The sequence below is a fragment of the Gobius niger genome (genome assembly GCF_951799975.1).
Source record: "Gobius niger genome assembly, chromosome: 16".
NCBI classification, from domain to species: domain Eukaryota; kingdom Metazoa; phylum Chordata; class Actinopteri; order Gobiiformes; family Gobiidae; genus Gobius; species Gobius niger.
Genome location: NC_136867.1, coordinates 27681610 through 27825788, shown reverse-complemented (window position 1 = coordinate 27825788; position 144179 = coordinate 27681610). Strand labels below are relative to the sequence as shown.

Genomic DNA, 144179 nt, shown 5'->3' with positions numbered 1-144179 from the left:
TTTCTGTTATTTTATGATTGCAGTATTTTCATATTAGTCCAGTGCTCTGGTCTCTGCACTGGCTTCCTGTCACTCAGAGAACAGAATCTAAAACAGCTCTGCTTGTTACAAGTCTTTTCATGGTTTAGCACAGGGGTGTCTAAACTTTTTTTAACAAGGGCCCCATATCGAAGTGTATATGGCGTGGATCTTCATTTAGGCTTGGAACCACGATGCCAGCTTTGTCTCACAATCAAATGTTATAGTTCCTGAGGTTTAACTGTGTGCAATAAAGAGTGGAGCAAAAAGTTCTATCTCTGGAGATGTGTGCCAATTCAACAAGGAAAAAATTCACCAAAAATTGGTCTGAGGGCCGAATTTGGAACCGGAGTCCATCTCTGACATGTTAGAGCCATGTGAACCATCCCAGGGAGGGGTCTCCTGGTGGTTCGCTGAGGCTAAAGCTAAAATCTGGAACAGTCTTCACGAGGATGTGAGACAGGCCGTGTTCAAATCCAGAATGAAAAAAGTTCTTTTTACTCGTGAATATGTCTCTGAAAGTATTTTATCTGCACTCTTGCTTTTTACTGTAATTAATATGGTTTTATGTTGATTTTCATGGGTTAATTTGATCTGCTTTCTTGTACTTTTACACAACTGTGAATGAACTTGGCTTAGGCATGAAAAATCCTCTCAATATTGTTAAGTGCCAGGGAAGGCCCTGGCTGCGATGTTACGAGGCAGGACCAGGGTGGGCTCATTTGAAAGCTTGAAATCTCTAGTTTCCAGCACTAAAGACAAAAGACTTGCCAAATAAAGGCCCCTATGACCAGTGTGGGCAAGTTACTTTAATATTCTATATTAGTAGTTACAGCTTTAAAAATGTAATATGTTTGCATTATTATTTTACTGTTTTATAGATGTTGAGATACTTTTGAGTTACTTTTAGCAAAATATGAACTCAAAATAGTAATAATGCCATGAGCAAAAGTGCATTCAACACTCCTTTACTTTCTCCCATTCTCTTGTGTTTTGTTTTGATGACATTAACTATCACAACTGCAAATCTTACACCAGTGCCTTGATTTGGTGCTGCGTTCTATTTGGGGGCATTTTTTTATGTAAATGCACTTGTAATTTGAGTTATTTGAATTGCTTGTAGATAGGGTTCAAAAATTAAAGCGCAATTCAACTCCCCCTCAAGCAGATGGCGCCCTAAGCAGCCGCCTGGGTTGCCTATGCCGAGGGCCAGCCCTGTTAAGCAAAAACCTGTAAAGTTTGGAGTCTGTAGGAGCGACTAAAGTAGAGATGTTAAGAGTGGAATGAAACGTTTTGCTCGCTCAAAGGAAATGACCATATTTGGATTACATCTCGGTCACAGCCTTTCCTGCTACACCTGGATACCAAACACGCACCGATTTCCTGGTAAAACTACGGCGAGTTGACGAAATCTCTGACTCTGACATTAAAACTTAGATGTTAACCTCTTAACTCCCACCTGAACGGATCCCATTTTCTCCAGTTTGGCTTTACCCTAATCTAAAAGATTCTTGGGGAAAAAGCACCAAAATAGCCACAAAAAATGGGAAGAAAACAAGGATGTAAACGCAACAAAAATGTGACAAACAATCAACAAAAATGTGACAAAAATTCAACAAAAATGTGACAAAAACTCAACAAAAATTCAACAAAAAGTGACAAAAAACTCAACCAAAGAGTGACAAAAACTCAACAAAAAATGACAAAAATTCAACAAAAATGTGACAAAAAACGAATCAAAAAATGACAAAAATGTGACAAAAATTCAACAAAAATATGACAAAAATTCAACAAAAAGTGACAAAAAACTCAACCAAAGAGTGACAAAAAACTCATCCAAAGAGTGACAAAAAACTCAACCAAAGAGTGACAAAAAACTCATCCAAAGAGTGACAAAAATGTGACAAAAATGTGACAAAAATGTGACAAAAATTCAACAAAAAATGACAAAAATTCAACAAAAATGTGACAAAAATTCAACAAAAATTCAACAAAAATATGACACAAATGTGACAAAAATGTGACAAAAAACTCAACCAAAGAGTGACAAAAAACTCAACCAAAGAGTGACAAAATGGGAAGAAAACAAGGATGTAAACGCAACAAAAATGTGACAAACAATCAACAAAAATGTGACAAAAATTCAACAAAAATGTGACAAAAACTCAACAAAAATTCAACAAAAAGTGACAAAAAACTCAACCAAAGAGTGACAAAAACTCAACAAAAAATGACAAAAATTCAACAAAAATGTGACAAAAAACGAATCAAAAAATGACAAAAATGTGACAAAAATTCAACAAAAATATGACAAAAATTCAACAAAAAGTGACAAAAAACTCAACCAAAGAGTGACAAAAAACTCATCCAAAGAGTGACAAAAAACTCAACCAAAGAGTGACAAAAAACTCATCCAAAGAGTGACAAAAATGTGACAAAAATGTGACAAAAATGTGACAAAAATTCAACAAAAAATGACAAAAATTCAACAAAAATGTGACAAAAATTCAACAAAAATTCAACAAAAATATGACACAAATGTGACAAAAATGTGACAAAAAACTCAACCAAAGAGTGACAAAAAACTCAACCAAAGAGTGACAAAATGGGAAGAAAACAAGGATGTAAACGCAACAAAAATGTGACAATCAACAAAAATGTGACAAAAATTCAACAAAAATGTGACAAAAACTCAACAAAAATTCAACAAAAAGTGACAAAAAACTCAACCAAAGAGTGACAAAAACTCAACAAAAAATGACAAAAATTCAACAAAAATGTGACAAAAAACGAATCAAAAAATGACAAAAATGTGACAAAAATTCAACAAAAATATGACAAAAATTCAACAAAAAGTGACAAAAAACTCAACCAAAGAGTGACAAAAAACTCATCCAAAGAGTGACAAAAAACTCAACCAAAGAGTGACAAAAAACTCATCCAAAGAGTGACAAAAATGTGACAAAAATGTGACAAAAATGTGACAAAAATTCAACAAAAAATGACAAAAATTCAACAAAAATGTGACAAAAATTCAACAAAAATTCAACAAAAATATGACACAAATGTGACAAAAATGTGACAAAAAACTCAACCAAAGAGTGACAAAAAACTCAACCAAAGAGTGACAAAAAACTCAACCAAAGAGTGACACAAATGTGACAAAAAAATGACAAAAATTCAACAAAAATGTGACAAAAAACTAATCAAAAAATGACAAAAACTCAACAAAAATGTGACAAAAATTCAACAAAAATTCAACAAAAATATGACAAAAATTCAACAAAAAGTGACAAAAAACTCAACCAAAAAGTGACAAAAATTCAACAAAAATGAAAAAAAAAAGAAAAAAAAAAGAAAGAAAAAAACAACATACAAAAGGTGACACAACACAGCAACAACGCGAAGAAAAAGATCAGTTTTGTGGGTCTTAGCTTTCAAATGAGGTGTTACACAGGCCTATATAATAGCCAAAGAGGACAGAATGCATTCGGTTTAGGCGGGTGGTAAGAGGTTAAGGGAGAAAATGAGCAAAAACTCTCAATATTCACCAAACAAAAAGTAAGACAGTGATTGAACTGTGAATTATTGCCATAAACCTGCAAAAGGAATAAAACCCAACCTTTAAAACAAAAACGTAACTTCTATTTGGAAACGGCTCAACATTTGTGAACTCCTTGAGGTCAAATCTCAACTTAACTTCACTTAAGAGCTAGTATATTTTTGGGTCATATTGGGGGGTCAGAGTTGGGGAATCCCTGGGTTACATCAATAACAGCGTTAGCATTGTGTTGAAGCAGATTCTGAAACAAAAGAGAAGGAAACGCTTGTGAATGGAGTGAGTGTGGGAAACTCTGAATGACAGCACAGACTTCAATGAGACTGTTAGAACTTTATCATTATCATAAACAAACCGCCTTATCTGTTCACTCCGCCCCAAACCAAACCGCGATATGCTCCAGAAGACGAGGTCAGAAATACATTTCGTCAGGACTGGATGAGGTCAGGACGTCAGGCTTTGACTTCTTCTACCAAATGGCTCTGGATTCACAAACCTGCCACATTCATCTTCTGCTGAGAGACAATCCCGACAATGGAAAAGTTTATCATACTGTACAAATCACTTAAACCACACTGGCTCATAAACATCCTTCACAATAAAAGCCCCGGTCAGGGATGTCAGCGGATTAGAGACTCTGGAAAGATGGGAAAGAGTTCAGTCAACGAGAGGTTAACCACCGCAGTGAGGTCAGGCGGAGACTTTCACAATAAAAGCTCTGTAATAAAGAGTGAAGGATCGAGAGAGGACGTGGACTTCCACAATAAATGAAATAATGATACAGCTCCATATTGTCAGACTCATTTAGAAAAAGAGTTATAGAGGACGCACTGGTGAGCCGCAGGAAACACAGGAGAGACACAAAAAAAGAAAAGACTTAGAGGTATATTTTTGGAAAAGTCTCGACTATAATCCTGTGTATGAAGCGTCTAAACCAGGGGTGCCCAAAGTGGGGCCCGCGGGCCGAATTTGGCCTGCCGAAACAATTCTGTTGGCCCGCCAGACTGACCTACTTTTGCGCTGCGTGTGGTTAATACTAACTCTCTTCCATTCATTCTCAATGGTAAATATGGGTGCAGTACACTTTTTGACCACCAGCGTCAAATTGGGGGCGCTGTTTCATTCCTTTCACCAAGTTAAGGAAACACTGTTGTGGTGTCTTGGTATTTATCAATCACAGAGCGTTGTAGCATCAACTTTCACAGTTTTCCAACTTTTAGTGCAAAGGGTGTTGACGTCAACAACAGTACATGTTAAAAAATGACTTATAAAAGAATTTACGCTGAACTGACACTTTCAAAATAATCTAATGTCGCATTTTCTTTGAGTGAACGAATGAATGAAGCAAAGTCACTTTAGGTGCTGTAGATACAGGTGTTTTTTTTAACATTTTGCACGATGTTGCAGCAATTGTTGATTTTGTTTTACTAAAACTGCTTTTGCCAGAGTTAACATTTGTTTTAATACAGCATGTTATTTGCGTAGATCAAATCCAAATGTAAAGGCTATTGAAAAATAAAATAAAGTAACTATTATTATCTGCAGTTATATATGTTTCATGCTTGACATCGCCGTATTTGGCCCGCGACCCACAGGCACTTTTTCATTTTGGCCCTCGGAGACAAAAGGTTTGGGCCCCCCTGGTCTAAACTGTACAATGTGTTGAACTGTGACAGCAGTGGGCGCTTTATTAGGGGCATAGCTGATTTATTCAAGTCATTCATGTTTCACTTTAGAGCAACTGTTACTTTAATAAGCCCAATGCCCAACTCAGGTCGCCCGTTGCATTGTGGGTAATGGAATTTCTTTTGGCTAATAAACAATATTAATAGTATAAAGCAATGATTTGACCGTTTTAACCGCTGGAAAGTTGATGATTTAAAGCGTTTTTGTCGTTGCCGTGGAGCTGTTGCAATATTAGCTTAATGTCTTACCACCCGCCTTAACTGAGTGCATTTTCTCCAATTCAGCTTTACCCAAATCTAAAACCTTCTCGACTGGCTATGGCTTACAACCGACAGGCCGGTGTTGCCGAGTTGTCACCTTTGTCACCATCTTTTTCATTGCTTTTTGACACTTTTTTTTAATTGCGTCATATTTTGGTCACCTTTTTATTGTACTTTTTTGCCATTTTGTTTCTTTTTTTGTCACTTTTTGGTAGCTTTTTCCTTTTGGTTCTTGACCCCCAATTTTTGTCACTTTTTCTTTGCACTTCAATCATGGACGCTTTTTTTTTACTGCGTTTCCTTATCGTTATTTTCACACCATTTCAATGCTTTTCTTCAAGACAGCTTTTCGATTTGGGTAAAGCCAAACTGGAAAAAATGTGCTCGGTTCCGGTGGGGGTCGAGAGGTTAAAGGGATATTTCAGGATTTTTGACATAGGGCCTCATTTCCTAGTTATCAAGAGTGTTGCTGATTTCTGGAGATATTTTTTTTTTGTAATTCATGCAGTTAGTATAGTTAGTTAGTATATTTGAAGAGTTTCGTGGCGCTAGGCTAGTGCAAGGCTAGCGCATTTCTATGGTTTCAGCTAGCCTGCTGTAAAAACTGTCTCCATAGAGTAATTTCTGGAATATAACATGACCTCGCATCACATGAATGATTGCATTTTGAGGGACTATTTTCTAGCAGATCACTCCGCCGCTGTGTAGCTTATACAACCACGAAGCTGATGCTGCTCAAATATAAGTTATTTTAAATGGAAAATGGTTAAAGTTACTCTATGGACACAGATATTTATATGGTTAGTCTGGTGTTATAAGTGATTTGCCTCAGGTGCTCTGTGGAGCGGGTCAGACTGTTTTTAATGCAGGCTAGCTGATACCATATAAACTCGAAACTCTTCAAATATAAGAACTGCTTGAATTACAAAAAAAGATATCTGCAGAAATCAGCAACGCTCTGGATAACTAAGAAATTAAAAATCCTGAAATATCCCTTTAAAGTCTATTTTTACAACCAGGGCTGCGTACGGAGACAGACAGACTGAAAGAACTGAACGACCGTTAATACGAAGAGATGCTTCAAAAGTGACGACCGGTCCTTGTTCACATCGTTGGAACTCTGTGAGAAAAACATTTCTGACCCTTGAAAGTCCAGGGTCTGAAACTGTGGCCTCATGTGGCCGATATTCACCACATTTAAGGTTAGTGGCTCGGGCGTGGTCAGGGTTAAGCTGATTGGTTGACAGAATGCGTATGACGTTTCACTCTCATGACTTGTGATTGGTTGATGTACCAACTATTCTATGAAAAAAGACATTTGTGACCTGGCAACCCTGGCGAGACTTGGGCCGGGCACCATTAAACAATACCAAGTTTCAAGTTTCAAGTTTAGTGGTATGGATATAGCCCAATATCACAACAGAAGTCGCCTCACAGGGCTGCACCAAACATTAAGGCAATAAAACAGAGCAATAGATATGACAATTAAAAGTTCAGGTGAATCCAGGCAAACATAATGTCCAATAGGAGGTAGTGACGAGCGGCGCGGGTGTCCCCCGTCCTTTGACTCTCCAGCACGGCAAGGAAAAACTCAAAAACCCGGCAGGAGAAAAGAGAAACCTTGGGGAGAACCACAGAAGGAGAGATCCACTCCCATGGACGGACAGGCTATAGAGACCCAGGGCCGAAGGATCCCTCGGCAGACAGGCATGGTATCAAGAAAAAAAGTTAAGTACTGCTGGTATCGAAAAAAATGTAACGGTACCCAGCCCTAGACGAGACCCTTCTCTTTATCTTGCTTCAGTGACAACAATAAAGACGAGACAAGGACAAGTCTTTTCAGAGGCAGAGGAGTTTGTTTGTGGTTTCTCACTCTTGAGGAAAGATGAACAGAGTGGGGTTTGAAGGATAAATCACCTGAAAAGGGCTTCCTGCTTTGAGAGGGAGGCTTCCTGCTTCCTGCTTTGAGAGGGTGCAGTCGTGTCTCTGCTTGCTTATGCTGCTTGCCTCTTTATTCGCTTTTTTAATCACTCTTTTTTGGCACATGTCACACGGATATGATTTTATTCTCTTCTTCTAAGTGAGCCAAGACTTTTTAAATCATTTTTAATCATTTTATGCCTTTTATTTTTTACAACTCATCTGGACCAGCGACGACAGTCTTATCAACATGGCTGCGGGAGTAACGCAAACATCTTCTTGTGAAAGCTGTCGGATTTATCAACAAGAAATTCTTTTGCTGCGGGACAAAATTCTCGCCTTTGAGATGGATAAAGGACTTAATGACACGCTCCCTATGGAACACGGTAAGAAGACTGGAAAAACTGATACTTGCAACCTAAAGCTAGACGATACCGTAACGTTCCCGAAACTAAACAGACAACTTGGCGCCAGGCCAAAGCAAAGAAAACGTGCTAGCAAAAATAAACCTGGAATAAAGTTAACAAACAGATTTTCACCTCTCTCAGAAGATGAGCATAACAAACGGAGAAAATCAGAGAGAGACAGAGAAAAAGAAGTCAAAACAAAGCTCGAGAGGAAAAGTGTGGCAAGTGTCAAGGCCAGAGATATCCTGGTGCTTGGAGACGGAGCCATATCTAATATAAACAATGACAGGATTACTACAAGCAGTTATCCCAGCGCCACAGTTTCTGACATCATAGATGTTCTAAACAAGGAAATCACAAATAACCCTGGGATTGACAAACTTATCATACATGTTGGTGCTGTGGACATAAGAGACGAAGAGTCTGAAGCCCTGAAAGAAAAGTTCAAAACACTTTTTGAGAGACTTGATTGTCTGGATAAAGAGGCAATACAAATGTTCATCAGTGGACCCATCCCAAACATCGATGGGAGAATAAACAAATTCTCCCGGCTGTTTCAGTTGAATACATGGCTGTCCAATGTCTGTGAGTCGAGAGGACTGTATTTCATAGAGAACTTTAATCTGTTCTGGCAACGTGATGACCTGTTTAGAGGAAATGGGCCTCACTTGAGCAGAGGTGGAGTGAGACGACTGACGGAAAATCTCCTCCACGCTCTGCAAAATCAGTGGAGGCCTGAGCTACAAGGGGGAGCCGAAAGGAGCATGAGAAGAGCTCCTGGCTCAGCAGCAAAGGGCTCAACTGCACCACCAATAAATGATACAGTCACAGCTGCGTCATCTGCATCTGCCGTAAAGGACTCAGCTGCAGTAAAGGTTTCAGCCATAGCAGCACCACCTGCACCTACGGACTTAGCCACAGTTAAGGATTCAGCCACAGCAGCACCATCTGCACCTATGGAATCAGCCACAGTTAAGGATTCAGCCACAGCAGCACCATCTGCACCGGTGGACTCCGCTGCAGTTAAGGATTTAGCTGCACCAGCACCACCCGCATCTCCAGAAAGCGTTTCAACAATAGCAGCATCACCACCTGCATCTCCGGGGAAAAGCTCAGCTTCAGCACCACCTGCACCTTTATTAAATGATTCAGCCGAAGGAGCACTTTCACCTACTCCACCACAGGCCTTGAGCCCGACTACTACATCTACACCCTCCAGAGACTTTTCTGAATTGTTCCCATCCTCAGAGTCACCTATGGGATTTTCCAACCATCTTGAAAACTTGATCAAACATGGGACTAAAATGACTCCCCTCACTCCAATTACGTCAAGACCAAGGCTTTCATCCCCAAAGAAGCATCCACAAACCAAGGTCTCCCCAGCTCGGCCCCCACCACCGGCGCCCACAGCTGTTATCTCCAGCAGCTTCACTGCTGCTGTCTAGGACATTAGGGGCCTCTGCGTTGCTACCATACATAGCAAACTCAAAACCAACCAGAGGTCCATAGAGGGAGTGTGTTCTTACAAGACAATTAGTACTGTCAAACAACATAGATTAGATAAGAGAGGGACAGTCAGACCGTCCAATCAAAGAAATCTAATCCATATCCCCTGCAAAAAGATTCCATCCACTCAAACACAGATAAATCTCAAACATGCTGTACTCAATGTCAGATCGCTAAAAAACAAGTCCTTTTTAATAAATAGTTTTATTTCCTCTTATAATCTAGATTTTATGTTTTTAACTGAAACATGGCTAGACAAAAACACTGGTAATGCAGTTTTGATTGAGTGTAGTCCATCTCACTTCAATTTTGTGTCTGAAACACGCCAAAACCAGAGGGGTGGGGGTGTTTGTGCCATATTCAGGGACAATTTACTCCTGCAAAAATTGTCATTTGGGGTTTTTCCAACGTTTGAGTATGTGTCATTCAAAATGGAGATAAAACAATCTCCCATACTTTATATGACTATTTACAAACCACCACAGAACTGTTTTATTGAAGATTTTACTCAATTACTGTCATTTATATGCATTGATTTCGATTGTTTAGTAATTTCAGGTGATTTTAATGTGCATGTGGATGTGACCAACGACAGGCATGCAATAGAACTCGGTGCTGTCCTTGAAATGTTTGGTTTAACTCAGCACGTGAGTGAGGCGACTCACAACAAAGGCCACACTCTAGATCTAGTTATTACAAAAGGTGTTAATATATCAAATGTGAATGTTGTTGATGTTGCTTTGTCTGATCATTTTTGTGTCTTCTTTGACCTGTGTGTTACACCGAAACCAGTGGTCGGGCCTGGAGTTATTCAAGGAAGACACATAAATGATACAACAGGGACACAGTTTATGGAGATGATCAGATTTGAAAATGCCCCATGTTCTAATGTTGATAATCTGTTGGACTCCTACACATCAAGGGTCTTAAATGTTTTGGATACTATTGCTCCTGTCAAGGTTAAAATGGTTAACAATAGGCAAAAGGCACCTTGGAGAAGTGAAGATTCGGTCAGGGCACAGAAAAGGGAGTGCCGAAAAGCCGAACGGAAATGGCGCAAGTCAAAGCTCCAGGTTCATTTTGAGGTTTACAAAGAAGTACTTTGTGTGTTCAACCATATTTTGCGTGGAGCAAGGGAGAAGTACTTCTCTAAAATCATCTCAAACTGCAGAAACAATTCTCGCGTTCTGTTTTCCACAGTAAACAGATTAACTAACCCTCCAGTTTCACTGCCCCTAGAACTAATCTCTACATCTAAGTGTAATGAGTTTGCAATATTTTTCTATGACAAAGTCCAAAGCATTAAAAATGCCATAATCTCCACAACACACATAGAAACTCTGCCACCAGATAAACACCTTGAGCTGACACATTTCACACCTGTTACTGACAAAACAATCGAAGAGGTTATCTCCGGTCTGAGTTCATGTACATGCTGCCTTGATGAATTACCCACTAAATTTCTGAAGTCTGTGCTGACCAGCTTGTTACCACAACTTGCTCAGTTAGTTAACATCTCACTCGAGACTGGAGCATTTCCAAAGGCCTTGAAAACTGCAGTCATCAAGCCTCTTCTAAAGAAGAGCAGCCTTGATGCCAAGGTAATGAACAACTACCGGCCCATATCAAACCTGCCATTCTTAGGAAAAGTCCTAGAGAAAGTAGTATATCAGCAGCTCACTTACTTTCTCCTGTCTAACAATGTGTTTGATACTTTCCAGTCAGGCTTTAGGCCCCACCACAGCACTGAGACAGCTCTGATCAAGGTGACAAATGATATCCGTATGAACACCAACGCAGGTAAGGTCTCAGTTTTAGTTCTGCTGGACCTGAGCGCTGCCTTTGACACAGTGGACCACGGGATCTTACTTCACAGGTTAGAAAACTGGGTGGGAATCTCTGGTAATGCTCTAAACTGGTTTAAGTCCTATCTCGAGGACAGGACGTACTTTGTTGAAATTGGCAACTGTGTCTCAGACAAAATTGCCATGACCTGTGGAGTCCCCCAGGGGTCAATCTTGGGACCTCTCTTATTCAACATGTACATGCTTCCATTGGGTCAGCTAATAAACAGCAACAACGTGTCGTACCACAACTATGCAGATGACACTCAAATCTACGTGTCACTGACGGCTGGTGAACATGGGCCTGTAGATACACTCTGTCACTGCATCCAACAGATCAGTTTGTGGATGCAAAACAACTTTCTCCAACTAAACTCAGACAAAACTGAGATCATTGTTTTTGGCCCACAGGCACAAAGACAAAGTGTTGTCAGTCACCTTGAGTCTCTCTCTCTAAAACCAAAAAATCAGGTTAGAAATCTAGGAGTAATCATGGACTCAGACCTGAACTTAAACAGCCACATCAAAGCAATAACATCAGCAGCTTTTTACCATCTGAAAAACATTGCTAAGATCAGAGGAATAGTGTCAAAACCAGACTTAGAGAGACTTATCCATGCATTTGTCTCCAGCAGATTAGACTACTGTAACGGCCTACTCACTGGCCTCTCTAAACGAGCTATCAGACAGCTACAGTACATCCAGAACGCTGCTGCTCGAGTCCTGACAAGAACCAGGAAATACGACCATATTAGTCCAGTGCTCCGGTCTCTGCACTGGCTTCCTGTCACTCAGAGAATAGACTTTAAAACAGCTCTGCTTGTGTACAAGTCATTTCATGGTTTAGCTCCAAAGTACATCTCTGACATGTTAGAGCCGTATGAACCATCTCGGGCCCTGAGAACCTCAGGGAGGGGCCTCCTGGTGGTTCCCAGAGTCAATAATAAACACGGTGAGGCTGCGTTTCAGTTTCATGCAGCTAAAATCTGGAACAGTCTTCACGAGGATGTGAGACAGGCCTCAACTCTGACAATGTTCAAATCCAGGCTGAAAACAGTTCTGTTTGCCCGTGTATATAACTGAAAGTATTTTATCTGCACTCTCGTCTTTTACTGTAATTGATTAATTTTATATTGATGTCCAGAGGAGAAGGAGCGACAAAAACAGAGGTTAGGTAACTTACTTTTGAACGAGCAAGAAAAATAGTGCTCAAGACAGAGCGAAATAGTGCTCAAGACAGAGCGAAATAGTGCTCAAGACAGAGCGAAATAGTGCTCAAGACAGAGCGAGTCAAAACAAGACTTAAAAATGGTGCTCAAGACAGAGCGAAATAGTGCTCAAGACAGAGCGAGTCCAAACACGACTTAAAAATAGTGCTCAAGACAGAGCGAAATAGTGCTCAAGACAGAGCGAGTCAAAACAAGACTTAAAAATGGTGCTCAAGACAGAGCGAAATAGTGCTCAAGACAGAGCAAGTCAAAACAAGACTTAAAAATAGTGCTCAAGACAGAGCGAAATAGTGCTCAAGACAGAGCGAGTCAAAACAAGACTTAAAAATAGTGCTCAAGACAGAGCGAATCAAAACAAGACTTAAAAATGCATATAACTGAAAGTATTTTATCTACACTCTTGCCTCTTACTGTAACTGATTAATTCTATGTTGATGTTTTATTGATTGTATTTGTTTTCTTATATTTATGCAACTGTGAAGCACTTTGAATTGCCTTGTGTATGAATTGTGCTCTACAAATAAACTTGCCTTGCCTTGCCTTGCCTTGCCTTTAATCAGTCGAGAGATGCACAGATAAACAAAGTGGGCGAATGGATCCTCAGTTTCAGGGATTCGATCTGTTGTACAAAATCAACACGCCTTAGAAATGTGTTTTTTCTTTGTGTGGCCGTCAACAATGAAGCTATAACGTCGGTCCGTTAATGAGCAGAGCATCCCCGGCTGTGAACGTGTGAACTTTACAGTCCGCCATCTCCTCGTCCCCCCCTCGCTCTGAGCCGTGTGAACATTATGGTCCATTAGTCCTGTGTCAGCGGAACAATGGCCGGCTCCTAAAATAGTCTTTAAAGATGGAGGCCGTGACAGATTTATAGTTTTTCTCGTAAATGTCTCCCGATGCCGATCCGCTCTGACAGCAGCAGCTGACAGAGGCTCGGCTCGTTCTGACGGACACGGGCCGCAAGCTACCGTCGGAAAATCGCGAGCAGTTTTCATCAACTCGAGTCAAAACAAGACTTTAAAATACAAACTCAGGACCAAAATGAGACTAAAGTGGACCTACATCAGTAAAATCATGATTTGCATTGCGTTTGTTAGCCTGTGTTTGTAGAAAGGAGTGCGTATCTTTGTTAAAGTTCCCAGAAATGGATAAATAAGTGCACACACTCAATAAAATGCAGCTTTATTACCCAATAAAGCGGACATTTTACTACATTTTGAACTGTTAAATACTTAATAAAACTGAGATCATTGTCTTTGGTCCGTAAAACAAAGACAGATTGTCCCCGGTCACTTTTGAGGCTCTCTCACGACAACCTAGAAATCTGGTTAGAAGTCTCGGAGTAATCATAGACTCATTTTAATAACATCTGCAACTTTTTACCAGCTTTAAAAAACATCGCCAAGATCAACAGGTATAGGGTGAATTTAGACTAACACTAGCTGAGGAAATAAAGGCCTTTTAGGCGGCTTTTGAGACCTACAAATCCACAAATGTCTTCTTCTGAAAAGCCAAGAGCCCCCCACACCTGCAGCACAGTGGAGGCGTCGCAAGAGGAGCTACAGGAAACGAGGAAGGGACAAACAAGGAGGTATCCGGGCAAGACTTGCAGCTAAGCCACACAAGCTTCTATCCTTATTACTGTTCTGGCTAATGTGCGTTCATTGGTGAAAGACTTGTGTTTTTCTATTCGACTGTAGGGCGGAGTTTCACAGGTGGCCCTCAGGTGAAGAATGGCGTCAGAGCCAGGGGAGAAGGAGGAGGACAAAGATGAAGATGAGGAGGAGCAAGAGGAGGCGGGAGAGGAGGGAGCTGCGCAGGAGGAAGAGGAAGAAGGAGCTGACCAGTGCAGGACACCACGCTCCGAAACAGGGACAAACCCAGGAGGCGGTGCACTGTTTCAGAGGAGACTGAAGGCGGCTTCCCCGACCTCCAAAAGCTATTATGCTAATTGTGGCACATTTACATTGAGGTTTTCTGCTGACATAATGATTAATGTGCACTGTTCTAATTCAAATACATAATTTGTATTAGTTATTTATATTATTTATTTATTTATTTATTCATTTGAGCATACAAGGAGTGGGCCGAAGCAAGAAGCTCATGAGCGCCAACCCCCAACTCAATATGATAAAACATTTCATTTCACGATAGTAAAAGGGAACAAAACAACAACAAGGAACGGTAGCAAAAAAGGATGAATAACTTGTTGCCTTTCAGAACAGCTTATTAACGCAAACCAAACTCACAACCACTGTTTGAACTGTTCACATATTAACAGAACGAAGCACTACTACAAGAACTGTCTTGTTTTTTTGACATAAGGGCACGAGTATACAGGTGAAACTAGAAATTTGAATATCGCTCAAAAGTTCATTTATTTCTGTTATTCAACTTAAAATGTGAAACTAATATATGATTTAGACTCATGACATGCAAAGTGACACATGTCAAGCCTGTGTTATAATTTTGATGGTAATGGCTACAGTCCATTTTCAAAATATTCTAATTTTATGAGATTTTTACAAGCTGAGCCATATTAATCAAAATTATGACAAATAAAGGCTACACATGTCTCACTTTGCATGTAATGAGTCTGTCATATATTAGTTTCACAGTTTAAGTTGAATAAAAGAAGTGAATGCACTTTTTAACAATATTCTAATGTTCCGAGTTTCACCTGCAAACAAAGCACGGCAGCTCCAGTCCTGACTAGAACCAGAAAAGACGGCCATATTAGTCCAGTGCTCTGGTCTCTTCTCTGGTCTCCTGTCGCTCAGAGAATAAACTTCAAAACATCTCTGCTTGTTACAAGTTTTTTCATGGTCGAGCTCCAAAGTATATGGCCGTATGCACCACCTCGGACTCTGAGCCTCCTGCTGGTCACAGAGTCAGGACTAAACACTGTGATGCTGCTTTTAAGGTTTCATGCAGCAATAGTGTGAAAAGTGTGGAAGAGTCAGGACATGAGACACTGGAAACATTGGGGGTAGTTTATCAGGACAGGTGCTAAAAAGTAGTTTTTTTTAATGGTCTTTTATTGCACTTTTGTGTTTGGTTGTTGCTGTGAGGCACATTGAGTTGTCTGTGAATTGAAATGTGCTGCACAAATGAACTTGCCTTAAGCTCTTAACACCCGCCAAAACCAAATGCATTATCTCCTCTTTGCCATTGTTCTTTTTTTTAATGCATTTTTGTCACTTTTTTGCTGCTGTTTTTTCTTTTTTTTGCTGGATTTTTGTCACTTTTTTGCTGGATTTTTGTCTTTTCTTTGTTGGATTTTTGTCACTTTTTTGCTGCTGTTTTTTCTTTTTTTTGCTGGATTTTTGTCTTTTCTTTGTTGGATTTTTGTCACTTTTTTGCTGAATTTTTGTCTTTTTTTTGCTGGATTTTTGTCTTTTTTTTTGCTGGATTTTTGTCACTTTTTTTGCTGGATTTTTGTCTTTTTTTGCTGGATTTTTGTATTATTTTTTTTGCTGGATTTTTGTCACTTTTTTGCTGGATTTTTGTCTTCTTTTTTTGCTGGATTTTTGTCACTTTTTTGCTGGATTTTTGCCTTTTCTTTGCTGGATTTTTGTCACTTTTTTGCTGGATTTTTGTCACTTTTTTCTGTATTTTTGTCTTTTCTTTGCTGGATTTTTGTCACTTTTTTGCTGGATTTTTGTCTTCTTTTTTTTGCTGGATTTCTGTCACTTTTTTGCTGGATTTTTGTCACTTTTTGCTGGATTTTTGTCACTTTTTTTGCTGGATTTTTGTCTTTTCTTTGCTGGATTTTTGTCACTTTTTTGCTGGATTTTTGTCACTTTTTTGCTGGATTTTTGTCACTTTTTTTGCTGGATTTTTGTCTTTTCTTTGCTGGATTTTTGCCACTTTTTTGCTGGATTTTTGTCACTTTTTTGCTGGATTTTTGTCTTTTCTTTGCTGGATTTTTGTCACTTTTTTGCTGGATTTTTGTCTTTTCTTTGCTGGATTTTTGTCTTTTCTTTGCTGGATTTTTGTCTTTTCTTTGCTGGATTTTTGTCACTTTTTTGCTGGATTTTTGTCTTTTCTTTGCTGGATTTTTGTCTTTTTTTTTGCTGGATTTTTGTCACTTTTTTTGCTGGATTTTTGTCACTTTTTTTGCTGGATTTTTGTATTTTTTTTTTTGCTGGATTTTTGTCACTTTTTTGCTGGATTTTTGTCTTCTTTTTTTGCTGGATTTTTGTCACTTTTTTGCTGTATTTTTGTCTTTTCTTTGCTGGATTTTTGTCACTTTTTTGCTGGATTTTTGTCTTCTTTTTTTTGCTGGATTTCTGTCACTTTTTTGCTGGATTTTTGTCACTTTTTGCTGGATTTTTGTCACTTTTTTTGCTGGATTTTTGTCTTTTCTTTGCTGGATTTTTGTCACTTTTTTGCTGGATTTTTGTCACTTTTTTGCTGGATTTTTGTCACTTTTTTTGCTGGATTTTTGTCTTTTCTTTGCTGGATTTTTGCCACTTTTTTGCTGGATTTTTGTCACTTTTTTGCTGGATTTTTGTCTTTTCTTTGCTGGATTTTTGTCACTTTTTTGCTGGATTTTTGTCTTTTCTTTGCTGGATTTTTGTCTTTTCTTTGCTGGATTTTTGTCACTTTTTTGCTGGATTTTTGTCTTTTCTTTGCTGGATTTTTGTCTTCTTTGCTTGATTTTTGTCACTTTTTTGCTGGATTTTTGTCACTTTTTTGCTGGATTTTTGTCTTTTTTTTGCTTGATGTTTGTCACTTTTTTGCTGGATTTTTGCCACTTTTTTGCTGGATTATTGTCATTTTTTTGCTCTTCTGTTACTTTTTTGACGCTCTTTGCTGCTCTTTTGTCACATTTTGTTGAGTTTTTGTCATTTTTGTCACTTTTTTGGTCACTTTTTTGGTCACTTTTTTGGTCACTTTTTAGCGCTTTTTTGTTTTTTGCGTTTACATCCTCATCTTCTTCTCATTTTTTGTCGCTGTTTTGAAGAAACTTTTTGATTTGGAAAAACTGGTGAAAACATGTTCAGGTGGGAGTTAAGAGGTTAAATAATGTGGTTTTATTGCATTCACTTTTTCTCTTTCCTTGTAGTTCAATCCACGTTTAGTCCCAATCTGCGCTGGTGCTGTCCTTACGAGCTATAAATCCGTTTGCATTTGTGGAGTGAAAAGGCTGCAGACCATTATTACAGGACGCAGTTCATTTGGAGTAATTGAAGCTCCAACAATAGCCCGCCCATCCATCACCGCAGCGCTCTCTGTGGGAACGTATTGTCTCCAGCTCAGTCCGACGATAAAAGAACCTCGAGCGGCTCCGTTTCTATTTTACACGCGCCTCCATCACGTCTCGCGAGTCTAATAATATCTGAGGTTTTTTTTTTTTTTCCCACAATGCCTCGCTGCACGTCCGCCGCCCTGTCCGCGTTATCGACAGGAAGTGGTGGGCTTCGGAGGAGGAAGTGAGGTCGTTCCCACCATAACTCAAATCAGAGCCGGTCTCAGAGAACTTTCATGTTTCATTCGCTGGACGAGCTGAAGAGGAAGCGAAGACTTCAGATAAAACAAATAATGCTTGAGATGAGCCACAATAAAGTTTAAGTAAAGACTATTCTTTAGACGATTTCTTTAGAAGAGGTTTAATGATGCGCTTCTCAAGGCCTTTGAGAATGGACTCTTCAGAGTAAACACATTGATCCGTGTCTTACGATATTTAAAAGGTCACTTGATAGAATCATAGAAATCATAGAAATGCCTTAAGCTGCAGTATCAGTGCCTATTTCTACAAATACAGCCGTCCAATCCCGGACCTGTTGTAAATAAAACGTTCTCTCCCCATACAAGTGAACAGGGAAGCCAGGTGTCACACTGATATAGGACTTATGACTTTTTTTTTGTTCCTTTCATGGCATTGTTTTTAATCAGTAACTTAAAGGAACAGGCCACCGTTTTTACATACTGAGATATGCACTTACCTGAGCTTAGACGAGTTGATGTGTACCTGTCTGGTCTTTGTGTGTGCCCTCAGTCACGCAAAACGACCAAAGATGTTATTAGCGTTTGGCCTCTCACAATGTATTCCTATAGCTCCAAATGGGGGTGAAGTTGGAAACTACCACGTCCCTTCACGTGGTTCGTGCTCTGGCCTCACAGCAAGAGGGTCCTGGGTTAAATTCCCTCAGTGTGGAGTTTGCCTGCACCCCAACATAAGATAAGATCAACTTTATTAGCCCCAGAGAGGATTAGTCTTGTACAACGTACACACAATCAGACATGAGAAAACATTCACACTGGACACAAAGTGCCACATCTGTTGTGTCTGTATTACATGTGTTTAACCTTTAATCTGCACTCATGTGTTTAGCCCATTATGGCATAGGAAAACATATAGGTAGAATTATTATCATGAACAAGACATTTATTTTGAATAGAAAAATAAAATATTGTCCATATGAAATCAGGCATCAGATGAAATGCTTTAAATACAGCAGTTTATAATGATGATGATGATTAATATTACTGTACATGACACGCATTATGACGTAGCAGACCCTTCAGCCAATCAGAGGCACAGGCTCACCTGCCCAAACGCCCTCGAGCTGATACACGTGTTTTCATTGGACGCAGCGAGTGTCTGTCAAATCTAGTTCAAAAACCCGCGAGCCAAACACAGCTGTGATGTTTTATATGTTTTATCCTTAAATGACAAAACTGCGGAGAAATGAACGACACCATGTTTCATCAGGACATTTGGAGCTCGTTCTCCAGAGGAACTCTGACAGAGACGCAGGACTTTGTGGAGAACAGCAGCGGAGCCGAGGCCTGAACTCCCCGGGATGACGAGAGGAGTTTCCCCGTATCACACGCGCTGGAACCCGGTGCGGATCCGAGTCTCGCCGCGGTCACCGGACAACCGGACATACGGGAGACACGGAGTCTGAGACACGAGGACGTTTGAGGACAGAGATGGAAGTGACAGGAGAGAGATGGAGCTGGAGACGCATATGGAGGAGAAGAAGGACTCACAAAGACATCAGTGGTGGGAAGTGCTTTGGTGTCGCTGTTGTTGTGAGTAATATGGCGATAACCTATACATATAATATAATATGAGAGTGGTGCATTGTGGCCGCTGCGGTTTGGGGTTGTGATGCGTAAAGGCGCAGAGCGCGCTTGGAGAGCCTTTGGCACAGCCCCGTTCAGTTCCTCCACAGGTGTGGCAGGGCTGAAGATCTGGGGCTGCTTTTTGCCTTCACATACAGTCTTGCATGTGGGGCTAATTTTGCAAGTGTGTGATTCATTTCTTTGCTCGTGACTTTTGGAATCGACATCACAGTTCATCAGATACACTGCGCACAATAAAGTCGTTTCTGAATTGGGTTAAATGTCAGGTCCAAACCCTCAGGGACAAAACAAAAGACCGCTTGTGTCGATTTCCCCTCTTCCTTTCCCTCCAGGTCTGTTTTTGAGGAAAAGAACATTGTAACATGGTGAAATTTAGAGCTGTTGTAACAAGTGAATTTCCCCATTTTGAGATCAATAAAGTCAATCTGATCTTATTACCTGCATCTGGCACATCTGGCAGCACGTCAGGGTTTCGACAGGAGGCAGCAAGTCAAATTTAATGCTTTTGAATGCCAAGATTTGGAAACATTCAAACAGTGGATTGAGGGGAAATTTTTATATTCAAAACCAAATTGGACACAAGTCAGAACTGCAGCTGAAGTTTAAGACCATAGTTTTTGTATTTCTGATGAATATACACAGTAAAAATAGTCGAGCGATGTCATTGTCGTGGGTTCTGTCTCTAAGGAGAAATAATATTGTCTAAGAAATGCACATTTAAGGCCAGTTTTAATCCAATTTAATGACTTATACTGCCTTGATTTTGGCATAATTCATTTAATGACTTTTAAGTCTTTTCTAATGCCCCGCAGAAACCCAGTGCATGAACTGCGTGACCTACAATTGCGACCTGAGCTGCCGTTCTCTGCCCTGTGCGACCCTAAGAACCTTTTCCTAGTGCTTTCCTTGTCTCTCTCTGCTCTTCCTTCTATCTCTCCCCCCTGTTCCACTCCCCGCTCTCCCCCCTCAGCCTCCCTGCCCTCGTGCCCTTGAGCTACACTTGGCGCTTGCGGTGGCTGCCGGTGCCAGGTATGCATCGGAGGGTGTTCAGACAGGCCGGGCGCTGCGTGTTCAGACAAACGCCGCGACTTGTGTTTAAAATGGAATAAAGCAGGTCACATTAATCTCCGTTAGACAGTTCTGTGCGGCGTCTGTTCTCTGTGTGCGGCGCGGCCCGGGCACAAAAGCGCCGAGAGGAGGCTCAAGCGGGCAACGAGCTGCCAGTGCGGGACTTCCAGGTCACAGCTGGGACAGGGAACGGGCTTCAGCGGATTCAATAAACCAACAAACTGAACAAATATGAGCTGAGTAAGAGGCAAACGCCTCAGTTACAGGCAGCACAGTGTGATTCAGCAAGGAAGCTCTGGGATTTATTCCTGGACTATGTGTGTCTCACTGGAGCAGATATTTTCAGGGATAAACACTGAATTGTGTTTCCCAAAAGCCTGTTGGCCGCCAAAATTTTGACTATGGGCGCTGTTTTCAAATTCTTAAAATAGGCAGGTGTCAAACTCCTGATAATTTATTACAATGACTTGACCACAGTCGAGCCAATTTGTTCTATGCTGAAAGTTTTCTTCTGGAACAACAAATCCAGGGAACAGTCATAAGGATTCTGACGGGCAAAATCTCCAACACTATGTGAAGCACTTTCTGCAGTGTTTGAATATTATCACAGTCAAAATGGACCCAGAAATTGTAATTCTTTGTCATGAACAACATCCATCCGTCCATCCAGTTTCTTCTGCTTTATCCGGGCCCGGGTCATGGACGCTAGCGTCTGAGCAGACATGCCTAGACTTCCCGATCCACCCACAGTCACACACCTCCTCCAGCTGTTCAGGGAGGATCTCCCGAGGCAAGACCAGGCCACAGAGACATAGTCCCTCCAGCGTGTCCTGGGTCTTCCACGAGGCCTCCTCTACATAGGCCATGCCTGGAACACCAGGGACCAGGAGGGCCACCTCAGCTGGCTCCTCTCAACGTGAAGAAGCAGCAGCTCTACTTAAACTCCTCCCAGGCGACTGTTTCACTTTGTCTCTAAGGGTGTGCCCAGCCACCCTGCGATGGAAACTCATTTTGCCCTCCTGTATCCGTGATCTTGTCCTTTTGGTCATTGCTCAGATCTCATGACCATAGATGAGGGTGGGAACGTAGAGAATGAACAGCTTTCTCCCCCAACTCAGCTCCCTTTTCCCCACTATTTCCCCGAGGAGAACTTGTCTTCTTGAGGCAAGGACTCTGCACCGAGGAGAGGTTGAGGCCACCTTTTTCCGGTGGAGAACCATGGCCTTGGATTTGGAGGGGCTGATCTTCATCCCAATCACTTCACACTCGGCTGCAAACCATGCACCACGCTGAAGGTCCTGGTTTGATGAGGCCAACAGAACAACATCATCATAGTAATGAACAGAACTGGAGACAAAGAGCAGCCCTGGGGGAAACCTACATGCACCAGGAAACACATTCTTCCAAGTGTAAGGGGCATGTCTTTACATTTTCATTTCATTTCAAGCGATTTGGCTTCTTAAGAACGCACATGAATCTGACCGACCATTCTCCTGGAGCTTCTTAAAGTACGACCTTTATCTTAAGAAAACATTCCATCATCTTTTGTTCCAACTTGCCTCTTTCTTAGACATCGGAAAGACCTTGACACATGTCCTGTGATGGGATTATGGAACATGATACAAACTATGTTGACATGAGGATAACAGTTAAATAGAATTCAATATCAGAGTGAGTCATATTGACGTATTTGGCGGCTTACATGATTTTAGAGAAGCAGAACCCAGAGCCTTTCTGTCAAATCTGAGTCCGTAAGTTCATTGTCGATCCAATCGGTCGCACGAAACTCAAAAGTGGACGACTCTCAAATATCTGGTATCACTCGGAGATTTTATAAAGCCTCGTCTCTAGCTCATCTCTAGCTCTTACAATACCCCCGCATATCAATAAAGTTCACGTGATTTAAGGCTTGATTTAGTCTCTGCGCTATTTAAATGATGATGTTTTTTGTTTAAAAAGGTGGGGCCTTTCCGTGTGAAGTGTCCATGTTTTCCTGATGTTTCCTGAATAACACGTTCAATGATTGCTAAGAAATGTCAAAAGACACAGCAACAATGTCCAGTCAAGTCAGAGCAAACTTCAATAGAATAGAATACTAAGAGCCATTTCCTGTTAGTGGGAAAGACATGTTTGGACACGAGTCAAAGTGTGGCAGCATTCATCTTCAGAAACTTCACAGTCCCTCCTCCGTGCTTGACGTTGGTTCTCAGTGAGGAAAAAGAGCATTTTAAACATTATGTATTAAGACTGTCGCTGTGGAGCTCTCCCCGGACGTGAACTTCGAACACAGGGAGAGTTTCAGAGGTGCTCACGCATAAATGACAAGTGTTTAAGTGATTTGTTCTATTGCTTTATGGCCGTATGACTGCAGACCAGAGGGGCTCGAACCAGAGGAGAGATGCAGAAGCTGAGGAGGTCTACAACGGGAGGAGTGAAACCAGCTTCCATTCATTCCCAATGCTGGCTGGCGCCGGAAAGGGCGGTGTATACGGGAAACCGGAGCGGCGGCGTCGGCATTTGCATACAGATGAAATTAATCCAACTTTATGCAAATATAGAACCATTTGCGGCGGCGACCACCGACCACAGAGCAAGATCTGACAGACAACTGTGTGTCATTAGCTCACGCACTTCTGCTGCTTCAGGAAGTAAAACAAGCCGAGCGAAGGAAAGCTAAATATTTTGGCTTCGGCAACATTTGTAGAATTAAATAAGAGATTTCTTCCTCGAACTTCCACCTTAACGTTGTGGAGGGGACTGAGCACATGAACGATCCTGGGAGCTCTGTTGTCGGGACCTTCGTGCCCCTGGGAGGGTCTCCCATGGCAAACAGGTCCTAGTCACTAATGAGAGACCAACAGGCCCAGTTTGAATCACGAGGCCGGCCTTCCGTGGACCCACCACCTGCAGGAGGAGCCTTTGGGGCCAGTGCGATGCTCCAACAGCTGCCCCAACCTGGTAACGGACAAGTGGAAGAAAATGGATGGATGGAAGATGTAACAGTTTAATAGTTGGTGCCCCTCAGACCCTGAGTTTGAGTCCGCCTCTGCGCCTCCTGGGTTTGTCCCTGTTTCAGAGCGTGGTGTCCTGCACTAGTCAGCTCCTGTTCCTCTTTCCTCTTCCACCTGCACAGCTCCCTCCGCTCCACAGCAGTCTTTCACCATCTGCTGGGATGAGTTTAGCAGTTAATCTGTATTATTGTCCTGTGAACGTCCATTATCCAGAACAATTGAAGGCATGTGTGGCTTAGCTGCGAGTCTTGCCTGGATACCTCCTCGTTTGTCCCTTTTTTTTGTTTCCTGCAGCTCTTCTTGTGACCCCTCCACTGTGTTTTATATCATTGATATAACTTCTGGGTTTTCTTTATCATGAACTTACTATAAGATGCGGTTTAGTGGCCACCGGATGTGTATCTGACCGAGAAAAAGCTGAAACCTAACAGAATTTGAGTTAGCATTTAGCTCAGAGGATGCTTTTAGACGCTAACTTGTATCTAAAGTAAAATCTCAAATCTCATTCAAGATTTCTAATAAGGCATGGACCTAAATGTGGTCGATGGTTGACCAACAGCTGAACATCCAGATCATTCATAATTTGCGTTGTTTGATGGCTAATGCTAACGGCTATAGGAAGAATACATTGAGCATGCTAACGGACGCTGAAAAGTCTCCCGGACTAGCCGACTCGCTAACTGCCACAAACATTAGGATCAAATACTGCTTCCCCTTTTTATTTCTATGAAAAAAATATACCAAAATACAGTCCGTCACTCAATAGCGTCCGTGGGTAAATAAGTGAAAGATTGGTTCCGCTGCACGTAAACTTGTGCCACTAAATAAATTGAACAAAATTGTGCCGAAATGTGCTGGACCAAAACGGTTCAATATTTTCTGTGTACCGTTACACCCTGAGTATAAGGTTATGGTTAACGGAGGGAGATTTCTCCTCAACCCTCGACCCATCCCTCAGTGCGTCGAGGAACCCAAGGTGGTAAGATGTTCCTAGTCGGATGAAACCAGTCACAGGGAAAATATGGTCTGGGAATCAAACCCAGGACCTCCTTTGCCGTGAGACGTATGATTTTGTGCTTCAGTCATTTGCTAAGTCTCCCCCGGTGAGAACTCGGCTGCAATAACAGTAGTTAAGGCGTGATTCACCGGAGTGTGTGGTTTGTGTCGGCATTTCGAGTCAAACGTGAGAAGCCTCATTATCAAAGTAAACAATCTCCGCTCCCACAGCACGGATCTCCCGAGACTCAACATTGTTTTGGTCTCACGGGTTAAAAAAAAGCACGATTAGTTTGTATTTGCCTGAAGTTTAAAGGGCTGAGGAGGTTTGGTAAAATTTGGCGGCGCCAGATTAACCGAACAAACCCACGTCATTACGAGTGTGTGGGAGAATCACGGTTCCCACGCGGAGATTTGCCAGTGTTCGTCACAGATTTATGAAGCCGCTTCGTTAAGACTTGCCTGATTTTCCCATAAACCAAATCCAGTGACGATGAGTTTGCACTATAGATGACTTCTGTGAACCGCCAACTTTTGGATCCATGGATTTATATTCTGAGCCACTGTCACCCCAAACTCACAGCTCCTGATGCACCACATGGTCTTCCATCCGGGAACTGTTTTTTTTTGCAAAGCAGACTTGCATTATCTCATGGTGCTGGGATTATTTTCCCTTCTCATTTCATGTGCCATGGCTCAAAAACAAACAGCTCTGTGTGATGATGTCATCAGGCCGCGCTGCTCAGTTTACTTGCATAGGTGTGAGGGCTGGCCAGCAGGGGGCAGGTGTGAAACAGAGACCTCTCCTTAATTGAGGCAAACTTGAAATCATCTGTACTTATGACCGTTCAGAAAACAGAAAATATTCAGCATAGTTTTTTTCATTAATAAATATATAAATAAAATAAAGACTTTTTTTTTAAAGGTAACACATATACGTTTGAATAATCGGGATTTCAATTATGACTAAAATAATCGTGAATATTATTTTTTCAATAATCGAGCAGCCCTATGCCGTACTACAAAGCTGGATCACTTTCTGGCAGAGTCGATCTCCATGGAAACATGCTCTTAGTGCAAAACCTATAAACAAGTTGAAGGCATAGCCTGCAGCCCTGAACTGTGTTTGTGCCGACAGTGATCACATGACACTGTTGACCAATCAGGACACACACGTGTTTCCCACGCTCACAAACTGAAGCCTATCTTTGCTGAACTGGGGTCAGTTTCTCTCTTCCAGAGAGAATTGCACATAGAAGAGGACAGACTAGGGCTGGACGATATGGACCAGAAGTCATATCCTGATATATTTTGGTTAAATATCAATATACGATATATATCCCGATATTTTTTTCGCAAAGTGAGAGCTGTGAAATGAAATGTTAAGTCAAAGCCTAATACGAGTATTTTATTGAAACTCACTATAACATGTTAACTCACTATAACATGTAAACATAAACACAAAGCTCCGTAAGGGGCACATAGAAATAAAAATTAGCCTAGAAAATAAGGGCTGCATTTATATATAAACAAAATAAAGTGCTCAGGTAATCTCAAGCCGATTTTAAAAATTTATCTTAAACTGTTTCTTTTTGGTAACTTAAAAGCTTATCTGAATTTGAAATATTCCGATTTATGCGATATGGTCTAATTCCATATTTCATTAAAAAATATATCGATATATTTTAAATATTGATATATCACCCAGCCCTAATACAGATGCCTCGAAGGACAGACCGTAGTGATTCTCACTCGTTATGTGTGAACCCCCAGTTGTTCTAGAATCACGTTCTAGAATCAAGTGAGTCGCAAAATCTCTTAAGACTGAAAAAACATAAGAAGACGTTTTTTTGCCAAAACTTTTACCCAAACTCTGCAGTGTGCGTGGGGACTGGGGGTGAGGAGAACAGAGGGACGAGGAGGAAGCACCTTGAGCAGCAGCGAGAGAAGTTCTTTATTTGAAAATGAACAAATGCAAGGTACTGGACCACTTCAGGATTAGGGTTAACAATTGTTTACATCCAAATCTTAAAGTGTATTGACTAGTTTTGCATCCACACAGTAAAGTGAAGATATTACTGTGTGGATTTCGAATTACTCCTGGTATTACTACGCCGTACAATATAGTTCCCCCTTTTATCCGCTTAGAAAATCCACATTGTTTAATTTTGTGTAATTATACTTTGTAGTGTAACACTTCACGTAACCATATTTAAATAGGGAAAACGTGGAAGAGCTTGGTAGCTTCTATCTTAACCTGTTTTGGAGCTATAGAGGAGAGGGGGAGAGGCTAAATGCTAACGCCGTCTGCGCTGTGTTTACGTGATTGAAGGCACAGGTGAAGACCAGACAGGTCCTAAAGAACTCGTCGAAGCTCAGGTAAGAACATATCTCAGTATGTAAAAACGGTGGCCTATTCCTTTAACCCTAATTATATCCTGATCAGGGAGGGTGGCAGGTAACGGGATAAACAAATAAAGACACTGAGAGTGTTGGGTGTGACAGTCTCATCACTGTGACTCAGGTCTGTGGGATTCCAGAGCACAGCAAACCTTTTACACTCATCCCAGCAGAGTGTGTGGACAGTGCAGTTGTTCATTCAGTGACTATAGCAGGTTTCTGCAGTAGCCAGCCTGAAAACCTGCCCTGGGGCAAGCTGGTGGTGGATGTATCCCCTCCATTTTAATACCTCTGGGCCAATTCCTGCAGTACCCGGTCAGTACTCAGGCAAAGCTTTTTTTCTCACTGGGATACTGAAGGACCCTATAAAAGTACTAGTCGTTGTAGTTGTAGTAGTGGTAGTAGTGGTAGTAGTGGTAGTAGTGGTAGTAGCGGTAGTAGTGGTAGTAGTGGTAGTAGTTGATGAGTGCCGACAGTTGTCATCGAGACTCCCAGAGAACAGCTGCTGGTGCACATGACGGGCAGCGACAGGCTGTGAGCACTACACCGTACGCAGTAACACATGTACATGGAGTACTACACAGCGCACACAATACTGCACAAGTACACAGTATACTGCACATGTACCGACGCACTGCAGAAACACAGACCCGTTTAAACACATGTGAGGCTCGGGTTTCATCGGAACGAGGCGTGGATTATGAGTGATTTCCTGAGATCTGTCCAGCGCCGCGTTGTTGTTCTAATGATTTATGTGACGCTGCGCTGGAGGCTGAGGCGCGTTTCTGCACAGGACGCAGCAAAAAGTGTGGAAACCCCTTTTTTCTATTACTTCATGACTGTTTGCGTTGTAGATTCTCACTGTAGCCCGATCATTTATGAGTGAACACGTGTGGAGTTATGTTTTGAACCAAGAAAGCTTCTCGATGTCGCTACAGAAACTGTTTTCACTTCACAGACTGTCAAACCATTTCAGGGACAAGGACCTTATGGAGCTCATTGAGAAAACACCAAGAATGTAAAATATATATAATACATAACATATTTTTGGAGGGTTTTTTTCACCCTTTCACACAATGTAAGCAGAGTTGAAAATAAAGAAAAGCCGGGTCCTGTACGTTCACTCATGATTCTCACCTTGACTAGAAAGGCCTTTTCCCATTTCTGCTTCTATGAAAAACCAGCTGGAGAAAACCCAGACTCAACAAAAGACTAGTGTCCTGTACCTGTACCTGAGATTGCTGCAGTTGGTCAGGTCCAGATCTTAACCTCACTGAGAGTCTTTGGCACGGCTGGACTGGCCACTTTTGGGCCGGTCCGACCAGATGAGTGAACAGGCCTGTACTGCACCACAATAGAAACTACAAATTCACATTCAAATCATTATTTGGGGTCTGAGGTCTGAGGGCCAGCTCCAGCTCGTGGTCCCTAAGACAAAGCGTAAAACCAGTTGTTGGCCTGAAGCTGTGGAACGCTCTGCCCCTTCATGTCCGTACATCACCCACTGTGGAGTGTTTTATATCTCGTCTTAAAACACACTTTTATTCTCTGGCTTTTGGCTTTCTATTCATCTGTTTTAATCTGTTTTATTCTGATGTATAGTTTTTATGGTCTTATGTACAGCACTTTGGAAACGTTTTGTTGTTTAAATGTGCTATACAAATAAAGTGGATTGGATTGGTTGCAACACAATTCATCCACTAGACCAGGGGTCCTCAAACTTTTATTCTCTGGGGGCCACATTTTCGTTCCTGACTGTGATGGGGGGCCGGGCCGGGTTGGGTATAACATGTATGACCCAGACCAAAATGCAGCAGGCCTCATTGTGAAGTAGAGAATACTAGCTTAGCACTGACACTTTACATTGCGTTATTCATTCACTCCATCCTTGGTGGTGGTAAGCTACTATTGTAGTCACAGCTGCCCTGGAGTAGACTGACGGAAGCGAGGCAACCAGTCTGCGCCATCGGTCCCTCCGATTAAAGTGGTGAGCGCTCTGAGGCGGGAACAACATGCAGGTATTGTCCTCGGCTTTGTAGCTTATACTGTTTAAGTTCAAAGGTATTGTATTGCTTATCTTCATTTGTTAGATTTACAAATTCCTACTCACCAAGTTAAAAAAAAACAGCCCATGAATGCGAATGAATGAGATTTATTTTCTAATTTCAAGTGAAATGACGTGGAATTATAAATTTTTCATCATTTTTTTCCTATTTTAAGATCAATAAATAGTGCATTATTTTGATTTCCTGCTCAAATCAAAGTCAAACGTTTTTGTAGTTTCAGATTGCCGTGCATGGAGTGGATGAGAGTTCATAAAATCTCCAGAGCTGAAGTTGTGGTTTCAGCAGCTGTAGTCGTCGTTCAGTTGTTGTTTTGCAGCCTGGTCACTCCTCCGCCTCAGCTGTCGCACTGGAGTGTGCGTTAGCGTAAGGCGAGCCTGAAAAGTCCGACTCTGGGGTCAGGGGTCAAACGCTGAGACGAGGCGAGACAAAAGGAGGAGGAGGAGGGAAGTCAGACAGATCCTCTCCCATGACTGAGGTGCTCTGCTCCTCCAAAGGTGTCAACGTGCTCATGAAGTCTTCACACAGCAGACAGTTTGAACTGGGGCTGAAAGATATATCGTTATCGTATCGATATCGAGTTATGAACATTCAAGATATCAATGTCACAAAAGAAAAATGTATTGTTTTCGTGTTTGTATCGAGATATGAACATTCAAAATATTAAAATCGAAAAAGCAAGATATAAACGATATAGATTTTCATCAATAAAACTTTTCTGAAAGATGCTTATTTTTCACCTAACCCATAGGTATATCATATCGTATCGAGATATCTGGCATGAATATCGAGATATGAAATCTGGTCCAAATCGTTTAGCCCTAGTTTGAACCACAACTAATGACTTAAACTAAACATCCAGGTAATTAGGATTAAAATGTGTAAAAACATGGAGAATTGTCTGAAACTGATTCAATCTTCCAAATCCAGGCTTACCGTAGAAATCTTCCATCTTCCTACAAGGCAACACCACAGAGTATTTCACATCATTTACTCAAAAGAAAATAGGGCTGTTAAACGATACCAGTATTGAATCGATGAAAAAAAAGTTTAGGTTCTACAAAAAAATAAAAGTACTGAAAGCAGGTACTGAAAATCTTTTCTTTTGATGCTTTTGGTCCAGGAGCAGCATTAGACAGGGGTGGACTGAGACTGAAAAACGGACCCGGACTCTGACCGGCCCGGCCCAAATGAGCGTAGATGCGACACTTCCACAGAGACGTATTTTAACCTCTTATTTTTTATTTAACCTTTATTTAACCAGCAAATCTAAAAGCTTCCCGATTGGAGAGTAAAGGTGTAACATCTCATTTGAAAGCTAAGACCTGCAAAAGTGACGGTAACTTTTCGTCCAGTTGCCACATCTTTGTCACATTTTTGTTGTTTTTTGTTGCTTTTTCATCACTTATTTCATTGATTTGCTCTTGTTTTTTCGCCATGTTTTTTTGGTCACTTTTTTGTTGCTTTTCCGGCACAATTTTGTTTCATTTTCGTCCTTGTTTCGTCGCTTTTTTCATGCTTTTCTTTTAAAGCAGTACTAAGTAACTCCTAGCCCTTAGAGGCCATAAGCGCAACTGCAGGTGTCGTTGCGATTTTTTTACTCATTAATTGTTCGTGAGAGTAAACACTACGCTGACAGAAAAGACAAAGGGACAGAGGGATATTGTTCATCCAGTTGCACAATAGAGATCATTGTTTTCACTCAAACTTGGCTGTAAATACTGTTTAAGTGGCGCTAGCCCGCAGTTAGCTTTGCCCGTTAGCCTGTTAGCTGCTTCTTCGTGATTCCATTAGTGTGTATTGGTGACTCCGACCCGGTGGCAGTCAAGTTGCAAACATGGTTTTCTGTGGGAGATGTATTACCCCCAGAGGGACTACGGGAAGGATTTATTAAGGTAAACAAGTTGCTTAGTGCTGCTTTAAGCTTTTAGATTTGGGTAAAGCTTGGTTAAGGAGAAAATTGAGAGGCCAGACCGGTCGCCCAAGAGCCAATGGTTTTTCTGTGCTCTTCCAGAATGGACAATTTGTTTGGCCAGTTCTCCCCTGGCATTAAAGGACGTTATTTGGCTTTAGCTCAAATAAATTATACAAATGTGAATAAATGAGCATTGCCGTTCTGACTATACATGACAAATATTTTAGTGCAGGTATCGGAAAAAGTATTGTTCAGGTGTCGGTATGGGAAAAAAATGTAACGGTACCCAGGCCTAGTCCAGCCAGGAGCCTGCTCTATTCAGGAGAAAAGATTTCACAAAAACACAATACAGTAGCTTTATTTGTCAGTCCATTCATTCTGATGAGTTTCTGTAATAAATGAAGCCTAGTGTGAGTGAGCAGTGCTTCAGACAGTGCAGCGCTAAACACTCGCTCCTCTCTGGTTCAGGAATGCTGGAGTTTGCAGCGTCAGACTTTGCATCAGCGGGACCGGAGACCTCGTGAAGGCGGTGCAGAGGTAAACGGGAGCAGACCAGCCTTTGGATCCGGCCCGGACCATCTGGACTCGGACTGCACACCATGTGGGACTAAACCAGGACCAGCCCAGCTTTAAAACGTGGACCATCTGGAGCCGGGGCTGTGTTGGATTTGGGCGAAAGATGGGATTGTTCTTTGAAGCCAGAGCCAAACTGTGGGACCTGCTAAAGACGAAGCGAGGACAGAGGAGCCCAGAGTAACGAGAATCCTCCTGTAAACGCACTCTCTCTCCCCTCCACCATCGCCGCTCATTCATGACACTACAAAACAAACATTACTTGGCAGAGCAGGTGACGACCCTTCTCCTTAATCGACCTTTCGCAAAAGCCCCTCCCCTTAGCAACTGTTGCTAGCGCTGTCAAGTTTAACACATGTCATAGAAGTGTGTGTTAGTGCCTTTGTGGTGCAACACCGGCACAAGCTCCTCCAGATCGAGAAAAATGTGCAGTGAAGGAAAATATTTAAAATACACAACAAAGGGAACAATACAACTAGGAGGCTAAAGCACCGGCCTCACGTGAACTTTAACCTGTTATCTGCTTAGGGTTAGAGTTAGAGTTAGCAATTATGCATATCCGGTAGCACAGTAGTACAGCGGTTATCGCTCGTGCTTCACAGCTAGAAGGTCCCAGGTTCGATCCCTGGACGGGGCCTTTCTGTGTGGAGTTTGCCTGTTCTCCTCGTGTCTGCGTAGGTTTCCTCCGGGAACTCTGGTTTCCCCTACCACTAAAAACATGTACAATAGGCCAGGATGAATGAGAGTGTATTTGAGAGTGCGCATGGGGGACGACGGATGGAAATTAGCCCTACAATCCGATGTGGCTTGTTTACATGCATGAGACCCATGTATGTTCATTAACATGCACTGTCCCAACCAAATAAACCAATAAATAAGTAAATCCAAATCACAATGTATCTTGACCGGAGAGTTTACAGCCTTCTAGTTTCTAAAACGATGTGTAAGAAGAAGAAGAAGATCTTTATTTATATAGCGCCTTTCACCGACACAAAGCGCTTTACATGAAACAATTGTACATTCACACCATACTCGGTTCAGTTTCCCCTGGGGGAGACTGTTGCGACTACACACGTCTGCGCCAACGGACCCTCTGACCACCACCATACATTCACTCACACACATCATTCCTCCTCGCCTATTGTACATGTTTTTAGTGGTAGGGGAAACCGGAGTGCCCGGAGGAAACCTATGCAGACACGGGGAGAACATGCAAACTCCACACAGAAAGGCCCCTGTCCAGGTGGGAATCGAACCCTGGACCTCCTAGCTGTGAAGTGAGAGCGCTAACCGCTGCGCTACCGTGTAAGATTTGTGTGAGAGAAACACAACTTCCATGACATTTGCCATTCCTTTTCCCCCTGAGGGGGACGGCAAGTAAGAGGTTAAAGGCACTAGGGCAGCACTAGGGCTGTCACAATAATCACTATATTGACTTCAATAAATAACAGGACATGGCATTGAAGACATGGTGGTGCAGTGGTTAGCGCTCGTGTCTCACAGCAAGAAGGTCCCGGGTTCCCCTACCACTAAAAACATGTACAATAGGTTACCCTCTGGAGCCAGGACTCCCCTGTAAAGGAGGGTCTTATCTCAGTGGGACTTTTTCCTCTACATTTATTTGCATTTTTTTGCTTTGTTGTTTCATGTTTATAGTGGGATACTTTAAGAATTAAGTAGCTCATAGTTCGTCATATTTATACTTTAAAAGGTCTTTAATAATATTGTTTATCGCAACATTTTCCTCAAGGCTCTAGAATGGGCAACTACACGCTACAGATGTATGGTAAACGAGTCTTACCATTTTTCTTCCAGCGAGAAAGAGGAAAAACGGGCCGCTGTACAGTACACTCTATGGCAGGAGATGCAGAGATTGGACAATGGGCGTTTTGGGGCGGGGCTTTGCAAAAGGTCACTTGTTGCCCAAAATGTACATGACAAAAGTTTCAAAGGATCAAATCCACTCCCGCTGTAGACAACCAAACCTCAGCCAAACCCAGTCCAGTCGACGATGCAGCTGAAGTACAGGCATCCGGACTGGGTTGTTAACCACGAGCCTTTAGTTTCCTTGAGCAGGACACCAACCCCTTCCACTGTAAATGCTTGACTGTGATAAAGACGAGTCATCTGTATAATATTTGTCTTGTTCTAATTCTGTCCTCCTGAGCCCGCTCTTCACTACAAATGCTTCATATTAAAGACAAGCCTTTAAACTCAAAGTAAAAACATGCTCTGTCCTGTTTTTGTTTTTTATCTGAACAAAATGTGCCTCAGAAATAAGTAACTCTGACCAGACCTGTCCCTCCTCCCAGTGTCTTCTCTCTACAGCCAGTCTCTAAATGTATTATTACTACATTAATACAGAAGCTACTGTCGGCTGCTCCGCCAGGTTCGTCACGGCGATAATGTTTCTTTGACGTGACTAATGTTGCCGGAATCCTTCGTCGATATCGGCGTCTGGACTTGATTACTCTTTAGCGCCTGGGCTTCAGTCTCCGTCTCTTTTCGTTGTGATTATAGGATTTAATCTCCGCTTGGTAACTCTGAGCGCTGGGTTTGCAGCTTCAGGCAGATTCCTCGTGTCTGTTCCCAAAAAGAGAAAGGTGATGATGGACACAGTGGCGCTCATTTTCTCCAGTTAAGCTTTACCCGAATCTAAAAGCTTCTTGACTGGAGTTTACAGCCTATAGGCCAGTGTAACCTAACCTTTTTTTTAACGTGACCCTGAAAAGTAGGGATGCACCGATACCACTTTTTCTGAAACCGATACAAGTACGAGTACTTGGATTTAAGTACTTGCCGTTACCGAATACCGATACGAGTACAAGGCATTTTCTTCAACGTTCTTACTTTTTTCACAGCAGATTGGTTTGTAATTAGTTCATTTACTCATGTACATTTCCTTAAGTAAAGTAGGCGACACATTTAAGAGCAGTTAAATTAGAATTGTGCTGATGCCATTTATTTATTTTATTTTATTTTCATTCAATACAATTTTTAATTTTTATTGCACTGTCCATCATAGACAGAAAAGCCCATGTCCAAAAGCTCCCAATGCCTGTGCTTTATTCATTTATGTGTTTTTATTTAACAATAGTACTGAGATGTTACTTAAATGGTCTCTTTTGTCTTTACTTCAGCTCCTGTAGATTTTCTCGTGTGTTTTGTAGCTACTTAGCGAGTAGCTACAGCGTTTTCAATGTTCTGCTCATGCAGCTCATTTTGGCTCAATATAAACATGCTGTATCTCTTTAATTTGGATTTTCTGAGGACTTTGTAGTCACTGGGTTAGTTTTTCAGATGAATAAACCCCTGGGCTTGAAACGGCGTCAGACTGGCCAAAACTGCTAGCCGCGAGTTAGCATCGTTAGCCTGTATGTTGTAAACACTGCAGACGCTGCAGCTCTAACAACATTAAGCTCTGGTTAAATCCAGCACAGACTCTGATTTAGAGAGCGCAGTCTGTAATAAAGTCAGCTCTATGTGGATTATTGTATTTCCACTAAACAATTCTCCAATTTGTTGCTTCTTCTCTCCTCAGCTGAGAGCTGCGCCTCGTAGGTGCGCTGGTCGCACGTCAAATGGTATCGGTTTCTGGCATCGGGACCTCATGAATGAGTACGAGTATGAGTACAAGCATGTGGTATCGGCCCGATGCCCGATACTGGTATCGGCATCGGTGCATCCCTGCTGAAAAGTGACTCTGCAAGTTGGGAAATTTGCCTACAAACTTGTCCCTGTAAAGAATTTGGATGCTACAAAGATATAAGGAAAGTTACAAATGCGTTTTTAATGTTTATTTTAATTTAGTGGCTTCTCTTTCATTGTTGGCAATCAAATAAGGTATCAGGCCTTGAAGCTGCAGTGACAAATAATTAAGGCCGAATGCTTCATAATTTATCCAGGCTTAATAACTATTGATTGTTAAAACTAGAACACGGTCACTAAAAATGACCCCTGACTGAGGAAAGCCCTGAGTGACAGGAGCTGGTTGGCGCTGCTGAAAAGCGCCCAGATGTTGCTCCCATCTCGACAAAGATGATGAGGTTTATGATCCTCGGCAAAAAGAAAACCATTGCTCCGAGCTCACACCACATTCCACCGACTGAAAACCACGGCCCTCAAATAAGAAACGTGTCATAAATCAAAATGCCACCGAGTCTTTTCCACCTTTTTATTATAATTATGAGACATTTTAAACGCTCATCCCTTGAATACCACTCTTTTTTTAATGATTTTTTAACCGCATGTCGGGGTTAATCTGCGGTGAAGTGTCTCCTCCCGGCTCCAGCGCTGTCAAACGCCCCTCGCAAATCAGGACAGGGCTGAGACAGGGAGACAGGGAGCTCTTTATGGTCCTGCCTCACAGAGAGAAGGTCCAGGGTTCAGTTCCCGGACCGTGTGGAGCCATTTGGAGTGAGCGAGTTAGCATGTTCTCGTGCAAACACAGGGTCAGCGTAAGAGTTTACATAAGAGTTTTGTCTTGGGCCACAGAGGGGTCACGCTTTCACCCTTACACACAATGTCTCATATTTTGTATATCTGCATTGCCATGTTTGCTTGTTCCCCCTGAGGCTGGTGGGGCTCCGGTTTCTCCTATGAACCTAAAACATGCACAATAATGCTCATATTTCCTCACAGAGACAGTTAAGTGTTCCTTGGCAGTAGTCAGTGTTGCAACATCCAATCTTAATCCCAAATTGTTTTTTTGTCACTTTATTGTTGCATATTTGCAGTGATGTGCTGTCAGGGCCAAATGAAGAAGAAAGAAGTGTAAAATGTCTTAATAGTACATCTAATTTGTAATTTATGTATATAATGTACAGTTGAGTTGCTTATATTGGTATTGTTGAGGTGCCTTAAACAGCTCTGGTGAGCTCCTCCTCCGCGGGGGCCTGCTCCACAGCTTGAGAAACCCCTGTGTTGTCATGATTGACACTCAGCGTGACTGACAGAATTATCAGCCAGTACCTGACCCACAATTAGCTGAAAAAATGTAATGTGTTTCAACATTTGGATCAGAGGCCACTTTTATTACTTAATTTTATTATTAACCATTTTACTAATGACTTCTAACTCGGTTTTGACTTCATCTAAATGAAGTCGAAGGGTTGACAGCAGCTGAAACATCTGCATTGTTCGTGATTTGCGACGTTTCAGGCTTAATGCTACGTAGGAAAAATAAACTGATCAAAACACAGAGTGCTCAACGTTTCCCAGGGTTCCCGCTTAATAACTCTTCCCGGAGCTAGTACTCCATCTGTCCTTTCTATGTTTAGTTGTATAACGCGTCAAATGTAAAAACTACGAAGCCTCAAAGCTGCTTTGTGGTCAATGAGGAACTGCTTTTCTAACCCCTTGTCCCGGATTGTCACGTGGTTCATGACGTTGTGCCGTCTTCATCAGTTGTCGATCAGTTTCTGTGCGTTTGAGTGAGTGGCCCCAGGCTGCTGCTGAAGGCCCCGACTGAGACCCCACATCTGCCACTGCATATTTGTCACTTTTTCGTTGCATTGCTGTCGTGTTTTCATCATTTAAGTCTTGCTTAGTAATCCTTTGATTTTTGATTTTCAAGCTTTTTGTGTAAAGCCAAACTGGAGAAAATGTGCTCAGTTCAGGAGTATTTGACTGAGCTACATTTCCCTCTCTCCCTCCTCTGGCTCAGATCCGAAGCGCCTCTTGTCGTTTGTAACCCTACCTGACTTCATATGCAGATCATGGTTAGGAGCAGTCTTCTGATAGACAGTCTCTCAGTCAGGACTTGTATAAAATGCGTGGCCCCCGGGTGCTGCTGTCGCCCCTGGGTGCTGAGGGCCGGGGCATGTGGGTGCCGCGAGCTGGGCGGGGCTAATAAGACTATACACTGCTGCTCACGGAGCGCTGCTGGTTTGTGGGCACGGAGGAACAACAGGAACTCCGGTTTCCTTTACTAAAAACATGTATCATAGGTTCCCCTTTGGGACCAGGACTCCCCTGGAGATTAGATTATTTTGCTGCGTTCATGTAGTCGTCTGGAACTGGGAAACTGATTTTCCCCAGTTGGAAAATGCACATGAACGTTCGCTCAACTGGGGAAAACGTTTGGGAAGCTCGGGTCAAAACGAGCTCCCTGACTCCCGCACCGGACTGTGGACATCAGCTGATATGTTCTTTTATCTTTAATGTGCTTTACAGTTAAACTCTTGCTTTATAGTTAGACTCTTGCTTTATAGTTAAACTCTTGCTTTATAGTTAAACTCTTGCTTTACAGTTAAACTCTTGCTTTACAGTTAAACTCTTGCTTTACAGTTAAACTCTTGCTTTACAGTTAAACTCTTGCTTTATAGTTAAACTCTTGCTTCTCTCTTGAGTTTAGTGTGAACTGTCGTCTTTCAGAGGAATATATTTGTGGAGAAGTGCCCGACATCAATGCTAGCAAAATGAAACTGAAATGTTTCCAAAGTTTAGCTTTTGAGATGCTAACGCCAAATGCAAATGATTAGCTGAGCTAAGCGCTAATCAGTGATAAAAGACTGTTTTTAAAAATCCCCACTTGCTCACATAAAAAGCACATTCACAAAACAACTGGGGACAATGATGTCACATCTCGGGAAAACGAGCTTCCCAGTTTACATGAACACACCTGTAATCACAGTGGGGCTTTCCTGGTTAAAGAAAGGACAAATAAATAAATAATGATGTCTTCCTGTTTTGAGTGGGGTGTCAAACATACGGCCCGTGGGCCTGATCTGGCCTGTAAGATGATTTAATCCATAGCATAAATTCGTACAAAGAAACAGGGTCACTCAAATTTCAAATGGCTATTTTCTGGTCCAAACTCATCTCAAACTTTCCTAATGCATTTACAGCATCAACATTCGTCACAGGGACTGAGTTTAAACCAGGTTTCAAGGACAAAAGGATCAAGGATAGCTCCTTTAATGAAGTTAGTGTCAAGTTGGGGCGGCCCGCGACCCGCTGTGGGAGATGAATTTCGGCCCGGGACCCAAATGAGTTTGACACCCCTGATCTAAACAAATGCTTTGTGACCTAGTGTCTTAGTGTCCTAGTGTTTTAAATCTGAAATATCGGTGTGCGCTGTGGAAGCGAGCGCTGCGGTAAATGTTTATCTTGTCCTCGCGCTCCGTCGCTCCCGGGACATGTCTGGGCAGAGCCTCCGGTGTTAAACTCTTTCTCTCTCGTTTCCGGATCATTTGTCGCCCCGTCGCCTGGATCGATGAAAAGACGCGATGCCGTTTCCTTGGAGACGGAGCAGCTTTTGTTGTTTAAGTTTAACAAAATGACCGCAGAGGTTCCAGAGAGGAGGAGGTCGGATGCAAGTTCACACAATATAACGACATCGCTCGACTTTTCACTGATAAAGTTTGTTAAAAAACACAAACATTCGGGTCTAAAACAGAGTCAGCTGCAGTTTCGCATGTTTTACTCCAAAGTCGCCTGTATCCAATTTTCCCCCGGATATTGGAATTGCCTCTCATTTCCCCGTGTATTTGTGTTTGTGTCAGTAAAGAGCCTCGCTGCAAACTCCGGGATAAGTCGATACGGTAATTACGGTGACAGGTTCAACTAAAACTGTAAAACTGACCTTGTGTTTTGGTCTCTATCTCTCCTCAGATCAGCTCCTGTTTCATATTGTGCCTGACACTCGATCGCTCTTTCTATTATTCTCCAACTGGGTCACACTCCCGCGCCCCCCCCCCTCCTCGTGCACAGATTCCACACCCCTCTCTCTCTGGTTTTGACGGACCGAGCGCGTGCAGCTGCTGCGAGCGGTTAATCATTTCTGCGCTCGCTCCGTAACGGCTCACGGGCTCGCGGGAAAACACCAAACTGAACCAAAGGGAACCGGGCTGAATCGAAACAGTGCGAGGTGTGAGTCACGGCTCCTTTTCCCGTTTGATTTCGAGTTACCAGAGAAAGACACATTCTGGTTAAGTTAATAGACCGGTGGATGTTACAAGTTCCACTTTAAAATCTCATGGAGGTTGTTGGTCCTCTCAACATTACCACCTCCCCTTGGTAATGTTGGCGGATGTTAAGGTGAAGACCTGTTTATGGTCGAGGCTCGATAGGTTTGCTTCACTTGTGTAGAAAAATGGAGAGTGCAGTATTTACAGAGTCGTGCAGGTCCCTGGTGGACAAGGTCTTCCTGCGTGGAGTTTGAATGTTCTCCCCCTGAATGTGTAGGTTTTCCTCCGGGTGTTCTGGTTTATACAAGCAAAAATATTTACAATGTATCTGGATGAATGATATTTGCATGTGAAAAAGTCTGTTGGCGTCAGTGTTTATTTTGGCAGCATATTTTAATTTAATTTTAAAAAATATCTTCAGTTTTTATCTTCAGTTTTAGTCGACTAAAATTGCAAGTAAATTGAGTTTTATTTTCTGTTATTGGAATCAAATTTGTTTTGTCCTTTAGTATACGGTAAAAGCAGACATTTATCCAAAAAACACTGGTTTCAAAGCCTTTTAAACGGTCATAAAATGTCAGGCTAGTAGGCATTTTATAGAGTGAAGTGACAGTTTTCCTCCTGAAAGTTGTGAAACCTGGTTTAATTAATTAATTTAATTTTGATGTTGTAAATGCATTAGGAAAGTTTGAGAGTTTGCACCAGAAAATAGCAATTTGAAATTTGATTCACCCTGTTTCTTTGTACAATCAGGTATAGCTCCTTTAAGACAGATTTAGTATTTATAATATTCATTACAATCATATTTAATCTTGTTCCTCTTCTTCATGGAGCTTCTCACACATGAACAAAGCTCCGAGCTGTTCCTCAAGCAGTGAATTTACATGATCTTTCAGACTGCCAATAGAAGTCATTCATTTTTATTCAGTCTAATTTTAGTCGACTAAAATATCTGGACATTCTAGTCATAGTTTTAGTGTCATGAACAATTTTTAATTTAGTTTTAGTCCAACATTAGTCTGCAAAAATATAACTCAGACTAAAATTAAGACTAAATATGTTATGTCGACAAAATTAACACTGGTTGGCACCATCGTCCGTGAAAAACATGAATGTAGCATCGATTTATGAAGCCTGATTTACCCTCTCGCTTTTACAGTGAAGACGGACGCCCAGAGACGAGCCAGTGCTTGATTTGTAAATTAAGTAGTAATTTAGTAACTTCAGGAACACCTTTGAACAGAAATGGATTTATCTTCATAGCATTTTTTAAGGAAGTAAAACAATGGTGGAAGCACAGGCTCACTTTTCATTCCTTCACCACAATGAGGACTTACGACTTGGGAATACTGGAGTACTGGAGATACACTACTACACTGCTCCTGCCTATTACCAGCCCGACCTTGTAATATCAAACCACGTATTTCTTTGACATTGTGACCGTTGTCAGAGGCCTGTTAGCCCCATACACAGAATGACATAAGTCTAAAGTTGTAAATGCCAAACACCGTGTTCTGAATAACCACAGCGCTCTCCACACGATCCATCAGCAGCGGAGATCATGTATTTGAGATGTTAGGATTCGTAATCCATTGGCTGCCGCTGGGGCATGGAGACTGGGCTTTTCTGAGCTGTCATCAGGGCCTAAACACCACACTGTCCTGCTAACAGGCCCAAGCCAGGACTAAACCAGGTCTAAATGTGGACGAGGAAAGGTTAATGTGGTCTGGGCTCTTTGACCTCTGGGTTAGACAAAATAGAAACAGTAAAAATCCAATACAGTCATAAACAAACAAGGTTCTAATTGGGTAAAAAAAAAAAACATTTGCTCGACTATCATGATCTACACTGCCTGACAAAAGTGTCCTCCTGGACTGTGTGCCTTAAAGACTGAGATCAGCCAAAAACCTGAACATCCTGAAAGACCAGGTTATTTCATCATTCAATTTCTTCTTCCCTGATTTCACTGGCATATTCCAGGATGACAATGCCAGGATTCAATGGGCTCACATTGGGAGAGTGGTTCAGGGAACATTCTTTGGGATGTGCTGGAGAAAATTTGTGTGCAGTGGTCACACTCGCCCATCAATACAAGATGAAAAATGAATACACCTCTGGATCTTTGGACATTTCAGAAGCTGATTAAAGGCGTTAAAACCAAATATTAGTGTGAGCTTTTTGGTGCATGTGTATAGAAACTTCAACACAGGTGCTCCACAAGGATGTGTGTTGAGGCCCCACCTGTTCGCACGATTTTTCTGTGAGACTGTGAAGTCTTGATGAACATGAACTATCTGTACAGTAGATGGTGCAGGAAGTGGTGTGGACAGGTGTTTGAAGGAACAACCAAAGCAAAGGAGATTTAATTTTAACATTTCCTACATTGACCCGAAGTCACAAGTTCAGTTTGTTGCTGTCTCACACTGAATGACAGTGAGAATCAATGATATATTTTGTAAACTTCATATGATCTTCCAAAAAAAATAAAGTAAATGTCTTTAACAGTCATTAGCCAGTCCCTCAAGGATTTTGGGATGTTGCAATCGCAGTATTGCAACTTTTCCAAAAGCTGCAACTGCCACGCGTGATGCGGTGGCGTTCGTGTGTGGAGTTGGTCCTTTTTTTACGGCGCGAACTTTAGGAGTCACTGTTCTGTTGTACCAGAGCTGAAGCTCAGTGTTAATGAGCAAAATAACAGACATTCATCCTTTGGTGTGTTCGGATTTTCATTCAGGGCTCTATTTTACCAGATTTGTGTGGAGTCGGCACCTGCTCCTCCCACAGTCCACAGCTGAGGACGGGGGGAGGGGAGGCCCACATGGTTCTGTCTTTTTTATAAAGAACAATGTAAAATAATGCATTTACTAAGTCTTTTCTTATTCCCCAAAGTCTCTTTGGTTAAAACTCATGTAAAAAGCAAAGACAAGTTTGATTTTGATGTAAAAAATATATTGTTTGAAGAATAATAAATGTTCTTTTCTTTTGGGAAAATGGCCTGAGAAATGAGGCATTTAAGCAAAAATGCCTATGAAATCCTGGAGGGACTAGATAACAATCTAATAGCACTGTAATATAAATCTGTGCCAGAGGAACCATCAACCATTGGCCTCGCAAACACTCTCTCTCTCACTCTTGTTAAATTTTTGTCAAATAAAAACAAAGGCTTGATGTGATTCTAGTGTGAAACTTTATGGACTCTGGAAATGTTCAAACCATTGAAACACTGTCAGAAAAATAACAGTCTGATTCTGTAAAAAAAAAAAAAAGCACAGGTCACTTCTGAAAAACGGAATGACATCGTATAAAACACTGAACTCAAAAGTCTATGGTACAAACGTCACATAAGTTACTCAAATATACACAGTCTTTTTATATTTACACAAATGTACAGGCACAAAAGTCTCTACCGCCGCAGGAAAACAGCAGCTCCCTTTGAAATGGCTGGACCGAGGCACTTTGAAAGCAGAAAGGATGAGATCGTGTCCAGTATCGTGGACAGAAACAGAGCAAAGGGCTGGAGGAGGAGACAGGAGCATCACATGTTAGAGCAGTCGTCCTATAACCAAAAGGTCCGCGGTCCAAGTCCTGCTCTAACCAGTGCACAAAGGTCACAAATGGCCTTTAACCACATTTCATTGTGGTTTTCTTTGTCGCGTTGTTGTTAGCGCTATGCTAAGGAAAGTTAGTAGGCTATGTGACAGCTTTTCACGTAGCAATGCTATTAGCTGCAAGAAGGCTAAAAGGAAATCGAGACAGGATCTGGAAGTTTCTTGCTGTAATGTGTTTGTTTATTTGGTAAGTAGATACCACGCACTGTCCCAGTGCATGTTAATGAACAGACATGGATACATGCATGTAAACACGCCACGGCGGATTGTCGCCATGGGCTAATTTCCATCCATTGTCCCACACTCGCACTCTCAAACGCACATTCATTCATCCTGGCCTATTGTACATGTTTTTACTGGAGCAACTGGAGTACCCAGAGGAAAGCTACGCAGACACGGGGAGAACCTGCAAACTCCACACAGAAAGCCCTCGTCCAGGTGGGAATCGAACCTGGGACCTTCTAGCTGTGAAGCATGAGCGCTAAGCGCTGCACCATTTCACTTTCTATTAAAAATTCTTTTGCATCTTTAAGTCATTATTGAACAGACTTATTCTCTCAACATGTGCAACACTTTCACCCTGTTCTCTTCCGCTTTACCCGGAGCCGGGTTGCAGAGGTAGCAGTCTGCATAGACTACCCTAATAACGGCTCCTAAAAACAGTCAAACTGCTAGCATGACTGAGCTTCAGTTAGCCCGTGCAGAGCGCTATGGAGGAAGACACCCTCACTAAGTCCATCTACAGCCAATGTCCAAGGCACAAAGCCTGAGCCCTTTCCTCACAAAGATGATCTGTTCGAGCAGTAGAGAAGCTTCATTCATTGATTTGATTTCATTGTTTATGAATCTGCAAATCCGCTTGTATGATGTTATAATATGTTTTCATGCTGAGTGTAGCTAAGCATTAGCTCCATCTGCCCCCGACTGTCGTCTAAATCAGCTGGAGTGTAATTTAAATCGCATCTATGATCTGTGGCCCAGCCCTATTTGTAATATATTAATCAAATACAATGATTCATAAATGTGTAGTTTTCAGTGATCACTTTGACACTTCATGCCTTCCAGCGTGTCATTTAATATTTCCAGACATGAAAATGATGAATTATTTGACGAGCTGATGCTCCTGTCGACTTCCCTCCATCTGCACATCATCGACTGACAAACACATTCAGACCTCACTCAAATCGTCTGTGAACAATAAAAGGACCTTAAAGCTGTGACATCATGAACGTAAACATCATGATCAAGTAGATTCCGCGATGTCTAAAAACTGCAAATAAACTCTTTTTCTCTTAAATAAAAGTCGTGGAGGAGAAAAGGCCCAGTTCAGCTTTGGATCAAGGCCAGAAACGAAACGCTCCAAAACCTCGTCGGGGAAACAGCTGCCGGCGAAAAGTCTGGACTCAACGAAACTCCAGATCCAGAGAAGTCCTTGGAGTCCGAACCGTCCACAGGAATCCTGATCCAGCGAAAACCGTGGACGCCGTGGAAGTCGAGATCCAAAAGCAGTGATTTATCGGAAAAGACATCCAGGTGTGCGTCCGGGAAGGCTCCAAAATCATTTCCAATCTTTGCCCAACCTCTCGCTCCGGTTCTGAAAAGTCGTCTGAAAGGCGTTGGATCTCATACGTAGTGGTCCTTGACGTCCTCGCTGAGCCGCGCCGCGTTCAGGTTTTTGCAGCGATTGTCTTTGGGGCTGTACTTTGTCCTGTGCGGCGCCCTGACCGCCGCGCTCTGATTGGTGCACACCAAGCTCCCCCTGTTTCCCCGGCTGAGCTCGCTCCCCTCCCCCCCGCGGCCCTCCCCCAGCCCCTCCTCCTCCTCGTCCGCCTCGGCGCCGTCGCACGTCCTCTCGGCGGGCGGCGCCATCAGCTTCCGGCACTCGTACTGCTGGTCCTTGTCGCGGTTGTCCTTGGGCGCGCCGTGGCACCGCAGCTGGTTGTTGACGGTGGCGTCGTCGGGCCGGGCGGCGGCGGCGGCGCTTCGCTCGCGCTCTTTCTTGCGCTTGCGCGTCCACCACACGCACACCACGATGCAGAAGAGCCACAGGAGGCAGAAGACGGCGATCAGCAGCGGCATCAGGTAGTCTGAGGAGGGAGGGGTCAGAGGTTAGCAGCGTCAGTCTGAGGTGGCCCAATATATCAACTCGCTGATGTATCGCGATATTTTACAGCACGATACCGATACTTTTGATGAGACTATCTACAGTATATTAATGAGGCTGCAGTGCTTCCAGAGTCAAGAATATCCACACGAAACTTGCTCATCGGGGGTAATTTTAGTTGGTAAGTATTGATTTATTTTCTAGAGATATGCTGGACTCTCCATAGGCTTAAATAGAAACACTGCATCGAGACAGCAAATAAAAATGAGGACACGTTAACAGTGTTAATTTTGATTGTTAATTAAACATATTTTAATTTAGTTTTAGTCTTAGTCTTTTGACGAAAACGTAATTCGATTTTAGTCTAGTTTTAGTAAAAAAAAAAATCTTCCATTTTAGTCTAGTTTTAGTCGACTAAAATTGCAAGTAAATTTAGTCAACTAAATTTAAGACGAATTTAGTCGACTTTGCATTTATAATATTCATTATAATCATGTTTAATCTTGTTCCTCTGCTTCATGGAGCTTCTCCTAAATGAACAAAGCTCAGAGCTGATCCTTTGGCAGAGAATTTACATGATCTGAGGCTCTTTCAGTCTGTCAATAGAAGTTTGGATGATTTTAGTCTCTCCTTTTCATTTTTATTTAGTCTCAATTTAGTCGACTAAAATATCTGGACATTTTAGTCATAGTTTTAGTCCCATGAAAAACTTTTAATTTAGTTTTAGTCCAATTTTAGTCGTCAAAAATAACACTTTGACTAAAATTAAGACTAAATATTTTCGTTGACGAAATTAACACTGCCCGTTAAAAGGGCTGATCAAGAATATAATCAGGACAGTAGGGGGCAGCACAACAATTCTAAAGTCTCGGACCAAACATTGTCCCACAAATTATCGTTAAAGGTTCTGACTAACTTGTGGTAAACCTTTTGGAAACAGGACTGTGGATTCTTGTGAATGTAAATGTCAATGAAGTGATGCCACTGACTCCAGAGGATCAAAGGTCCATTTTGTAGAGTAGATTAACCTCATTACTCCCATCTGAACCGAGCCCAGTTCAGTTGTACCCAAATCTAAAAGCATAGGCCAGTGTAAACGCTTCATTTGAAAGCGAAGACCTTCAAAGCTGATCTAAGACGTTTCCTTCCTCGTATTTTTAGTGCTTTATTGGTCCGTTTTTGTTGTTTGTTGCCATTTTTTTCAAGAAGCTTTTAGATTTGGGTAAAGTCAAACTGGAGAAAATGTGCTCGGTTAAAGGAACAGGCCACCGTTTTCACATACTGAGATATGTTCTTGCCTGAGCTTAGACGAGTTGATGCGTACCTGTCTGGTCTTTGTGCGTGCGCGCAGTCACGCAAAACGACCAAAGATGTTGTTAGCATTTGGCCTCTCCCATCGTATTCCAATAGCTCCAAACGGGGGTGAAGCTACCCTGCTCTTCCACGGGCACAAAGACCAGACAGGTACGTATCAACTCGTCTAAGCTCAGGTAAGAACATATCACAGTATGAAAGAACTGTCTGCCCTCAGTCATGCAAAAAGACCAAAGATGTTGTTAGCATTTGGCCTCTCCCAGCATATTCTTATGGCTCCAAACGGGGTGAAGTTAGAAGCGACCAAGCTCTTCCATGGGCATGCGTAAAGACCAGACAGGTACGGATCAACTCGTCTAAGCTCAGGTAAGAACATATCTCAGTATGAAAAAAGGGTGTCCTGTTTCTTTATGAGATTAATTGATTAAGAATGAACTAAGTGAGAGCGGCTTTCAGGGTAAGCTAACTGAAGCTCATGCTCGCAATTTGGCTGGGTTTGGGAGCCAGCTCCATTATTTAGAATAGGGTGAATATTAAAAAGAAAAAACAGCCTGATGATGTGAGTGTTAAGACACACACATGGAGGTCAGAATGACAAGCCTGGGTTCAATAAAACACAAAGAGACAAAAAAGGTTCAATGGAAAGTCAATAGCAAAGAACCTCTGGAGCCTGAAGCCATTTCCTTGGGGCTTCAGGAAGAAGGAGGCTGTAATTTGTCCACGCTTAATTTGCCATCCATGGGTGTAACAAGAGATCACTTGAAACAAAAATATGGAGCATGTAGTTCAAAAAGGATTCTTTAAAAATTGTGAAATATCATATATCAATTATTGCAGTACGATGTGAGGTCATTGTTGTTGTGACCCATGTATTGTCCGGGTTCCCCCCCCCCCCTACAGTCAGTCATGCCCTCTCCTCTGCTTGTCTGGTCGGTCACTCACCGATGCCTGGGTGCTGCACGACCCGGTCCACTTTGACCTCCAGCACCGAGAGCAGGATGGAGCTGTTGTGTCGTCGGGAGAGCGAGGAGATGATGGAGGTGGAGGCTCGGTGGATCTGAGTGCGCTCCGACTCTGCAGACCGGCCGTCCGCCTCAAACGACTGGAGGAGAAAACAAAACACATGTTCAGATAAAGCAGATGCAGTCGCACTCCCATCAGTGCTCTGGGAGGGGAAAGGGTTCTTGTTTAACCCAGGGCCCCGTGCAGGAGGAGCCTCAAAGCCTGTGGTGAAATGTGTGCATATAAAACATGAAGTGAGGGCTCACAAAGATGGTCTAGAGCATTTTACTGCAGCGTTGCCGCCCCATGAGAGGGGTTTATGACTTTTATTACGGGCACTAAGGCGACCTCGCGCTACAATTCGAATCTGCTGAATTCAAACATGGGGGAAAACAGTCATCCTTTCGACCGTTTCGACACCATCGTCAGAACTTCAGTCTGAACAGAGAGACTCCTGTCCGTCGTCAACTTGGTATTAACCTGCTAAAAAAAAGCCATGATTGTTTTCTCTCTTTTGTTGCCCTGGGCTATGTGTCGTGTTTTATGAGGGATAAATAATTAAAATGCAGCACGGTTTGAGACGAGCCCCAGGGTGGGAACACGGCGTGCCACGGTGCGCTATGTTCTGGTGTACGCTGGTAAGACAAAAGATGAACTTAGACAGCCACATCAAATCAAAAATATCTGCGGCTTTTTACCTCCTGAAAAGCATGGCTAAGATCAGAGGAATAGAGTCAAAACCAGACTTAGAGAGACTTATCCATGCGTTTGTCTCCAGCAGGTTAGACCAGTGGTTCCCAACGTTTTTTTGTTCTTTTGTACCCTTTTGGCCTTTCAGTGGTCAACCGTGTACCCCCTACCTCAAGGGTGTTGAAGCGTTTTTTAGAAAGTAATTACTTAAAAGTGGTATTTGTAAGAAAAAGGACAATGTTGCAGTCAAAATAAACCGTAAAATTCTCCCAACGCAACACATTTTACTGAAAAATATAGCTTTTCCTATACAAATTATGTTACATTTTACCCTGTTTTTCAATCTGAAATAGTTCCAAGTACCCCCTGCTAGGTCCTCGAGTACCCCCTGGTTGGGAAACACTGGTTTAGACGGCTGCTCGCTGTTAGAGCCGCCGAACATCCAGAACCAGGACATACGACCATATTAGTCCAGTGCTCCGGTCTCTGCACTGGCTTCCTGTCAGTCAGAGAATAGAATATAAAACAGCTTTGCCTGTCTTTTCTTGGTTTAGCAATACAGTCTTCATGAGGATGTGAGACGGGCAAATCCAGGCTGAAAACAGTTCTTTTTACCTGTAAATTTGACATTGAAAGTATTTTATCTGCACTCTTGCTTTTTACTGTAAATTAATGAACATTTATTTTGATGTTAAACTTGCCTTGACAATCTTTCAGCTCAGTATTACTGATCATGAACCTACAGTACAGATGTATCCAGCTGCTCCTATAGAATGATGGTCAAACGCAGATGTGCAATACTGTTACAAATCTGATTGTTTGTGTGAAGTGTAAAACCCTTCGTAGAAATGGTCCCCCCCTCCCCTCCCCTCCCCTCTCTCCCTCCACTCCCTGTTGGAGAATGACACTAAATACACGCCGCTCTTTGTGCCGGAGCGAGTGGGAGGCTGAAGCGCCACTCCTCTTCCTGTGTTTCTGTCTCTAAAACCACCTCAAACACGGGCTCAATGAGATGTGATCCACGCATTAAAGGATTACAGCCCCGAGAAGCGGCTCTCTGCACCAAAGAGGGGCGGCCCTGAGCGCGAAGCGAGCCGCGAGGACGGGGAAGCGCAACATGAAACGATCCGAGCGGGAGCGGCGTTCGAGCGACGCTCCCTGATCTGAATGGAGTGGGCAGCGGAGAGGGTTTAGGGAGAGACGGAGACGGGAGCATGTGGCCCAGATGTGGCTCAAAACCCCTCTGTGTTTCTCGGCTCCCGGTGGAACTAATCAAGTGAAACGAGAAAAAGTAATCTGGGAGTGATTTTGAGGCATGAATTCAGCGCGAGTTGATGAAACAGTTACGGCTTTAGAAGTAGATGCTCATTTGGATTCAGCGTCTGTTTGACGAGATGACGAACGTTAGCTGTGGTTTTTGGGTCGTGTTAGCAACTTGCCAGGCACAAGGTTTCAGTTTCTTAGGCTACATTCAGGCGGCAGGCATATGTGACCCAAATGAGTTTGTTTTGCCCCGTGCGACCTGTATCTGAACAACACAGGCCGCTTGGATATGAGCTCCTAAATCCGATACGTAACTGATCTTTTGCAATGTCGCATTTCTCGACCTGCACGTCATTGATGCACCATTAATGCCATTAATTCTGCGTTCTATCCGTGGAGTTTGCCCCGCGTTCTTTAATTCTGGCACTAAAGCAGGACTGATCGATTTATATTGGGGACATGGACAGTGTTTAACTCACTGTTGGATGATGCCTCAGCGATGCCCTCAGGCGAGTCCCGCCGAAAGCACCATTCACTTCATCTTGAGCGACGCTTTTGTTGTGCCAGGCGGCAGAGCAGGCCCTTTAAAGGTACACTGCGTAACATTTTGGACTATGCTGTTGTAGCAAAACAAAACATGCTCCTAATGACACAGACAATGCTGTTGCTGCAGTGTGTAATAAAAGAGTGGACTTGGATGAGAAACTAACCTGTTTAAATCTCAAAATCTACTGCCTTTCGTCACATCTCCATGGAGACGAGCTGGAGACGTACCCACTCCCAGTAAAGTTTCCAGTCATATCTTAGCAGGGGTGAGCCTCATAAATGTTTGTTTGTGCATTTATGAGGTTTTTTTCTGTGATGAAAATATCTGTCATAAAATAAATGCTTGTATTTCAATTTTATTTTTCTGGGTAAAATTCTACACGGTGTGGCTTTAAGGAACAGGCCATCATTTTTACATACTGAGATATGTTCTTACCTGAGCTTAGACAAGTTGATTCGTACCTGTCTGGTCTTTGTGCCCTCAGTCACGTAAAACGACCAAAGATGGCAGCATTTGGCCTCTGCCAGCATATTCCTATAGCTCCCACGCTCCAAGCTACCACACTCTTTCATGGGCACACAGACCAGCCAGGTACGCTCAGGTAAGAACATCTCAGTGTGGAATAACAGTGGCCTGTTCCTTTGAAGTATCGGCATTTTGCTATTTTGGATTGTAGCATCTTTGGCTTTAATCAGCAGAGACGAATAGCTTGACCCACGAGCGAGAGGTCTCCAAGGTGGCGGCCATAACAACAAACGTTTACTCAAAAAGTGAACAAAGACATTATGCTCATCTTCTATGTAGAGTCTAGCAGTGACTGGTCCACATTGCAGTGAGCACAGGCCTGCCGTTGCCTGCAGAGCATCTATAAACAGGCCTCTTCACATCTGGCTAACAGGATTCTGAATGACCCTTCACAGGCTCTGCACTCAAAGTTCAAACTATTACCTTTCATGGAGAACGTTCAGGCTTCTGAATCGAGGCGGGTGGTACTCTATTATCACCCTGCTCGGCTTTTAAACCTGTTAGTGTCATGATGCTCTTTTATTCATGTGATATTTATTTCGGATGTTTTGATTTTCTTTCTTTGGATTGTTGACGTGCAGAGTGTTGGCTGCAGCAAGGGTGAATAGCCCCGAAAACAATGTCTCACTCTGAGGAATAAAGTTAATCTCGACGTGACAGGGACAATCCTAAAAGTGAGTTACCATGGCGACCTCCACGGCACGGGCGTTGGTGGTGGACGGCTCACAGAGGATCAGCAGAGTCCGGTTTTCCGCCAAAGACTGAGTCACGGGCAGGAACCTGAGCTCGGAGCAGATCGCCTCCACCGTCGTGCCCTGGGATCGACACAAGGATTACATTTACGTTACAAGCTTGGCGATTAAAATAGATAAGGCAAACTATACTGAACAGGCAGTTTGGAGGAAATGTTCGTAATGTACCTGCGGCACTTTGTCCCGGTTGAAGACGAGCGTGATGCGAGCGCAGTTGTCGTCCAGGAACCCGGAGTTGGGCCGGCACTGGGTGAGCGGGGGCGAGGCGGGGTCTGGGCCGGAGCAGACGCCCCAGCGGCCACAGGGGGGAGAGAAACAGGAGAGAGAGGCCTCATCCACACAATCCGCTCCGGAGGGACACAGGGGGGCGCCGTCCGAGCTGGAAGAGGACGCGAGGAGGCACGGGCGCAGACCGCAGAACACCTGAAGAAGAGAGAGAGAGCGCTGTTTTAATGTTGAATTCTTCTTTAGACTTAGTTTAGTTTGGAGTTGTTCCCTGATAGCCATGGTTTTAGATTGGTTTAGTCCAGTTTTTGTCCCAGTTTCATCCTTGATTTAGTCCAGTTGTAGCCTTGGTTTAGTCCAGTTTTAGTCCCAGTTTCATCCTTGATTTAGTCCAGTTGTAGATATGTTTTAGTCTAGTTTTGGTCCCAGCTGTAGCCTTGGTTTAGTGTAGTTTCAGTTCCAGTTGTAGCCTTGGTTTGGTCCAGTTTTGGTCCCAGGTGTAGCCTCGGTTTAGTCCAGTTTTGGTCCCAGTTGTAGCCTAGGTTTAGTCTAGTTTTGGTCCCAGTTGTAGTCTTGGTTTAGTCCAGTTTCAGTCTGTTGTAGCCTTGGTTTAGTCCAGTTTCAGTCTGTTGTAGCCTTGGTTTAGTCTAGTTTCAGTCTGTTGTAGCCTTGGTTTAGTCCAGTTTTGGTCCCAGTTGTAGCCTGGGTTTAGTCTAGTTTTGGTCCCAGTTGTAGCCTTGGTTTAGTCCAGTTTCAGTCTGTTGTAGCCTTGGTTTAGTCCAGTTTCAGTCTGTTGTAGCCTTGGTTTAGTCTAGTTTTGGTTCCAGTTGTAGCCTTGGTTTAGTTCAGTTTTGGTCCCAGTTATAGCCTTGGTTTAGTCCAGCTTTAGTCCCATTTGTAGCCTTGGAAATGTCATGTTTAAGTCTTGGTTTAGCCCCAGTTGTAGCCTTGTGTTAGTCATGGTTAAGTCTTAGTTTAGTCCAGTGTTAGTCTTGGCTTATCCGAGCTTTAGTCATGTTTTAGTCCCAGTTATAGCCTTGCTTCAATCATGTTCAAGTCTTGGTTTAGTCATGTTTTAGTCTTGGTTTCGTCCTGTTTTAGTCCCAGTTTTATCCTTGGTTTAGTCCAGTTGTAGCCTTGGCTTAGTGTCGTTTTAGTCGTGGTTTAGTCCTGACTTAAATCCGGGTTAGTTTCACTTTACTCCACATATAAAACATTACTTTCGTAAATATAATTGAGCACATTATCTTGTATCTAAATAAAAGCCCCCACAGCAGAGGCAGAGGTTGAAACAGATCTCAGAAGTTCTTGAGAAGTTCTTCCACAGTGTGAGGACCATTGTCGACTGTTGTTCTTCCACAGTGTGAGGACCATTGTTGACTGTTGTTCTTCCACAGTGTGCTGACCATTGTTGGTCCATAAATAGCCGTTCCCTGAGAATGAGAGAGTCTGACCTTGGAGCAGCGCACGCGTCCGTCCGAGCACTGACAGCTGTTACACTCCTCGGTCCAGCGCTCGCCGTGAGACACCTGCCGTCCAGCGCCAACACAGGGCAGACCCACACCGACGACTGCAGAGAGGGGGGGGAGCAGGGGGGAAACAAATCAGGCCTCAAATCCGTTTAATGTTTAATTCAATCATTGTCACATTATCTCATCACATTTGGTTTAATCCCAGTTTGAGCCAGTGTTGCTTTTGGCAGCCCTTCTAGTTTTACTTTTAGCCTTAGTCTTTTGGACGAAAATGCTTTTAGTTTTAGTCTCATTTTAGTCAGACGAAAACTCGAAAGGTTTTAGTCAAGCTTTAGTCAGTTTTATTATAAAAAAGTAATTCAGTATTTCAAAAAAATCATTTTGATAAGTATTGGAAATTGGGATGACGGTTGACAGGCTGTACTAAGCTTTCAATAAGGAATGATAATAATCTCTTGGCTTTATATCACTGTTGACAGATTACTCCACAACAGGCACAAATGCCAAATGTGTCCTCGTTCTCTGATCATCGCTTCAAGTTTTTTTTTATCGACAGCGCTGTTTGCACATTCGTTCATCAACAAACCACTTTCTCCCATTTTTGTCTCGTCTCATTAACAACATCTCATAAACGTCATGTTTTAGTGTTTTTAGCTCATCATGGTTACGTTATCGTCATTAAAAAAGGTGCGTCAACAAAATGATATCATTGTTGTCTTCACTGGTGAAAATAGCACTGGTTTCAGCCTCGGTTGAGTCTTGTTTTATGCCTGGTGTTCACTGTGCGATTTGTTTTGTCTTGTAAGATTTTCCGATGTCGCATTGCATGACGTGGGGATTGTAAAATCGTGAGCTGCACCTCATGCTAGCAGGGTTTGTTTCTGAGGAAAAGTGCAGGGAAAGTCCAGTAAAATGTGGAGTCGGCCTCTGTTGCTTATGACACTGACAGAGATCCTCTCTGCAGCGAGAGGAGGCTCACTCTGCGACTCGCGTTCCAAAATATCAGACTCTGCCTGATGTTCTGTTCCGGTCTCACTGTACGACCTATGACTTGCGATTTTGAGCTACTTCCGAAGATTTTCCCCGTGACGAGTGATCATTCGTCACAGATGCCAAAATCACACAGTGTACACCCGGCTTTAGTCCCAGTTTTAGCCTTGGTATTAGTCTGACACAAAAACTAAGATGTGACGGGAGAAAACTAAAAGCCCCAACATGGCACACGGCAGTTTTTTTTCCGTTTGTCTCGTATATAAAGGTACTCACAGTCCTGGCAGCGGGGTCCGGCGTGTCCCGGGGCGCACACACACCTGAACCCGTTGATCTGGTCCACACAGGTGGAGCCGGGGTCGCAGGGGGACGACTGGCACTCGTCGATGTCTGAGAGCGACACAATTCAACACTGAGTACAAAAACCTGAACAATGACTAAAAATCACACAGGAGTCTGAGGAACAGCTCCATCTCCTTCCAAACCAACAACAGGAGAAGAAGTTTGTTAATATGGGATAGAAGAAGGTCCCAGGCACGTAGAAGTGGAAAATAACAAGTCATGGCCCAAACGAAAATATTACTTTGACCTTACATTAAAATAATCTGCAGTTTTGGTGCATTTGTTCTGTCAAGGTTTAAACAGGTCACATTTAATTCTTTTTTAATGCAATTTTAATGACAAAATACTATGAGTGTCATTTATCAAGACAGGCAATATAAATAGCAGTGCAAGCTGGAAAATTGCATATACTGAGCTATTGGTGGTATGTAAATGACAGACTGCTTTGTGAGTACAAACCACATAAGCAAACCATTGGTAAATGAGCCCCAATATGTATAAAGCTACAAACACAAAAAACAGAAAGAAATTGTGTATGTTGAGCTCAATGGTTTTGTGTCATCAATTTATGAACCAATTTTTTCCCTGTAAAATAAAATTTAACGGCAATTTCAATCTTATTGAAGGCTTTTTAATGCGATTTAAGGCTTTAATTTTGGCACAATTTAATGACTTTCATTTATTCTTAATTGAGTTAACCTTTAATGATTTTTAAAGGGACTAAACGGAGTTTACAAATAATAAAATTAAGTATTTTCCTCTCCCTATGTTCCAACAATGTCCTAATGTGTAGAATGAGCTCAGACCTGTTCACCACAACTGCCTCTAAAATTCTGCACTGTCACTAAAAACGGTGTTACTTCGGGTCTGAAGTGCCGTCATGCACGAGCTTAGTATAGAAGGTGCAGTTACACATTTGACCTGAGGTGGCAGTAGTGAGTATGAAATGGCTAACTTGCGTCTAGCCCTTTTAATACTCCAAGGAAACCCAGTCTGTTCATTCAATCATCAGCCATGTTTCTAATAATACTACGAATAATGGTCATGTTTATATACCACTTTTCTACCTGCACTCAAGGAACAATTCACTCACTCACTCTCTCATTCATACACCAGTGTACGCAGACACTGGAGGCAAGGAGGGTGAAGTGTCTTGCCCAAGGACACAACGAGACAACCCACTCATCTTCTGATCTGCAACTCCTAATAATAATGGCTTCCGCTTGAATTCTACTTTTCAAGCCTTTCGCTCTTTGAGAAACTTGGTGATGAACCGTCGTCATTATTCATTCATTCATACTCGGTGGTGGTAAGCAACTATTGAAGCCACAGCCGCCCATTGGGGTAGATTGACGGAAGCGAGGTTGCCAATCTGTACCATCAGCCTCCCCACTCTCCTTCATTCTGGCTTATTGTACATGTTTACAGTGGTGGGGGAAACCAGAGGAAACCTGACAGGGGGAGAACATGCCAACTCAAAGTCCACGAGTTCACCCAACAGTAAATCCTGATCCGTCTTTTCCCTGGCGCCGACTTACTGATGCGACAGTCCGGTCCGGCGAATCCAGGGGCGCATTCGCAGCGAAACCAGTTCACTCCGTCCACGCAGTGTCCGCCGTTATAGCTGCGAGGAGACAAAGACATCCAGACATTTCATCAAACACTTCCCTGGAATTCAAGACGATTCCACAAACAGAGACATGTCCCAACACTCAGAGCGGCCTTTTCGCGAGTTTCGTTCTCATGTTTTGGCTGAAAAACACTGAATCACTTCTTAACAGATCTATAAACTCCCGAACCAGATTTCGACATCAGATCCGTGCGAACTTTACCTCAAAACAATGCGGTTTGAGCGCGTTTCCAAATCGTCATGTTTAAACTAGAGACAGTGACAGGTCTGTTAAGAGTCTGTCAAACGTGGATCTGACTGAACTGAACCAGGTCTACAGCAGGACTCGATGTGCGTGGGATCTTCAAGAACAATGGGGTTCTGTGAAGGAGCCAGGGAAGTGTTGGAGGGATGTCAGATCTACAATGATTTAGAGGGATGTGGAAAACCAGGCCAACATGTTGTCAGTGATGGCGCGATCAAGCCGGGGATGTGCTCAGAACGACCAAGAGAAGACACTTACTACAACATGTACGAAGATTTACTACAACGGGCAACTTTATTTGGAGGCGGGGAGTTTATTTGAATAAGTATAGAGTATTCATAAGTGGAAAAATCTGTAAAAGTTCAAATTTCGCCTTGTTATTTGCAGTTGAAAACTCAATAAATCAGGCTGTCTCCCACAAAGGCAATTACATTATTTGGATTGCCTTTCGTCCTACAAGTGGATACCAAACATGTCAGTATTTGTGAAGGAGAAGCGTGGGAAACGATATGGCGCGATGTTGTCCTTTTTTTTAACCCTGAGATTAAAACTGAGATGTTAAGAGAGAAAACTAGTGGAAGAGCAAGTCCCACCGGCCTGGAGACTAGTTGGAGACTCGAGTTGCCGCTGGTCACGGAGATGTCTCTGAGACATCCCCTGGACATAAGGCGAGTCTCCAGGCAGTAGGGCTGTGCAATTAATCGAAATTCGATTACAATTTCGATTACAATTTCGATTATTGCACTAAACAATTACAAAATTAGGATAATTTTAAAAAAAATGTCATTTTCTTTTTTTTAAATACATTTTTATTTTTTATTTTTTTTCATTTATCTAATTTTTTTCAATTTTTTTTTTGCAAAGCAGACTTGCATTATTTCATGGCGCTGTGATTATTTTCCTTTCACATTTCACATGCCATGGCTCATGCTGACATAGAAACAAACAGCGCTATGTGATGATGTCATCAGGCCGCGCTGCTCAGTTTACTTGCGCAGGTGTGAGGGCTGGCCAGCAGGGGGCAGGTGTGAAACAGAGACCTCTTCTTAATGGAGGGAATCGAACTTGAAATCATTTGTACTTGTATAGAAAATATTCAGCATAGTTTTTTTTTAAAATTAATAAATATGTAAATAAAATAAATCCTTTTTTTTAAAAGCAACAAATAATCGTTTGAATAATCGTGATTTCAATTATGACAAAAATAGTCGTGATTATTATTTTTTCAATAATCGAGCAGCCCTACCAGGTAGTCTTGGTGAAAACAAACTAGTTTGATTTCAGCTGAGTCTCCGCATGGTCTCCGACAGGTCTACGCGGTCTCAAGCAGTTGTATTGTTGATACTATTTGTTGTCCTCAACCTGTGAGACGTTTCTGTGATGTTCCTGCAATGTCTCCGAGACCTTACAGATACCAAGGAGATCTCAAAGAGACTCCATACAACTCTTTCTGATGTCCTTGGTATCGGACAAGTCTTGGAGACATCGCAGGAACATGAGAATCAGAATCATTGTTTGTTTCACAAACTAGGATTTTTTCTCGGTAAACTCGTACAACGGGCGGCACAGTGCTCGTTCTTCACATCTCGAAGGTCCCAGGTTCGATTCCCACCTGGACGGGGCCTTTCTGTGTGGGGTTTGCATGTTCTCTATGTTCTGCAGGTTTCCTCCAGGTATTCCGGTTTCCCCTACCACTTTTATTTTTTAATTTACTGGTTTATTTGGTCGGGACAGTGCATGTTAACAAACATACATGGGTCTCATGCATGTAAACAAGCCACACCGGATTGTTGCCTTGGGCTAATTTCCATCTGTCGTCCCCCATGCGCACTCTCAAACACACTCACATTCATCCTGGCCTATTGTACATGTTTTTAGTGGTAGGGGAAACCAGTGTACCCGGAGGAAACCTACGCAGACACGGGGAGAACATGCAAACTCCACACAGAAAGACCCCATCCCTGGTGGGAATCAAACCCAGACCTTCTAGCTGTGAAGCACGAGCGATAACCACTGCACTACCGTGCCGCCAAAAAACATGTACTAATAGGTTCCCACCTGGGACCAGGACTGCCCTGAAAAAGAGATTCTTGATCTCAGTGGGACTTTCCTGGGTACAAAAAACCAAACATCTAAACAGGATTTAGATAAAAACATCTCACAGGTTGAGGACAACAATAGTGTTTGCAACATTGCCACAGCTGCTTGAGTTGAGACCGCGGAGACCCCTTAGAGACCATGTAGACATTGTCAAGTCTCCATATGGTCTGTGCTGAAATTGTTTGTTTTCACCGAGACGACCTGGAGACTCGTCTTATCTCCAGGTGACGTCTCGAAGACATCGCCGTGACCGGAGGTGACTCCAGTCTCTGAGGTCTGAGGAGATCACTGTTAAAGACATTACGACTCAAAATCTGTTGGAACACCTGCCCAAAGTGAATAAGTGAATACGTTGACTCACCATGGCTGTGGGTTGCAGTCATCGACATCTGCAAAAGAAAAACAAACATCTGCAGTTCAGCCTCAGTTTAAACAACGATAATTGCAATGCACTTGAGCGTCGATATGATTTCATTTACGTCTCAATAAAAGCGAGCTCCACATTCCTTCGCCCCTGGGGAGACGCAGAGCTCGCCCCGGACACGATTTATTGTAATGACAGATCGTCGGGAATAAAAGGATCCATCTCCAGAGCGATGGGAGCAGTTCTGATAATGACAGTGTCTGCGGTAAGTGTGTGTGATTACAGAGACCGGAGCCTTTCATTTACACAGGGAGCTTCAATATGGCCGCCCCGGGACAATAATGGACTCTAATTTATATCTGTGTGATATCTGTATTTGATCTGCCTTATCGGTTCAGTGATGTGAGGCCAAGTATTTTTATGGAGAGAGTGAAACAAAAGGTGCACGCACGGAAAATAACAGACTTTGATGAGAAAATGACTTTAATTAAGATAATTTATGTTGATTTGCAGGAGATTTGGACCATCTTAGAATGAGGTTTCCAATGAACAAGTTTCGTTTCATGCCTTGAACGTGAAATAATGCTAGTTTTATTTCCTGACGGTCAAAATGTTATTGCTAATAAGGCGCTCACAGTCTTACGCATTCACTTTTTTCCCTATTATTTTGTCCAATTTCTTTTTTTTTAGTTTAATCCATTCTCCCATTTTTTTCGCTGATTTTTGCGCCAATTTTATCTCGTTTTCCCAATTTTCTCCCAAATTAATCACACATTTCTTGAAACCGATATTGTAAAATTGCAGATCTTCCAAACATGAATGTTCTGTTTCCTGGTTCTACCTGACAAATATTTTAGTATAGTATAGTATATAAAAAAGGCATAAAATGTAATGGCACCAGAACCAGAGCAGGTTTTGAAGTTAGAGTTAGTGCCACATTAACACTTACTAATGTAAGTGTTTTCTAGTAAGAGGTCTGCCAACTCTTAGCATTGGATATTTTCAGATCATTTTACAATGATATTTTGCAAGAGGTTTGATTCTGAAAGCATTTTAGCTTTATTTTAAACAGAACATGCAACTAAATACTTTCGGCAGCCCCTGTAGGTCAGGGGTGCCCAATGTGGGGCACCAAAACAATTCTGTTGGCCCGCCAGAGAGTGACCTATACTTCAGTTCAGTTAAGTATACTTCTTCATAACATATATATATATTTTTTTTTTTTTTTTTTTTAAAGTAAGTTGATAGTCTTAAACAGACTAGTAAACAGAATTAAGGTATTTTTCAAGTATAATACTTTTATACGTTCTCTTTAGGTGGAAGAGAGAGGGACATAATTTGAGATCCTCTGTACAGGCATTCCAGAGATCGACCCCTTTAATAGAAACACAAAATCTCATGGTGTTTGTTTGAATTTTTTTCTTTACAAACATCTCCACTCCTCTGACTCCTCTACTTTTGCGCTGCGTGTGGTCAATATAACTCTCCCATTCATTCTCAATGGCAAATATGGATGCAGTTCATTTTTTGGCCACCGGCGTCAAATTGGGGGCGCTGTTTCACTCCTTTCGCAAAGTTAAGGAAACACTGTTGCGGTGTCTTGGTATTTATCAATCACAGAGCATTGTAGCATCAACTTTCACAGTTTTCAAACTTTTTTTGCAAAGGCTGTTGACGTCATCAACAGTACATGTTAAAACTGACTTATAATAGAATTGATGCTGAACTGACACTTAATCGACTTGACATTTACGAATAAGGTAAAGTCACTGTAGGTGCTGTAGATACAGGTGTTTTTATTCTTTATATTTTGTACTTTATTGCTGCAATTGTTGATTTTGTTCTACTAAAACTAGGCTTCTGCCATAGTTGCCATTTGTTTTAACATAGCATGTTATTTGCATAGATAGCATCAAATGCAAATGTAGGCTATCAAAAAAATAAAAAGTAAATAAAATAAAGTTACTTAATAATTTCCGGTAAATGTGGCTCGTGCTTGACAACGCCGTGTTTGGCCCAAGACTCACAGGTACTTTTTCATTTTGGCCCTCAGAGATAAAATGTTTGGGCACTCCTGCTGTAGGTTGGGGTGGCTCAGAGTATAACACTTAGTAGAATCTAACGAAATCTATGGTAGGTAAACAAAGTCCAATAAATCGATGCTGCTGGACATTTCTTGATTAAGATGGAAGGGAGTTGGCTATACGTGACTCTGAGTGCGATCTCAGGACTCTGCAGTGCTTCCTCTCTCGCTATTTTCCCAATAAGGATCAGCGATGTGTTGCATAAATCAACCAATAGTTCAAGAAAACATCCCGGACAGTGAGATACGTTGTTATGAAGTGATCGGTGGGCGTGGTCTTACCCTGAGTGCAGGTGGGCCCCTCCCATCCCTCTTTACAGATGCATTTGAATCTGTCTGCCCCGCCCACACACGTCCCTCCGTTCAGACAGGGGGCGGCGTCACAGGAGCTGTTCCTCGCTGAAACAAAAAGCGCAGAGATGAAGATGAATCTCTGGGTGTTCGTCCTCTCCTGTGCTAATGATAAATGTGGTACCGGTGTTGCAGGTGGCGCCTCCCCAGCCCGCGGCGCAGCTGCAGAGGAACGAGTCTCCGTGGTCCGTGCATGTGCCGCCGTTACTGCAGGTCTCAGGGTCGCACTGGCTCTCACCTGCAGCACAGCATCATGGGAAACGGAGTTCAGTTTGTGCAACATGTTTGAAGCCTCTTGTTCTGAACAACCTATTAACCACCGTCACAAAAGCAGGTTTGAAAACTGGAGGTGACGAGGCTTTCTCTGCAGATGGCATCTCTAAATGTTTAAAATTGTCATCGTAGTGTTTGCACCGGCCTTTCAATATCTTAAATTGGGCGACAAAACTGGAGAAAGTTGAGTCAAGGGAAGCTAACATTGAGGAAGCTAACAACGAATTTGGTGTCAAGTTTTGTGACCTGATTTAGGACCATTTTGATGAAGCTGAATCCAAAAATCACATTGGTTTTGCTCAATCAAACCATTTTGTGTATGAGGAGACTGATGTTGGTTGTAACATCATTTGCATGTGTGCATATACTTTTATTTCAAATGAAAAGTGGTCTTCAGATCAAGCAAAATATGTTAATGTGCCTGGAACTTTCCCACAGTTCATAATTCTTGTCATCTCTGTGAAAACATAAATGGTTCCATCAGCCCCAAACTCTCTATGGACTCTTTAGTCCATGGGCCAAACCCCACAATCTGGCATATCGGTTCCGAAAAGGTGGCAAAGGCTATCGTTGATTTTTAAGTAGGTCCATGTCTGAGGTTTATATTTTTGGACGATAGCCTTTTCAGAGTTACAGCTTTATCATAGTTTTCATCTGTTGAAGTGAACCACCTAAGTCACAAAAGTTGCTTTTGACACTGGTCCATATTTTGGTTGAGGCCATTTCCAGCCCATTAGATACTGATTTACACCATTGTATTTGGTATCATTGTAAAGAAGACAATTTTGTGTTTTATTTGAGCCCAAATGTACTACATTGTGACTATTACCGTGGTAACCATAGCTCCTCAAACTCAAACCTGAGGACATGTTTTCACCATTTTCACAAAAACAGTTTTACTATGTTTAACACTATTTCTTCAAGGAACATCACAGAGACAAATGTTTGATACTGGGTAACTCTCTAGACTCTGAGGATTCAGTAAATGTATAACATGTCAGTACTTTCTCGGCTTAAGGCCTCACTGTGAGCCATGAAGTCAAAGTATGTCCACCTCACATGAGCCTCTCCCATTGAAATAAGCCTATCTGCCATTCTGAGGTTGGAACAGCTGGTGAGACTTTCTGTCCAGGACAGGCCAATGCAACTTGAAATTACATTCATAAAAATTACAATTATTCTGTTTTATATAAACTGTATCCTAAATTGTTTAAAAAATATCCATACACACTGTACATAGCCTGTTGGCACAGCCTTCACTGAGATTGTCCTGCATGCAACGACTTTCTGAATGAGCAGCAGACATTTATTAGAATTGCACACTGGTGTGTAGCCCCGCCCACATCCAAACGTAGGTGATCGGTCAATTCAGAACACAAAGTCAACACTACTGAGGTAAAAGGACCCCAAGATAAAACATTCATGGAAAATCCATTTATAAAAAAATCAAAAATCTACCTGCCATTTTCAGATTCTGCATTGCAAAAACGTTCTAAAGTTAGCGTTCCTGCTTCACAGCTAGAAGGTCCTTTCTATGTTCTCCCTGTGTCTGCTTAGGTTTCCTCTGGGTACTCCGGTTTTGCCTACCACTAAAAACATGTACAATAGGCCAGGATGAGAAAGAGTGTGTTTGAGAGTGCGAGTGGGGGACGGCGGGTGGAAATTAGCCCAAGGATAAAACCCGGTGAGGCGTGTTTATATGCATGAAACCCATGTGTGTTCATGAACATGCACTGTCCTGACCAAATAAATCTACTGTCGATCAGAGCAGGAGGCGGGTGATGAACCATGTGACAGCGGCACAAAGTCAAACATCACTTTCTCCAAACATCACCACCTCGTAAATGATGTGACCTTTCAAGTATCACCAAACCAGCTTCTGTTTTTCCATTTGCCAGTAAAAAAAACTCCACCTGAGCGATCAAAGGCGTGGCTGGTTCGAACGCGAGCCGGTGCCAGAGCCTAAGTCAGAAATAATCGCCGTTAAATATTCCGAACAAGTCCAAACAAACACAGCAGGGGCTCCGGATCAGGGAGGATTTCAGACTGACAGAGATGACAGGCCCGAGACACGCTCAGCACAGACAAACTATTTCAATAATCCCTTTATCAATACGGGACGAGGGCTTGGACCACACAGGGCGGGATCAGGGAAAGTGGATCATTATATTGTAGTGTTTTTGTTGTTGATAAGCCAAGGAGAAATAGTTATTCAGTGGATCGCGAGGAAGAGCAATCGAAACCAAATTATCCCCTAATGCTCAAATTGCAACCGAGTAATTTGCTCCCCTTTCATAAAACTCAGAATAAATTGATGTGGCTTCGTGGGCTTTGTCGGTTTCGCCCAGTCAGCGCTTCAATTTACACTGTCGTCAACTATGAGCCATTGTGGAAAATGTTCAAGCCGTCATCTGTACAGGGCTGTTTGAAACTGAAGATGTACAGAAAGGTTCGCCTGTCCAGCCAGTGTAACTCTGACAAAATTACTTTTGATCAAAATCCTCTTTAAGAAGAATGTATCTTCTTAAAGATACATTCTTTAAGAAGAATGTATCTTCTTAAAGAAGATACATTCTTCTTTAAGAAGAATGTATCTTCTTAAAGAAAGTCTTTTGCTAGTGGTTAATTCGATCTTCCTGTTGTGACAATGTGGTTTTGGATCGATACAAAACTTTTCCAGATTTTACTGGTTGTTCAAAGCAAAGTTCCAGACAGTCCTGCTTTTCAACAACTGACCAGGCAATGGAAGATTTACACCACCCGAAAATGTTCTCTCACTTTAGTAAGATTAAGCAATGCGGCCTAAAGCTGGAATCTAATCAACTGGGAACCCCGACTTTTCCAACCTCCAAATGAGGGGAACTCGTAATTCCTATGTTACACACTCTAGGTGAACAGAGAGGACCAACTTTACTTACTTACTTAACAATAATACTTTAACTTAACCCCAAAACTTTGTTTGCATTTTACATCAGTGTCACCCAAAGAGACCCTGGGAAATAAGAAAAGACTTAAAATAGGTGCTAAACAGTTGTATCATTTTAAAATCAGAAGCATGTGGCTGCACACGCTGTGTCAGATACAAGCCTATTGCCAAATAAAGATCCAGGGGGTGCACACAGTGGTGCTCGCTGTAAAGTCAGACCCAGGCGAGTGGGAGGAAGCGGAGTAGAAACAGCGACCCTCGCTGTCGCTTCAGTCTGAATGACTGGACACTTTGTTTGACACTTTCTAGGTGCAAATATAACAAGTAAAATGGATTCAAATCACTCACTCTAGTTGCACAGAAGGTGTGGAGTTACAGGAACAGGCCACCGTTTTTTACATACTGAGATATGTTCTTACCTGAGCTTAGTGGAGTAGAGTTGATGAGTCACAAATGAGTCACACAGACCAAAGATGTTGTTAGCATTTGGCCTCTCCCAGTATATTCCTATAGCTCCAAACGTGGTGAAGTAAGAAGTGACCAAGCTCTTCCACGGGCACAAAGACCAGACATGTACGTATGGACTCGTCTCAGCTCAGGTAAGAACATATCACAGTATGGAAAAACGGTGGCCTGTTCCTTTAAGGAATAGTTGTGGGAAAGTTGCAGGCTTTTGGAAAAGTTATTTTGCTTGAATTGCAACATCATGGAAAAACAGCATCTATAGACCCCAGTAAACGCTTCTAGATATTTTTAAGTAACTGATTGGGACGAAGATGCAAAAAGTTTAGGGGACCCATTGTGCATGAAGTGTGACCGTTGACCAGCGTTGCTCCTAAGTTTGGACTGAACTTACGTGAGCCGCAGGTCTTGCCCTTCCAGTTGTCCACACAGTCACAGTAGAAGTCGTTGACGAAGTCCACACAGTGCCCTCCGTTCAGACAGGGGGCGCTGCTGCACTCGTCCACATCTGGCGACGGGTTGAAGCAAAACAAAAAAAGTTACGGAAACTGGATTAACGCTGCAGATGTCGTTATAGTGGAGGAAAAGCCTCACCGATGTCGCAGACCAGGCCGTCCCAGCCGTCGGGACACAGGCAGTGGAAGGAGCTGACGCCGTCCAGACACGTGCCTCCGTTCTTACACGGCGTCGATGCACAGTCATTTATGTCTGACGGAGGAGAGAAGAAAACAGATCTGGTAATGACTGGGCTCACACTGGTAACCCTGGTTTGTACAGAGAAATGTACAAGTATACACTGAGCTTTTTCAATGACACTTCTCTGCTTTTAGTAGTAGTAGTAGTAGTAGTAGTAGTAGTAGTAGTAGTTTATTCGGTCAGTTCATTCCTTTAAACGTTATACAAACATTTCCAATTCTTTGTGTACAACATGACCGAAAGGGTTTAGGCTGAAGTGAAAACTTATTACGCCTAACCCAGTTTACAGACTTCCACGAGAGAAAAAACAAAACACAAACATTAATAATGAACAATATCAAGTGTCAAACAGAAGAGAAATAAGCATGTATCTGGAGTTAGTAACATCAATGTCAATATTCCAACAAATATGTATACATACATATGTTTTATGTTAATTTAGTTGAAACTAAATCATGTCATCATTATTATTTTTTCTTACTTTATTCATCCTAAGCTTATATATTCTTGAATTTTAGTAGCTTTAAACAACTTTTTGAAAGCTTTGACTGTTTTAACTGATCTTCCAGGTCGTTCCACAGATTAACACCTCTTGCAGAAATACATCGATTTATTTATTTATTCTTTTTAGCTTTTGCTTTTTTGAAAATAGCAGTTCCTCGGAGGTTATACTGACTTTTCCTGTGTTCAAAAAGCTCCTTGATGGGAGGAGGGAGACGATTATTATATGCTTTGTACACTATTACTAATGTATTTAGATCAACAAGATCATGGATTTTCAGTAGGCTCAGCTCTACAAAGATAGGGTTCGTTGGTGCATAGAAATCTGCTTTAGTGATCATTCTTATTGCCTTTTTTTGGAGTAGGACAATTTAGGCCTGTTGTATTATCTGCATGAGAGTGTAATCTTTGGGCGGTTCAATTTTAGTTGTCGAAACATCTGCTCGCTCCTTTGCAAATGGAACTACACGCTCCCCAGCCACCATCAATCATACCAAGAGAAAGCAGAAAGGACGGGAATCTTAGACGAACAGCACTTTTCACATGACACAAGTCGCTTTTTTCCACTCGCTCCACGCTCGGCGGCGGCAGAAGCTACAGTGACTCACTCTCGTGGCAGTAGGCTCCGCTGAAGCCCGGCTCGCAGGAGCAGCTGAAGTTGCCCTGGGGCAGGCTGACGCAGCGGCCGTGGGGTCCGCACACGCTCGACGAGAGGTGCCACACGCCGCGGCCCGTGGCGTTCGAGGAGACGGCGACGGTGCAGCTGTCCAGGACTGAGGAGAGGCAGAGGAGGAGGGTTTCAAAAGGGGAACAAGGACGTTTTCAAAGGAAGGTAGACAGAGGCGGGATGGTCGTCTGCCATTTTGGATTGGTCCAATGTTTACAGACGAAAGGTCTACCATGCTAACTATCAGATCCCGAAACGAAACACTTCATTTGGACAATCAGCTTTCTCTGTACAAGGCACTAAAGCTTGGAACTGTTTACCCAGTGACCTGAAGGGAGAGTCAAACTGGGTCCTTTTCAAACACAAACTTAAAGACTTTTTAATCAGAGGTCAGAAATGTGACCACTGAGTATCTGCTCTGCTGTGTTTATATAGTGTTGTGCTGTATTATTATATGTGTTTTAACTATGTATTTGTTTAGTTTTTTTGTAAAGGCCCAACTTGGGACGGACATTGAGAATTAGCTTTGGCTAAAATGTTGTAGTATGTAACACAAGTTTATGTGACATACTTGTCCCTATTCAAATAAACAGAATAGCGATTCAAAACTATTTCTTTCCTGGAGAAGATGTATACAGTAAAATTATACTGTGCCTCAGTCTGTGCCCAACCCCACAGAAAAGTTGCTGTGGCTTTGTTTCGATAAGCTTCTGCTACGTCCAAAGACCCAGTGTGTCATTCATCTTTCACCATGATCTTGTATTGATGATGGGAGGGTGTGACCACTGTACAAAGCCTTCTCCAGCACATCCCAAATAATCTCAATGGAGTTAAGATCTGGACTCTGTGGTGGACAATCCATTTCATGAAGCCCCATGAATCCTGGCATTGTCATTTTGGAATACAACCTGGTCATTGAGGACATTCAGGTGGTCAGCTGATCTCATTCTTTGGGCACATAATTTCTAAACACAGACTATACTTTTGTGCAGACTCTGATATATCTTGAGCTTCATACCTGGGACAGTAAGTGGCTGGACAGACTAACATGGCGATGTTATGTCCAGCAGTGGCCCCTCCCCTCAAGCTTTACCTTCTACAACTGTGGGTGTGCGGATGTGTTGGAGTTTTGATCACGTTTCCCACACTCGGATACTGACGCTAGAGCGGGACAGTGATATATTTGAGATGGACAGGGAGAAATTGTTTGTAGTAGTAAAAGAATGCAGCAAGTGTTTGGGAGATCGGGCCCATAGAGTTACTGAACTTAGACCTGATCAGCTGCAGAAACCTCAGACCAGAGCACTTCGTTTCGGTCAGGCAGTGTATGTACCTCTGCAGTAGTTAGTAGTATTTGTACTGTAGTAGAAGTACCTCTGCAGTGGTTGGTTTTGCAGTGATCCCTTCGCTCGGAGCAGGTCGTCCCCTCGTACTCGTCGGGACACCTGCAGGAGAAGGCCCCTCCTTCGCTGAAGCACTGGGCTTTGTTCTGGCACGGGTCGGGGCTGCACGGATCGGCCTGGATCTGCTCACACGCCGGAGCAAACCGTTTATCAGATCACAGATTACGACACACGTGCGGAGTCACCGTTTCCCCCCCCCCGCGCCGCTCACCTCACAGCCGCCGCCGGAGAAGCCCACCGCGCAGTCGCACCTGAACCCCTCGGCCAGAGAGACGCAGCGCCCGCCGTTCCGGCAGGGGGCGCTCTCACAGTGGTCCCTCTGCTGCTCACAGTGTCGGCCCACGAACCCCGGCGGGCACAGGCACTGGTACCCGCGGGACGCCTCCTGGAAAACAGAAAGGGCATTGCGGCTACAAAACCCGATGGAGCTGAATGCACCTCAAGGCCTGACTCGCGGGAGGGAAAAACCTCGGGTAAAATCTCATAAAAGCTGTTTTTGGAGAAACAGAGATGAGCTCAGAGCCGACAGAGCGAGACATGTCCAAAACCACCGCCTCAAACACATCGTAATTATCCTCATCTTCTCATTAAAGGCGCTTTTAATCGTTTGAATCGTTTTTGTAAAGGTCCTCTGGGCGGCACTTTCACCGGCTGAATGCTTTTTGATTGTTACAAATCAAAGATAATTCAAGTTAAATGTTTTTTTTCTTCCTGATTCAACATGCGTGCACCAACATAAATAAGCCCTTTTCAGAAAATAAGCTATCGACCTTAGAATATATAATAATGGGCACAGTTCTGATGACATGCTTGAAGCTGTGTTTGAGAAGGCCGTGGTGTGGGGGGTAAATGGTAGCCGCTTTTCCAAAGATGGTGTTTTTGGGATCGGGGTGATTTCTTAGAATTCCTGATGGGTATGATTGACAAGTTTAATAACCAATCAGAGGAAATGTGGCACAAGAGACATATTTAGTAAAAAGCGAAGGTTTTACAGACAAATGTGACCCATCTATGTTGTTTTTTCCTCAAAAAAACTGAAGGATCTGAGTCATCATTAGCTATTAGATTTTAAACATAGGAGAATTCAACACGAATGCACAACAGCGGTTTCAATTAATGTATGTTCGTAACGGGACAAAAATACTCTTGATCATGGGCGTAGGTTTGCCCATGGGGACATGTCCCCACCATTATTCCAGGATGGCCAAGTTGTCCCCACCAGCTTCGTGTGGAGATCTTCACATTGTGCGATCTTTCACAAAGGCTTGACTCAGATGTGGGGACTTTAGGCTTCGGGGAGGACGATCGGCATCACAACACGTTTTGTTTTGCGTTGATTGGTCAAATATTTGCGGAGATATTTATATTTTCAGGTTGCAACGGAGCTTCTGTCTGTTTATGGAGCCTTATTACGTTAACAACGATCAGAAAATGGCTAGCATGCTTTTTTCCATAACTTATTTTATTAACAAGTTAAGTGGGAGAGGAGGGCGGCTTCTGCTCCATGTTCTCTGGGGGGTAAAGTGTCCCCATCAATAGTAACACCAAACCTACGCCCTTGCTCTTGATAGACGTGAACAAGAAGAAAACCCTCTTAGAGGATATGAAGCAGATACGTTCTTGTTAAAGGTCTAGATAGAAGGAGTTTAAAAATGTTCAAATCATGTATTTTCTACCCCCTACTTGCTCCAGCGATGTCCTAATGTGGAGAATGAGGCCAGACCTGTTCACCACAACAAAACTGACAAAGTTATTGCTTCGGGCAGAAGAACCATCTATCTCCATCGTCATGCACAAGCTTAAAGGGGCTAGATGCAAGTTGGCCATTTTATACTCACTACTGCCGCCTCACGTCATACCTGTAACTGCAGCTTCTATAATAAGCTCGTGCATGACGCCAATTCGACACGGAAGTAACAACTAACACAAAGTCTGCAAGTTCATCAAAATGACACAGCGGCCGCAGGTAAAAAAAACTACTGCAGATAATCAAATATAAGTTCTTTTAAAAGCAAAATGATTATATTTAAAAGATTATTCAGTCAACACAGACATTTATATGGTTAGTCTGGTGTTATAAGTGATTTGCCGTAGGTGCACTGTGCTTGGGTCAGACTGTTTTTAAAGCAGGCTACTAGTTACCATAGACATGCACTAGCCTAGCATTAGCCTAGCACCGCTAAACTCTTCAAATGTAAGGACTGCATGAATTAAAAAGAAAAAATATCTCCAGAAATCAACAACACTCTGGATAATGGTGTCAGCGCTTGACTTTTTCAGGCCAGAATCTTTAAGAAAACACTAAGCTGAACATTGTTGTGCACTTTTACACAAAATGGAGTGTCCTCTTTGTTTGGACACAGTTTGTTGAGCGTGCGGTAATCATCCACAATGAGGCTTGATTAAAAAATGCCACTAATTCCATTCTTAATCGCCTAAAAAGCCCATTTATCCGCGTTGTTGGAGGCGCTTTGGAGACGAGCGGCTGATCATGATTTGAAACCTCGCTTTGCCTCCAGCTCCGGCTCCTCTTATCTCCTGCCAACTCTCCCAGCGCTTCCACTTCACCAAAAACAAACCGTTTACAAAGACGGGGATGTTACTCTCACCTTGCACGTCGCCCCGTTCTCGCACTGGCCGTGGCAGCTGTTCACATCTGCAAAACGTGAGAAAAACATCGTTTAGTTTTGAAGAACGAGGGCGAGACGGAGAGGAAAGAGCAGCAGTTTGACATGCTTCACGATACAAGGGGTTTTAGCATGCAGAACGGAGGAATTCAGAAGATTTCACTGAGATTTTTTTTTAAGGAAATTGTTCATGAGAGAAATTTGCAAAGCTGTTGGAGCACAGCCAGAGCGAGGCCAGACTGAAGAGAGCTGGAGAAATGTGGGAGGAGGAAAAATAGATCTGTTCCACTGGCAAAAGATGAAGTAAATCTCTTTACTTTTTGAGGATCTGTACTTTACTCGAGTAGTATTTGTGTCGAGAATAATGTTGCTTTGACTCCACTACATTTGAAGTAAAAAGTACATTTGTCCATGTGTTTAGTTCATGTTAAAAGCCTAATAATGCACACTCCAGAGCAGTAGGTGGCGCTGTGGAGGTGTAACCGTCACATGACCACTGACTCACAGCAAAGAAGAAAGTTTGTCCCCGTCGTGTTGCCGTACTGGAGGGGGATTAGGGCGCAATTTTTGTGTTTTTGAAGCTGCAAAGTTGCTCTTCCTAACATTTCAAACAGATTTGTACTTTAAATACAGCAATAATACTTTCACATTGAGGTGTAGAATCTGTACGTTTACTTAAGTACACGATAGTTAACAAAAAGGTCAACTTTAATGCTACAAATACCTTCAAAAGTCCATGCATATTTAATTCTGTAGAATTTGCAAACATTTCATTGGAGAAATTATTGGAATTTTAAACATTTATAATCAAATTGGGCATACTTTTTGTATTTAAAGCTTAAAGGGACTAAATGGAGTTTAAAAATGCTAAAATTATGTATTCCAGGTCTGAAGTGCCGTCATGTATGAGCTTAATATAGAAGCTGCAGTTACATGTATGACCTGAGGTGGCGGTAGTGATGGCATAAAATGACCAACTTTCATCTAGCCCCTTTAAGCAGTAAAAATAATACAGCAATGTCATTATTTGTTCATAAATTCAGATTTAACACCAGTTTGAATCCAATGTAATGCTTTTTAATGCCTTGTTGAACACTTGTTAATGCTGTATTGGGTAAAGTTTGGGTTTATCTATTTATTTTAAATGTTTTTGGTGCTGGACATGATCAGGAAAAGCATTTTTCGCAGCTTTAGTTTAAGGGTTGTGGCTTGAAAGGGTCAGACCCTCCTGAATGACTGGACTTGGTAATTGAAACACATTTTCTAATCATTCGAATTCAACATTAAAGACATACTTAATAATATATTGAATACATTGAATGGAAAAAGTTGCAATATTTCAGCAGTTAATGCCCTTTTCCTTTGGAGTTTGGCGACTTTAGAAAGTAGATCTAATATGGCGGCAGACTTGGGGGGGAAAATTACTTTATTCTGCTTTTGTCGGTCCAACATAGATTGGAAAAGTGAATATAATAAATGTCAAAAACGCGTGTTAACTTTGCCAGTGGAACAGCAGAACGGCTAGCTCTACAGCGCTAAAGCTAAGGCGACAGATTGGGATCGTGTTTATTTATTTAGTAGTTTTGGATACTGACTGATGTGACAGTTTTGCCCCGCCCATCCGCGGAAGCAGGCGCAGTGATATCCACCAATCAGATTTTTACAAGAGAAAGCATTGGCACAGGGCCTGGCCACGCACTCATTCACGTCTGCAACACAGCGCCGCGCCAAGCAGAGGTTAGGCCCGGAACAGACAGGACACAGGACAAGGACACAGGACAAGGACACAGGACAAGTGGGAATTAGTGGTGTGGCAGATGATGTGTTTACTGTGTGTGAGTGAGACGGACTTCTTCAATGCAATCCAGGTTTAATCAGACTAATAATAAATTTATCAGACCTACAGCACACACTGTACACCGCGCTGTTATAGGCTGTAATTAAACCACAGCAAGGATCTCTATATAAATATATCACATAATGAATGAGGGAGTCAAATCAAATAACCTTCACAGTTGCACTTTTCAGTCAGTAACCATTTCCCCCCTATTTTTCCCCACTTTGTTTTCCAAATCTTACCTTCTTTTTTCCCTTTCCCCCCATTATTCCCTAATTTTCTGTAATTTTTAAAATTATTTTCCCACTTCAGTTCCCAATTTAAAAAAAAAAAAATGTTTCATTAATCCTTCATTTTTCCACTTTTTCTTCCAATTTTATTAAAACACTTTTTTTTTAGGATTTTTTCCTATTTTTTTTTATCAAATAACTTTCACTATATCACTTTTCATTCATGCTGTCTAACCATTCCCCAATTTTTCTCCCATTTATTATTATTTTTTCACTTTTGTGGCCAAATTTTACCTTCTTTTTTCCTATTTCCTCCTACTATTCCCTACTTTTCTGTAATTTTTCCCACTTTAGTTCACAATTTTATTTCTTTTTTTTTTTTTTCTATTTTTCTATTCAAATAACTTTCACTATATCAATTTTCATTCATGCTGTCTGACTATTTTCCCTTATTCTTCCCCATTTTAAAATGATTTTTTTCCCACATTTGTTTTCAATGTTTGTTTTTTTTTACTTTTTTTTAAACTTTTGTTTTCCCTTCTTCCTCCTTTTTTCTCTTTACAATTTCCCCCTTTTTTTTCTCCACTTTTTCCTTTTTTTATTACAATTTCCCCCCCAATTTTTCCCCCTTATAACTTCCCTCCTTTTCCCTATTATTTTCCCAATGTTTCCCCTATTTTTTAAAGCGTACGAGATGTCAGTCATGCAGAACGTGTCATTTCCAATATCACACTGTGCTTGTTTTGTTTCATTGCGATGGACAAACATATGATGATGATTCATAACAAAGTGGCAGCACACTGTCATAAAGTGCTTCTCCAGACGCTCAAATCCATTCACTTTTTCCCAGTAACAGAACTCACAAATGCAACAGTTTCCAGAAAAATCGCGCTGAGTTTAGTTTGTGTGGTCAGTATCCTAAAGCAGCGCTCCCTGTTTTTAACGTGCGCTCCCAGGAGATAGACGGCACCTGTCGAGCTCTGAAATTAGACACCTCCCAAAAGAGCCCTCTCCCAAACCTCCGCCCCGTTACTGGTCCAGCCACTGTCCAGCAGAAACCAGTGGAGGAAACAGAGCAGCAGGTTTGATCGATCACCTGTACGAGCTACACAGGTGAGTCACAGTCTGAATGGTTTGCAAAGACCCTAATCCTGGCTCTGTGTTATTTTAAAATTTGCTCGGGTTCAGGTGGGGGCTAAGAGGTTAAAGTGATACTCTGGAAGTCTTAATGTTATATAAGACCTGGTCTTGCATTTTGATGTTAAAGGAACATTCCACCGTTTTTCCAGATATGTTCTTACCTGAGCTTGGACAAGTTGCCCGTGGAAGAGCTTGATCGCTTCCAACTTCAGCCCCGTTTGGAGCTATAGGAGAGGCCAAATGCTAACAACATCTTTGGTCGTTTAGCGTGACTGAGCGCATGCACAAAGACCAGACAGGTACACATCAACTCGTCTAAGCTCAGGCAAGAAAATATCTCAGTATATCAAAACGGTGGCCTGTTCCTTTAAGTATTATTTTTTGTAAAGTCCCTTTTTCCCGGATCTCAGCAATTAATCTAGTATCCTCCCGTGTTGACCAATGAGACGAGCTTTTCCAGTGAACCAGCCTGTCAGGTCCAATCAGGAGGGAGGGGGAAGAGCTTGATTGTTTACTTTTGATAATTCAGTTTCTGCTCTTCTCGTGTTGCAAACTGAGAAGGGCTTTCTGGTTAAAGAGGGGAGGCATTTTTCAAATTTCACTCTTACAGACATCACTTTAAGCTTTGTAAGAGGTGAGGAAAACCTTTCCTGGATACACTGGTGCTTTTTAGTGACTGCTGCTGCCAAGAACAACCACTGGGGAAGATTCAAAGATTACTCAAAGATGACTAGAAGATGAGAGAATAACATTGCAACATGGTAAAAAGCTCTAAAGTCGATTTTGCATTATGACAGGCGCTCACTAGAGATAGAGCACAGTAACATGAGCAGTTCTTCTAATCAGAATGTGTCAAAGCGAAGCCCAGACTGTGCTTCAGACAGTGCAGGGGAAACGAACCTGCATCCTTTTGTACATTTTGCAGCATGACTTCACATCGCTTGACTTTCAGACGCTTCTTTTCCTTTCCGTAACCGAAGTCCCGCCTGGTGTTTGTTGTTGAGAGTTTCCTGGCTGGGATTGCAGGGGGGGGGGGAGGCGCGGCATTACCGTAACACGCCCCCGTCTGCGGCCAAACTTAGCCCCCGTCAGTGCCTCAGTATGCGCGGTCTCGTAGTACCGCCGCAGTATTTCGGGCTCCGTGGGAGGCGCAGTTGCCGGGCGGGACGGTATTTTTAGCTTTTACTCCAGCGCACCTGTATCGGGTTGCGCTTCCGAGAGGGGCTTCGGATAAACAGACTGTAACTCCCAGTAAACACGAATACTGCAGTACAAATATACAAGCTGCAAGTGAAGTCAGGACACGAGGCGGTCACACGACTGTGGAGACATGTCCTCTCCATCTTGTATCGAAGCAGCTTCATTATTCAGCAGTTTTCTACTGAAACCTGACTAGGAAACGTCTCCTCCCAGGAAGAGCACAGACCTCTCCGGTCAATTACATTCTTGAAATGTGTCCATGATGTTGGTGCACATCTGTACAACGCTGACATACAGGCCGCTAACCTGTATCGCTGCAGTTGTACAAACGTTTACCAGCTGGAAATTACCATGACTTAAATGTTTTGTTGGATGTTAAGGAGATGCCCCAAGTTTCTAAGCCCTGGCCCAAGTGGAGATAAGTCAGAGTTTGTCTGTGGTGACTGTCCTGCTGTTATTTGTGCAGGGCATTTTCCCATTAATGCTTTGTAAATCTGCTTGATCCCGTCAGACCTCGGAAGCTAAGCAGGGAGGGGCTGGTCGGTACTTGGATGGGAGACCGTTTGGAAACACAAAGCCTGGTGAATGCACGACCCTCCCCGGGTCGTGGAGGCAGCAGTCTCAGCAGAGATGCCCAGACTTCCCAATCCAAGCACACCTCCTCCAGCTGTTCTGGGGGACCCTGAGGCGACACCAGGCCAGCTCGGAGACATAGTCCCACCAGTGTGCCCTGGGTCTTCCACGAGGCCTCCTCCCAATAGGACATGCCTGGAACTCCTCCTGAGGGAGGCGACCAGGAGGCATCCGGAACAGATGCCCGAGCCGCCTCAGCTGGCTCCTTTCAACTCCAGCACTTTGAAAAGTTTCTAAGTGTCAGCCACAGTATCAGGGTCACTCGGAGAAGTTTCTAAGTGTCTCATTACTTAGAGAAATTTCAAAGTGTCAGCCTGAGTATTGGGGTCACGGACTTCCTCCGGGCCGTGGCTTAGGGTCGCTCCAGCAACTCTACTCTGAGCTCCTCCCGGGTAACTGAGCTCCTCATCCGATCTCGAAGGGTGCGCTCAGCCACGCTGCGAAGGAAACTCATTTCGGCCGCTTGTATCTGTGATCTTATCCTTTCGGTCATTACCCAAATCTCATGACCATAGGTGAGAGTGGGAACGTAGATCGATCGGTAAATCGAGAGCTTTGCCCCCCGACTCAGCTCCCTCTTCACCAAAACCAATGCATTATTATTTTTATAATAAGGGAAGACTACAAGAGGGTCTGAATGCAGCCGATGGAGAGTCACGCTGTGTTTTGGTGACGACTATAGCGACGTTTGCTTACGTTGTTTTAGGTCAATTTCACCTGTTGCAATGAGCCAAGTGTTGAATAATGTTGTATGTGTGTAACAGATGATCAAGATAACACTGGGAGTGAGTCTGAGCTGCTGCTTTGGACAGTTCTTTTCAAGTTTCATGTATGTTTATTATGTATCATGGACTGTCCCAACACAATGGTATCAACGACATGAAGTCTGTAATACAAGCTGCCAATTTCTGACCAACTAAACAAACTAAATGCATAAAAACAAAAAAGAGTGATGGCGTTACCGATCTGGCAGGTCTTTCCGGTCCACTGCGGCGAACACACGCACTCGAAGCCGTTCTCCAGGTCGATGCAGGTGCCGGCGTGAGCGCAGGGGTCCGACTCGCACTCGTCCGTGTCTGGAAAAGGAAAAAGAAAAGAACACCCGTCACAACAGACACACAATGTTAAAGTCAGAATATTTCAATATCTTTTAGACCTTTTTACATTTATGTCCTGAGAAATGTTCAGAACTTCAAAACCACAAGCATTTACAGTATGGTTCTTGGGGCGATGCCCACAAGCTCAAGTCCTGTTTCAGGTCTATTTTGGTCCCACTTTTATCTGCTTTAGTCCTGGTTTGAGTCAGTTCATAAAAAATACTGTGTCATGTTTTTCATCATCGGTCATTGTAATATGTTTGCAGACTAAAATGAGACTAAAACTCAATTAAAAGTTGTTTATTGTGACTAAAACTCTGAATAAAAAGTAATAAAAACTAAATGGGATGGGACCAACAACAGAAGCCCCTTTGTGTAAGAACAATATGCCCCGAGGATTGTGAGGCTGTCCTCCTGTGGACCCTCCACCTGCAGGAGGCGCCATGGGGACTGGTGTGACTCATGCAGGATGGAAGAAGTGGAAGAAGACGGACGGAATATCCACAGACCTTTGGCGCAGGTGGGCCCGGACCAGCCCGGCGGGCAGTGGCACTCGAACCCGCTGGGCACCTCGTGGCAGGTGGCTCCGTTGGCGCAGGGGTTGGACACACAGGCGTGCTCCGCTGTGGAAAACCAACACAGCTCCGTCACACACAGCTCCACCAGAAACGGCTCCGTCACACACAGCTCCACCAGAAACAGCTCCGTCACACACAGCTCCTCCAGAAACAGCTCCTCCAGAAACAGCTCCGTCACACACAGCTCCACCAGAAATGGCTCCGTCACACACAGCTCCACCAGAAACAGCTCTGTCACACACAGCTCCACCAGAAACAGCTCCATCACACACAGCTCCACCAGAAACGGCTCCATCACACACAGCTCCACCAGAAACGGCTCAGTCACACACAGCTCCACCAGAAACGGCTCAGTCACACACAGCTCCACCAGAAACAGCTCTGTCACACACAGCTCCTCCAGTAACAGCTCCGTCACACACAGCTCCACCAGAAACAGCTCCGTCACACACAGCTCCACCAGAAACAGCTCCGTCACACACAGCTCCACCAGAAACGGCTCAGTCACACACAGCTCCACCAGAAACGGCTCAGTCACACACAGCTCCACCAGAAACAGCTCTGTCACACACAGCTCCTCCAGTAACAGCTCCGTCACACACAGCTCCACCAGAAACAGCTCCGTCACACACAGCTCCACCAGAAACAGCTCCGTCACACACAGCTCCACCAGAAACAGCTCCGTCACACACAGCTCCACCAGAAACAGCTCCACCAGAAACGGCTCCGTCACACACAGCTCCATCAGAAACAGCTCCGTCACACACAGCTCCACCAGAAACGGCTCCGTCACACACAGCTCCACCAGAAACAGCTCCATCACACACAGCTCCACCAGAAACATCTCCACCAGAAACGGCTCCATCACACACAGCTCCACCAGAAACATCTCCATCAGAAACAGCTCCATCACACACAGCTCCACCAGAAACGGCTCCGTCACACACAGCTCCACCAGAAACAGCTCTGTCACACACAGCTCCACCAGAAACGGCTCCGTCACACACAGACTGGCGCTCACCGATCTCGCAGTTCTTGCCCGAGTACCCGTCGGGGCAGGCGCAGTGGTACTCGTCGGGCTCCGTGTTCATGCACGTGCCGCCGTTTTTACACGGCCGGTTGGTCCCGCAGTAGTTCAGATCTGGACATGGCACAAACAATAAACAGGGTTTTTTACATGGCATTAAAAAGCATTAAAAGTCATGGAATTAATTTAGCCAAAATCAGGGCCTTTAATGTCATTAAAAAGCAATACATTGGATTTAAGCTGGCATGAAATCTACATTTATTGGAAAACTATGACTTCCCTCAACAATTTTCCTGTCTAGATGCCCGAACACAGCAGATCCATGCATTTAAAACATCTACAAGATTTGTAAACATTTCATCAAACAGAGGAAAGAAGGAATATTTGAATTTTTATTGGGATGTGTCATGCAAAATCCGTGTTTTGCGCATCTTTGAGTGATCTTTGCGTCTTCCCCAGTGGCTGATTATTCTTTGCTGCCCTAAATCTCTTGCTAAGCTTCATCCTTTCATTGCAAAGTAAATGCAGCTTCACTACACTACTACTCTCTCTCTCTCTCACTTTATTGAAACAGCCGCGCAGCAAAGGGGAGCAAGAGGAGGGAGAGGAGGGACTTATGGGGTAGATAGCTTGAAAGCAGGAAGAGAAAAACGACTTTTTCAGCGGTTATAGATCAATATTGCATTTTCTAACTAACAATGTCAAATATTATAGAATTTGAGCCAAAACAGTAGCTGAAGTTTTAGACCATAATGTGGATTTTTTTTATGAGGTTAAGCAGTAAAAATAGTCGAGCAATGCCATTGTTTTCCATGAAATTTCAATCAAAAATGCCTCCTCAAATCAAATGTACTGCTTTTCAATGGCATTCGGGCCCTCGTTTTTGGCGCGCTTCATGTATTGACCCCTAGAGGCCCCGTCGGAGTGCAATGTACCGACCTTTGTCACAGAGCATCCCACCCCAGTTCTTCTCGCAGTCGCACTTCCAGGGCACGGAGCAGGTGCCGTGGACGCAGCCCGGGTACGGCAGGCACTGGTCGCACAGCGGGCCCTGCCAACCATAGTTACACCTGGGCACAGACACAGGGGCAGAGAGAGACATTAATGTGGAGCCGGAAGAGCTGACAGTTCATACAGTTCATACATCAACACCTGAGCATTTCCAGTAAACGGGAATGAGGAGGAATAAAGGCTCTAAAGTAAAAAGACAACTTGTCCATGTGTTTCGTTCATTTGAAAAGCCTGATAGTGCACACTCCTGAACAGTAGGTGGCGCTGGTGCAGATGTACTGTCAAATTCCAATGGTTTACAACAAGGAAGAGGCTTTGTCCCCGTACTATTTTCCACAACAAACACTTTCACTTAAGGCGAGGCGCTGAAGATATTGAAAAATCTGTCACGGAAAACCTTGAAAATGCTGTTAAGTCCAAGAGTGGAACGTTTGGAGTCTGTAGGAGCGACTAAAGTGGAGATGTTGTTGCAAGAGTGAAACGAAAACCTCACTTCACTAAAGTTCAGTCACTTTGTCTACACGTGGACACCAAACATGTCAGTATTTGTGGAAATCATGAGTTCTTTGACCACGTCTGTAACTGAATCATCAAAAGTGTACTTGCTGATCAAAGCCAACCTTGGTACGAAGCTTTTTAACAACATTGGAGCCGTCAGAGTGGACACTGACTGGACACTGACTGGACACTGACCGGACAGACGTCTTGATGAGGACAGATGACATGTTTGTGAAGCGCTAATCTTAGACACAAAGCTCCAGGGACATTCCACACTCACCGCACTCGGGGTCCCACAGGCAGAGGCTGAGACGGTCAATGCAGAATGTAAAGTCCAGGCTTCCCGTTACTTCTCACTTTAGGACAAATGCTGCTCATGGTCTAACACTGCGCCCTGCATCCTTTTGCCATGAGTCAATCCAGGTTGTTATAAATGAAGATGGTGTGTTCAGGCGGACTCAGCTGGAGCGTTTAAGTCTCTCTCCATTCAATATAAACACAAAACGAGGCTAGAATGGAACTAAATTAGACCTAAAACCAAATGCATGCATGATTAAAAGTTGCATGCATCTTTTGTTTTAAGTTAAGTTTGCAAATAAGATAAGTCTGGATTGTTGCTGCAGTCAATTGGACCGTCGTCGAACCTCAAAAAGTTAGCCAGAGCGAAGACTAGCACTGGAAAAATGACCGTCTTAAAGCAGTACTAAGTAACTTGATATTTACTTATTAATTGTCTTGGAGAGTAAATACTACGTTGACAGAAATGACAAAGGGACAGAGGGATATTGTACATCCAATTACACAATGGACATTTTTGTCACTCAAACTTGGCTGTAAATACTGTTTAAGTGGCGCTAGCCCGCAGTTAGCTTTGCCCGTTAGCCTGTTAGCTTCTTTTTCGTGATTCCCATTAGTGTGTGTTGGTGACTCTGACGCGGTGGCAGTGAAGTTGCAATTGTGGTTTTCTGGCCAGAGACACCAGGGGAGATGAAAGACCCCCCAGTCATCCCTTTAACACTTGTTATACTCCCAGAGGGACTACGGAAAGGATTTATTAAAGTAAATAAGTTACTTAGTACTGCTTTAAATTAGATAAATGACTTAAAATCGCTCTTGTTCTATGGGCGATAAGCTAGATTAAATAGATTAAATTTGAGTTCTTTTGACTAGATGTAGTTGGGCGTTTGACCTGGATTACTTCACTTGTTCTGAGATGTTTCGGATTCTTTATTTCATGTAAATTTCTTCACCAATGGGGTAAAGATTTTCGGGCCAAATATCTAAATGCTCAAAACAAGAAAAACATCCTCAATTCAAGTCATTTAAACTCATGCTTAATATTTCGTTTTTGCAGAAAGCGATGGCTTCTTATGATGTGATATATGACACAGCCTTAATATCTGGTGTGTCCTGAGACAGCTAAATAAAGTTCCTTGGTGATCCCAGCTTAATGCGTAATAACAAATGAAAAAGAAATCAATCTGAAATAGTATCATTCAACATTATCGTAACCAACTGTTAAAGCACTGGTATAGGGGGAATACAGTGGACATGCTGGTGGTTTTACTGCGGAGGTTAATGTGATCGTGTGGGCGCGGCGGTGCTGGCGGTGGGGGCGCTCAGACTGAATGCAGCGCCGCGTGTCTCTGCAGCAGCGCGGGGTCAGGCGGCCGGGGGTCATTCATCTGTTGGTTTATGGAGTCTGTGTTTGTTCAAGGCCAGCGCTGACCTCCACCTGTGCCGTCTCTTCTACCATCGCCGCCAGCGTCGGGCTATTTTAGGAACAGACGGCCCCCTCAAACCCACCCGGCCATACTCCGAGCATGCCCGTCCAGACCCTCGCACACAGCCAGGACCCCTCCCCCCGGCGACGGCTTTAAAAGGACCGACCGCTGCTCCTCCCAGCAACAAAGTCAAGAGAGTAAATGGATTAGAGATAGCAGTGTTTGCCTGGAAATGCATCACAGAAGGACATGTTCTCAGGCCATTATTCCATGAACACGCATAGGAAACATTTCACTTACAATGGGAAAAAATATGGGAATTAAGAATTTTTTATCTTGATTTGGGATTTTTTTTAATCAGAAATGCTTTGGAATGTTATTTGTATTTTAATGTTTAATTTGTCCCTGGTCCTGTGCGTCCATCTCTGGGTGTGGTCCAGCAGTGGGCAGAGTTAGCGTTAGCCCGAGCAGCGGCGGTGGCAGGAGGTGTGGTTAGCGTTAGCCTGTAGCCACAGCGGGGTGGTATTTTGGGCAGAGCGGTGCCCGTCGGCCCCTGGGCCGCGGCGCAGCAGCAGTTTGTGGTTATGCTAATGTGGGCCGTGGTCACTCAGACATTTCCCTCCAGACAAACTGTCCGCACTCTCGGCGCTGGCACAAACGCTAACACACACATAATGCTAACAACGAGGCTAGCACACACCGCACGCTAACACAGAAACACAAAGGTTAAAGAAACATTGGTCACAGTGAAGCAACTCCAGCTCAAACCAACTGTGCAATGACAGAGCGCAGCATGAAAGACGCATGTGTTTAGGAGCTGCAGCTAAAAACACTGTGCTCTTCAAAAGGGACAACATATTGTTTTGCAATAATATCGCAATACATCCTTTCTGTGACACGCACATCATATTGGAAGCCATGTATTGCAATACTTTGATGACATCATGTATCTGTATATCAATGAGAGTGCTTTACAATCAAATGTTGGACATACATGTCAGGACACAAGGCAGCAGTTATTACACACTGTAACACAACTAAAACATTTTGGTGACACTCAAATTCAGTTCTAGACAAAAGAGCCTAATGTTAATACCAGATTACAGACACAAGAGCCCTTTTAAGGTACCTTTGCCCTTTCCTAAATGTTTTACTCAAAACTTTTGAAAACTTAACTCAACTTCTTTGTTAACCAGCCCATTTATGGTAAAGTACATAGTTCTTTATAATATCAAGTTATGATACTGCCCCGATATCATGATACATTTTATATCATGACAAAAGTCTCAGCCCCACTTTTCAATAATGGGTTCCTTATGATATGAAGCTCACGATAACAATAACCTCACGATATACCGGAAATCGTTATATTTCACACACGATGCATTTAATTTTTTTTTTGAACAAAGGTGACTGACTCACTTCATAAGAACTTTACGTTTTGCTATGATGTACTGTTGTTTTTACGTTCATCATTCTGATACCTGACTCACACCGAAAGTATCATTTAAACACACAAGAAACCACAAGTTCCATTTCCAAAACAAATAAATCAACCACATTCTTATTTATGATTGTAAACACGCTCATTAAAAGTAATTTATATGTGTGGCAGTCGTTAGCAGATGAAGTGTTTACAAGTGCAGAGCTGTGCAGTCCTGGCAGTATTATTGACCACTATGGGCCCTCTATTAACTGTGAAAGCACGGCACGCCAGCATACATTTTTAAGCATGACCTCATCAAAAGTATTTGTATTGGCATGAATAACATTGATACTGTTTTGAGATGCAAAATATGTCAATTAAACCCCTTTGATCCCTGGATGCGACTGGAAATTGTGTCCATAAAGATAGCAAACAAAACCAGAGACATAGGGCAGCCCTGGCGTAATCCAACTTTCTTTGAATTGAACTGACATAGTGCAATGATTTAAACTCCTGCTCCGGTCACACAGTTAAAGTCATGATCCAAGTGCTATTCAAAGTTTATACTCGACATGTTTTATGATCATCATTAGCCCTCGTCCGTGAAACTACAGTAGGTTGCAGCGCTTTACAGGGAGAGAGTCAACACGCAGGAAACAGTCACTGCAAAGTGCAGAGAATCAATCAAAATGTCTCTAATTTCTATTGAAGATCCCATAAAAACAAAGCTGTCATTAGATTTGGAAAAAGCCCCAGGACTGACAGGAGCGGAGATTTGCCCGGACATGTGTCTGCAGCAGAGACGAGGAGAGGAGGCAGCTCAACGGAGAAATGAACTTCACTTAAGGCGAGACACGCCAGGTGAAAACATAGATGTTTCACTGGTCAATGTGGAGATTTTTAGCTAGTTTTCTCCCTTAACATCTAAATGTCCATGTCTGAGTATCAAAAAGACAAAACTTACCCCGAACAATGCCTATTTTATTAAGTTTTGTACCAATACCACTTTTTCTAAATACAAGTACTTTGATTTAAGTACTTGCCGATACCGAATACTGATATGAGAACAAGGCATTTTCTTCAACATACTTTTTCACAGCAGATTGGTTTGTAATTAGTTAATTTACTCATTTACATTTCCTTGGGTAAAGTAGGCTACACATTTAAGAGACGTTATATCAGAATTGTACAGATGCCATTTTATTTATTTCTTTTTTTTCATTCACTATCATTTTGAATTTGTATTGCTCTGTCCATCATAGACAGAACACCCCAGGTCCAAAAGCTCCTCAGTGCCTGTGCTTTATTCATTTATGTATTTTTATTTAACAATAGTATTGAGATGCTACTTACTACTGCAGATAAATGCTCTCTTTTCTTCTTTACTTCAGCTCTGTGTAGATTTTCTCGTGTGTTTATAGTAACTTATCCAGTAGCTACAGCATTATGATCGTTTTGCTGCAGCTCATTTTGGCTCAATATAAACATGCTGTATCTCTTTATTTTGGATTTTCTGAGGACTTTTTAGTTGCTGGGTTCGTTTTTCAGATGAATAATCCCTTGGGCATAAAACGGAGTAAGAATCGTCAAAACTGTTAGCCGCGAGTTAGCAGCTAGTTAGCAACGTTAGCCTGTATCTTGTAAACACTGCAGACTTCACGCTGCAGCACTAACAACATTTAGCTCTGGTTAAATCCAGCACAGACTCTGATTTAGGGAGTCTCGTCTGTAATAATGTCAGCTCTATGTGGAATATTGTATTTACACTAAACAATCGTCCAGTTTGTTGTTATCTTCTCTCCTCAGTGGAGCTGCGTCCTGTAGGAGCGCTGGCCACATGTCAAGTGGTATCGGTTTCTGGTATCGGGACCTCATGAATGAGTACGAGTATGTGGTATCGGCCCGATACCGGATACTGGTATCTTTGCATCCCTTCTGGGAGGTAACTACATCATCACGCCGCATCAGCCGGCTTCCCATGTGTATTTATTCACCAAATATTTATATATTTTATATCCACAAAAGGTGCTCAAGATGGCGCTATAATCCAAATATGGTAATTTCCTTTCTGGCAGACAGACGCTGGTTTAGTGCATGTGCATTTGGCTTTGTTTTCTCAAAAGTAGGTTTTGTTCCACTGTAGCAGCTCCTACAGTCTCCAAACTTTCCAGGCATGGCCTTGACAATATTTTAAATGTTTTTCAGAGGGATTTCTTTGAATATTTAATTCCCAGCCCGATTTGATCTTTGAACCCAAAAAACAAGGCAACATTTGATTTTGAGATTTTTTATCACTTATAACTAGCTCTTTCAAAAACTAACCAAGATCCCAAATCCTCTAAATAATTGCTAATGTAGCAACAAAATAAAACCACACATTTAAATCTGGGTTTATCCATTAATTAGATTTCGTTGCTGAAAATATTGCCAATTATGGACATTTTTATGCATAAAAATGTTACATGAAAACATAAAATTGATCTCCATTGTGAGATCAATAAAGGCTCATCTTAAAATACAATAATGTTGAAGAGAAAAGTGGTGACCCAACAAACAATTAACTGTTTATAACCATTAAAGATTAAAAGGTGAAGTCCTCTAATCTAAATGTATTAACAGAAGCAAAACAACAGTGGCTTTATCCTCATGTCACAGCTCAGCCGCCCCCCGCCAAAACACCCCACCTCCGCTCCACATTCTCCTCCGCCTTGGCGTTTATTGTGAGTATTTTCGCACATTTATCCATTAGACATCAGCGATAAGCCCCCGGCAAAAGTGCAGCTGTCAGTGACGGAGCGTGGAGTTGTTTTTTTTCGGGACCACCCTGAGAACAGCGATAAGAGAGGAGCCCCCAGGACCGATGGAGGTACTCTCACCCACACCCGGCCCTTCACCCAGCCCCAAAGCACTTCCACTGGGCCCGCGGCAGCCAAAACAAGCCGCCCTGACGGAAGAGGACATGAGGGCCCGGCCTGGGAAGGGAAAACTGCACCGCGCTACCAAAATATATGGACGGGAGATTGAGTTTCTGGAGCAGTTTATTAATCTGGACATTTATTTTACAGCCCCAACTTGAAACCTGCTCTAGAAGTAAAAGCAAAAATCCTTTTCATTTTCCCATAGACTGTTTGAAAAGGAAAAGAGGCTCGATATACTTTATTATTATTGAAGACCTCATAATGCCACAGAAAAGCTTTGTTTGAAAAGGACATTAGAAATTGTATTGTTTCCACATTCCCCCTTATCACGTCTTTAAAGTCTTCAATCAATTCATGTTTTGAAAAGTCTATGGGATAAATGAATGGGACTGTTTGCTAGCTTGCTTCTACTTCTTCTCGCTGCTCTGAAAGCACAACCCCTGCACTTCGCTGTGGTCTGCTGGAGCAGCAATGCCATCAAAAGAGGCATCTACCGGCAGAGCTGGACCGGTCATCGGCGGCCGGCTGGAGAAAACTGTGACTTTAAGAGGCAGGAAGACACTGGACAAACTGCTCTCCTTCATGGACGATCCTGCAGAGGCAAAGGAGCTCCTTCGGCAACTAACTCTTACAACTCCTCTGCCTCAGTGAACGTCACAGGAGACATTCATGCCAGATTTGATATGATTCACGGTATACGGCTCACAATAACGATGCAATAATCGATATATTGCACTAAATAACATAACGATATGTCATGATCTTAAGGAAACATATGCAATTTCTTTGTTAACATTGTTACTTTCTAAACAACAACATGCTCCATAGTTTATATGATTAACACTGGTTTTGCAGTACATTGTTCTCTTTTCTCTTGAATAATGCGCTAAAGCAGTTATATTTTATTTTTATTTACCTTTATTTAACCAGGATGGTCGCACTGAGATTAAGAATCTCTTTTTCAGGGGAGTCCTGGCCCCAGAGGGGAAGTTAGCGCTCGTGAGGTCCCAGGTTCGATTACCAACTGGACGGGGCCTTTCTGTGTGGAGTTTGCATGTTCTCCCCGTGCCTGTGTAGGTTTCCTCCGGGTACTCCGGTTTCCCCTACCACTAAAAACATGTAAAATAGATTCCCCTGTGGGGCCAGGACTCCCCTGAAAAAGAGATTCTTAATCTCAGTGGGACTATCCTGGTTCAATAAAGGTAAAAAAAAAAAAAAAATGAGCCGATTGACCGTCTGGTGTCAGTGGCACCACTTAATTCACATTTAAATAGTCAACAAGATGAAGACAATTAATTTAATCTCATTTATAAAATATATATTTGAATGACAGTGTTTAGTACGAGTGCCTCTACTGTACTGACGACTTGAACATTATTGACCTTGAAAACAGTGGAACCTTAGCCTCATTAATATGCACAACATCCTCCTTAATATGCATGATGTAATACACTGAATATTCTATAATTCAAATATATATCACCCTCTTCTTATATTTTATACGTGAACTACATATTCCCAAATTTTCACATATGCATCAGCACTGTTTATGCTTAAATATTATATCCCAAGCTTCTGTTTCTAAAATTCCTACTTGAGCGACTTCTGTTGTGAATCAATAAAGTCAAAATCTACTTCCTGAACCAAAGAAGGTTTTGAGGTGCTCAGCTATGAATTCAGTTCCAGTATCCAAAAGCAATTGCAAGAACAAAACGTGACACGTACTTTTACCTTAGTATAAAGTATATTTAAGTCAATAACAGAGGCTCCAGTAGACGCATGGAGCCCTTTAAGCTCCTGCGGGTCTTTTATTTTCGCAGCTCGGGCTCATGTTTTGAAGACGGGGGGGGGTCACATGTCGGAAACGCGGGGAAAATACCACGGTTTGTTGACTCACAGAAGCAGGAAGGAGGACAATGGCTGCGGACAGAGATGGGGGCAGATACGAGGAGTAAGTGTGGAAAGTTAAGCGGTTCTCAACGCGCGGTGCGGGTCCCACTGGCCAAACCAGACTTTTGCAAACGTGAAGGCTTTATTTAGATTTGAGAGCAACGTTTCTTCCTTTGGTCGTCCTGCCTTGGCTTGAAGATTAAACAGTTTAGTCCAGGTTTAATTTTGCTGTGCGTCAGGTCTAGTCTTGGTTTAGTCTTGGTTTAGTCTTGGTTTAATCTTGGTTTAGTCTTGGTTTAGTCTTGGTTTAGTCTTGGTTTAGTCCTAGTTTTGCTTCCTCAAAGACATTGGACTTACTTGCACTCGCCCGGCGCTTTGCAGGTCCCGTGGAAAGCGGAGCAGCCTGGTTTACAGATGGCTGAGGAAGGAAACACAAGCAGAAACTATTAGATAAAAATGGCCTCTCTGCATCCTCAATGAGATTCCAAACATTTCTGACATTCCAGATTCAGAAATAACGCCATAAATGTAGAACAATAAAGCAGAGGCAGGGGAGGATTGCGAAGTTTGACATGTTTCTATTTACTTTTTTGACACAAATGGCTTTTAGTTTTAGTCCAAGATTTTGTCGACTCTTTAAAGTTTGAAATTTTGTGCAACTTTGCAATTCAGATAATTAACAACATGTTTTCATTTTCATTGAGACACTGCAGGTCAATAGGGGAAAACAATTTAAACTTCTGCTGTATATTACTGACATAAATATTTACCCTTTTTTTCCCAAATTTAAAAATTCATTATCTACATTTTATTTAGCTTTAGTCTATGGAAGCCCGTTTCCGCCATGTTTGAAAATAAAAGCCCAACAGGAAGTCGAAATTCCGAGATTTAAAGTCATAATTCTGTGTTTAAATCTCAAAATTATGACTTTTAAAACTCGTAATTTTGAGATTTAAACCCGGAATTAAGAGTTTTTAAGATCCGTGATCATAGACATCAGCACTATTTTACTTTGAAAATTCCGATGTTGATGCCGTTCTCTTTCCTGACTGATGTGGTCTGAACTGTGGAGCTTGATCCGGCTGCACTGACGGAGCTGAAAATAAAGTGTAGCCGTATCTTGGAATCGTATCATGCCTGAAATGCTGATATTTTGGGCAAACCTGTCCCTTTATGCCTCTGCCATGTCTTATGGACCCTCCATGGTCTACCCAGTATTCTAGCCCATACACTTGATAAAAAGGCGATGCCAGTGGACAATGGCTAGTCTAGGTTAGCCCGGCTAGCATGTGCAATCGGCCTCATTGTTGATAAAAAGTCTGCAATTAACCACAAATGCGTCAATCCCGACTCAGTGTGTGATAATCTTCAAGGCTGCTTTATGTGGTTACGGCTTTATTGACGTTATTAGTGCGTAATACTTAATTCCACAAGATCCATTATTGGAGCTAGCTGCAAGAGCTGCTAAGAAGCTAGTTAGCTCCGGGCGCTAAACAATCGGCTACGGCCAATTATACATGAAATGTGAGTAATAAACTACAAAATCAACCAGCAGAACTGCAGCTCGTAGCATTAGCTTTGGGAATGCTCGCGCATCATCAAGGCCTACACACATTCCTATCGTGGATACGTTTTCTTGTCGCCGTTTTTAATCCTGGGTGTTGAGGTAAAACAAAACACTTCTGTGTGTCTTTGTATAAGTCTCAGAGTTGCTGTAGCTCCGGTTCACAACATGATGAAGCGAATCTTCCATGACTGTTTACATCTGCACCGGTGGTTCTGCCGCACTGTGCCAACGTCTATGATCACGGATCTTAAAAACTCCTAATTCTGAGCTTTAAAAGTCGTAATTTCGAGATTTAAACTCGTAATTTTGAGATTTAAACTTGTAATTTTGAGATTTAAACACAGAATTATGACTTGAAATCTCGTAATTCGACTTCCTGTTGAGCTTTTATTTTTTAACATGGTGGAATCGGGCTTCCATATTAGTCTGATTCTAATGTTTCCCTTGAATTCTGATGAAATGTGTTAATATGTCTAACAGTAGCACTACAGAGCAGAGCGTCAGACGTTGGTCCTCACCGGTCTTGCAGGCCTCTCCCTCCCAGCCGTCCCGACACTCCGGCCGCCCGTTCTGGTCGCAGACGTAGTGTCCGAAGTAGTCGTCCCGCGGCCGGCAGACCTTGTTGCACTTGGGGCCGTAGTAGTGCTCGTCGCAGCGAACCCTCAGGCTGTACTCCAGGGAGAAGGTGGCGGTCTTGTATTCCACCGTCTGCCGCTCCTCGCCCGGCGTCACCATCCCTCTGTGGATGCTGCGCTCGATCAGCAGCTCCTCATCTGGAAACACACACGATCAAATAGAAATTCATAAAACAAAGTCTGTGGGGGATTCAAAAGCATCAAGTCATGAATTTACCTGTGACAAGATTAAGACCTGGAGAGGTCGTCTGGGCGATATTGACAAATATGAATGTCTCAATATTTTTGGGGAGACTCAATGATGACGCGATATTCTTGTAATCCATCAGAAATATACAGAAATGTGCATCTTGAAGGGACTATACAGACTTTAGTAACTATAGCAAGTAACTATTTTCCTCCCCCTACATGTTCCAGTAATGTCCTAATGTGTAGAATGAGCCCAGACCTGTTCACCACAACTGCCTCTAAAATACTCAAAAAGGTGTTAATTCGGGTCCGAAGTACTGTCATGCATAAGTTTAATGTATAACCTGCAGCTACGCATAAGACCTGAGGTGGCAGTAGTGAGTATAAAATGACCAACCTGCCTCTAGTCTGTTTAAGTCACACTGTTTCGTCGCTCAAAAAGATAATCCTGAACAAACTACATTTGGCCAGAAAAAAACACATTCAGCATTTTTCCCAATTGTCCCCCCAATTTTGTTCTCACTATACACTTTTGTCTTTTGTTTCTTCCAATATAATTCAAGAACATTTCACTTCATGTTGTACAATGTGTATATATATATATGTCTATGTGTGTGACAAAAGAGTTTATATCTCAAGCATTTGAATGAATGAATGAATGAATGTTTTACCTTTTGCACATTTTCGATTAGGCAGTCCGAAAATGAGTGGGGGGGGAGAAAACACCCCTTTTAAGTACTGTCAGTATCTTGTTCTATTTACTTATTAGGCTTCCTTATAATAATCATCTGAGCATTTGATTTAGTTGGACACGTAGGACTTCAGGAGGAGCTTTTTGGGAGCCACTGGGGAAGATTCAAAGATCAATCAAAGATGTGAAGTGGCTACAAACACAGCTCCAGGCCTGTTTTCTATGACAGAACAACATTGTAACATGCTAACATGCTAAGTGAGGCTTTGCTCTGCCTGATCCCGTCAGATCTCTGAAGCTAAGCAGGAGGGGCCTGGTCAGGACTTGGATGGGAGACCGTTTGGAAACACCAGGAAGCCTGTGTGAATGGAGTGAGTGCATAAAAAAGCATAGACGTCATAATAACGGAGGCGATAGATCACTCCCAAAGCTAACACAGATTTAATGAGACAGGACTTGATGGTCGGAGCTGAAGGAGAGTTTTAAAGTAATTTGCTGTTAAGTTGAGTGAATATGGAACAAGCAGGATTCTTAAAAACATTCTCCTAACAGCATCACACGTCTATTTGGAGGTCAGACTTTGCAAAGACACAACAACTCTTTTGTGAGTGGCACTTCCTGGTTCCTGTTTTGGAATCGCTCGGAGGATTTAGTCCAAAAAAGTGTCTGGAGAAAGAACAAACAAATCAGACGTGATCACGAGGAAGTTCAGCTCGACGCCGCGACGAAGCAAAGCGGAAACAATCCCAGAGCAGCAGGACGACGCATCGGGAACCACTGTTAAACTCCATGACCCACAATGCACTGCTGCGCCCGGCTGCACCTCACACAGAACTGGAGACTAAATATCAATTTTCCGATATATCGTGACATTTTGTGGGACAACACGATGCCAATGAATTAATGTTAATGGGTGAGGTCATGCATATTCATGAGGCAGCAGTGCCCCAGTGTTTTCAGTCAATAGAGGCCAATAATGATCAAGTATTCAGTCAGCAGAGGGCTGCACTTGGACCCAACACTGTCACACATTATATATACATTATATTACTTTATAATTATAAAAAAAACAATAATTTAAATAAGTTTAATTTGGGGTTGATTGATTTCTTTTGAAATAGGACAGTGGTTTCTTGTTTATTTAGTCACTGACAGATCTATAGACTCATTTTCAGTGTGTAAGTCAGGAATCATTTATACACACGGAAAAAGGGCACAAAGCACATGGAACGACATGTAAATGTTAAATAATATGTAGTATGTTAAATTGAAGGTTAAAAGTAACGAGTATCGATTATCGTAATATCGGCGTATCATGAGATTATCGTTATCGTGAGCCATGTATTGTGTATGGAATCATGAGGTATCGGAGGTTCCCAGCCCTACTGAAGACTGTGGGCACCAAAGCTCTTTGTATATTCAGTCAGTCAGATCATGATTACAGAAGGAATTTTAGCTGATTTACTATGTTTACTATTTGTTATGGCCAAGTGACCAAAATACTTCCTGCCACATATTCCAGATGGAGCGAGTCGTGGGTGTGATGCAAACACTGAGTTTGAGAAACCACTTTCTCCCATTTTTGTCTCGTCAACATAATCTCATGAACGACTCATCATGTTTTAGTCCCAAAGAGCTGTTTTTAGGTGCATCAACGTAATGATTTCGTTATAGTCTTACTGTTCTGTACATGTTTTTATTTGTTTTATGTTTTATACGATCTCTTGCTCAGACCTTGGAGGCTAAGCACAAAGGACCTGGTCGGTACTTGGATGGGAGACCGTTTGGGTGTGAGTGGTTGGTGGTGGTCGGAGGGGCTGATGGCGCAAACTGGTTGCCTCGCTTCCGTCATTCTATCCCAGGGCAGCTGTGGCTACAATAGTAGCTTACCGCCAGCAAGTATGGAGTGAACAAACAATGAGTGTCCAGAAAAGCGCTATATAAAACCAATGCATTTTAGTATTATTAACTGAAATGATACTGATTTTGTGTGATCCCAATACTGCACTCTCTTTGCAGTATGTTTGTGAAGGCTCTCATTCATCCAGGAAGTATTCATAGCAGTGACACTAAACCGCCGACTGGACTGGGTGAGTTGAGGATGTTCCACTTCTATACACGGAAGGCTGACCCTTCTCACCCTGGACACAGACTCTTCACCCCCCTCCCCTCAGGCAGGAGGCTACGGTCCACCCAGACCTCCCGCCACAAGAACAGTTTTATCTCCTCCACCATCCGACTCATGAACGATAACTCTGCATTGAGAAGGAGATGCATGCTTTGGTTTGTTTTGTGAAAGACGTCATCGCCACATTGGTAAAAAGCTGTAAAACCAATATTAGATTGAACTTGTTCCGATCGAGCTCCGAGGTTTGTTTATCAGGGCACGGCTTTGCTTTGGAGATGAGCAGCTGCTTCGCCAGGTGTTGCCCTCGTTTTTTGCAGCCATGAGCCTCATCCTCCAGGAGTTCGAGGCATCGCTGAAATGTCCAGCGCCGCTCGATGTGTTCGAACGCGCCTCTGATCATGACATCACCCGCCGCTCCGCTTTGAAAGCCTGATTTATCTCAGGGTTATAATTGCCGGGGGCCCAAAGCCAGCGTTTCTGCAGCATAATGGCAGCGGGACACTCCCCTCGCCGTGGAAACGACGCGATTTTACTGAAGAATGGGTCTGAACTAGAGGAGGGGCGGAGCGCGGGGTGAATGAGGGGGGACGGAAATGTAAAAATCATAAAACCGTCTGACAACAGATGTTTAAGATGTTGTACAGAAGGAAATATGGTTTTAGAGGACCAAGATGCAGCTGAATGTACTTTTTCACAGATCGAAGGCGCCGTGATAAACACACTCCCAGAAAGACCAATCAGACCAAGAAACGACCAAAGTTAACAGGATGACGGGATAGGTCATGACATGGTTAAAAGTGCAAATAAAATACTGTACATTTTGTAATTTTTTACTAGTTTTCCCCCTAAACATCCCTTTCTGAGGCCCTAAGCAAAAGTCCACTAAGGGGCCCTGGAGTGCGAGGCCAAGGCCAATCGACAAAGAGCCAACCCGTTTGCGGTCAAAAGAGTTACAGTAGTGCAGGACAAAACTGGAAAACAAATATCTGAGGGGCGACAGTGGGGCAGACGGTAGGGCGGGTCGTCTCATGATTTGATGGTCGGGGGTAGGGCTGCACAAAAAATATCGTATCGCGATATTAGCTGTTGCAATATCCGTATCGCGAGAAGCCACAATATATAGCATCATCACCATAGCCTTCATCTGACTGAGATCGACCCATTTTTTTTTGCAAACTCAAACTCATGCATTGAAATCATGTGTAAAAGTTCAGTTTTAGTTTAACATTTACTAGCTTTGGTAAATTTTACCCTTGTTTTGGTCCTGATTGGGTGTTTTTTAAGTCTTCTTTTGACACAATTTGCGGAAAAAATGGAACATATCGTGTTTGGTGAAAAATCGCAATAATATCGTTATCGCGATATTGCACAGCCACATCACATAGCGCAAGTCACTTCAATATCGTGCAGCCCTAGTCGGGGGTTCGAATCCCGACTCCTGCAGGTGCAGACTGTCGTTGTGTCCTTGAGAAAGACACTTCACCACCAACCACTCACAAACAGGCGTTGGGTGGTCGGAGGGACCGTTGGCGCAGATGTGAGCAGCCTCGCTTCTGTCACTCTGCCCCAAGTGGAAACTGTGGCTCCAAATGTAGCACCATCAGCCTGGAGTGAATGAACCCCCTTTGAGAGTGACTCAAGTGCTATACAAATAAGATTGCACCTGACTGGTTATATCTATCTTACTGAGAACAGTCATTTGTTTTAGACCATGCACTTTCTGAGAACTGCAGTTACAGAAAGTAACTCGTTGAGCCGTGTGGATTCGCTCCTTGGGGGGTGACAGGGGAAGGCAGAAGGTCTCTCCTGCTCATGCACTTCAGCAGACTACTCCATTTTGGTGTTTTATGTGGCAAAGTAGGCGTGAATGTGAACCACACGCGCTGTCAGAGAGCTTGACATGTTTGGTATGCACGGAATCCCCCTCACAACACTCTGTAATCCAGCCGCCAAAGTCCACGGGGACGGACGCAAGCATACGTAGACTTTAAACCATTTCTCCAAGCGAGGTTTTCATTCCACTTTTGCAACAACATCTCCACACAACAGACTTGGACTTCACAAGATTTTGAAGGATTTTTCAGAGGGCTTTTTCAATATCTAATTCTTGAATGAATTTTAAACCCCATAAAGCAAGGCATATAACAATCAACATCTCATCTGAAAAAATCTTTAACGGCTTACTTCTATATGAAAACCTAAAATGACAATGCAATATCTACAGCAAACCTCTCAAACTGATATCTCTAAGTGTATTTCCCCTCATCCGCCTGCAGCGTCTCGCCTTAGTGTTCGCAGTTATGCTTGTCCATCTGTAAGTTTATCATTTGGCCCGTTGTCCCGTCTGCAGAAACATGACCATCTCCTATGACGGTCACACTCCCTATCGCCCTATCGCGGCTCTGGCTGCGATGTCGTCGAGTGTGTGCAGAATCCGCTGTGATCGAAGCCAACGGGGCCGCGGCGTGTGAAGACCCGGGCGCGACCGCCTCACAGGGTTTATGAGGAAACGCCGAGCGGCTTATTCAGCACAAGAGTTTAAAGATATCGCTTCAGTCGGCCCGGACCCAACAGTGCACGATGCTGCTGCGTGGGTGAAGCCAGGCCCTATGCTAAAGAACGTCCGCTTCATGGCATTTACATCATTTCTGAGGTTTCTTTATCATTACCATATTATAAGATGATGTTTAGTGGCCACTGGGTGTGTTTCAGACCCACATAAAGGAGAAACTTAAGTGAACTTGAGTCAGCATTTAGCTCAGAGGATTCTTTTATGCTCTAATTCTCCCAGAAAGTAAAATGACATGAGGTTTATACATACACTAATGAAGGCTTTGACCTCGCCTAATGTGGTTGATGGTTGACAACAGCTGAAAACATCTGGATTGTTCATCATTTCTGATGTTTGAGGCTAATGCTAACGGCTATAGGAAAAATACATTGGACTCTTCTCCTTTCTTATTTCTATGCTATACAGTGTCACTCCATTGCAGCCGTTGATGTCAAAGTAAAGATGAGTTGCTGTTGTTGTTAGTTTTCCCAAAGGTTGTTCCTCCTGTTCTTGCATCCAAACACACCACAGGACTTTTTAAATGTGTAACTTTTATACTTAAGCTAGTTTCTATTCCACAAATTTTCAATATCGGACATTTTGAATGGGATTTAACAGGGAGTGAACACACCTGAAGGTTGTAAAGAGAGGAAATGGAATCGATTCATTCCATGTGGGTGTCCATCTTAATAATAATAATAATGCATTAGTCTTATATAGCGCTTTTCCAGACGCTCAAAGTCGCTTCACAATTTGGTGCATTATTCATTCCCTCCATACTCGGTGATGATAAGTGAGGCAGCCAGTCTGCGCACATCAGCCACCACCAACCACTCACTCACTACATGCACTAGGCTTCCTGGTGTTTCCCAAACGGTCTCCCATCCAAGTCCTGCCCGGCCCTTCCCTGCTTAGTTCCGAGGTTCCGAGGTCTGACGGGATCGGGCAGAGCAAAGGCGGTATGGCCACAAGGCGGTATGGCACACTTGCGTACATCCACCAAGTTTGTGCAGTATCACTACATTATCGTTTTAAGCCTGTGCCGTGTGTCAGTCTGTGCAGATCGTCCTATAGTGTTTTGCAGCTCTGTGTCTGCTGGTGATTGTTTGCCATGATCTGAGTTTGTGACAGGTGACTTTAACCAATCACAGTGGTATCAAAGAAAATCCTGATATAAAACTAGCCATTTGTCCCACCACTTAAAGAGCACTCTGCAATTTAAGTTAAGGAAAGATGATCATGTTTTGTTGATATGACTGATTGATTGATTATTCCGGTTTTACATTAACATGTGCAGCATTTACAACCAAATACTGTCCATAAACTCGGAGTGGGAGGAAGTAAACTTATAAGTTCCCACCCCATCATAATTTCATGAATGTGGTTGGAGACAATAACAATGTACAACAACCTGATAACAACAGTCAGCACAGTGATCCAGTGAGCCAATCCCAGCTGCAGCAGGCCGACAACGCTATGACCATATGGAAAGTGCACCTCATGGTTCAAAACATAATGAGTGGGCTAAACTAATAGTTCGCTCATTAGTTCATTCAACTAAAATGCAACAATATCATGTGGAATCAAGCATTTTGTGAGTTTTGAATATTCCCCAAATCTACTAGCTTAAGTTCCCATTGAAGGTTTCTGGAAACTTCCTGAAAATGTATCTAGACTTTGTGGCCCCTTTGCAACCCTAGTCTCTACAGCTGGGGCAGGCAGGATCGGGGGCAAAATCTGGCCCTCCAACATAGGTCCCCCCCCAAGATGAGACATTTTCATCCACAAATCTGGGACCAAGTACCTGTTAAAGGGACTATACCGATTTAAAATGTTAAAATGATATATTTTCCAGCCATGTCCTAATGTGTAGAGTGAGCCCAAATCTATTCACCACAACTGCCTCTAAAATCCTGCACTGTCACTCAAAAATGTGCTACTTTGGGTCCGAAGTGCCGTCATGCACGAGCTTAATATAGAACCTGCAGTTACACGTATGACCTGAGGTGGCAGTAGTGAGCATAAAATGGCCAACTTGCATCTAGCCCCTTTAAAGTGCCCAAAAATGCTGACAATACTTACAAATTTCCTCGAGGGCGCCCCCCCCCCAATCCCCATATTAGGAAGCACATCATGAACAACACTGGGTTTTAATTTGGGCCAAGCTTCGGCCCCTGAGGAAAACCGTCCCGCCTACCCCTATTCTGCAGTCCTCTTTCCGCTGCTTCACTTCCTGCCTCCAGGTAGTGATGACATTGACGGTACTGTATCGTAAACGAGGATTTAGGGGCGAGGAGAACTTTCTGACTCGATCTGGGCCTGGCGGGGGAAACATTTAACGCGGCGGTGCTTTGGTGTGAAGGATTCTGGAGCCGCCGATCTGCAGAATGCCTCTTCAGACCTCTGTTTCACCCCCGGCTGCACTCTTGGTTTCGAGGCGGGCCTCCATCGCACGCTTTTGGACCCGCGCCGCCATAAAAAGGCATGTAATTCCCGTGAGCGATTACATAAACAGCCGAGGCTAGGTTTCGGTTCCTGTGGGATTTCCGCGATTCGGGGAGAAACTCGGTGACGTCAGCGACAAGCTCCGTCCTGCCCCGGGATCGGGACGGGCTCCCGGTGCCAGAGGTGCCTGCTCTTTGAAGGGCTGCCAGGTCAAGCAACAAGCATCGCAATCCACATTCAGACACAGCCTGCTCCTGATTAAGACCTGGAGAGCGCGCCGCAGTCGGGAGGATTCCGCGCATTTTTGCTGCCGGTGTGGCACAGGGATGGACCGGCTTTGGGAAGAGCAAGTTCGATTTTTCTCTATTCTGTTTCAGATTTTGTCCCAGTTTACCACACGGAATAAAAGGTTCCGTCAGTTTTAATGCGTGTAGTCAACGGGAATCTGGGCAAAACGAGTCTTCACTTTGCTGCTCCATCTGCGCGGAATCAGCTGCAGGATCATCTGCATCTCAAAGAACCGGGGCCTGGTCGTCGTCTTAAAAGTATTTCAAAGGATTTAAGGCGAAACAGGAGTTGGTTTGTCACGGTTTTGTCGGAAACTGATAAAAGGCCTGGACGAAACGTGATAATCATTCATCACGTTTCCTTCTCTCATATTGATCGATTACGAGTTACGATTAAGCATCATGAACGTAGACACACCTTTCACACAAACCTCTTACATTCTGTTCACCGATACTTTAACCTCTTAACCGATCACATTCTCCCCAGTTTGTCTTTACCCAAATCTAAAAGCTTCAAGAAAGAAAGCGTCGAAATAGCGACGAGAACGAGATGAGTGAGTGGTGGTCGGAGGGGCCGATGGCGCAGACTGGTTGCCTCGCTTCCGTCAGTCTACCCCAGGGCAGCTGCTTACCACCCCCAAAGTATGGAGTGAATGAATAATGCAATGTAAAGCGTCTTTGAGTGAAAAGTGCTAAATAAAACCAGTGCATTATTATTATTAGATGATTTATACCAGTGTTGAAGGTCTTAGCTTTCAAATGAGATGTTACACTGGCCTATAGGCTCCAGTTAAGAAGCTTTTAGATTTGCCTATGGCTGAACTGGAGAAAATGCACATGTTTTTCCAAATGCGGCTTTTAAAGGGTCTAGATGCAAGTTGGTCATTTTTGTACTCACTACTGCCACCTCAGGTCTTACCCGCAACTGCATGACGGCACTTCAGACCTGAAGTAACACCTTTTAGAGTGACAGTGCAGGATGTTAGAGGTGAAGAAGTCTGAGCTCATTCTACACATTAGGACATGGCTGGAACATGTAGGGGGAGGAAAATACTTAGTTGTAACATTTTTAAACTCCGTATAGTCCCTTTAAGTAAAGTCAAATCTTACATTCTAGTTCGGCTTCTGGACCGGAGTTTACGGGCCGATAGGGCAGTGCTTCATTTGAAAGCTAAGACCAACAAAACTGATTGTAACTTTTGTTTTGTTTTTTCGTAGTTTTTTGTTGCTTTTTCATCCTATTTTGACACTTTTTTCAAGCCTTTAGATTTGGGTAAAGCCAAAACTGGAGAAAAAGTGCTCGGTTCAGGTGGGGCTTAAGAGATTTACAGAGAGACTCGATCGCTCGGTTTGTGTAAAGTTATTTCTCAAAACCATCTTGAGGGCCAGAGCATCAAAATTTTGTCCCTAAAGATATAATACTATTTCATGTACCTGCCTTTGATACCAGTAGTACCTAAACAAATGTGATACCATCGTGCAGCCCTTCCCTTATCGATCAAAAACCCACAGGCCCCGCCCACTGTTTGTGTGTTTGTGTGTTTGTGTGTTTGTGTGTTTGTGTGTTTGTGTGTTTGTGTGTTTGTGTGTGTGTGTGTGTGTCTGTGTGGTCTGACCTGCGCTGTTGCTGTGCGTCCCGTTGTCCCGGTCCCAGGCCTCCACGATCACGGTGAAGGCTCTCTGAAAACACAGCGAAGGGTCAGAGGTCAGAGGTCAGGCTAAAAGCGGGAAACATTAGCGTCTTTACATGACGGGCGGCACACGTCGTACGACAGGAGACTCGGCACAAGCTCCACAAAAACAACATCCAGTTTAATCAGTCACCGGCGAGCGTGAGGAGACTCGGCATGACGCTTTTTATTCATTAATTAAACAAAAATGCTCTTAAACACAGCAGTTATGGCAGAAATTGTGCATAAGTCGTTTCCAATTTTCTTTTTCACATTCCTCGTTTTGATGGAACACTTGCAGATGTTAGTGAAACATGCACCGATTTACTTACATATTTTTTGCATTAGTATTCCGGCATTAACCAGGCATTTTCTCCAGTTCAGCTTTACCCAAATCTAAAATAGGCCAGTGTTGCGCCACATTTGAAAGCTAAGACCTACAAAACTGATAGTAGCTTTTTTGTCGCATGTTTATTGCTTTTAGTTACTTTTTTTGTCTTTAGCTTTTGCTGCGTATTAACCCCTTAACCCCCACCTTAACTGGGCACATTTTCTCCAGTTTTGGCCGGGGCAGCGCCTCATTTGAAAGCTAAGACCTACAAAACTCATCTAAGCTTCTTCCTTCTTTTTGTTATCAGGTTTAGTTGATTTCGATGCTATTTTTGTCACATTTTCATAGAGCTGCTCGATTATTGAAAAAATAATAATCACGATTATTGTGGTCACAATTGAAATCACGATTATTCAAACGATTATTTGTTGCCTTTAAAAAAAAAGTCTGTCTTTGTTTTATTTTTTTATTAATCAAAAAACTATGCTGAATATTTTCTGTTTTCTGAACAGTCATAAAAGTACAAATGATTTCAAGTTTGCCTCGATTAAGGAGACGTCTCTGTTTCACACCTGCCCCCTGCTGGCCAGCCCTCACACCTGCGCAAGCAAACTGAACGGCGTGGCCTGATGACATCATCACACAGCGCTGTTTGTTTTTGAGCCCTGCGAAAGGAAAATAATCCCAGCGGCATGAAATATTGTCTGCTTACAAGTAAGTCCCCCCCCCCTTTATGACCCCGTTCACAAAATAAAGCTCTCTTATCTTATGTAAAAATGTCTTAAAAGTGCTTGAGTTATGCTGATTTTGAGTCTTATTGCCAGTGGAACAAGAATGATTTATTCTGCCTCAGGATTTTGTCACATTTCCAGTTCTGTTGTTGCTCATTTATTTACTTTACAGCAAATTAGTGCTTGTTCCATCGGCCTCCTCAAAACCAGCATAATTTATTCAAATGCATTTCAGGCCATTTACACAAGACAAGATGCCATTTCTTCCAGCGCAGCCTAGATCAAGATCAAATCAGGTCATAAAAAGTTCATAAATAAGCCTAAATATGACTCAATTGTGCCAAAACCATGTCTAAGCCTGAAAAACAACACGCTTAAAAGCATGACTAAAGCGTGAACACAAAAAGATCTAATAAAGATCATTAAAGTCTAAATTAGTCTCATCATAATCAGCCACAACAAAGTCAGTTTTAGAGCGGCATGACGTTGTCTGACTTTACCTGATGAAAATGCAGATTTGTTGTATGATGTGACAGAGAGTGAGAGTTGGATGAGTAACATCGAGTCAAACTGTGGGAAAGCGTCGTTTCTCACAGATGTGTCAATCGTTACCTCGGGGCTGGCTTCACCTGCGCCACCGCCGCTGTCGCTGCTGCTAAACATTCACCCGCACACACACACACACACACACAATCCTGTACTGCTATCTTAGTGAGGACACTCATAGACATAATGTATTAACCAGAATCTAACCCTGAGCGCCTAACCCTAACCTTAATCCTAACCCTAACCATAATCATAATCCATTCTAACCCTAACCCTAAAACCCCATCGTGACCCTCAAACAGTCCTTCAAATAAGTGAGGACCACCCAAAATGTCTTCACTTTACAGAAATGTCCTCACTCTTTTGGTTAAAAACTTAAACTGGTCCTCACAATGTCATAAGTCCAAGAACACACACACGCGTTTGTAATTCTATCTAAGTGAGGACACTCATAGACATAATGTATTACCCAGACCCTAACCCTGAACCCTAAGCCCCTAACCTTAATCTAAACCCAATTCTAACCCTAACCCTAAAACCTCATCTTGACCCTCAAACAGTCCTTCAAATAAGTGAGGACCACCCAAAATGTCCTCACTTTACAAAAATGTCCTCACTCTGTTGGTTAAAAACTTAAACTGGTCCTCACAATATCGTAAGTACAAGAACACACACACACACACATACGTTTGTAATTCTATCTTAGTGAGGACACTCATAGACGTAATGTATTACCCAGACCCTAACCCTGAACCCTAAACCCCCTAACCCTAATCCTGACCCTAGTCTAAACCCAATTCTAACCCTAAGACTAAAGACTAAAACCTCATCTTGACCCTCAAACAGTCCTTCAAAGAAGTGAGGCCCACCCAAAATGTCCTCACTTTCCAAAAATGTCCTCCCTCTGTTAAAAACTCACACTGGTCCTCACAATGTCGTGAGTACAAGAACACACACGGGCACGCTCAGAGTGAGTGTTTACTGCCATTGAAAACTCATCAACATCAACCTCTGCTGAACTGGGCTTTGGGGCAGATACAGGGACAGACTTGAGGCCATGAAGGTCTTCAAGCAGAGTATTCAAAGTTTCCCGAAAACATTTATTTTAATAAATAGTACAGAAAAAGTCAAATCACTACCTGTGTCTGTTAAAACGGGTAGTTTATCAACGATCCTTTTGGAGGAAAATACACTCATTTACGTTATTTTCTTCAAGTTCAAGTCTTATTTGGGTCATGTCTTGTTATCCTGGGGGTCCTGATGTCGTACCCGCTGAAAACCACTGACTTAGACACTAACTCTGCAGGTTGTGACCCAGAAAAAACTGAGGGGCCGCACATATGGTATACTTAACTTCCAACCAGTTATTTTCTCCTGCTTTATCCGGGGCCGGGTCACAGTAGTCTGAGCAGAGATGCCCAGACTCCCCTGTCCTCGCACACCCCCTCCAGCTGTTCCTGGGGGACCCTGAGGCTTCACCAGGCCACAGAGACATAGTCCCTCCAGTGTGTCCTGGGTCTTCCCTGAGGCCTCCTCCCAATAGGACATGCCTGGACCACCCCTAACCCTCACTATGATGGTGCTGGGGGGACCGTGTCTCTGTGGCCTGGTGTGGAACAGCTGGGGGAGGCGTTCCTGGATCTGCTGCCCCGGACAAAGCAAAAGAAAAAAGCATGGATGTTTCGTGGCCCATGGATGTGTATCTGTATCTGATTGACTTCAATTCTTTCCCAAAGTAAAATCTCCAAAGATCTGTACATGGATAAAGGATTTCTAATCAAGCTTTGACTAGGGCTGCACAATATATCGCAAAAAAAACATACTTGGTGATGCAAAAAAAAGCCAAAAACACTGCACTGAACTTATAAATGTGTAAATGTTCAGTTTTCATCAAACATTTCCTACTTAAAGGGGCTAGATGCAAGTTAGCCATTTTATACTCACTACTGCCACCTCAGGTCATACGTGTAACTGCAGCTTCTATATTACTTTTTGAGTGACAGTGCAGGATTTTAGAGGCAGTTGTGGTCAATATAGGTCTGGGCTCATTCTACACCTTTGGACATTGTTGGAACATGTAGGGGGAGGAAAATACTTCATTTTAGCATTTTTAACCCCTTAACTCCCGCCTGAACCGAGCACATTTTCTCCAGTTTGGCTTTACCCCAATCCAAAAGCTTCTGGGAAAAAGCTGTGAAAATAGCAACAAAACTGAGACGAAAACAATGATGGAAATGTGGCAAAAAAGTTAGAAAACATTGACAAAAAAGTGACGAAAAATTGATGAAAAAGTGGGAAAAATGTCACAAAAAAATGACAAAAATTTGATTTAAAAAACTACGAAAAAATGACAAAATGTGACAAAAAATGACCAAAAAAATGACCAAAAAAATGACAAAATGTGACAAAAAATGACCAAAAAAATGACAAAAATGTGACAAAATGCTAAAAAAAAAGACAAAAATGTGATAAAAAATTGACCAAAAAATAAAAAAAAATTGGCAAAAATTACCCAAAAAAATGACAAAAATGTGCTAAAAAAAAAAATTACGAAAAAATGACAAAAATGTGACAAAAAATGACAAAAAAAATGACAAAAAAATGAAAAAAAAATGGACAAAAAAATAACAAAAAATTGACAAAAATGACAAAAATGTGACAAAATGCTAAAAAAAAAATGACAAAAATGTGATAAAAATTGACGGAAAAATGGCAAAAATATGACCAAAAATGACCAAATAAATGACAAAAAAGTTACAAAAATGAGTCGAACACCCAACAAAAAAATGATGGAATAAAATCTAGTGACGTGAGGAAAAAGATCCTCTCGGTTCAGGCGGGAGTGAAGAGGTTAAACTCTGTATAGTCCCTTTAAGTTCAGGTCCAGATATAGTGTTTTTTCAGTCCTCTTTTGACACACTTTGCTGAAAAACGAGTTACTTGCGATTTGTGTTTAGTCGGAATGACCCATATCGCGTTGAAATGGTTTAGTAAAATATCGCAATAACACAGTATCATCATTGCAATATCATACATCATATTAAAAAGTTCCATATCTTGCATATCCTGGCTTTGACATAGGTCGACAACGGCTGAAAAACATCTGGATGGTTCATAATCTGGGATGTTTGATCGTCGCTAATGCTAACGGCAATAGGGGAAGTGCATTGCTAACGGATCCATCAAACCTTCTCCTGATTCCTAGAGTCTCTCTTTCCGCAGCCCACACAGCGCCGCCTGCACATGGCGAGTGTTTTGAATTTCCCAGCCGCTGACCTCATCTGACCCTCAGCGAGCGTGGCCTACTTTCCGCCGTCGCAGAGTTTGGATTTTTTCAGGTGCGTCAGTATTTTCTCCTCTCCTCTTGGTCAAACATTCCCCCCGCCGGAGCAGCTGTGTGTTCCCATGCCCCCCCCCCCTCCTCTCCTCCTGTCCGGGTATTACAGGGGCAGGGGGCTTATGACAGGGCAGGCTGCTGGGCGTCTTTGTTTTTGAGGTCTAAAGCGCAGGTTTTGAGGGAGCGTTTGGTGAGTCAGGAGGAGCGGCGCCGTGTCGTTACAAGTCGCTGGAGTTTGCTGTAGGCTGCGTTCACAGGCGGCAGGTTCAGGGCTGTTATTCAAATGAGGGACGAGCCGGAGAAATGCGCTCGGCCTGGGAAACGGGCGCAGGTGAGAGCGGGGAGGGAGCTGCTGGGACTTTCCTGCTCACCTGTTTAGGGCCGGGACCGTTAAACAGCACCAGTACGGCACCGGCAGGTAAAACATCTCATATCTTTAGATGAAGTTTGAAGCTGTTGGTCCAGGGACAGAATTAAAGGACGTGATTTGATTGTTTCAGCTCAAATAAATGATTTTCTTCCCAATTTTTCCCTCATTTTTTATTACTAATATTTTCCCTATTTTCCTCCAATTGTGTGCATTTTCCCACATTTTCCCCCTATTATTTCCCAATTTCATCTTCTTATTTTTTTTGTATTATTATTTTTCTTACTTTCATCTCCATGTTTTTGTTTTCCCAATGTTTTCTTTATTTTTTGTCATTTTTTATTATTAATATCATCCCCATTTTTTTTTGCATTGTTCCACATTTTCCCTATTTTTGGCCAATTTATTATTTTTCCTATTTTTTTTCCCAATTATAATATATATATTTTTTTCCAATTATTTTTTTTCAATTTTTATTTATTTTCCCTAATTTTTGCTAATTTTTTATCACTAATATTTTCAACCATTTTTCGCATTTTTTCAAATTTTTCCCCCATTTTTTTCCTTATTTTTTTTACACGATTTCTCCTCAAACCTTTTACCCTATTTTTTCCTCAAATTATTCCCCATTTTTCTACACATTTCTTGACATTGGGGGCGACAGTGGTGCAGACGGCAGAGCGGGTCGCCTCATGATCGGAAGGTCAGGGGTTTGAATCCCGGCTCCTGCGGGTGCAGACTGTCGTTGTGTCCTTGGGCAAGACACTTCACCCAATATGTGTGAGTGGTTGGTGGTGGTCGGAGGGACCGTTGGTGCAGATGTGAGCAGCCTCGCTTCTGTCAGTCTGCCCCAGGGGAAACTGTGGCTATAAATGTAGCACCATCAGCCTGGGGTGAATGAAAAGCGCTTTACAAATAAGATTCCCTTCTCATTGGAGATGAACCTGATATTGTGGATTTGCAGAGCTTCCACACATTATTGCTCGGTACTTTTGTCAGTATAGGTATCGGAAATAGCATCGTTCAGGCATCGGTATCGTAAACCAAGCATCATTAAAGTGCCGGTGTTGGAAAAAGATGTAACGGTGCCCAGCCCTGAGCCCGGTCCTCCTAATCGTCTCCTATGAGGCGGTTTGAGCCAATTTACATTGAAGTGTAATGTATTCATTGCACAGTGCGGTCCTGATGAAAACTCCGGGTCCGGTTTCACACAAACACGGAGCAGAGCCACGGAGAGAGCACTTATAGAAGCAGCAAGGCCAATAACATGCTTTAATGCAGCGGTTTGCAGCTGGCGGGTCGCTCTTTAGGTTCATTTAATGCTTTAATCAACAGTAATGTGGAGAGAAATACAGCATTTAGGATCAGTTTAACAGAATATAAATGCAGCATATATAAAAGCTTTTAGAATATAATGTTATTAGGACCAACACTGGAAAAAGAAAAATCATCTTAACAAAGAAATGACATAAATCTACTTGAATTAAGAGATTTAATTTAAAGTTTAAGATTTGGTCTTGTTTCAAATAAGACAAAACCTTTTATTGACACATTTATCGCACATTTATCTTAATTCAGATCATTTTGTATCATTTCAAGTGAAAAACAAATATTTTTAGTAAAAGTTAATTTGTCTAACTGCGAGTAGGATTTATACTGGTTCCATTGGCATTAACATTTATTTGAGTTCAAATCAACTCTCAAATTCAACATAAACTTAAATTCAGACTTTTTCAAGTGTCCATATAGGCTGGGAGACATTGCAGGGACGTCACAGAAACAACAAACAGTGTTCGCAACTTTGCCACAAATGCTTGAGACCACGGAGACCTCTTGGAGACCATGCAGTGACCACGCGGAGACTTGAAAAAATGACACCTGGAGACTCGCCTTATGCCCAGGGGACATCTCGGAGACTCGAGTCTCCAGCTAGTCTCCAGGCCGAGAGTCCGGCCCTTTGTGCGTGTACAGTCAGTCCGAGTGGTGAACAGACTGCTGCCGTGACTGGCCGTCTCCGCAACATCTCCGCAACCCTCCTCTGGTAAGATAAGTCCTTTAACCTCTTAACCCCCACATCTTCTCCAGTTCAGCTTTACCCAAATCTAAAAGCTTCTTGAACAAAGCGTCAAAAATGAGCCAAGAACGAGCATGAAAACGCAACAAAAAAGCCACAAAAGAGCAACAAAAAAAGCAATGAAAACGCAAGGAAAAAGATCAGTTTTGTTGGTCTGAGCTTTCAAATGAGGCGTTGCACTGGCCTATAGGCTGTAAAGTTTTAGATTTAGGTGAAGCTGAACTGGAAAAGAAAGGCGTGGGGGGTTAAGAGGTTAAGAAGCTTTATTTGTAAGTGATTTAAAGTCATTCATCTCATTGAAGGGGTCGTTTTCCCAGTGAAATCAGACGAGCAGAGCACAGACAGGACTGCAGCAAAACTAAACAAAAACACTAAAGTACTTGAGAGTTTTGCATACGGGATCTCTGCCTTTCAGCTCGTCTGCTAATATGTAAATCCATATGAAAACCACTCAATTTGACTGCAGCTGTATCAGAAGGCACAGAGAGACGTCCAGTGTCCCTGTACGAGATGAGGAGAATACCTTGAAACCTCTTCAGTTACAGAAAACGGAAATACTTTCAAATGTTTATGTACTTTGACACTCCAGTATAAATGATTGTTTATGGTTCCTGGGGGGGTTTTCTGGTTAGCGATGGTTCCATCTGCAGGGGAAACCCAACAGGAACCATAAAACAATCGATCCTGGAACGTCATAGAGGCCAAGTGTCATGCAAACCAAATCAGAAAGTAACATTACTAGAGTTAAAATACTCTAGAATGTAAGGCTGGACGATATATCGATATTTAAGATATATCGATATATTTTTGAGTGAGATATCGCGTATATCGGGATATTTGAAATTCAGATAAGATATTAAGTTAACAAAAAGGAACAAGCTGATTAAAAAAGAAAAAAAAAAGTTACTTATTCTTAAACAGAGCACTTTATTTTGTTATCTCTTAACCTCTTAACTCCCACATGAACTGAGCACAGTTTGGCTTTATTCAAATCTAAAAGCTTCTGGAAAAAATAAAACGTCAAAATAGCGACAAATCGAGAAGAAAGTGCAACAAAAATGTGACGAACGAATAACAAAAAAGAGACAAAAAGGTGAAGAAAAAGAACACCTAATAAGTGACAACAACACAAGGAAAAAGATCCATTTACATCAGTGCTGTAGGTCTTAGCTTTCAAATGAGAAATTACATTGGGTAAAGCCGAACAGGGGAAATTGCACTCTTATTTTCTAGGCCATTTCTATTTAAGATATTTGTTTCTATTTAAATGTGCACCTTACGGAGCTTTGTTATACAGTGTTAATGTTTACATTTCATAGAGAGTTTTCAATAAAACTAATTGTATTTATAATATTGTGATATATATCGCATATCGATATTCAACCTAAATATATCGGAATATAACTTTTGGTCCAGCCCTACTAGAATGTGAGAAATACTGTCAATTACTTCAACGTTTTCCAAAGAGAACACCCATTTAGACCATGTATGATGTATAACACTAGCATTTGTAGAAAGTGGTGCTTTACTTTGGGCTAAATTGGCAGGTTCGGCCCTTGGGTCTTTTATATAATGAAGATTGTTGGCCGTCCACCAAGCAAAAACCTATCTACCCCTGCCGGAACTTTTGCTCTCGATCAGTGGTTATCAACACAACAAGTGACCCAACACAATCACAAACATGAGCTTGAACTATCCCGTTTGTTTTAGTTTTTTTTCCTCACAGAGTTAAAGACGACGATCAAAACAATTGCCGCGAGTCGTCTTCTGCGAAAGCCTGTGATCTGTGGCCCACATTCGGGACCTGGGCCCGCGTGACGAGGTTTCTGAGTCTCGAGTCTGTTCAAATCCATTGGTCTGGACCTCGAGGCGTCCGTGACTCTCGAGCCGCAAATAAACCAACAATTTCTGCGCATTCCTCCGTCGCTGTGTCACATTCTTCGGGAGTTCGCTCACAGCAAAAGTCCACGTTATAATCTTAAAAGACGGAGGCGGACGTTTACCGCATGATGTCAGGGCTTTTTGTGGACGGAGTCACTTAAAGACTTCACATCATCATTTTGTGCGAGGAGAAGTAGAAAGTACGGAGTACAGAGTAACGGAGCAAGTAGCGACAACACTCTGATTGCTCTAATATTGTAGCGACTTGAAGTGTGATTACAGAACCCTTTGCTGTGGTATTGTTTAAAAGGCTTATGAAATGTCAAAAGGTCCAGTGTTTAAGGCTGGCTGATATTAACCTTGCTATAGCACGGTCCATCTTTCACGGCCTCGCTGTTTCACGGATTATTATTAGTACAATTTGACATGCTTTTTTGTACAGTGTATGACCGCCATACATGCACTTTGTCTGTGTCCTGATTGGCTAGTTGTAGAGTGAGCCTCCTCTCGCTGCAGAGAGGATCTCTGTCAAGGCAACACAGACGCGCATAAGCGGGTCCGACTCCGCATTTTACAGGTCCTTCTCTGCACTTTTCCAATGAAAAATAAACCCCGCTAACATGTGACGCTCACCTCAGCTAAAGACACGCCTTCTGAAGCCTGAAACTTCTACAATAAATCTTGTCGCAACTACGATTGTCTCTTAGTTTGAACAATCGTACAGCGGAGACGAGAGCAACTCGCAATGTTTCCATCCCCACAACGGTAACGTGGATCTAAAAATCGTATAAGACAAAGAAATCCCGCAGTGACACCAGCTATAATGGAGAACCTGTGTGGACTAGTGAGAAAAGTGTATAACATGTGGTGAGGGGCTTGACATCCATCCATTTTCTTCCGCTTTATCCGGGGCCGGGTCGTGGGGGCAGCAGTCTCATCAGAGATGCCCAAACTTCCCGGTCCACACACACCTCCTCCAGCTGTTCTGGGGAGACCCCGAGGCCACACCAGGCCAGCTCGGAGACATAGTCCCAACCAGCATGCCCTGGGTCTTCCACGAGGCCTCTTCCCACTAGGACATGCCTGGAACACCGGAAGGTATCCGGAACAGATGCCCGAGCCACCTTAGCTGCTCCTTTCGATGTGAAGGAGCCGCGACTCTACTCTGAGCTCCTCCCGGGTAACTGAGCTCCTCACCTGATCTCGAAGGGTGCGCCCAGACACCCTGCGAAGGAAACTCTTTTCTGCCTGGTTAACATGGATTCCAACTGACATTTAAGTTATTTTGGGGGAAATAATGACACTGGTCGACTACTTTTACTGCATAAGTTTATCCAATGTCCAAATGTTACGGGTAAAGATGAAACTGTACACTATGTGTTGCTCAAAAGTTGCTTGCAAAGTCCAGATTGCTTTTCAATATCAAAATTTCCCCTCATTCCTCTTTGATGGTTTGTTTAAACATCTTAAGAAATAAAATATGCACAGATTTGTGCTTTTAGTTGTTACAAATATAGTATCTGGGCAACAAAAAGCATTAAATCAGACATGATGCAGACACTGTGTCATAGGGAAGGAAGCTTGTTATGGGAATCACAGTTTGTCCCTCTTTTTAGGCATATTTACGCACAGGAATAAAGCTTTGTCAAGATTGGGTCCTTGTGAACGTTCTTTTCTCATCAACATTAGAAAAACATTAGAAAATGAAGCAGATTGTCCAGTAGAAGTGACAAACTGACATTCAAAACAAGCCGTTAGCAAGTAGCATGAAGCTAACACTAGCATTGCGGTTAGCCTTCTTTGTTTTTTATGTGTTTATGGGCCGTTTGAACCACTTTGCTCCTCTCCATGTCTTTATATCTTAATCTTAATATTAATAAAATAAATCCATAATTCAGTATTTGTGGAGTAATATGTGAAGGATTAGTTTATTTCCCTCTTTGTTTTCGTTCGTCTGTATCCATCCTAGATTTCCGTCCCCGTTACCTCCGCATTAAATCGGCGGTAACCGGACCCGGAGAGTATTATCATGTCCCGTATCGGCTGGATCTGCGTCTTATCGCGGATCTGAAACTGGAGGAGTCCTTTGTCTCTATAGAAGACACTGGGGACAATGGCTAACACACTTTAGAGTCCGCCCCGGGGCAGCGCGGCAAAGTGGAGCGGCTTAAACTGGGAACGGCGAGGTTTGGCTGGAAATGCACCGGGAAATCAGCGAGGAGCGTCTTCAGTGTGAACTACATCTGTTGGATTGTGTTTAGATCGCCCGACTTTTGCAAATAACTTGGATTTTGTGGACTTTTATTCTCTTATTAAACATTTCTACTCCAGCCAGAGACTTAATAGTGTACTTCCTTATCACAGTAACCATAAAAAACATCTACAAAACTCAATTAATCAAAATCCCTATTCTTTTCCACATAATTCTGTTGTAAAATTGTGTTTTGCTTTCATTTTTCTGTCTTATTTCCAGTGCTTTGACCAAATCTGCTCATTGGAATGGCGAAGTGCACACGCATTTTCCCACAAGCAAACTCCAGAAACGGCATACCAGCAGTCGCACTCAACAACAGAGAAAGCCTTTTGCACCAAACATCATTTGGGAGAACAATCGTACAGTCTTTTCATTCATTGTTGCTGCAGACGGGCCGAGATCTCGAGTCAAAACCACATGATTTTTTGTTGGTGAGTGGATTCATATTGTGGATTCGTCTTTGGTTTGGCTTGTCAGCGTCCAATACTTACTGCAGGCTGCTTTAAGCGGATATTTAGTTTTTATATTTGGTAAAGAGCGGGCATTATGATTTATGCGGGTGTTATATCAAACACATCTGTATCACTTTCTTACACTTAAAATCAACACTGATCTAAAACTGTCTAAATATACAGTTCCTTGATTTTCACGCAATCTCTACGGCGAGTGTTTTCACATAACGATGGAAGAATTAAGCTTAGCCAGAGATAGAAAGGTGAGAAAAGCAAATCAAAAGATCACTCAAAGATGCGCGAGTGGCTCCAAAACACAACTCCACGTCTGTTTTTGATGAGAGAACATTGTAATTGCATTTAAGTGATAGTGTGGAAGCCTAAATGTTGTGCAAAATCGATCACCCGGTCTTGCATTTAGACGTAAAGTAAAGTCAAAGAGAAGTCCCTCCTTCGTGGATCTCAACAACGAATCAGAGTCTACGATCCTCCCGCGTTGACCAATGAGACGAGCTTTTCCTGTGAACCAGCCTGTCAGGTCCAATCAGGAGGGAGGGGGAGGAGCTTGATCGTTTACTTTGGAAAATTCTGTTCCTGCTCTCCTCATTTGGCAAAATAAGAAGGGCTTTCTGGTCAGGGAGGGGAGGAGTTTAATTGTTAACTTTCAAATTTCACTCTATCTCTCCTCCCTTTGCAAACTTACAGACTATCACTTTAAACTTTACTGTTCAGGAAGGAAGCACTGCATGTTTAGGCACCTCACAGCAATTATGTCTCGGATAATACAAGTTTTGTTAATGGCGCACTATAAGGCGATGCTTGATGAACATCTATTAGAAAATAACTACAGTATATTGTAGAAGAGTATATAATGTAATAACCCCATAACTTCATAAAAAACACATATTTAATCATTCACAAGTTTTCAGTGAATGTTTTCAATTTTGTCCACTTGCTTTCGAGGCATATTGTGTTCAAGCTTTAAATAACATAGTTTTTGACTTGCTACCACCAATCCTGTAACCATACAAATACATATAAAAATAACTCTTGACTAGAAAGTGCTGTAAAGTCCCAGAACATGGCACAGATTGATATTTTGTTGTTGTAATCCACCTGGACAGTGAGCATCTCTCCTCTCCTGCTCCGGGTCTCTGTGTCGCTCACAAAAGCCCGATGGGAGCATTGTTGTGGTGAAAGGAGCGCAGACAAAGCGGAGCAGGCGTTTTCGCTCCACATCGGGACACACGCGCTCCCCGTGTGATATCAACGCCGTGGGAAAGGCCCAGGAGGCTGGAGCTGCAGCGGCGCTCTCGCTCAGCCAGCAGCAAAGATTAATACACAAGCTCGACTGGTTATTCCAAGAACAGGAGTGTAAAAACAAGACGTTCCTGAATGCATAATAACGAGTCAGGTTGACCTGCCAATGCTGCAGAGAAAGACGTGACACTCACTCTGCCGTTTCAGCAACTCCCTCCGCCCCTTCTGCACCGCAGCAGCAGGACTGTCAGCCTCTCCATCCACAGCTGTTTTCCTGTCCATCCATCCATCCATCCATCCATCCATCCATCCATCCATCCATCCATCCATCCATCCATCCATCCATCCATCCATCCATTCTTTCATCCATCCATCCATCCATCCATCCATCCATCCATCCATCCATTCTTTCATCCATCCATCCATCCATCCATCCATCCATCCATCCGTCCATCCTATTATGACCCAAATCAGAGCTCAAATGCCTGTTAAAATACTCTAGAAATGTGAAAAATACTGTTAATTCCTTAAAATGTCTCAGCAGCGCACCCTTTCGGCCATAATCCTAAAAGACTGATCATCTAAAGGAAGAAATGACTTAAATCTACTTGAATTAAGTGATTAAATGTAAAGTTTGAGTAGATTTGGTCTGGCCTTAGAGCAGATAAAATCTATTCTTGCCAATGGAACAAGCACAAGTTTTTTCTTAATTCAGATTATTTTGTATAATTTCAAGTGATAAATAAACATTTTTTACAGTAAAAGTTAAGTTTGTCTGATTTCCAGTGGGATTTCTATTTGGTCCATTGGCATTAGCATTTTATGTGATCTTAGATTAGTTCAAACCGACTCAAATTTATTCAAGCAAATAAGTTTAAGTAATTTATCTAATTTAAGATGGACATTTTCCCAGTGTATATGATGTACAACACTGGCATATGTAGAAGGTGATGATTTACGTCAATTGCTTCAATTGGAGGGTCCGGCCCTTGGTCTTTTGACGATGAAGAAAACCGGCCCTTCAGCATTAAACCATCCATCCAGCCATGTCCTCATAAAGGCGTCCAAAAGTGGAGACAATATTCAAAAACATGAGCCTGATGTCTTTGTGTTTGTGAATACTGAAGAGAAAAATCATTTGTTCATTTTCGTTTTGGAGATTTCTTACATAAACTGCATTTCTCCCATAGAGTTGTATTGGCGCCTGCCCTCCAACTGACATTATGACTCTGATCACATTTTAAAATCGTGAACGCCACAACGGAACCAAACGCGACTTCCCATGACTTCCTGCGACTTCCTGCAAATTCCCTTTGCATCTAGATGAGCTCAGTTAGCGCCTTAAAATGAGCCTTCCACAACTTCCTCAGCCTCAGAGGACTTGAGAAACATCGAGGTAAAAATCAGTCATAAGTTTACTTCTGCGTATCATTTCAGATCCATAAGAGATCGTCTTCAAGACGAGTTCCCTCTGAAGTATATACTAAACATCAATGTCCTGAATGAAGCACCCCCTGCTGTTACAGCTCAACACTGACTGGCCCAAAAATATCGGCGGTGCATATCGGCATCGGCCTTAGAAATACCCATTATCGGTCGACTTCTAGTTTGAAATGAACTTTTTGGATGTTTGTTTCATTAAAAAAGAGCATTAAGCCTATACTCACTATTGTTTGCTAATTATTTTCTGTCTTTTCATGCTCAATAAAGAGGAAAAAATAGACTGTGTGGCCGGTGTGGCTGCAGTTCAGGAAGCGCTATTATCTGTGGTCCAAATCTACACTCAAAAATCATCTGATCGCCCAAGTAAAGATTGTGGTTTCTATTAAATTTTGACTTTTTCTACATTTCTAACATCCAGATTCTTCACAACTTCCAGAGCAACACTGTCCATGTGTCCATGTAATGCAACAAACTACCATCGATAAAACATACGGATGGACAAAACTCCACTGCAAGGAGGACAATATCATGCATAGGGCCTTTTACGCTCAAATCAACCAAATCAATCTGTGGGGACGACGGTTTTTCACATGATCAGGTTGAAATAAACCTCTTGAATCCAAAATAGTGCCGCTCGAATGCTCTCCCTGTGTGGCTGATGTCTCTAATAAAGTGACCAGTGAAAGTGTAACTCTGGGATGAGTTCATGCCTTCAGTGCCGCCAATCCATCCGTCGCACAGATTTGTCCCGTTCATGTGACCGGGACCGAGGCATCGTGGGAAACTGAATTCCCACGATGAGTGTGATTTTATCCGCCATGTTGACCTCACGCAAGACAGAAGACGACCTCTCGAAAACCTTTAGAGAAAAGACCAAACCCTCCCTTTAAGATGGTTCTTTTATGATGTTTTGAGGCCTAGATTTCCAATAACTCCATTAGACTGGGCTCGGATTTCGCCAGCTGTTTCGTCCAGGGTTTGGTCCCAGTTCAGAGGCGATCGGGGGCTTGTGTCTGAAGGACGGCTTTATTTAAACTGTTTGAACTTGATCCTGGACTCACAACAATAACTGGCTGACGTGAGGCTCTTCCTGGAGCTGACCGCGGTCCGTAACATTACCCCGGCCCGCGGCTCGTCCCTTTGTCCAACACGAGCTGACGCAACGCAGTGGACGGGACCGCGATAATGAGCAACTGTCACATCCTCAATCCCATTTAACGCACCGTAATAGAACGTGCCAACTATGAGCCATATATTTAGTACAGCTCATTTAAAGTGGTATGTAAGAGAATCAGGAAGTGAAGCTACTGGATATTTAGTTTCACATTTTAGGGGCAGTATTGATGTGTTTTGTTACATACTGTATTACTTGCAAAAAACACTTTAACCTCCAGCCTGAACCGAGAGGATCTTTTTCCTCACGTCATCAGATTTTTTTTTGTCGGGTATTCAACTCATTTTTGTAACTTTTTAGTCATTTTTTCGTACATTTTTTGTCACTTTTTAGTCATTTTTAGTCATTTTTTTGTCAATTTTTTATCACGTTTTTGTAATTTTTTGTCATTTTTTTGTCATTTTTTCGTCAATTTTTTGTCAATTTCTTGTGACATTTTTGTGACATTTTTGCCACTTTTTCATCAATTTTTCGTCACTTTTTTGTCTATGTTTTCTCACTTTTTTGTCACATTTCCATCACTGTTTTCGTCTCACTTTTTTCCCGAAGCTTTTGGACTGGGGTAAAGCCAAACTGGAGAAAATGTGCTCGGTTCAGGTGGGAGTTAAGGGGTTAAAGACACAAAATTTCATCCGGCAAATACAATATAATCCATGCTGTCGCCGAGAGCTGCATGAAAAAAACCTAATTACAGATTTTGTGATTCCATTTAACAAATATGATATATAGCTAATGTTTTATTTTTGATGTAATTGAGCTGCATATAAATTAAAACTACTGTTAAACATCACGGTGCTTATTATTACTTGTCATGGCAACCCGTAGACAAGCAGCAACTTCCCTCTCTCTTGGTACAGCGGCATTGTTTTGCCTTTTTCAGCAAAATGCATTTGCAGTTAGTAAAGAAACAGCTAGCTTATGAGCTAAAGACCTATGAGACCTACAGACGTGTTCTTCTGAAACACTGAAGAGGAAAAATGAGGAGGTATCCGGGAAAGACTCGCAGCTAAGCCACGCAAGCCTTATTCCAACTATTGTTCTGTCTAATGTTCGTTCACTGGAGAATTACATTCGTCTGGGGATGTACCGATCCGACACTGGTATCGGCTACAAATATCTGATACTGAACCAGTTTAGGCTCTCACAGCTATAAAAACACAACTTCACCCACTAAATCTAACTGTAGCTCATTTTGAAGCTCAGAACCTGGAGGATTCAATTGCTGAGTTAGTTTTAGCCTTCACAAACGTATTTTTGATCGCCGCAGCTAGCAACAGTGTACTAAAGTACTAAAGCTAGAGGCAGCATGCTAATGCTAAAGGCAACTGGATCAGAAACCTAAATAGCTTGTCATATATTTAGTGTAGAATGTCTTTCATTACAGTTTATTAATGAATAGATAGATATAATTGAACAACAATGAGACTATATTGATTTCACAATAAAGAAAATATGACAATTTTTTTTACTCCCAGCAACTACTTTAAAGAAAGTCTCTTGATATAGCTTACAATCGGATATCAGCAGATACTCAAACCCCCAGTATTAACATCCATCCATCCATCCATCCATCCATCCATCCATCCACACACACCTCCTCCAGCTGTTCTGGGGGGACCCCAAGACGACACCAGGCCAGCTCGGAGACATAGTCCCACCAGCGTGTCCTGGGCCTTCCACTTGTCCCACTAGGACATGCCTGGAACACTTCCCACGGGAGGTGACCAGGAGGCATCCGGAACAGATGCCCTAGCCACCTCAGCTGACTCCTTTTGACGTGAAGGAGCAGCGACTCTACTCCGAGCTCCTCCCGGGGAAAACTGAGCTCCTCACCAGTATAGTATTGTATATTAGTATCAGAAGCAAACATGCTGGATCGGTGCATATCTATATTTCTCTGCTGCATTCCTCTCAATAGAAGATGGTGAAAGACTGTTGTGGAGCGGAGGGAGCTGCGCAGGAGGAAGGAGGAGCTGACCAGTGCAGGACACCACGCTCTGAAACAGGGACAGTGACAGCCTGATTCTTCTGCAGACACTTCTGATTGGTAGCGAGGCTCGATCATTCAGACCGGCCCCTCGAGGTTCAGTCACCGCAGCAGCTCAAAACCGCAGTTTCGATTCGATAGAGCTTCATCGTGTCGTCCTGTGAATGCACCCTCAGCTCAATGAAACGTTAGCCCGAGCTGCAGCGGTGACCGGAGCCGCCTCGTAAATGACTCCATTAGATTGAGTTCAAAGCCCCGCAGTTGATTGGGTTTAGGAGTTTTAGAAAGAGAGAGGGGGGGGAGAGAGAGGGGTGAGGGCAGGACAGGCCTATAAATACCGTGTCTCGCTGCAGTCGTGAGAAGGGAAATGTGAGCGCAGATTAAACGCATGTCTCCTGACCGCAGCCGAGCGGGCAGGGAGGGTCTTCATGTGAGCGCTACATGTGACAGGAGGAAGACACTGGCAAACACATGGAAACTTACTTTAATGTGAGCAATATTCAACTCATGGCCGGTCCTGGGTTGAGCTGGACACCGGTCAGAGCCACAATATCATGCAAAAACTATCTTTGTCCTGAGAGACTGCTCGATAATGGCAGAAATAATAACCTCAATCTATTTAGGCATGAACTGAAATCAAAATGACTCGATTTGTATATTTTTGGCACAGAGGTTAGCGCTCATGCTTCACAGTAAGAAGGTCCCGGGTTTGATCCCTGGACAAGGCCTCTCTGATTGGAAACATGCACAATAGGCGAATCCTCCAGCCATGTGATTCTGACCATCAGCCTGGCTCAACATCTGGAGATGAACCACCACTGCCGTCGCCCACTGCTCCTACGGGTCGCCCCAGCGGCATCGAAGGACGGGTCAAATGCAGAGGACAAATTTCCCTACGGGGACAATAAAGTCCACCTTAACCTTGAAGGAACAGGCCACCGTTTTTCCATACTGAGATATGTTCTTACCTGAGCTTAGATGAGTTGATGTGTACCTGTCTGGTCTTTGTGCGTGCGCTCAGTCATGTAAAACGACCAAAGATGTTGTTAGCATTTGGCCTCTCCCAATGTATTCCTATAGCTCCAAACGGGCACGCACAAAGACCAGACAGGTACGCATCAGCTTGTCTAAGCTCAGGTAAGAACATATCTCAGTATGGAGAAAACGGTGGCCTGTTCCTTTAACCTGTAAGTTTGTGAAGTTCATACAAATGTTTTATAATTACATGCACAGTGTAATCCACTACTGATAGAAAAAAATCAGGTATAGTGCCTTTAACTAGTGACTATTTGCATCACTGGATTGAAAAACATTAAACTCTCTGCATTCAGACCAAGTAGAAAGTACTTTTGAGTTTGCCCAACCTCGAGATCTAATGCTATGACCCTGTTTGTGAGTACCTCGCTCGAGGATAACATACTTAGAATGTCTGAGGGGACCACAGGAATGTACCATCCCAGAAACGTACCCCTGTATGAGGATCAATGACGGATTCAGTCTTTATGGGACATGGTTTAGTCCTGGTTTAGATCGTCCACATCACACATGATTTCTTACATCTTATACATTATTGATTCTTTGGTTTGATTCTTTGGTTTGGCCTCAAAATGATCAGAAAACTGTGGTTGTTTGCATCAGATTTAGGGAACTGACATTTGCCATTGCCAGACTAACGCCTCCTCCACAACCATCATCTCTGTAGTTTCTATTTCAGCCCAGACAGACGCTTCCTTCTTCTTTCCTTTGAGAAAAGTGTGTCAGAGAGAGAGAGACCCAAACAGCCCTGGGGCAGACACTAAAGCCTGTCCATCTCACTCACACAGACTCGGACAGAAGGAGCAGTGGCCCAGACGTAAAGGAGACACTGAAGCTCCAGAGGCTCCCACTCGACAGAAACACGAGGAGCCGAGGCAAACAGGGAACTGTTGGCTCCAGCTAAAGGCAGTCAGGATGTCAGGCAGGATTAAACTCGCTCATTCGCAGAGTGTGAACTAGCAACAAATCAATATTTAGCATGTCCACACATTTGCAAGCTATAGATTAGGCAGAGGAATGGGAAATCGCTTCAAAATGTGGATGTTTTGAAGCATGTTCTGGATGAATAATTTGCAGAAAATGTTATCAGTTTAATGAGAATGTTGTTGGAAGAGTTGAAAGATAATGACCTTATACGGAGCACCTTTTCTGGTACATGTGAATATTTGTGAATGAATAAGCGTGGGAACCAGGCCTTTGTTTCTTCTTCTTCTTTTTTTTACTCTGGCATGAAAACTACAATGTTAATTCAATGACTTTTGAAGCTTTTCGATGCCCCACAGAAACACTGTTAGTTCAAAATCCACGTCTTTCTGATCTGCTTTATCCATGACGGAGGGAGCTGCGCTTTTGTTCAAATTTGTCAGATCATTCTTGGAGGGTTTTGCCGCTGGGACCTGGCGACCCATTGGGCCACTCCCCAGTGTGAACACCTGCTGCTATCACACTGACCACGCTTCGACCTCGTCCATTTCCATCCAAGTCCACCTCAACAGTTCAAACTCTGGACAAAACGCAGAGTTCAGGGGACGCGCCTTCCGTCGACACCGGAGAGACATCGATCCCCCCCCGTCTTTGTCCAGCACACGCCGGGACGAAGAGCGGAAAACTGTGACCCTCGCTCCCTGAACAATCCCTCCGTCCCGCTCCGCTGGCCCGGGAGAGATGCGACACTGATACGAGCGGCCGCCGAAACATGAGAACCACAGTGGACCATAGTACTACTACTGCAGAGGGTCACTACTACTACTACTCCTACAGTACCGACAGCTGACCGACGACCTGATGAATGGAGACAAGCAATAAGGCAGCGTCAGGACCTCACATCAGGGAGGGGCAAATTTAAGGCTCATTTAAGGACATTCAGGTCTGTCTTTATGGGGGCCATGCAGTATTTCATCAAATTATTATTTAAGTTAACCTCACAACCGCCAATACAGGGTTTCTACAGGAAGCAACAAGTCAAATCTAAAGCTCCACAACGGCTAATGCGACAAGCTAACACGCTAACAAGATGCTAACGTTGAATTAATCTTTCTCTACACAAGATATCACAGCCGGTGCTCGCCTTTCAAAGCATCAGTAAGCAAAAATCCACTCGGGGCCCAACAGTTTGCATCCCGAGGCTGTTTGACAAAGAGTGAACCCATTTACGGTCAAAAACAGTTACAGGCAGAAGTGCAGGGAAGTGCAGAAGTGGAACATAATGATCTCTATTCTGGGCCTGCCTCTCTGTGTAAGAACCACTGAGCATTTGCCACTGTGACGACACTTTTTAAAATGGTCACATTCTCTCATCTCTGGTCCCTGACCCAGTTCGGGAACCACTGACTTAAAACCCACTGAAACCTGCATCTGACTGTTGTTTCTGTCTCACCACTGAATGAGTATTAGCCTGACAGTAACTTGCACATTCAGAGAACCAGAGTTACTGAAGGTAACTGCACTGGATTCATATTCAGACAAATACAACGGCTCTGCCAAACTACTGTGCAGATGTGAGTGTCCTCTGCCAGAGACAATAAGGAGAGAGTTTAATGAGAGTGTGGCTGATGCGGAAACAGGCGAGCATGAGGCGAGCTCGGGGAGACAGACACCTGAGAAGGGGTGACGGGGGTAAGGCAGAAGGTCTCTCCCGTGCACCCACTTCAGCAGACGGCTCCATTTTGGTGTGTGGCAAAGTTGGCGGAGACTGAGTGAGTCTGTCACTGTAACAACGTGTTGATTAACAAGCAAAACAACACCGTAATCCGACTGAGATACGGGGCCCTTGCGGCTGCATCTAGAAAAAAACACCTCTGCTGGATATAATTTAAAGCAACAGGCCACCGTTTTTCCATACTGAGATATGTTCTTACCTGAGCTTAGACGAGACCTGTCTGGTCTTTGTGCGTGCCCTCAGTCCCGCAAAAAGACCAAAGATGTTTTTAGCACCTGGCCTCTCCCAATGTATTCCTATGGCTCCAAACGGGGTGAAGTTGAAAGCTACCAAGCTCTTCCACGGGCACAAAAACAGGTACGCATCAACTCGTCTAAGGTAAGAACATATCTCAGTATGGAAAAACGGTGGCCTGTTGCTTTAAATTATATCCAGCAGAGATGTTTTTTTCTAGATAATCCTTTAAAACAAGCTGCATAGTGTTTTACTGAAGGCTGTGTTTCTCCACTGGGGGCCACCATTGTTGTCTTCATCTCAAATTCAAGTTTAATTACCAGTTCGAACAGCAATATCTCTATTATAATAAATGCTTGTAATTTATTCCTTTTATTGGATGAAATGTTTTGCAGTGATCCTTTAAGATGTACAATCTACATAACAGAAAAAGCCACAAACCACTGAGGCCTTCCATCTGACTGCCATTTCCACATTTTTCACAATTAGTGAAAGCTTGTTTTAACACAAACAGTTTTTTGCATAAATTTACTGGAATAGTTTTGACTCATATCCTGCAGCGATGTTCTTACGTCACCGACAACAACAAACTTCACCTCCAACACAAAACTTTTATTTTGGCTGTTCACCTGTGCGCCTCCTTCATGACTAGACCTGGTCTGATTCATCCACATTTCCAGCAATCTCCTCCGGCCGCCCGTGTTTCCCACGCCTCCGGTTTCCCACGCTCCGCGATTGGCCGACGCCCCGCTCGGATTGGATAATGAGTTACCTGCGTGTTTTTAATCAGCAGCCGGCGGCGTCTCGGAGTAGCATGTGACTGGGGTTTCTAAACTTATCAACAGCGGGAGGAGGTCAGCGCCGCCGAGGGAAAGTCAAGTGGATCCAAGCGGCGCCGATAAACTGAACAAATGTTACTCTCGACTTTCATAACAGAGTCGTATCAGCGAGAAGTGGCCGATACTCTGACGTTTGCAAACAGTGATCCTCAGCATTAAAGGCTCTATACTTTAACCCTAACTGTCCTCCACTGTTAACCTTTAGGGTCAGGGTTAGGGCTACGAACAGCAAATGTGATGCTGTTGTGTTTCAGTCACACAGGTCTCACACATATTGTTAGAAACTAGAAGGTCTTGGCTTTCAAATGAGGTGCTAACCCTAACCCTAAAGTGGCAGGCGACAGGTTAAAGCCCATAATCGAACATAATCTCGGTTCAAAGTGTGTTCATCAGGCCGGGCAGAAACCACATTGTAAATCAAAACTGAAAGTTATTTTTTTATAATACGTTATTCCTACAGCTGCCAGCAGGAGGAGCCCCAATCTAATTTGTGATCAGAAGTCGGAATTTCTGATGTCCAAGTGGATCATTTTAACTGATGTCAGATTTCCTACAGGGAAAACAACATAGCGACGCAAGGTGTTAGCAGGAAAGAAAATCACCCAACTACTCTATTTATTTATTATACGGCTCTTCACGATGTAGTCGAACGCTCCATTGACTTGAATGGGATTTTCCAACCTTTGTACCGGTCATTATTTTCTGATAGAGGACCTCTGAGAAAAATAATGACCACTGCCAATGGCAACGGAGTTGGTGCTTTGTAATACAGGTCTTTCATATCACTCTGCACGTACTAGTCAAGGACACTGTCTCTGTCCTCGTCCCTGCTAGAGAAGTCGGGGGAATCGCTCGTGAAGTTAACGGAAGTCCGACTTTCAAATTACCCAGAGATTCACCACCATTCCTCCTCTCCAATTTCCACTAAGTAGCAAGGCTAGCAATAAATAGCTAGCCTTGCTGCAACTAGCCTAGCCACACTGCCTGAAATCACAACAAACGTTGCCAAGCGCAAACTTTTGGGAACTATTTGTCGCGGAAATCATTAAAGAAACCTTTTAAAGTTTATTTTGTGTGTGTTCAGTTGGCAAACAGCCGTACGATAAGCAGATAATGTATAGAACGCTGGGTGAAACACCAGCGCGTTATACATTATCCCTTACTTAAATTTCTTGTGTTCTTAACACAAGTTGTCCTCTACTGCCCCCTGCTGTCTGTCACTGAGCTCCAGCCTCTGTGGTCATAAAAGTCACTGTTCGCTTTGTGATGCTAATGTTGCTAACATCCACTGTGGGCACATGACAAAAGCGCTAACTGCACTAGTTATAACATTATAAATATAACCACACAGTTTGGGCTTTGAAAATTCCTTAATCAAGGCCATATTATGTCTGATTTTGACCAGCTTCGTCGCTTAAATTATTTGTAAAAGTTATACTGTCATTAAAATGCCTTTCTGACCTCTGACCTCCGAGGGCAAATGGAACGCACCAAAAGTTCTCACCAGCTCTCGCCTGTATTTCATTTCAAATTATAAAACATGAAAAACATCGACGCTGAGGCGCCAGAATAATGTTATTAAGTCTATTTTTAAGCCTCACCTGATCATTTGTCCACTAGTTTTAATCAAGATTTAGTCATACACAATGAGCACAGGCCCTTTTATGTTTTCAATGGAACTGTTTCCCAAACGGGTCACACGGTTGAAGCTTTAGGCGAAATGCCTTAAACCTACGCACACTTTTTTCTAAACGCATTTCTCTCATTCCGATTGAGACGGCGGAATATCTGAAATCAAGTCTCGACTGGCCACATTCAGTGCATAAAATTAAATCAAAACTTTCCACGGGCCGATGACAACAGCGACAGGCAGAGAGATCCGCAAACACAGCGTCTGTAAAGCGGCTTTAGTCTCCACCGTGCACATACTGTTCCTTAAAGAGACAAAGGAGGATTAAAGGTTTCCATAAACAGGATCGAGATCTCAAAGCTTTTATAGGCAGTACAGTTATTTGCAAACAATCGAAATGACTTTCTCTATGGGGGCGTGACTCGTTCTTTTCTCTCTCATTTTCCCGAAGTCACGAGGCTTTCCCAGAGAACTATCCTTTCAATATTAGTTCTTTTCCTGCTTCACTGCTTAAATGAACTGTCATGTTTAAGGAAATGTAGTATTTTACATTATATTTGAGACTGAATTACACAATGTTTACGCGTTGGAATAAATAGTTTTATTCCGGTTTTCCTCGGGGAGGTGGTGGGTCCCAATGCCACAGTGCTGCATTAGACCATGTTACGACACTGGATACGTTTACATGGTCTGAAAAGTCAGATAGCCCTGATGCGTTTACGTTCTCTTCAGAAATCGGAGCATCCAAAACTACATTTGGATTTTTAGAGCAACTGAAATACCTCCCTGACACTCCCTTCAGTCAGAACCAGGTGGATTCCTCCGCTCCATATTTGGACGTGGAGTCAAACTGCTCCGTGTGGCTGCAGCTTCTTGTGCTGAGTGAAACAGCACAGGTTTAGTTAGTTTAGTTCACGGCTGATTGTTTACTGAAGTAATTAAAGACATTACAACACAAATAGTTTCTATTAAAAATGTAAGTGTAAGGAGAATGGAGAGACAGTTCAGTAAATCATCAGAGCTGGGACTCGAACTCACAACAATAAGGAAGTATTAATGTTCTGCAGATGAGACTGGACTATCTGCAGCACACTGACTCTATAAACTAGTTTGAGATTTATTTCATCCTTTTGTGATTGTGATATTTGTATATATATATTTTGTTTTCATCAGATTATATGAATATCAGGTCATATCTCTTCAATAATCAGACACCAGGAATCAGACGATGATCAGATTTTTGGTCTCCATGTAAACGTAGCCACTGTTCTCTCGTCAATATCAGATCAGGAGCTGTGTCTCGAGCCGCTCGTGCATCTTTGAGTATTCTTTGATTCTTCCTCAGCGGCCGTGGTTCTGAGCAGCACAGGACCAGCATATCCAGGAGATGGTTTCCCTCACCTCTCCATCATTTGCAAAGCTTAATGCTTTCATCGCAGAGTGAAAACACTTAGCCTCACAAAAGCCACATGAGCAACATAATCAGCAAATGAAAACAAGAGGAGGTGGTGGGAGTGGTTTACGGTGAGATTGCAAGAAAATAAGGAAGTGAAACTATCAATGTTTTTGTTTTCGCTGTTTTAGATCAATATCACCTTTTCTATTCAACAAAGTGGAATAAAGTAATAAAGATTTTCTTGGGATTATAACCAAATACCTGCAAATACCTATACACCTGCTCTTCAAAGTTTATAATTCAACAATGCTCAAAGTGGGTTCACCATGTGCCTCAGAGTCACTTATTCTACAGAGACATTTTCTGAAATTATAAACCATAACACACAAATGCTGAGTCGCACAAATCAATGTTCTTAAGCCTCATCTGCAGTTGCTCCTGGACGTGTTTACAAAGTGAAACCGAATCTTGTTTGTCAGACAGAAGCCGCTAATCTAATTAAAATCTCAACACTTGGCAGCAAAGACATGTTTCCAAAAATCGTTCAGCTCCGTCTTCAGCGTGAAGGAGAGAGGAAGGAAAAGGTTTTGCGGAGGTAACGCCGGAGGGGACAGACGTCACAGTTAAAGCTAATCCGTGATTCAGTGGGAAAATGTCTCCCGTCCATCAGCTTCTCTCTGAAGCTTAAAAACATGACAAACTAATGCGCACGAAAACGACCGGAGCAGAGCTGTCAGCGGGAAATCAGCGATATCGGCGACAGGGCAGAACACAGGTTTCTAAAGAATCCGCAGACTGAGACGTTTGTGCACAAGTTTATACACTTTTCTCTTCGTATTCCATGACTCATGTTCAGGTCCATTTATCCTGCAATCTCACATTTTTCCAAACATTCTGTAAATCAGGGGTAGGCAACGTCAGGCCCGGGGGCCAAATCCGGCCCTTCAGCACAGAACCTCTGGCCCTCAAGATGATTTTGGAAAACATTATTACACAAATCAGAGAGTACTTTTAACATAATTAGAGTTATATGGGAGAAAAAAAAAGTAGAAATACTGTCAATGCACCCAATTAGGTCATATATTATGTACAACACTGGCATTTGAAAGAAGTGCACTGGAAAAGAATAATCGTTTTAAGGTAAACATGACATAAATCTACTTGAATTAACAGATTAAATCAAAGGTTTGAGTAGATTTGGTCTGGTCTTAGATAATGAAATAAAACCTCTAGTAGAAGTTATTCTCTTAATTCAGATAATTTTTGTGTCATTTCAAGTGAAATACAATTATTTGTCTGATTTCAAGTGGGTTTTATTCTTGTTCCATTGGCGCTATAGCATTTGTCTCTTGGATTAGTTCAAAACAACTCAAATTCAACATAGAAGAACTTTAATTCAAGCAATTTTAAGTCATTTATCTCATTTAAGATGTTTTTTCCAGTGTTGTGCTTTACTTTGGACGAATAATCAGCGGCCCTCGGTCTGTTTACATTAGAGAAAGTCGGCCCCCCCACCAAGTAAACTTGCCTACCCCTGCTGTAAATGATATGCAGCCTACATCATCTCATCGTCCATCACAAGGATTCACTGTAAACATTGTCAACTGCCAATTAAAGGGACTATACGGAGTTTAAAAATGTAAGTATTTTCCTCCCCTACATGTTCCAGCCATGTCCTAATCATAATGTGTAGAATGAGCTCAGACCTGTTCACCACAACTGCCTCGAAAGTCCTGCACTGTCACTCAGAAAGTTGTTACTTGGGTCCGAAGTGCCGTCATGCACAAGCTTAATATAGAAGCTGCAGTTACACGTATGACCTGAGGTGGCAGTAGTGAGTATAAAATGACTAACTTGCATCCAGCCTCTTTAAGTGGACATCGCCCAACCCTAATATTTATAATCCAACGCATCAGTGCATTTCTCCGCTGTTTGTTTATACATTTAATAAGTATAAAAAAGAAAAACTACGACGTTACACAGACGTGAACCGGAAACACACCCCTGTTGTCATGGCAACATTAGACGGACCAACATGGCGGCTCTGAGGGAAGGTTTGATGCATTTTGGTTTGGGTTTAGACGGAGGAGGCGCATCAGAACAAACGGATTAAAAGAGAGAAAAGAGTAAAATCCCGGAGATGTGACGCAGTGTTGCAAGAGAGTCAGCGCTGGCAACACGAATGAATAAAAGGCTTTTTGTTCAACATACGGTGTCATTATCTATCCATCCATTTCCCAGAAAAAGGAGTCTGCAGAAGTGGGTGAATAACTGACATTGCATTGGGGTCATTTCAGTTTTACCCAAAGCTTATGCACAGCAGAACAATTCCATCTGTACTTCCTGGATTTTGAAAAAATAATAAAAAGAACCCAATTACTCCAGCAGTTCTGTGCCCAAAATTGTGTTTGCATCGTTGGCTAAAAATAAGGATGCAGGGCTAGATGTCTTAAAGGGGGGGTATTATGCTAAATCGACTTTTTATCATGTTATTATGTCACTCATTAAAAACATGCCTGAAGTGTTGCCTTGGCACATTCACGTATTTTTGAGTAATCTGTAAAAACTCTGATGGCGGCCATTTAAGGGATAGGTTTGCCTGAGTCCTCCTAGGAACGCCCCTACCTCCTGGAGACGCCTCATTCACTACAGCCATTTTGAGAGAGCAATTTTATAAAAGGCAGGTATTTTAATTTACTGCATTTACAGACGAACAGAAGGTTTCATCATTATTGTAGTGTGATATAGACTGGTGCTATGTGATTGAAAAAAGCATAATACCCCCTCTTTAATTGTAAAACAGTGCTGTGTCTGCAGTGTTTACAAGACGAGCAGGCTAATGTTGCTAACTAGCTGCTAACAGGGCTGGCGATTCTTTCTTCTTCACATGAAAAGTTGCATAATGCAGCTTTAAATGGGCAGGCATGTTGTCCGTACACACTGATGTCATAAAACGTGAAAAATCAAAGCTCCAAACAGCTTCAAACCCTCATGTGACCACTCATTAATGGTGGACATACTGTATCCGGCCCACAGGTGCAGCTGGACTCACCGGCCAGGCGAACTGGAAGGGGATGACGACTCTCCCGGCCTCGGCGCCGCTCCGCCCCGCCCCCCTCAGGGTGACGGAGTTCCCCCCTAACACGGCGGTGGTGTCCGAGCCGTACGTACAGGCTCCCGTGGGGGTCACCTCCGTCTGGTACTCCTTCAGACACACGCGGAAGTACGTGTCGCACTGGTCCTCGCCGTCGCAGCGCCCCCCGGAGGCGGCCTCCGCGTCGCAGCACTCCCCGCTCAGCAGCACGCCGCTCGGGTTGTCCACCGCGAGCAGCTGCAGCTCGAAGTAACCGGTCGACCGTGAGACCTGCAGCGGAGGAGGAGGAGGAGGAGAGGTGAGGACAATTTCAGATATCGAAAACATTTGCAAGCGCCGGGTAAAAGGTTCGAGGGGTAAAGTTTCTGCACTGTCTGAGACACTCAAAACGCTTATGTTTTCAGAAACTTTCTTTGTAAACCTGAAGTCAGCTCAGTAAATGTGTGCGTCCACATGGGTCGACTCAGGTCTGTGAAAACGGCGCAATTCATCCTCCAGGCCTGTGTGAGGCGCTGTGACGCTAACACAGCTAATAAGATGTAGAGGCGCATGTGCAGTAAACTTTTGTGGAATGTAAACAGTGAAAATGAAACTGATTGAAGGATTTAGGATCTACAGAAGAGACGAGGAGGAGAGTTTATTCTTCAGACGTAAAAACCTGTCAGTGACTTTTACGGTCAGTCCAAAAACACAGACTGACTCGTGTTTTCTACTTGTCACCTGTGGCTTGTGGACGGCAGCGGAGCAAAGAGGGGCGGAGTCAAACCCTCATAGATCCATGAGGAAAACTCACTATAAGGTCAGTAGATTATGGATCACAGACTCCACTCTGGAGCTGTGATGTCATCGTTTTAGTAAAAGTTGCAGAGACGGAGCCACGTAAACGGCGTTTTCAGATCTTTCCACTCTGGGACGTAGCTTGTAAAATGTTCGTTTACAGACCCCACAAAACGCTGGGCTCGTATGGACGATACACTGGTACATTGATAAAATATCTTTGCGTTTGGTCCTCAGCTTGACTTTGTATGGGCAGGGCCTGAATGCCCCAAACTCCTCATTTACTATACAGTACACTCATCATGGCGATGCCTAAACTTCTTCTTCTTCTTCTTCTTCTTCTTCTTCTTCTTCTTCTTCTTCTTCTTCTTCTTCTTCTTCTTCTTCTTCTTCTTCTTCTTCTTCTTCTTCTTCTTCTTCTTCTTCTTCTTCTTCTTCTTCTTCTTCTTCTTCTTCTTCTTCTTCTTCTTCTTCTTCTTCTTCTTCTTCTTCTTCTTCTTCTTCTTCTTCTTCTTCTTCTTCTTTCTGTGTTCCACATTGTTTTACTGGATACTTTTGTGCATCTTGGCTGTGTTTTTGTGAGGCTATGAGCTAAACCCATTTGAGACCCACAAACGTCTTCTTCTGAAACACTGACGAGGCATCAAGAGCCCCGCACAGCTGCAGTACAGTGGAGGCGTCACAAGAGGCGCTACAGGAAACAAGGAAGAGGCAAACGAGGAGGTATCTGGGCAAGACTCACAGCTAAGCCTTCTGTCCCTACTATTGTTCTGGCTAATGTTCCTTCACTGGAGAATAAGACGGATTGTGTTGGTATTTGATCTTGTAGTGACCCAGCGGCTGTGTGAGTGGTCAGCAAGGGGCCTTTGCTTACCATCATGGTGGTCTCTACAACTCTCCAGGATCAATTGTTTTGTAGGTTTTCTGCTGAGAGGCTGTGTCAGCCGAGAAAACCTTCCAAACAATTGATCCAAGAGCGTCCTCCGTTACTGTGATGGAAATTAAAGGCGCCAAAATGACCACTCATGCAGGCACTGGGTCACTATGCACATATATCAACTTTTTTTTCCACATAAAAGTTGCAGAATGCGCCTTTAATGAACCATATTTTCAATGTTTTGCATCTGAAATTGTGACAAATGCTCATTTCATTTGACAGAATGGGTCGGCCTTGGGAAAAGTTCGGGAACCCTTGATGTAGAGGTTGCTCCCATCTCTACACTGGCCCCTTTATAGAGTGACACGAACCCTTGGAGATACATTATATCCCAGAAATGGAGCCTCACCAGCCCGTGTGTGAATGAGTGAAGCGACCTCTGCAAACACACACGGCCAGATCCATCAGAACCTCAGAGCCCGTGAAGCTGCAGTAAACAGTCAAAGGAGCTGAGCCAAGAGGACTTCATTGATCGGTAAATCCATTTAGGACCAAGCCTGGACCAAAGGGCTGTGATTATGGAGCCTCCTTCCAGAAACTTAACCATGAATGACTGCCCTAAAAGTCTCTGTCCCTTTTACACACACACACACCCTCTCCCTCTCTCGTGTCTCCCTCGTCTCCCTCCGAACAGCTGTTTGGAAGCGTAAACGTCCCGGTGCATTAGCCGTGCCGCGGCTCGGCTCAGGCCGCTCTGATTTGCGGTAATTAAAAGAGGAATCCGGTCTGTGGAATGGGAGCCGCTCGGAGAATCCCAGGACTGTCCGGACTGCACTCTACGTACACATATATACACCGCCATATGACCTACGTGCGGAGAGAGACCCGAGACCTGAGAGCCGAGAGCCGAGAGCCGAGACCCGAGAGCCGAGACCCGAGAGCCGAGAGCCGAGACCTGATCCGTCTGCAGCGGCGAATGCAAAAAAGTGCAGGAAAACTATGGCACGACGATCCAAAGCAAGAGACAGTCGTTTCAAAAGATGAGTCGAGAAGAAGTACAGATACTCCTGCTCAAATACTGCAACTTACTGGTTATGAAGTGAGCCTACAAAACGTATAGACATGTTTGCTTTGTACTTTGGAGTATTTGTCGAAACGTACTGAAAAGTAACAGTGACAGAAAAGTAACAAATTCTCATCAAATCTCTCCTTAAAGCTGTATTATGTAACTTTTATATGCATATAAGAGTTGGCTTTTTGTGATGGCGCCCTTACTTTCCATCATGGTCCCGTCTGCAATGCTCCAGGACTAATTGATTTGTAGGTTCTCTGGTGAGAGGGTCCGTCAGCTGAGGAAAACCTACCAGAAACTCGAACAATAATTGATCCTGGAGCATCATAGAGGCCACTGTGATGGAAAGTAAAGACGCCATGCTGATTATACAGCCACTAGGACTCAACTTATATAGAGCTTTTCTACATTGATCAGGCCCAAAAGCGTTTCACAGTGATGAACCAGACGCCCAGTCAGTTTGTCCTTTTGTTAGAAGTACTTAAGTCCTTGAGTAGTTCAATTTCAGACCTGGTTCGGCCCTGGATCTTGGTAGTTTAGATTAGGGCTGAATGATATTGAAGTAACCTGCGATATACGATACGTCGGTGCGATATTGCAGAAACGATACTATTGCGATATTTCACTAAATTTCACAGAAGTCATCGAAAAACACAAAATCAGGATCAAAACAAGGGTTAAATTGAACTAAATTAGGAAATGATTAAATAACTTCCACACATTTCTAAGTTCTGCTCATTGTTTTTTTTTTTGGGCTGTGTTCGCAAAAAAGTTGATCTCAGTCCGATGAAGACTTAAGTGATGTTGGCATATATTCTGGCTTCTTGCAATACAGATATTGCATCACCTAATATCACGATACGATATTATTTGCGATATATTGTGCAGCCTAAGATGAGATCTTGTTTACTACTGCGAAAACGATCTTTACATGAGCTTTACAAGTGCGTGCATTATTCAGTCACTTCTCCACACCCGGATGTAGTGATATTTTGTAGCCACTGCTGCCCTGGAGGTAGACTGACGGAAGCGTGGCGGCCAATCTGCGCCATCGGCCCCTCCACCCACTCACTTTTCCCCCAAATGTTGATCTTCTCCGTTATGAGACCATAAAATGTCGTGAATGTTGAGTATTTTGAGTATTAAAGGGTCGGCTTCTCCCTCCTGGTAGAAGTTCTAGGTGGTCATGGTTTCGTCTTTTGAATTATTTGAATCATATGTTTGTTTTCCTAAGTGTCACTGCTGTTGACAACCTCCTTTTTTAGGTCCAAAAGTCTAAAAATTCAAATTAAATGCCGTCCATCACTCTCTCTTTGAACAAAATAAAGGATAGACAGACTCAGAAGTGGGTACTCAGTTACATTTACCCAAGTACAATACACTAAAAAAAGTACATATCAAGCATGGGTTGAAATGATTTGAGAATATTTTTCTTCCTCATTTGCTTGTTCGACGACATTTCAGACTTAAGGTTAAGGTAATCTCACTTAAAATAAGAAAGTAAAACTGCCGATGGGTAAAGCGCAACTTTTTTACCCCAATGGCAAAGAAATGAATCGAAAATGAAGTCGAAATGTAGTGAAACGTGTCAGAAACATCTCAGATCGAGCAAAATAAGGTCAAACGCTGCACCGACATCTTAACTAGTCAAAACAACTCAAATTTAATTGAGCCGATTAAGCTCAATTTGAGACATTTCAACTAATCCAGCTCATTCTTTTTTGCAGTGTACTTCAGTTTGACTTCTATTTCAGTAATATTAAAATGAAGTATCTGCGAAAGCTTCTTAAAATAAGTGTCGTTTGTGATTTTATTCTTCAGAAAAACTCTTTATTTACATTTTTCTGGCATTTTCACATCATTTCATGTTTTGTGTCACGACTGAAGCAAGAATCAAACTTTTACACCAAGTTACCAGAACCAGAGGTGGGTAGAGCAGCCAATGTATTTACTCAAGTAAGAGTAACTTTGAAATGACTTTACTCAAGTACAAGTAAAAAGAGTACTGAGTAACTGTTTAAGTGTAAAAGTCTGATTTATGTTTCAGGTATGACATAAATGATGAGAAACAAAACATTTCCAAAGAAAACACTGTAAAATGTATTAAAACTATAGATTTCTGAAGAAAACGGGGCAGGAAACCTTTGGTAACGTTTACATTTTCTCACACTGGCACTACTTTTAAGTACTGAGTAAAGATACTTCATTACAACATCACTGACATACAAGTTAAAAGAACTGACTGATATACCCGCTCTCATCAGTAGTTTCTTCAAAAAGTTACTTGAGTAAATTCTACATTTTTCCCCATTTTTTTTTTTTTTTTTACTTTTATAAATATTTTATAAGGAAGCGGTACTTGGATGGGAGACCGTTTGGGAAACACCAGGTCAAACTCATTTAAACGCTCAATTTGAGACATTTTAAATAATCCAGCTCGTTTTTTTTTTTGTTTTTTTTTTGCAGTGTACTTCGCTAACGTTTGGAAGCGGTAACTAGGAAGCCTGGCGAATGTAGGCGATGGCGCAGACTGGTTGCCTCGCTTCCGTCAGTCTACCCCAGGGCAGCTGTGGCTACAATAGCAGCTCACCACCACCAAGCATTGAGTGAATGAATAATGCAACGTAAAGCGTCTTTGAGTGTCCAGAAAAGCGCCATATAAAACCAATGCTTTACTATTATTTTTCGCGACTCTCCCTCCGCCTCTGTCGAGTATGAAGTCTTCGTCTTGTTTTCTGCTGTAAATCATTTGACTCAAACATTTGTTTTCCTAAAAGTGTCTTTGCTGTTGTACCTTCTTTTAGGTCCAAAAGTCTCGAAAGTATCATTTAAAGCTGTCCATCGCCTTCTACTTGAACATAATAAAGAACAAACAGCTGGACATTGCCTTATTAAAGCTTTACTTTCATTGAAGCTCGTAAACATAGCGGCTGAACTTCTTTAGTCTCGCCTTACGTGATGCGCGCACGGTTTTCTTTTCTTACGCTCATTATTGGGTTAATTCCACAATAACCAGAACTTATTACATCCTACCTGCGCGTTTTGCGTGCGTTTTACGTGGTTGCAACAGCTCGCGCGTTGTCTTTGTACGCATATTATTCCTCTATGCACCTGTAAGAGCGAGAGTCTGCCGTAAAGTTGCTTAGATTTGCGTAAAAGTGCTCAAAAGTGCTGTCCATACTAGAAACCGTACGTTTGGCGACGTGCGTAAAGTGTAAATCCATGCGTAAAGTTGACTCACCTGAGCGCACAGCGAAATGAGAAGAAAAATCCGCACTAAAATCAAGTTATTCCCAAAGTATTTCCACATGTCTGGAGCTGCAGGAGTCGCCGTCCTCTAGAACCATGAGGGGGGAAAAGAAAAACCTCCGGTAAAGTCTCAAAGCATCGCGGAAACACCTCGGCCCGTGTCTGCGCGCGCTCCTCCGGTCCGTCTGTCCTCGCGGGTTTGTTACGCTCCTTTTAGTTTATAGTCCCGGGCTCCTCCGCGCGCTGAGACTGAGCGCTCCGCGAGGGCGAGGAGGGGGACACGGAGCTGCGGACGGCCCCCAGCGGGAGAGCGACGGGGGGAGGGAGCCAATCACGGGGCGAGGAGGAGGGAAGGGGCGGAGGCGAGAGCCAATGGGAGAGCGAGGAGGAGCGAAGGGGGATGTCAGGGGGAGCTCACCTGCAGCTCGGAGGAGTTTAACCTCTTAACCCCCGCCTGAACCGAGCGCGTTTGCTCCAGTTCGGCTTTACCCAAATCTAAAAGCCTCTGTTCCATTGTCGCCCATCTCTTTTTTTTCGTTGTGTTTTATTTGTCGTGTTTTTGAAGGGGCTTTTGTTGTCGCTCTTTTATGGCTTTTGCGTTACTTTTCAGTCATGTTTTTGTTGCTCTTTTGTTGGGTTTTCATCCTCGTTTTTGTTGCTTTTTTTCAAGAAGCTTTTAGATTTGGGTAAAGCCTTCAGGTTCAGGTGGGGGTGAAGAGGTTAAAGGCCCTGTACCTGGTTTTCTTTCCATGCAAGTGGAATCAAATTAGTCTCTTACGTTTTCTCCAGTTCGACTTTACCCAAATCTAAGAGCAACGGTGAACATTTGAAAGCTAAGGCCAACAAAACTGATCATAACTTTGTCGTCACAATGTCGCCGCGGTTTTGTCACATTTTGGAAGCGTTTTTGATGTGTCACTTTTTTGTTGTGTTTTCATCCTCGTTTTCGTCGCCTTTTTTTGTTTGTTTTTAGATTTGGGTAAAGCCAAACTGGTTGGGGTTAAGAGCTGAGCAGAGGTGGTCAACGTAGGGAAGACCGGGACTGACACAAGGGAGCTATGAACATCAAGTTAACTTCTAACCCCCAGTTTGGCTTTACCCAAATCAGCTAGAAGGTCCCGGGTTCGATTCCCACCTGGACGGGGCTTTTCTGTGTGGAGTTTGCATGTTCTCCTCGTGTCCGTGTAGGTTTCCTCCGGGTACTCCGGTTTCCCCTACCACTAAAAACATGTACAATGAGGGTGGGCAATGCAAATGTATTAAATAGATATTAGTAGAGAGTGTGTGTGGGGATGACGGATTGAAATGAGTCCATGGTCACAATCCGGCGTGGCTTGTTTACATGCATGAGACCCATGTGTGTTCATTAACATGCACTGTCCCGACCAAATAAACCAATAAATAAAGAAATAAAATAAATATCCCCCACTTTAACTGAGCACATTTCAGCTTTACCCACATCTAAATCCTTCTCGACTGGAGTTTACAGCCTATAGGCCAGTGTGACACCTCATTTGAAAGCTAAGGCCTACAAAACTGAACTGATTTTTCCTTGTGTTGCCACGTTTTCGGCATTTTTTTTGTTACTTTTTTGTAGCTTTTTCCATCACTTGTCGCTATTTAGATTTGGTTCTAGTCGAACTGGAGAAAATGTGCTTGGTTCAGGAGGAGGTAAGAGGTTATTATATGATTTCATTTTTTTAAAAAAACAGGGGGGGGGGGGGGGGGATTTGTCCTTTTTCAGGGTGTTAACTGTCTGGTGTGTTGGTGTTGATATCCTGGAGGTGAATCTTTTTTGCACTCGGCAGTAGTTTTAATATAATAATGAAAAGTCTGGTTCAGGTGATGAGCTGCTGACCCTGGCAGAGTGAACAGCACTGCAGCGCCTCCTGTCTGCAGCACGCGGTATAAGAAATGACGAGAATGAGCTCAAAGAATCAAAGTCAAACATACAGTCAAAAGTTTGTAGTTGTTATTAAGCTACGAATGAACACGTGGGATTATGTAGGAAAAAAAAAAGGGTGAAATAACTCCCTTTCTTCTGCAGCTCCTCCCTGAGCCTCCATGATGTTCTGATGATGTTGTTTACTCCAGTCCCAGTGTTTGTGCTCAGTCCTATCAGACCTGGGGCTGCAGTATCAGATGATGCAGAGTGCAGCTTTGTTTAGTCTCCTCTGTTTTACCGCTCCGCTCTTTAGATGAGGCTTTATCTGCCTTCTGCTCAGTCTGAACCTCTGAGTCTGTCGGCGCAGGTGCTTTAGAAAGCACAGACGTCACTAAACAAACAACTCCTGGGCCACGAGGAGCTGGAGGAAAGGTCTGTGCGGACAAAGCATTTTGAACTTTATGAAAGAAACGATTCAAGATTACCTATTTTCATTTTCTTTTCCATTTTAAAGATAAGATAAGATGATACTTTATTGATCTCAAAGGTCTGATCAATGTAAAATGTAAAATACAAACATGGTGTGCATACATCCTATAGGCCAGTGCAACGCATCGTTTGAAAGCTACGACCTACATTACTGATCAACTGACACATTTCAGTCGCTTTTTTGTTGCTTTTTCATCACTTTTTAAACCATGTCCACCTGTAACAGGAAAAAAACTCCACACAGCCTCGTCCACACCTAACCACATATGTGTGTCTTCAGTGCATTAAATCTCTCCACAAGTTTCTGCAGCACATTCATTATGTATAAACAGGGTCCCCAATGCACCGTTATAGCTTTACAGACCTGCCTGATAACATATTGACAAACAAAATGCATTTTTTGCTGATAAATAGAGCAGCATGCAGCAATTTTCTGGACCAGACTGTAGACCAGGGGTCCCCGACTGGCGGACCTGGGTCCAGATCCGGACTTCCAGAGGCTTTAGTCCAGACCCCAAACCCTTTTCATCCTCTCAATACTTCATTTCTAAGGATGAATTTAAAATGATCTAAATAATTTCAGCAACATTTTTGATTCATTAATCAGTTCTGCCCCTGTTTTAACATTTTCAAGAGCAATGACTGCACACGTCCGGACCCTGGACCTGTACAAAGTTATGAAATAACCTCGAGCTGATTTAGTTGGGGACCCCTGCTGTAGACTCTCTCCTTGCAACTCAAGGACCATTTCCTCCAGTGGACGCCTTAACCTTAAAGTTCTCCAGCAGAGGAGCGTCCTTGTCCAAAATACTTTAAGCTGACTCTTAAGTATGTATACATTATTAGAGTTACTAAATTATCAACTTAAACGACAATCGGCATAATTTTCAAGTCTTTAACTGGTAGAGGATCATTTGAATGTGATTGAAAAAATCTCCCAGTGATAACAGTATTTAAAATAAATGTAGTAAAAAGAAAACTCAAAATCTACTGTTCCAAAATATTATGCAACTCATCATTTCAATACATTTTAAAGCTTGTAATTAACTGAAAATGGTCATTTGTTGAACTTGCAGTATTAGGAGGTCATATTTACTGAAATCAAAAGCTATTTCAATCAAAAACATCTTAACAGGTCAAGTTATATTTTAACATAGGAGCCCTTGTGTGATAGCAGCTTCAAAATTCTTAAATCCTTTAAACTTGTGAGTTTTTGGACAGTTTCTGCTTGGATTTCTTTGCAGGATGTCAGAACAGCCTCCCAGAGCTGCTGTTTGGATGAAAACTGCCTCCCACCCTCATAGAAGTTTTTTTTGTTGAGGCTCCAAAGGTTCTCAATAGGGTTGAGGTCAGGGGAGGAGGGGGTCCACATCATGGGTTTCTCTCCTTTTATGCCCATAGCATGCAGAGAGAGGTATTCTTTACAGCAGGACATGGTGCGTTGTCATGCATGAAGATGATTTTGTTCGGGAAATCATGGCTCTTCTTTTTGTAGCATAGAAGAAAGTGGTCAGTCAGAAACTCCACATATTTTTCAGAGGTCATTTTCACACCTTCAGGGATCCTAAAGTGGCCGACCAGCTCTCTCTCCCCATGACTCCAGGCCAAAACATGACTCCGCCCCCTCCTTGCTGACGTCACAGCCTTGTTGGGACATGGTGATCTTCACTTTGGCCGGAGGTTTCAGAAACCAAATCGTAGGAAAATATCTTATATTGTTGCGTTTTTGCATATTTTTGTCATGTTTTTATTCCATTTTGGTTGCTTATATGTCGCCTTTGTGTGTGTGTTTTTTTGGGTCCACTTTTTGTCATGATTGGTCACTTTTTTGTCACTAGTTTCTGAAATGTGTAAGACCTGTGTGAGTGAAACCTTCCAGGCGGTGGACGGCAGGTTTAAAGATCTGTCTGTGTATCAACCCCTTCAAATAAAGACTTTGTAGAGAAAAAGTTATAGCATGGATAAAGTTCCAACCGTATTCCTTACACAAACACCCTATTGCACATCTGCCTGAGTGAAGAATCCGAGGTCAAGTGCTTTGTAAGTTTCAGCGTCACAAACACTTATTTCTCCAATATCGTGGCACTGAGAACAAAATTCCTCCTGTGTGGACCCTGAGCTCCTCTGCACCGGCGGCTCGCACCGGCAGTAAATAAAATCACTTCACACGCACTACATCACAGCGAACAGCGGACCGCATTACCCATAATTCAGTCTGACTGGAGGTATGTCCTTGAGACGGAGGAATCCACATCTGCTCACATCTGTCAGGGCTGTCCTTCTGTCCGTCCGCCCGCTGTGCTGCCTTCACCGCTGTGGGAAACGTTTAACAGCGCGCTGAGACTCGGAGGAGCTTCTGTTGGCGACGGGTTTGGTTTTGTGAACGGTGGAGAAGAGCTGCAGTTCAGAATGTTGTCAAAAGCATTTTATCTTCTATTCTTTTGAGCTTCGATAACGAGTGAATTTATCCATTGAAAGATCAGTAAAATCTGATCTATCCACAGGCCCTGGGTCTATCTATAGCCTGTCCGTCCAGGGGAGTGGATCTCTCCTTCTCTGGTTCTCCCGAGGTTTTTGAGTTTTTCCTCGCCGTGTCAGGGAGTCTAAGGCTCGTCACCACCTGCTGCCGGTGTTTATTTGGACATAATGTTTGCCTGGATACGTCATTTGCCTCAACTTTACAGTGCAGCCCTTGTATTGCCCAATATCTTGTTGCGATATTGGGCTATACAAACTATTCATTGATTGATCTTATTTTGAACTGTCCTTTAATGCCTCTGACGGGGGAACCTCGTACTGTGTGACAGGAGAGTTAAAACAAGGCAAGCAGCTGCATAAAACTGACTGTGACTAGTCCTGGGTTGATCTGATATCACCAAGAAATCAAGAGTCCAAGACCAATGTTAAAGCGAGCCAATCAGCCTAATCCTAACATCGGTTCTGGGCAAACAACCTTGACATTGGTCCTGGACTCTTATTTACTTGGTGATATTAGATCCATCTTAGTCCTGACTCTGGGACCAGCAGGAGAGGATTGTTTCAGTGCTCAGCATAATAGAGACATGAACAGATACTTCCTAAACGTGGCCATGCCTTTGCTCTGCCCGATCCCGTCAGACCTCGGAAGCTGAGCAGGAAGGGCCTGGGCCTGAATGAATGAATAATGCCCGGAGCATCTGGAAAAGCGCCATATAAGACTAATGCATTATCATTGTACTTTGCAATGTTTGACTCTGATTGACGCCTGTAACAAAAGCGACAGATCTGATTGTTTCCCTCTGTTTTCTCCCGGAGCCCGGCCCTGTCGCGGAGGGAGAAAAGGCTCCGGTTGGATTTATGGACTAAACATTGGAGTCAGTGTCGGAGCGTGGGCCTGAGCGGCTGCAGAGCGGAGGAATGTGAGGGACATGTGTTCCACAGACTGCACCTGCTGCACAAACACATGTTCGATCAGGAGCCGAGGAGAGACAGCAGCAGATGCACCGGGACCGGGAGAGTGCAGCGGTGAGCGCCAAACAGCAAGGAGCTCTCCGGTCTGATCCCCGTCTGTGTGGAGCTGTTCTGCCTGAGCCTGCTTAGGTTTCCTCCAGATTTACATGTGCAGCAGGTCTTTGCAGTCTTCTCCTCAGACTTAGGGTTTAGGCAAAGGATATAGGGTTAGGACATAGACTGTAAAGACCGCCTTTGCTCTGCCCGATCCAATCAGGTATCGGAAGCTAAGCAGGGAAGGGTCTGGCTGGTACTTCAATGGGAGACCGTTTAAAGGGGGGGCATTATGCAGAATCGACTTTTTCAAGCTTCCCATCATGTTATTATGTCATTCCCACATTAAAAACATGCCTGAAGTGTTGCCTTGGCACATTCACGTATTTTTGAGTAATCTGTAAAAACTCTGATGGCGGCCATTTTAGGGATAGGTTTGCCTGAGTCCTCCTAGGAACGCCCCCACCTCCTGGAGACGCCTCCGAGCTTTCGTCACCAGCCGAGTAACCAACCACTGCTCCTCAGCAGAACCCCCTCCCCACTGATGCCACAGACAGCGTGTGGAGGGGGCGTGTCGGAAAGGCTCAGAGGTTCTTAAAGAGACAGAGGCCTATTTCAAGACATTCACTACAGCCATTTTGAGAGAGACATTTTATACAAGGCAGTTATTCTAATTTACTGCATTAACAGACCAACAGAAGGTTTCATCATCATTGTAGTGTGATATAGACTGGTGCTGTGTGATTGAAAAAAGCATAATACCCCCTCTTTAACATCAGGAAGCCTGGGTGAATATAGTTAGTGGTGGGAGTGGCCGATGGCATAGACTGGCAGTCTCGCTTCCGTCAGTCTATCACAAGGCAGCTGTGGCGTCTTTGAGTGTCCAGAAAAGCACTATATACAACCAACCCACCTGGACAGCCTGGTGTGCTCACATGCATGAGTCTGGAGTGAGTTCCAGAACGATCAATCAAATGCATAAACGAATATAACATTGTGAAACGACTCAAGGCCAAACTGTTCCTGTAAATGATTAGTTAATTCCGTCTTCGTGGATGGTGTGACATATTAAAAACTGTACATAAATCTATGACTACGGGGTCAGCGGGAGGTTTCGGGACCAGCCTGTGCAGCCGGTGGTGCTCGTTGCCGTGGAAACGCTTACGGTCCAGAAGAATGCAAACACCTGATCCCAGAGAGAGAGAGAGAGCGGCGAGTCCGGACACGTCCCGGAGCCGCGGTGCACTGATCCCACGCCGCCAGCTCACATGACCCACACAGACCCTTCCCTCGCTTCCAGTCAGGCCTCAGTCGAGTCAGTGATTCAGAGTCAGAGTCAGAGATGCTTCACTGTCTGGGTCTGATGAGCTGCTCGGACTCACACGGGCGGAGCTTTACCTGCGCAAAACTGAAATGCCTCTCACTGGGGTCATAATGGAGGGCAGTTTGGTTAATGAGCAATGTCATCAATGCAACCAGTGGCCCCGAAGGAGGTGCCGGTGGTCTAATCCCTAATCCTAATTCATATATAGAATAATATATCGGCCTGGGAGCTTGAGGGTTCTGCGCAGTATCTTTGCACTTTTCTGGACTGAGATGTCTGATGTATTTCCTTGGATCTGCTGCAGCTCCTCCTCCAGTTTAGGACTCATTTTATAAGGATTTTTTCTGGTCTGAGGGCCAGCTCCAGCTCGTGGCTCCGAAGACGAACCGTAAAACCAGAGGGGACAGAGCGTTCGCCGTTGTCGGCCCTAAGCTGTGGAACGCTCTGCCCCTCCACATCCATACGGCCCCCACCGCGGAGTGTTTTAAAACTCGTCTTAAAACTCACTTTTATTCTCTGGCTTTTAGCACCGCGTAAGTTGTGTGGTCCCCTGTGTCTTTTTATTTATTTTTTATTGAGTTTTATTCTTATTTGTAGTTTTTAATGTGTTTTTATTTATATTTATTCTTTTAAACTGTTTTATTCATATTTATTGTTTTACACCCATATAGCGGTAGAGCTCATTTGTATTGTTTTGATTTTATTGATTTTGTTGCATGTGCAGCACTTTGGAAACGTTTTGTTGTTTAAATGTGCTATATAAATAAAGTGGATTGGATTGGATTGGATTAGAACTGATTTGCTCAGAGGTCTGCATTTTTCCTCAGAATTCATCTTAACCTTGGAAATACAGTAAATGGCAATTGCAGGTGTCGTAGCAAGTTGCGATTTTTTTACTTTTTTATTGTGCATGAGAGTGAATCCTACGCTGACAGAAAAGACAAAGGGACAGAGGGATATTGCACATCCAATGACACAATGGAGATCATTTTTTTCACTCAAACTTGGCTGTAAATACTGTTTAAGTGGTGCTAGCCCGCAGTTAGCTTTGCCCGTTAGCCTGTTAGCTTCTTCTATGTGATTCCATTAGTGTGTATTGGTGACTCCGGTCCGGTGGCAGCCAAGTTGCAATTGTGGTTTTCTGGCCAGAGACACCAGGGGAAGATGAAAGACCCTCCAATCATCCCATAAACACTTGTATTACCCCCAGAGGGACTACAGAAAGGATTTATCAAGGTAAACAAGTTACTTAGTTCTGCTTTAAATGTTTAACTTTTATAGTTTATTATTTATCTAACCAAATTTCTGTTCTATGTTTTATGTTTCATGCTGCACGATTGCACTAAATAAAATTCCTGGTTTGTGAACCAACTTGTTCACTGACAATGGCAATAAAACCTATTGTGATTCAGATTCTGATAAAACCTTATGGCGCAACTAATGCAAAGAGTTTACAACTTTAGCTGAAGTAAGAAGATGTCGTCTGTACCTTCCAGGTGTGATTTAAGCAATTCCAGAGCAGCAGAGATAGAACAAGTCAATCTCTAAAGGTGCAAATGTTCATGCGGACAATAAAGTTGATATTTGTGCGTATTTGACCTTTCAGTGACCCCGGGCCGTATGAGTGGTCAGCATGGCGCCTTTACTCTCCATCACAGTCTCTACAACGCTCCAGGATCCATTGTTTGGTAGGTTTTCTAGAGAAGGTCCATCAGCAGTGAAAACCTTCCAAACAATTGATCCTGGAGCGTCATCGAGACCACTGTGATGGAGAGTAAAGAAGAGTTGGCTATCTGTAAATTAAATACAGGATGCTCAATGACGTCATGTATCTGTCATCTGTCTCTTGACAACATTTTGGATAAGTATGCTTTATAAGAAGGACCACAGGGAGACTGTTAAAGTGCATATGAGTAGACACATTTTGAATGAATAGCTGCTTTGCCAAGTCATTTTTTTTACGCAAAAACCTCTCACTTGTGTTTCCTGCTCATGTGCTGTTTCCTTTTTTTTTTTTTTTTTTTTTCAGTTATATTTGTTAGAAAGACCCAAAGAGTCGCTCATAAGTCGTTGCACCTGAGGCCATTTCTGACAAAAAAAAAACCTCAGTGACTTCCCTTTTCATCCTGATCAGAATTGTCTCTGGACTCGTGGCACAAAAGCGCTGCCCTGAATGTGCCGTATACCTCTCAGTGTCGCGCACAAAAACACATGTGCAGTGAGAAGCTAATCCTTCAGCTGATCAAAACGCGCTTGTACTTTTATCTGTAAGTCCACACATCTCTGCACCTGCTTCCTGTTTC

The 144179-nt window shown here is 42.9% G+C and overlaps 1 protein-coding gene across 2 annotated transcripts; it reads right to left on the bottom strand.

Moving 5' to 3' along the window:
• Positions 1-44652: 44652 nt before the first annotated feature.
• Positions 44653-134904, bottom strand: LOC306975708 (protein jagged-2-like). Of its 2 annotated transcripts, XM_079573378.1 has the most exons (26): positions 134688-134904; positions 128679-128990; positions 99943-100006; positions 89919-90173; positions 88191-88251; positions 79306-79436; positions 78361-78480; positions 77271-77384; positions 76627-76740; positions 72220-72333; positions 70607-70653; positions 68209-68382; positions 67969-68119; positions 66536-66700; positions 65325-65438; positions 65125-65238; positions 61194-61307; positions 61001-61117; positions 58633-58660; positions 55836-55921; positions 54232-54345; positions 52948-53063; positions 51437-51691; positions 51200-51331; positions 47432-47591; positions 44653-45158 (listed from the first exon to the last, which is right to left on the bottom strand). In XM_079573378.1, the coding sequence occupies exons 1-26, from the start codon at positions 134754-134756 to the stop codon at positions 44695-44697; spliced, it is 3705 nt and encodes a 1234-aa protein (XP_079429504.1). In that variant the 5' UTR covers positions 134757-134904; the 3' UTR covers positions 44653-44694. The 2 variants fall into 2 exon arrangements, with proteins under 2 accessions (XP_079429504.1, XP_079429505.1); XM_079573379.1 differs by lacking the exon at positions 72220-72333.
• Positions 134905-144179: the final 9275 nt, after the last annotated feature.

Coding starts and splice junctions, on each gene's coding strand:
- LOC306975708 (XM_079573378.1), bottom strand. CDS start 134,756: ATGTGGAAATACTTTGGGAATAACTTGATTTTAGTGCGGATTTTTCTT. Junction 65,239..65,324: donor CGGCCTGGTCTGCGACATCG/GTGAGGCTTTTC, acceptor ACCCGTCGCCAG/ATGTGGACGAGTGCAGCAGC. Junction 53,064..54,231: donor CGGACCCCGCTGCCAGGACT/GTGAGTACCTTT, acceptor CCCTCTCTGCAG/TCGTCGGTGTGGGTCTGCCC.